General features: G+C 41.1%; 2 protein-coding genes and 1 non-coding gene across 12 annotated transcripts; all 3 read left to right on the top strand.

Annotated features, from left to right (window-relative positions):
• The first annotated feature begins 303 nt into the window (after window positions 1–303).
• Window positions 304–39571, top strand: CWF19L1 (CWF19 like cell cycle control factor 1). Of its 5 annotated transcripts, none has more exons than XM_007530267.3 (14): window positions 304–437; window positions 5160–5244; window positions 6277–6355; window positions 7075–7176; window positions 8707–8921; window positions 15873–15991; window positions 17016–17100; window positions 21773–21913; window positions 25522–25636; window positions 27063–27142; window positions 31057–31266; window positions 32828–32947; window positions 33286–33383; window positions 39134–39571. In XM_007530267.3, exons 1-14 carry the CDS (start codon window positions 415–417, stop codon window positions 39276–39278), a joined length of 1617 nt encoding a protein of 538 aa, XP_007530329.1. In that variant the 5' UTR covers window positions 304–414; the 3' UTR covers window positions 39279–39571. The 5 variants fall into 5 exon arrangements, with proteins under 5 accessions (XP_007530329.1, XP_060027481.1, XP_060027483.1 ...); XM_060171498.1 differs by having other exon boundaries at window positions 6293–6354; window positions 7073–7176; XM_060171500.1 differs by lacking the exon at window positions 304–437 and having other exon boundaries at window positions 6293–6355.
• On the top strand, window positions 32491–32645 carry LOC132532929 (small nucleolar RNA SNORA12). Its single transcript, XR_009544841.1, has one exon. It is a non-coding gene; the product is annotated as a small nucleolar RNA SNORA12 (small nucleolar RNA).
• A 9748-nt stretch (window positions 39572–49319) lies between the features above and the next one.
• CHUK (component of inhibitor of nuclear factor kappa B kinase complex) lies at window positions 49320–94409 on the top strand. 6 transcript variants are annotated; one of them, XM_007530266.3, is made up of 21 exons: window positions 49320–49517; window positions 55101–55195; window positions 59435–59549; window positions 62079–62148; window positions 62591–62679; window positions 65056–65145; window positions 65420–65544; window positions 67152–67259; window positions 68303–68438; window positions 71107–71301; window positions 72898–73000; window positions 76629–76752; window positions 77149–77300; window positions 79728–79789; window positions 80960–81069; window positions 84031–84080; window positions 84535–84631; window positions 88200–88347; window positions 89256–89389; window positions 92229–92328; window positions 93064–94409. In XM_007530266.3, exons 1-21 carry the CDS (start codon window positions 49413–49415, stop codon window positions 93091–93093), a joined length of 2238 nt encoding a protein of 745 aa, XP_007530328.1. In that variant the 5' UTR covers window positions 49320–49412; the 3' UTR covers window positions 93094–94409. The 6 variants fall into 6 exon arrangements, with proteins under 6 accessions (XP_007530328.1, XP_016046848.1, XP_060027471.1 ...); XM_016191362.2 differs by having other exon boundaries at window positions 49337–49517; window positions 89256–89372; XM_060171488.1 differs by lacking the exon at window positions 89256–89389 and having other exon boundaries at window positions 49337–49517.
• Window positions 94410–102122: the final 7713 nt, after the last annotated feature.

The raw sequence follows: 102122 nt of genomic DNA on the forward strand, positions 1-102122 counted from the left end.
AATCCGGGTTAAAATAGAATTGGGTGTGTGGGGAGGGGATACTGAATTGTGATACTGTTGAATTAAAAAGTTAATATTCTTTTTGTTAATATTCTTAAATATGTTCCTGGCATTATAGCTATGTAAGGAAGAGGATATCTTTATTTTAGGCAGTGCATGCGCATGCTTTCTTATCCACGTGCCGAGAACTTTCTAGCAGCTCAATAACTGCTATTGGCCAAAAAATTCTATCTCTTGCCTTAAGGATTCCAACTAAAGAAGCCACAGGAGAGATTTCTGTCCCTCGGCGCTCTCCGTAGAGAATTGAATCCTCATTGGTTGGAATGAACTGACGTCAAACTATCGCAGTCACTTTTGCTGGAGGAGCCTGGTTTCCGAGTTCCTGTTTGTGTCCCAACCTGGCTTATTGGATCGATGGCTCAGAAACCGCTGCGACTGTGAGTGACCGTGGATCGAATGTAATTGTGTGGTTGGTAGGTGGGTGGGTGGGTGAGTGAGTGGACACTTGCGGCCTCTTCTCAGGACTTAAATGAGGAAAGGGCGGCTGTAGAGTGGAAAAGTGTAGGCTGATGAATCCACGCTTCTTTGTCTGACTCAGTCTGGCGTATTTTCCTCGCCCTTTTCGGCTGAGAGAAAGCGTTTTCTTGACTACAGAAGATGGAAGAAGCGGAGCCTCCTACAGCCAGGCCTCTTCCATCTTAGGCCGTTTAGGCCTTTGTCACAATTTTCCTTTTATGTCTCCCCCGCACCCTACACACACTAGCAAGGAATCATTCTTGGCAGTGGAACAGGGTAGATACATAGGGTTCTTGATCTGGTGTAATTTTTTAGGGAGGCGGGACAGATGCGAAGACGCTGGGTTAGTTAGATGACACCTGTCATTCACTCATTCAACGAATAGTCTTTGAACAATCATAGCGCGTCAGGCTTCTGGGCTAGGTGTGCACAGATAGTTTCTGCATTAGTGGAGTACAGGCTAGAGAAGCAAAGATGAATAGAAGGACCTCGATAAAAATATATATGGTAGTGATAAATGTCAGAAAGAAAGTTCTGGGAGAGTGTAGAAGAGGGATGTTTGACTTGGAAGTCAGGGGAATAAGGATTATCTTTGTCTTTTAAGATTCAGAAGTATTTAAGAGTACTTGAATACTTGGAATCATCATATTTTTTTTGTAAGTGATTCTGGCTGTGATAAGTGTGGGGAGGGGACTCAGAGTAGCTAGAATTAAGTAATGTAAGTAGGGAGAAGAGAAGTTTTACGATTCAGTTTATTAAGACCTTGAAGTGCAATGAATGGGACTTGGAGATAGTTTGCTTATGAGATGGAGTCCACATTGTCAGACCTTAGATTTTGTCTTTTTTTTTTTTTAATACTTTATTTATTTATTAGTGAGAAACATAGGAAGAGAGAGAAAGAGCCAGACATCACTCTGGTACATGTGCTGCTGGGGATTAAACTCAGGACCTCGTGCTTGAGAGTCCGACGCGTTATCCACTGCGCCACCTCCCAGACCATGACTTTGTCTTTTTTTAGTCGGATAAGAAATAAGAAAACAGACCCAGGGAATTGGGCGGTAGCGCGGTTAAGGGGTTAAGCACAGGTGGTGCAAAGCGCAAGGACTGGCATAAGGATCCCTGTTTGAGCTCCCGGCTCCCCACCTGCAGGGAAGTCGCTTCACAGGCGTTGAAGCAGGTCTGCAGGTGTCTTTCTCTCCCCCTCTCTGTCTTCCCCTCCTCTCTCCATTTCTCTCTGTCCTATCCAACAATGACAACAACAATAATAACTACAACAGTAAAACAACAAGGGCAACAAAAGGGAATAAATATTTAAAAATTAAAAAAAAAAAGAAAACAGACCCAGATGAGAAGGTGGTGAATTTTGAGGTACTCTGTAATGTGCAAATTGGCGAATGGGGTGCTGGTTGGTGACTCACTTGGTAGAATTCACATATGACTTTACACTAGAACCCAGTTAAAGTCCCTGATTCCCACCTACAGAGGATAAGCATCACTAACAGTGGAATAGTGCTACAGGTGTATTTTCTTTCTATCTCTCTCCCTCTTTCTCTCCTCCTCAGCTTCTATCTATCTCCATCTCTGTTTCTCACCCAAAAGAAATGTAGGATGATTCTTCCATAAATAATTATAACTCCATGTGGCAACTGCCATGATAGAGGAAGTGAAAGTTCCTGTGGGAACATCATGAACAGATGACTGGTAGAAACTAGAGAGGTACCTGGAAGAGGTGATGCTCAAAAGGTCTTTCTTGGGAGTTGGAAGGTGGTGCAGCGGGTTAAGCGCACGTGGTGCAAAGTGCAAGGACTGGCATAAGGATCCGGGTTCGAGCCCTCAGCTCCCCACCTTCAGGGGAGTCACTTCACAAGCGGTGAAGCAGGTCTGCAGGTGTCTATCTTTGTCTCCCCCCCATCTTCCCCTCCTCTCTCTAGTTCTCTCTGTCCTGTCCAACAACAACGACATCAATAACCACAACAAGGGCAACAAAAAGGAAAATAAATAAATAATTTTTTAAAAAGGTCTTTATCTTTTTCCAGTTCACAGTAGTTTATTACAAAGCTTACTCTGAAATGCAATATGGGTTCCTGAAGTTCGACAAGAGAGTGACTTTCTGAACTGATCAAGACTTTAGAGATGTGCTAGGCTTTGAAGGAAGAAATCTAGACTCAGGGCAGGTAGAGTGAGACTGTTAGAAGTAAATCCTGGGAGTCTGGTAGTAGCAGCGAGTTAAGCGCAGGCAGCGCAAAGCACAAGGACCGGAGTCAGGATCCGGGTTCGAGCCCCTGCCTTCCCACTTGCAGGGGAGTCGCTTCACAGACGGTGAAGCAGGTCTGCAAGTGTCTTTCTTTCCCCCTTTCTGTCTTCCCCTCCTCTCTCCATTTTCTCTCTGTCCTATCCAACAACAACGACATCAATAAGAACAACAATAATTACTACAACAATAAAACAAGGGCAACAAAAAGGAATAAATAAATAAATATTAGAAAAAGAAGAAGTAAGTCCTATAGGGAATGACGGAACCGTAGAGTGTTCAGACTGTTAGAAGGAAATGTTTCTGTTAGGGAAACTTGGAGAAAGCACTGGGAAGAGAGGTCAGGAACTTGTGGAAGACTGGATCTGCAGTCAGTGAAGTTTTCTTTATTATTTTTTGGGTGGGGTGTGAAAAACATTAAACTGATGGCTTTTGGTAGAACTGATAGGAAGGCATTAGTGAAAATGTGAATGTGTTCTTTACTTTTTTTTTTAGATTTTTAAAAAAATATTTATTCCCTTTTGTTGCCCTTACTGTTTTATCGTTGTAGTTATTGTTGTTGGTATTGATGTCATCGTTGTTGGATAGGACAGAGAAGTGGAGAGAGGAGGGGAAGACAGAGAGGGGGAGAGAAAGACAGACACCTACAGACATGCTTTACCGCCTGTGAAGCGACTCCCCTGCAGGTGGGGAGCCAGGGGCTCTAGTCGGGATCCTTAACGCTGGTCCTTGGGCTTGGCACCACCTGCGCTTAACCCAGTGCGCTAATGCCCGACTTCCGTGTTCTTCACTTTGTATCCAATACTAGATTCATTGTATTTCTCTGATTGTCCTTCTGCCATATCACTAAACTTTCAGTTGCTCAGCTCTATTCCTTCTTCCTCATTTCCTATCCTACTTCTCCACTCTAATTGATGTTAATGTCTTCATAATTCTACATTTCTCTCCACCCCATATTTATTTGGAATTTTTATTTATTTATTTATTTATAATAGTTATATATTATTTAATATTTATTTATATTATATTTATTTTGACTGATACCTTTTCTTTTAATTCCTCACGCCCCCAGATCTTCTTTCTCTTTATTACTAGAATGATCTAAGATATAGTCGTGTCACTACCCTGCTTGATATGGACACATTAAAAAGACATAAGGAATCGGGCGGTAGCGCAGCGGGTTAAGCGCACATGGCACAAAGCTCAAGGACCGACAAAAGGATCCCGGTTGGAGCCCCGGCTCCCCACCTGCAGGGGAGTCGCTTCACAGGCAGTGAAGCAGGTCTGCAGGTGTCTATCTTTCTCTCCCCCTCTCTGTCTTCCCCTCCTCTTTCCATTTCTCTCTTCCTATCTAACAACAATAACTCCAACAACAATGAAAAACAACAAGAGCACCAAAAGGGAAAATAAATATAAAAAAATAAATAAAAAGACATACCAACAAAATTATTATTTTTAATAATAACTTTAAGATGAATTAATAGTAATTAGGAAAATGAGAAGTGAAAAACCACATAGATCAGAATCATTGAATCATTAAAGCTAAGAGTGATAGAATGAATTATTTCACAATTTAAGGAAAGGCTGCATTATGAATCTTTTTTATTTTATTTATCTATCTATTTATTTATTATGCCTCCAGGGTTATTGCTGGGGCTCGGTGCCTGCACCACGAATCTATTGCTCCTGGAGGCCATTTTTTCCCTTTTGTTACCCTGGTTGTTTTTATTGTTGTTGTGGTTATTATTAGCATTGCTATTGATGTCGTTGTTGTTGGATAGGACAAAGAAATGGAGAGAGGAGGGGAAGACAGAGAGGGGGAGAGAAAGACACCTGCAGACCTGCTTCACTGCCTGTGAAGCGACTCCCCTGCAGGTGGGGCCTCAAACCAAGATCCTTATGCCAGTCCTTGCATATTTTTTAAATACTTATTTATTTATTTATTTATTCCCTTTTGTTGCCTTTGTTGTTTTATTGTTGTAGTTATCGTTGTTACCGCCCGACCCCCATCTCTTTTATTTTTAAAAGGCTTATTGGGGCTGGGTGGTGGCGTACCTGGTCGAGGGCACATGTGACAATGTGCAAGGACCCAGGTTCGAGCCCCTGTCCCCACCTGCAGGGGGAAAGCTTTTTGAGTGGTGACACAGTGCTGCAGGTGTCTTTCTCACTCCCTCCTTTCCCTCTCAACTTCTGGCTGTCTCTATCTAATACGTAAATAAAGATAATAAAATATATGAAAAAAAAGGCTTATGTATTAATGAGAGAAAATAAGATTGAAGTCTCATCCTTATGCATGCAGGTCCTGTGCCACTACCATGGCTGCATGAATCTGTTTGTGAATTTCTATCACTCAGCTACCTGTATTGCCTTAATATTTTTCTCTTCTTTTCAGCTTGGCTTGTGGCGATGTTGAAGGAAAGTTTGATGCTTTATTCAATAGAGTTCAAGCCATTCAGAAAAAAAGTGGAGATTTTGATGTAAGATGTTTCTTTTTACTAAATTTCGTTGTACTGTTGTAACCAAATATACTAGAAAAAAGTTTGGACTCTTGTATTCATCTTTCTCAATGAACACATACTCTACTGTATTTATTTTTCCACTGTTGATGTGACTTCACCACTCTGAGCCAGCTTTTTTAGATAGAAAAAAGACAGAGGGAGAAAGGAAAAAATACCACTTTAGAAAAAATACCCTTTAGAGCCCAGAACAGTGTGGGCTTAAACCAGCTGGCCCCCTATCTAGGTGAGCTGTCTTGCAGAACTCCCTACAGTCTATTCTTTTTTGTTAGATTGAAGTTTTTTGTGCTCAGGGGACCTTAGTTGTTAGAGAACAGTGGTGGTAGGTAGATCTACTTACCTATCTGTACTCTTAAAATTTGACTTCTCTAATTTTTCTGTGCACAAAACTGAACACAGACTAGTGAAACCTTCCTGAGTGATTCTGGTCACTGTGTTTGAGAAGCACAGGTCGATTTCATAAATATAGATTATGAATTAAGTCAGCTAATATGTAAATCATCACAAGCTCAAAGGTCTACACAAAGGTTATATGTAGCTGCTAGTTAGGCTATAAACCCCTAGATATAGAAGATGTTCAAGGTATGGAGTAATTTGTTCATTGTTCAGTGACTTAAGACAATGGGTAGGAAATGTGCCTTTTATGTCCTGTAGCTTTCAGGATATTTAATATTTAGAGTTTTAGATTTCACAGAGACTTTTCAGGTCTGTCTCTATTTTCCTTGACCCCCACTTCTCTACCCCAAACTTGAATTTGATAGCCAGTGGGAGAAGATTTAGTAATTTATATAATCTGAGTGGCAAACGCTAGAAGAAGAAGATATAATCTGAGTAATTCTAAAGTTGCGACTAAAGAATTAGGTATTGAGATTCTGCAGGTTGGTTAAGGAAAGTCTGGTTTGTGCCTCTTTGTTGCATAAATAGATGAGTGTTTTTCTTGATTATCTAATGTAAAAAAAAATCTCATATATCTGTTTAAAAAACTCATTTTAGCTGCTGTTGTGTGTAGGAAATTTCTTTGGCTCCACTCCAGAGGCTGAATGGGAGCAGTATAAAACTGGCATCAAAAAAGGTATAGAATTTTATTTATTTATTTTTGCCTCCAGGGTTATTGCTGGGGCTCGGTGCCTGCACCATGAATCCACTGCTCCTACAGGCTATTTTTTCCCCTTTTGCTGCCCTTGTTGTAGCCTTGTTGTGGTTATTGTTATTATTGTTGATGTCATTGTTGGATAGGACAGAGAGAAATAGAAAGGGGGGAGACAGAAGGGGAGAGAAAGATAGACACCTGCAGATCTGCTTCACCACTTGTGAAGCGACTCCCCTGCAGGTGGGAAGCTGGGGGTCTCAAACTGGGATCCTTACACCAGTCCTTGCGCTCTGCACCACGTGCACTCAACCCACTGCACTACCACCCGACCCCCAGAATTATTTTATTTTTTTTCCAGAGCACACTGCTCAGCTCTGGTTTATGGTGGTGTGGGGGATTGAACCTGTGACTTTGGAGCCTCAGGTATGAGATGCTATCTCCTTCCGCCCATTATTTTACTTACTTATTTTTATTTTCTGTAGCTCATTAAAGTCTTTTTTCTAATGATACATTGACCATCCCGATTAATATGTCATAATCATCAGGCCAGAAGGATGGGTATAGGGAATTCTAGGTAGTGAGCATGTCTCACGTATAGGGTTGCAGGCTTTTCTATGACTGTTTTTCCTGAGGAAAAAGAATCTTTCAGTCTCCACATCGGATCTGGTAACTGTGGTGTCATGTCTGTTTCCTCTCATTAGCTCCCATTCAGACATATGTGCTTGGTGCCAATAACCAAGAAACAATACATTTTTTCCAAAATGCTGATGGATGTGAATTAGCTGAAAACATTACTTATCTGGGTAAGTAGGGTTCTTTCTTTCTTTTTTTTCCTTTTCTTTTTTTTTTAAATTGAGAGGGTTAATGGTTTACAGTAAATATAGTTGTTAGTGTATATGAAAATTTCTCAGTTTTCTGCAAAACACTCTCATCCCTAGCTTAGGCCTCCCTCCACCATCATGCACCACCGAACCTAAAATACCCCCCCACACACTCAGTCCTTTACTTTGGTGCAATACACCAATTTTTTTTTTTGTTTTTGTTTTTAAATGTTTGTAATGAGTATGATAGTGTCTTCTAGGAAATCTGTCACTTGAATTCTCTTGCCATGACTGCCCGAGGGAATGGAGGACAGGTTCCTCCCAAAGTTGTGCCTGTACCCTTAAGACTATGGCCTGCTTTCCTGTTGTTGTCTCTCCCGCCTCCTTCCAATATATATTCTGTCAGCCAACGAGAGGGATAAACTCCTTGACTATAGTGTATGTTGTGCTTCAGGTGAAAATTATGTTTAAAAATCATTATATGTTTCTTCATATAATGTTGTTACGTATATGCAATGTACTTGTTAGGTTGTTTACTGCAATAGTTATAGCTTTAGATTCCACTAACTTGGTTTGTTCGTTTGTATAACTTTAGGTCCCACTAATTTGGTTTGTTTGTTTGTTTGTAGATAGAGGAGAGACAGAGACTGAGACCATAACATCAGAGTTTCTTTCAGTTCTGTGGGAGCTGAGTTCAAACCTGGGTTGCACACATGGCAAAGCAGCATACTTTCCAAGTATTCCCAGGTCCCATTAACTTGAAAACTCAGGTTTTTAGTGCCAATCTTGAATTTTCCACTGCCTTTCTCCTTTTATGGTTAACTTTATTATTATTATTATTATTATTATTATTATTATTATTATTACTGGTTAATTCTTCAGTTTCCAAATAACTATTGGACTTGAATTAAGACCACTACTATAGATATTTGACAGACTTTTTTGCCATATGAAATAGTGTTAGGAGTAGAAAGAGCAGTGGTCTGGGAGGTGGCGCACTGGATAAAGCATTGGATTCTCAACCATGAGGTCTTGAGTTCAACCCCTGGCAGCATATGTACCAGAGTGATGTCTGGTTCTTTCTCTGTCTGTCTCCTTTCTCATGAATAAATAAATAAATTCTTTAAAAATTAAAAAAAAAGCTACAAGAACAATAAAAACAACAAGGGCAACAAAAAGGAAATAAATATTTTTTAAAAAGTGAAAAACACTTAAAAATTTTTTTAAAAGGAGTAGAAAGAGCAGCTAAAGCATTTGGGCAATTTTCTCTGAGTTTTTTTTTTTTTTTTTTTTTTTTTTTGAGGTCTAGCCAGTAAACCATCTGCTACTGAACTTCCAGTTAAGGGAGTGGTCACTGATGTAGTCATCCAACATGTGAGATCCAGCTGAGAAGGGGAACTTAAGGGGAGTTTATACTCATTCAGATGTGTGGGAAGGCAGGAAGGAAGGAGAATCACGTTGTTTTATTTTCCAATTTTGACTTAACACTTGCCCATTTTCTTTTGAATCTAGGTCGCAAGGGTATCTTCACTGGAAGCTCAGGGCTTCAGATTGTGTACCTCAGTGGAACAGAGTCCTTAAATGAGCCAGCCCCAGGTTACAGTTTTAGTCCCAAGGACGTGTCTTCCCTGAGAACAATGCTATGCTCGGCATCCCAGTTTAAGGGTGTTGATATCTTGCTCACATCCCCATGGCCCAAGCATGTGGGGAACTTTGGGAACTCTTCTGTAAGTAATGCTTGCTCAGTTGGAATATCTAAAGGCAAATTGTACTGACTTGAGTTTTGTTATTGTTCTTTACATTGATTATTTTAGCTCTAAGTAGTGGAAACCTTTTGCTAACTTTTTTCGGGATACTTAAAGCTATGTCAGCTGACTAAAGTGAAAGCTAATTTTATGAAAAGAACAAGTCACAGATGAGATTATTGATGTCTTAATTACAAATGAGTGTTTTTTTTATATTTTAGTCTCTGCATCAAGTGCCCTTTTTCAAATTTCTTTTTAATATGTTTTGAAGTCTCACTGGTTTTTCAATAAAAAAAAGCTTTTATAGGGCCCAGGTGGTGGCACATCTGGTTGAGCGCACATATTACAATACACAAGGACCCATGTTCAAGCCCCTGGTCCCCACCTGCAGGAGGAAAGCTTCACAAGTGGTGAAGCAGGGCTGCTGGTGTCTCTCCATCTCTCTCCCTCTCTATCTCCTCTTCTCAATTTCTGGCTGTTTCTATCCAAAAAAAAAAAAAAAAAAGATTAAAAAAAAAAAGCTTTTATAGCTAGTGACAGCTCTGCATTTACATATACCACCCATTCCAGATTTTACCTTTTGGTTCAAATAGCATTTTTTTCTCAAATTTTTTAAAATATTTATTTATTTATTTATTTATTCCCTTTTGTTGCCCTTGTTGTTTTATTGTTGTAGTTATTATTGTTGTTATTTCTGTCACCGTTGTTGGATAGGACAGAGAGAAATAGAGAGAGGAGGGGAAGACAGAGGGGGAGAGAAAGGTAGACACTTGCAGACCTGCTTCACTGCTTGTGAAGTGACTCCCCTGCAGGTGGGGAGCTGGGGGCTCAAACCAGGATCCTTACGCTGGTCCTTGTACTTTGCGCCACCTGCACTTTACCCTGCTGCGCTACCGCCCAACTCCCTTAAAATAACATTTTTAGGTTCTAGAAGATAGCTCACCCAGTAGGGCTCACACTACCATGTGCAAGGTCCTAGGCTCAAGTCCCTGGGACTAGATGGCTGTAGTACCATACATGGCATCGAGGAGAAACTCCTTGTGTGGTGGAGTGGCATGAGGTCTCCCTTCTGTCTTCCTCTCTGCTGCTTTCTGTCTATCTGTATAGTGTAGTTGAACAGGCACAATGTTACGGCAGCAAAAAATAAAATAAAATAAAATAATTTATGGAGCCAAGGTGACACACATGCATGATTTCTCTGCTGCAGGCCACTTTCCATTCAGATGGAGGGCTGGAGGGAGCGATACCCCAGCTCTGAAGCTTCCTTTTGTGCCATTATAATCCCATGCCTTTCTGAGGCCCAAACCTAGACCTCTGAGCTATAGTTCCAGCCAGTGTGTGTGTGTGTGTGTGTGTGTGTGTGTGTGTGTGTGTGTGTGTGTGTGTGTGTTGCTATGTGACGCTGAGATGGATGAGGGCTGACTGGTGGTGCACCTGGTTGACTGTACATGTGACACTGTGTAAGGACTCAGGTTCAAGTGCCTGATCTCCAACTGCAGCAGAGAAGCTTCACAAATGGTGAGGCAGAGCTGCAGATGTCTTTCTCCTTCTGTCTCCCCCTTCCCTCTCAGTTTCTTTTTTTACCTAATAAATACGTAAATAATAAAAATTTTAAAAAATAAATAGAAAAAGATTGAGTCATAGGATTGACCTAGAGATGGGGAAATGTTAAACTGGTAATTCTATAAAGGGGAAACTGTAACAATGGAATTCATTGTTGTTTACATCATGTTTATGCTTATTTTTAAGTATGTTTTACTTGTTTTATTTTAATGATAGAGATAGAGGAGGCCAGGCGGTAGCGCAGCTGGCTAAGCACACATGGCACAAAGCGCAAGGACCGGCATAAGGATCCCGGTTCAAGCCTCCAGCTCCCCACCTGCAGGGGGGTCATTTCACAGATGGTGAAGCAGATCTACAGGTGTCTATCTTTCTCTCCCCCTCTCTGTCTTCTCCTCATTTTTCAATTTCTCTCTCCTATCCAACAACAAGGCAGCAGTAACAACCACAACAATAACAACAACAACAATGATAAACAATAAAGGCAACAAAAGGGAAAAAATAGCCTCCAGGAGCAGTGGATTCGTAGTGCAATCACTGAGCCCCAACAGTAAACCTGGAGACCAAAAAAAAAAAAAGATAGATAGATAGATAGATAACAAGCACTGCTTGTGGTCTGGGAGGTGGAGCAGTGGATACAGCCTTGAATTCGCAACCATGAGGTCCCGAGTTCAATCCCCAGCAGCACATGTACCAGACTGATGTCTGGTTCTTTCTCGTGAATAAATAAATAAATTCTTTAAAAAACATGGCACTGCTCAGCTCTAGCTTATAGTGGTGCGGGGGATTGAGTGGGACCTTGGAGCTTTAGGTATGAAAGTCTTTTTGCATAATCACTATGCTGTCTCCCCTGCCCTCATCATCACATTTAATATTAATGTTTTTATATTAACATTATATGTTACCATTAGGTTGCTGAGTTGAATAGCTATCATGGAGGGAAAATACTAGGTTGGCAGAATTAAGTCTGAAAAAGGCCTTGAAATGTGTGTAAGAGGTGAATCCCCTGAATGTCATTGAAGGGAAATGAAAGACTGCACTTGGAGACAAATTTTAATTAATACATACGAAATTATGAGTGATGATTCAGGAAAGGACCCTGTGGACTCTGTTCTAGCAGCTTTAGCACATCTGCCCATGACCAAAAAAGGCGAATGAGATGCAGGTGTGGCAGGGAGGGAAAAGAAACAATGCACTTTGCTCTTTCCACAAACCTGTCATTTTCACCTGAAGGCAAGGGGTGTGCCTGAGGCTCCAGGTTCAATCCCTGACACTGTCATAGCTGATCTGTGCTCTAGCCTCTTTCACAAAAATAAACAAATCTTAAAAGAAAAGAAAATGTAAGGAGAAGTGCCAGTTCTCATGTAGAAAAGATATAGTACAGTCAAGGAAGACTGAGAGAGTTTTACCTTCTGCACCTCATAAAGAATTTTGGCCCATTTTCTGATGCTGTGTGGTCCTGGAAGTGCCAGGATATCTGGCTGTGCCAAGGAGCCTCTCCTACCCCTTTAGTAAAGTGCTTTAACCCCACCCACCCACTCACCCCTCCCCCCAAAAAAAAGGAATTTTGGTCCATACTCCTAAAGGGAATAAAGAATAGGGGAAGTTTCCAATGGAGGTGATGGGACATGGAACTGTGGTGGTGGGAACTGTATGGAATAATACTCCTGTTACTTTACAATCTTGTTAATCATTATTAAATAACTAAAAAAAATTAAATAAGTAAGTAATGTTAAAAAAAAAAGTAAAAGGCTTGTGGTCCAGGAGGTGGTGCAGTGGGTAAAGTGTTGGACTCTCAAGCATGAGTTCTTGAATTCGATCCCTGGCAGCACATGTACCAAAGTGATATCTGGTTCTTTCTCTCTCTCTCCACCTGTTCCTATCATAAATAAATAAAATAAAATTTAGGAAAAAAAGTAAATAAAAGGCAGACCCAGAGAAGTACTGCTAAAGATAATAGAGAAAGACACATGTGAAGGCCCATGGGGAAAGCTGAGAAGAGTAGGCCTTTTATTTCAGGGATGTTAACAAGGTGGGGGGAAAAAAGATTTGTTTGTCTCTTGAGTTTCACTGTTCCTGGATGACTTTTTCAGATACAGAGGGAGAGGTGGAAAGAAGCTATAGTACCAAAGTTTCTGTCAGTGTCATGGGATTTGGGCTTGAACATGGGTTGCACTTATGGAAAAGCAGTGGACTAAGTGAACTGTTTTATCAGGTGTGTGTGTCTGTGTGTGTGTCTGTGTCTGTGTCTGCAGTACTTCACCTGTGTAATTTTTCACTGCTCTTTTCTGTTCAGATAGGTAGACAGACAGACAGACCATGACACTGGAGCTTCCACTAGTGCCATTATAATATAGCCTAAGTGCTTAGCAGTGATCATGAGACGGCAGAAGCCCCATATAGCATATAGCATAGTCCCATATACCATATAGCATAGTCCCATATAGCATATAGCATAGTCCCATATAGCAGATAGCATAGCCCCATATAGCAGATAGCGTATAGCATAGCCCCATATAGCAGATAGCATAGCCCCATATAGCAGATAGCATAGCCCCATATAGCAGATAGCATAGCCCCATATAGCAGATAGCATAGCCCCATATAGCAGATAGCATAGCCCCATATAGCAGATAGCGTATAGCATAGCCCCATATAGCATATAGCCCCCAAACTTAGGATTTTTTGCCTCCTCCTAGGGTTATCATTGGGCTCAGTACCTGCATGATAAGACTACTGCTCTCAGCAGTTCCCCACCCCCCTTTTTAAAAATTTGACAGGGTAGAGGGAAATTGAGAGGAGAAGGGAGACACAGAGGGAGAAAGAGAGACACCTGCAGCAGTGCTTCATTGCTCATGAAGCTCCTTCCCCTGCAGGTGCGGACTGGGGACTTGAACCTGGGTTCTTGCATATAATGTGTGCTCAGCCGGGTGCACCACCACTTGGTCCCTATACATTTTTTTAAAATTAAATTTGCTTTGTACTAGAGTTTGTAAAGAGCTGCACTAGAGACATAAGAAAGCAATATAGCTGTCACTATACTAGATACTGTCACCTCAGTGCCGGTTCTCTATCCTTCAACATAAATCTGGAGGCAAGCATATAATGAAGTTACTGCTTTACTTAGTGGAAAATTAACTTTAATAACTTAATTTCAGGGGGCCGGGTGGTGGCGCACCTGGTTGAGTTCACATGTTACAGTGCCCAAGGACCCTGGTTCGAGCCCCCGGTCCCCACCTGCAGGGGGAAGGCTTCACGAGTGGTGAAGCAGGACTGCAGGCATCTCTCTATCTCTTTCTCCCCTATCCAATAAATAAAGATAATTAAAAAAATTTTTTTTAAATAACTTAATTTCTGTTTATATGAGGTTCTGGTTTCCATCTCTGGCACCACATGGGCATCTGTGAGCACTATGGTACCAAGGGGAACTCCATGGGTGGTGATCGAGTGTTACAGTAGTGCCTCTCCCTCTCTCTTCCTCTTCTCTTTCTTTAACATAAAAGGAACGAAAAGTTGGCCTGCGACTGGTGGTATCATGTGTGCGCTAAACCCTAGCACCATATAAAAAGAATAGAGTAGGGGGCTGGGTGGCAGCCACCTGGTTGAGCACACATGTTAAAATGTGCAAAGACATGGATTTGACTCCCCAGTTCCCACCTGCATGGGAAAAGCTTTGTGAGTGCTGAAGCAGTGCTGCAGGTGTCTCTCTCCCTTTTTTTAAACTATTATCTTTATTTATTTATTGAGTAGAGACAGAAAATGAGAGAAAGAGGGAGATAGAGAAGAAGAGAGACACCTGCAGCACTGCTTCACCACTCACAAAGCTTCCCCCTGCAGGTGGGGACTGGGTGCTTGAACCTGGGTCCTTGCACACTGTAACATGTGTGCTCAACCAGGTGCACCACCACCCAGCCCCTCTCTCTCCCTTTCTATCACCCCCTCCCCTCTCTATTTCTGACTGTCTCTATCTAATAAATAAATATAATACAATTACAAAAAGGAATAGAATAGACCTCACAGATGTCATAGATGTGCAAAAACAATCTGTTGTTGATGCAGGTGAGGGGTAGGTAAACAAGCCCAACTTCTGACAGATTTTATTAAGATTTTTTGTGGCAGGGATATAGTGCCCTTCCACAAATTGTACTTTCCTTAACTGAAGCAGAATAAAGGATTATATATTTATGTGTTGAAGTCTTTGAATATTCCATACCAAATATTCTCCAGATTCTATGAGCCCTGAAAACTAACTTTTGATTTTTACTTTTTGCACCATCTATGATTATCTTTTTATTTTTATTAATTTATTAGTAGATAGAGGCAGAACTTGAGGGGGGAGAAGTAGATAGAGAGGAAGAGGAGGCAGAGAGATACCTGCAGCCATGCTTCACCACTTGGGAAGCTTTTCCCATGCAGGTGGGGACCAGGGGTTTGAACCAAGTTCGTGTGCATTATAATGTGTGTACTTAATCAGGTGTGCCACTGCCTGGCCCCCATCTATGATTATCTGTCTGACTAGATCTATACTAGTGTAACCAAGCAAATTATAAATGCACGTGTGTGTGGGCTTCAAAGTGAGTTGATTAACCAAAACATAAACCCAGTTTTGGGTACTAAACAGATTTTTCACCTCCTTGGTTATTCCTAAGTTTGGCTTGTTTGTTTTTTACTATTTATTTATTTATTTATTTATTTGTTTTTTATGAAAGAGAGCTTCAGGGAAACATGTACACACACAGTACTATTCAGCTCTGGCTTATGGTAGTGCTCAAGATTGAGCCTGGGACCTTTGATGGCTCAGGCATGGAAGGCTTTTTTGCATAATCATAATGCTGTGGGAGTCAGACTGTAGCACAGCAGGTTAAGTGCAGGTGGCGCGAAGTGCAAGGACTGGTGTAAGGATCCCGGTTCAAGCCCCTGGCTCCCCACCTGCAGGGGAGTCGCTTCACAGGCGGTGAAACAGGTCTGCAGGTGTCTGTCTTTCTCTTCTCCTCTCTGTCTTCCCCTCCTCTCTCAATTTCTCTGTGTCCTAACAACGACGGCATCACTAACAACAACAATAACTACAACAACAATTAAAAAAACAAGTACAACCAAAAGGGAAAATAATATAAAAAACCATAATGCTGTATGCCTAGCCCTGTTATCTTACCTTTTAAGCTCTGACTTCCAATCCTTCTGTTTCAGCATTCATAATAACCTAGATCCCCTTAAGTGTTTGAGATTTCTAACTGCCTTAAGTAAGGAATTCATGATACAAGTCCTTCTTCCTGTATTTGTATCTATGCTAGTATTTCAAAGTGCTTTGCTATTTATTTTTATTTTTGTGATAACTCTTAAGTTTGTTATGATGACTGAATTTCTGTTTGCTAGGGAGAGGTGGATACCAAAAAATGTGGCTCTGCTTTGGTCTCCAGTCTTGCCACAGACCTGAAACCAAGATACCATTTTGCTGCTTTGGAGAAGACTTACTATGAGAGACTTCCATATCGGTGAGTCATATTTTATTCTTCTGGGTGTTTTGAAGAGATTACCTCTGCTCTACTCTGTATGTATCTCTGATGTGCACACTACCAAAATTACCACCCTAGATTCACAACATTTTTCAATTCTATAACTCAAAATTATCTAAAACTAATTTTATTAGTGAGAGAGGGGGAGAAAGTGGAGGGAGAAAAAAAAAGGAGCATTACTCTGGCATATGTGATGCTGGGAATTAAACTCAAGAACTCATACTTAAGAGTCCAGTTCTCCTTCACCTTCCCTTTCCCTGTCTCCTTTTCCTTCCCCTTTCTCTTCTTGTTCTTTGAGAGAGAGAGAGACTGAGAGACTTCATAGCACCAAAGCTTCCTTCACTGCAGTGGGGGCTGAGTTAAGACCTGGGTTGGTGGGAGTCAGGCAGTAGTGCGGTGAGTTAAGCACACATGGCGCAAAGCGCAAGGACTAGCGTAAGGATCCCAGTTCGAGCCCCCAGTTCCCCACCTGTACTTGTGAAGCAGGTATACAGGTGTCTGTCTTTCTCTCCTCTCTGTCTTCTCCTGCTGTCTCCATTTCTCTTTGTCCTATACAAGAATGACAACATCAATAATAATAATATCTACAACAAGAAAACAACAAGGGCAACGAAAGGGAATAAATAAATAAATATTAAAATTAAAAAAGACAGTTTAAAAAAAAAACCTGGGTTGGGCATATGGCAAAACAGTGCACTATCCAGGTGAGCTATTTCACCAGCCCCAAGAAACCAATGTTTTATCCACTACTCTACCTCCCAGGCCACAACTTTCTAGTTCCTAAATCCCAAATGTTGAGTTTATGTGCTTTAGATATGTGATCCCTCCCCCCCACCAAATAAAAGCTGTTCTGTAAGAAAGTGATTATCTTATACATAGATAGGTAACATCTATAATTATGTTATTGATGGTAGTGGACTCAGGAAATGAGTCTAGATATTTCATAATTGTAAATCAAAACTAAAATTTGTTGCTAACCCATTATGTCTCAAATATGTTATAGAAATCACATTGTTCTTCAGGAAAATGCACAGCATGCCACCAGGTTCATAGCTCTGGCAAATGTTGGGAACCCAGAAAAGAAAAAGGTAAACATTTGAACATTATAGTATTTGTCTAATATGTTTCTTTTGCCTAGTTCCATATTCAGAGCCTCTCTCTCTCTTTTTAATATTTGTTTATTCCCTTTTTTTGCCCTTGTTTTTATTTATTTATTTATTATTGTAGTTATTATTGTTGTCATCATTGTTGGATAGAACAGAGAGAAATAGAGGAGGGGAAGACAGAGAGGGGGAGAGAAAGATAGACACCTGCATGAGTCAGATGGTAGCGCAGCAGGCTAAGTGCACGTGGCGCAAAGCACCAGCTAAAGGATCCTGGTTCGAGCCCCCGGCTCCCCGCCTGCAGGGGGTTTGCTTCACAAGCCGTGAAACAGATCTGCAGGTGTCTCTCTTTCTCTCCCCCTCTCTGTCTTCCCCTCCTCTCTCCGTTTCTCTCTGTCCTATCTAACAACGACAACATCAATAACAACAATAACTACAACAATAAAAAACAAGGGAAAATAATAATAAATATTAAAAAATTAAAAAACAAAAAGACACCTGCAGACCTGCTTCATCACTTGTGAAGCGACTCCCTTGTAGGTGGGGAGCCAGGGGCTTGAACTGGGATCCTTAGGCTGGTCCTTGCACTTTGTGCTACCTGTGCTTAACCCAGAGCTTCTCTCTTTCTGTAACTCCAAATTCCTTACATCTCAGTGACTCTTTTCTAAAAATATGGTAATGAAAAGTCAGATTTCCTTGTGTCCTTTGTAAAGTTTAAAGAAGTGTTTGGAAACATAGTCTCAGTGGAATAAAACTAAACTTTCGAATGTGTGACATTTCTTTCTTCTATTCCCATCTGATTTTTTTCAACAGGTATTAGTGAGCCTATACTCAGATAGTCCTACCAGATTCATTTAGCCAAACTAGTAAATTTATTCTAAGGATTTACTTATTCTTTTTTTGCTTTGAGAAATCTTAGTGATCTAAAATCTAACTTTGTGTTGGAAAGTAGTGTAGGTGAATGATAGAGTTTACCACAAAAGTATACTTTCCTTTCTTCCCTGAGAATATGTCTGATACCCTAGAGCCAAAAGCAGTATGTTGTGGGCTGAAACAACAGAGATCAGAATGATCAGTTAACTAGGAAATTGGCAAGTAAATATCTGAAGATTATTCTACCACAATATGTCATAAACAAATATACACACAAAAAATAGGTAAATGTACGTGTGTTTTCATAATCTTTTAAGCTTTTTTTGTTTGAAATATTTTATTTATTCATGACGAAGATAGGTAGAGAGAGAGAAAAAAGCAAGACACTCTGGTACATGTGCTGCCAGGTATTGAACTCAGGACCTCATACTTTATGCACTACACCACCTCCTGGACCACAGTCTGTTAAGCTTTTGAAAGCCTGATGCTACAAGTATAGGTTTGTAACACCCTCACCCCCCAGACACACACTGTTCTTTCAAGCCCAAATAACACAGTATTTTCATTTTGTTGCTTTACTATCAGGCATGCATTAGCCTCAGCAATAAGCAACTTATACCTCAAAAGTACACGTCTTTAAATTGGCAAGCATTATTAAAAGCATCTTTTAAAGTATTTATTTATTTATATTTATTTTTTCCCTTTTTGTTGCCCTTGTTTTTCTATTGTTGTATTTATTGTTGTTGATGTCTTCGTTGTTAGATAGGACAGAGAGAATGGAGAGAGGAGGGGAAGACAGAGAGGGGGAGAGAAAGAGACACCTGCAGACCTGCTTCATCGCCTGTGAAGCGACACCCCTGCAGGTGGGAAGACGGGGGCTCAAACCAGGATCCTTACGCTTTGCGCCACCTGCGCTTAACCCACTGCAATACTGCCCGACTCACTACCACAGTTTTTTTATGAGGTGCAGAAGGTGGGAGTTCTAGCTTCTGTAACTGCTTCTCTGCTGGACTTGGGCGTTGCCAGGTCAATCCATACCCCCAGCCTGTTCCTGTTGTTCCCTAGTGGTGTAGGGCTCTGGAGAAGTGAGGTTCTGGGACACATTGGTGAGATCGTCTGCCCAGGGAAATCAGGATGGAGTCATGATAGTGTCTGCGATGCCCCTGCAGGTGGGGAGCCAGGGCTCAAACCAGGATCCTTACACTGGTCCTTGCGCTTTGCACCACATGTGCTTAACCCGCTGCGCTACTGCCGACTCCCTATTAAAAGCATCTTAAAATTTAATACTTTATACTCACAAAGCTTTGTATTAAAGTGTTTGCCAGTCTGATTAGGTGGTACATCATTGTTAATTAGTGTGCTTCTCTGACTAGCAGTGAGGTCAAGCATATCTGATGTACAGTTTTTAGATTTGTGTTATTAGTCTGAGAGTCTTCATAGTCTGGGTGCCGGTAGCCAACCCCCTCCGTCTCCCATCCTCCCGTATCTCCAAACTCAGTGGCCAGTCACCTAACTCAAGTTGGACGTGCTAAGATCGACCCAGTCTGGAAAAGAGAAATTTCCCATGAGTGGTCATCCCACTTCCGTTTATCTTGTCCATCTCCAAAACTCTCTCCCTTTACACTGTCTGAACTGGAAGACGCTTTGAAGACGGTTAAACCGGGAACGGCTGCTGGCTATGATAACATCACCCCAGAACTCATTCTTAACTTGGGCCCTGCGGCAAAGAAGTGGCTCACTTCATTCCCGTCCCACATCTTGGAATCTGAGTCTATGCCCAAAATTTGGAGTCGTGCGAAGATAATAGCAGTTTTGAAACCAAAGACCCAACACTGGCCGCCAGCTATAGACCAATTTCTCTCCTCTCCGTGTGTTACAAACTCCTTGAGAGGCTGCTTCTGTCACGTATTTCTCCTCTTACAGAGAAATTCCTATCACCCGCCCAAGCTGGTTTCCGTCCAGGAAGATCTACCTGCGAACAAGCCCTGGCCCTCTCAACTTACATTGAAAAATGGATTCCAGAAGAATTTAAAGACGGGTGCTGTCTTTGTTGATCTCACAGCAGCCTATGACACGGTCTGGCACCGTGGTCCCCTAGTCAAGATCTCAAGATGCCTGCCTCCATGGGTGGCCAACACTATATCGCTTCTTCTCCAAAACAGAAGATTCCGGGTGCATCTGGGTGACAAGTCTAGCAGATGGAGACTTGTCTCAAGTGGCCTCCCCCAGGGCTCTGTTCTGGCTCCTACGCTATTTAATATTTACATCAATGACCTCCCAGAAACTTCTTCAAGGAAGTTCATCTACGCCGATGACATCTGCTGTGCAACTCAGGCATCAAAGTTCGACATCCTCGAGGAAACACTCACGAAAGACATGTCTCTGATATCTGATTACTGTAAAAAATGGCGACTAATCCCTAGCACTGCAAAAACGGTATCATCTGTTTTCCATCTACACCATGCCTCGGCCTCGCGTGAGCTTAATGTGCAGCTTGGCAATACGAGAATCCGGCATGAAGCCCAGCCAGTCTATCTTGGCGTTACTCTCGATCGCACCCTGCCATTTCACGAACATCTCATAAAAACTGCAGCAAAGGTGGGCGCGAGGAATAACATCATTGCAAGACTGGACAACTCCTCACTACACTTACTACGTAGCGCTTCCACACTACGATCATCATCTCTGGCATTATGCTATTCCACTGCAGAATACTGTGCCCCAGTATGGTTCTGTAGCCCCCATGCCCACTTGGTCGATTCCAAATTATATTCCTCCATGAGGATAATTTCTGGAACCATCCGTTCCACCCCGGTTCCATGGCTGCCAGTTCTTAGCAACATCGCCCCGCCAGATATTCGGCAGGATGCGGCATCATCTAAGTTCATTTCCCACGTCTACGCTCGACCGGACCTGCCAATATACGCGGATATCTTTGCCCACCCTGTCCAACGCTTGACGTCTTCTCACCCAATCTGGTCCCCTATGCCTACACTGAACTTCTCTGTTCCAGTCTCTTGGAAACAGACCCCTGCAAGCGTCAACCCGGCTTTGACCTAGCACGTTATGACTGGGCTCTCCTCAATCGCTATCGAACAGGCCATGGCCGGTGCGCCACTATGTTCCATCTCTGGGGAGCCAGAGACGACCCGAACTGCCCCTGCGGCTACAGACAGACTATGACCCACATAATCAACGACTGCCACCTCTCCAGATTCAAAGGAGGTCTCAAAACTTTACATCAGGCTCAACCTGACGCTGTTGACTGGCTATGGAAGAAGGGCAAACGCTAGAAGAAGAATGTGTTACTTTGACACAAAGCAGTTTGGCTCTGGGAGGAGCATGGGAACTTCCCCAGGCTAGAATTGCCCCCCTTGGTGCCAGCCTGCTTAACAGCTCTCATCTCACAGGATGCCCCCTGGTGCTGACCAGCATGAATTCCTTAACAACTCTTATCTCACAGGATGTCTTAGGCTGTTCTGCTCAGGATAGATGGGGGTGGGGGCAGCAGCAGCTGCTTCTGTTTGCTGTCAGACAGGAGAGAAATATGAACACAGGTTATGCTAAAGAAATAGGCATCTATTATCTGCATCAATCAGCCCTTAGTTAGCCTCTGCAGAAGTCACTGGAGTTGACATTGAAGTTACTCTGTATTCTCTGAAGCAGTTGTTCTTTGAATTTTACTTAGTCCCTGAACCTCTTTGAAATAATTCAAAAATAAAATAAGTTGATTACATTTAAATAAATAGTATTTCCCTTAATGCTGTCTTCTTTTCCTCCAAAGTATCTGTATGCATTCAGTATTGTTCCTATGAAACTAATGGATGCAGCAGAACTGGTTAAACAGCCTCCAGATGTCACTGAAAACCCTTACAGAAAATCTGGGAAGGAAGCATCCATTGGGAAGCAAATTTCTGCTCCAGAGGTATGCTCTAATTGAGAGGTTGGATTTTCTTTTATTCATTTTTCTTCCTCTTTCCTTCTTTCTTTCTCTTTTTTTTATAATTTTTAAAAATTTTTATTATCTTTTTTTATTGGATAGAAACAGTCATAAATTGAGAGGGTAGGGGGAGATAGAGAGGGAGAGAGACACCTGCAGCCCTGTTTCACCACTTGCAAAGCTTTCCCCCTGCAGGTGAAGGCCAGGGGCTCGAGCCTGGGTCCTTGCGCACTGTAACGTGCACTCAAACAGGTGCACCACCACACGGCTCCCCCTTTTTACTAAGAAATATATATTTTTAATGACAGAAAGAGAGAGACAGGCAGACACACCAGATCACTGATTAGCACTGTTCAGCTTATGATGGTGTTGGGGATTGGACCTGGGAGCTCAGAGTCTCAGGCATGAAAGACGTGCATAACCGTTAAGCTGTTTCCCCAGCTCTGAGAGGTGGCATTTTCTTTCTTTCTTTCTTTCTTTTAAATGTACAGTTTTTATTTATTTATTCCCTTTTGTTGCCCTTGTTTTATTGTTGTAGTTATTATTATTGTTGTTATTGATGTCGTCATTGTTGGATAGGACAGAGAGAAATGGAGAGAGGAAGGGAAGACAGAGAGGGGGAGAGAAAGATAGACACCTGCAGACCTGCTTCACCGCCTGTGAAGCGACTCCCCTGCAGGTGGGGAGCCAGGGGCTCAAACCAGGATCCTTATGCCGGTCCTTGAACTTTGCGCCATGTGCACTTAACCCGCTGCGCTACTGCCCAACTCCCGAGGTGGCATTTTCTAATTAGAATGTCCACTACAGATGTGCTTTTCTTTACTGTAGTTTAGTTTACAGAAGTTTAATCCTTAAGAGTACAAGTTTTTTTTGTTTTTTGTTTTTTTTGTTGTTGTTGTTTTTTTAACCAGAGCACTGCTCAGCTCTGGTTTATGGTGGTACAGAGGATTGAACATGGGATTTCGGAGCCTCAGGCATGAAAGTCTCTTTGCATAACCATTGTGCTATATACCTCCACCCCAAGTATTTCTATTCTTAGAAAATGGTGTTTAGAAAGGTTTAGTACATTACAGCTTAGCTTGAAATAATTCTTTAAATTTGTAATGTGGGGTTAGTAGCATCATACATTAAGTCTATCTTTGTTGAAGCGTTATTTATTTTGCCACCAGGGTTATCACTGGGACTTAGAGCCCACACTAGGAATCCACCACTACTTGCAGACATTTTTCCTTTTTTTCTTTTTTATTTGACAGGACAGAAAGAAATTGAAAGGCAAGGGGAGATAGGAGAGAAAGACAGACACCTGTAGAGCTGCTTCACTATTCATGAAGCATTCCATTTGCATGTGGGGAGTGGGTGCTCGAACTCAGGTCCTTGTACATGGTGAATTGTGCACTTAACAGGGTGTGCCACTGCCTGGCCCCCTCTAGACTTAATCTATGTGTTGAAGTTTTACTTTCATATATTAGTTCAGTCTTATCTAAGGTTTATTCTTTTTTTTTTATTTATTTCTTTATTGGGGAATTAATGTTTTACATTCAACAGTAAATATAATAGTTTGTACATGCATAACATTCCCCAGTTTCCCATTTAACAATACAACCCCCACTATGTCATTTATCATCCTTCATGGACCTGTATTCTCCCCACCCACCCACCCCAGAGTCTTTTACTTTGGTGCAATACGCCAATTCCATTTCAGGTTCTACTTGTGTTTTCTTTTCTGATCTTGTTTTTCAACTTCTGCCTGAGAGTGAGATCATCCCATATTCATCCTTCTGTTTCTGACTTATTTCACTCAACATGATTTTTTCAAGGTCCATCCAAGATCGGCTGAAAACGGTGAAGTCACCATTTTTTTTTTACAGCTGAGTAGTATTCCATTGTGTATATATACCACGACTTGCTCAGCCACTCATCTGTTGTTGGACACCTGGGTTGCTTCCAGGTTTTGGCTATTACAAATTGTGCTGCCAAGAACATATGTGTACACAGATCTTTTTGGATGGATGTGTTGGGTTCCTTAGGATATATCCCCAGGAGAGGAATTGCAGGGTCATAGGGTAGGTCCATTTCTAGCCTTCTGAGAGTTCTCCAGACTGTTCTCCACAGAGGTTGGACCAATTGACATTCCCACCAGCAGTGCAGGAGGGTTCCTTTGACCCCACACCCTCTCCAGCATTTGCTGCTGTTACCTTTTCTGATGTCTGACATTCTCACAGGAGTGAAGTGATATCTCATTGTTGTCTTGATATGCATTTCTCTGACAATCAGAGACTTGAAGCATTTTTTCATGTGTTTCTTGGCCTTTTGGATCTCTTCTGTGGTGAATATTCTGTCCAAGTCCTCCCCCCATTTTTGGATGGGGTTATTTGTTGTCTTGTTGTTGAGTCTGGCAAGCTCTTTATATATGTTGGTTATTAAACTCTTGTCTGATGTATGGCATGTAAAGATCTTCTCCCATTCTGTGAGGGGTCTCTTGGTTTGGGTAGTGGTTTCTTTTGCTGTGAAGAAGCTTTTTAATTTGATGTAGTCCCATAGGTTTATACTTGCCTTAGTCTTCTTTGTAATTGGATTCATTTCATTGAAAATGTCTTTAAAATTTATGCGGAAAAGAGTTCTGCCAATATTTTCCTCTAAGTATTTGCTAGTTTGTGGTCTAACATCCAAGTCCTTGATCCACTTGGAATTTACTTTTGTATTTGGTGAAATACAGTGATTCAGTTTCATTCTTCTGCATGTTTCAACCCATTGTTTCCAACACCATTTGTTGAAGAGACTCTGCTTTCCCCATGTAATAGTCTGGGCCCCTTTGTCAAAGATTAGATGTCCATCTAAGGTTTATTCTTAACTTTTCTTTTTTAAAATAGGTTTTAAGAAAATTCTTATTTAATAAGAGAAATTGAGATGGAAGGGGAGATAGAACTGAAAAAGAGACCCATAGCATTGCTTCACCACTAGTAAAGTTGCCCCCTTGTAGGTGGGGACTAGGGACTTGAACCTGGGTCCTTGCACATGGTAATGCATGTGCTCAACTGGGTTCACCGCTGTATGATCCCTGTCCTTAATTTTTAAAGCAAAAATCCAACTCTTTGGTCACAGTGTAATTTGTAATTTTATAATGAGTGCTAGTGGGTAAGGAGGACACACTTTGAAACAATTCCTTTATAGCAGACTTTGAAGTTAATTTCTTCTTTCCCTAAAACATAGAATATAAAATTCATTTATTAATATGGCCTGCTTCCTATTTGTTAGCAACTATCTCATCTTTCTACTTAAAGTTCAGTTATTTACCTATGAAAAGGAAACAAAATTTTCCTGGGTTCACATAGCTCTATAAAAGACAAGAATTGCTCTGTCACATATTTTAATTTGCTTTTGCAGAGAGGTACATTTTGTAGCTTCGGTAAGTGTGGAGAAGTTTGACTGGCAGTTAAGGCATTAAGATTGGGAAGATGGTTTTCTTACCCAGAATAGAATTAGGAGGAAAGGTAGGTGTGACATGGCTGGGATGGTCTGTTGATAGTGAATGGCTACAACTGGTATAAGGGTTAGTTTAATAATATTTACTCTTCTTTCCTTGGCCATTTCAGGAAGAATCAATCTGTCAATTTTTCTTTGACTTAAATGAAAAGCAGGGAAGGAAGCGTTCATCCACAGGAAGAGATAACAAATCTTCTCCTCACCCAAAACAGCCTCGTAGGCCTCGTAAGTACCTTGGTACCAGGGGTTTCCTGTGCAAACAACAACTGTTATTTTAGGTCTTGTGGGAAGCATCACTGCTAAGTACTCTCTGGCAGAAGAATATTGTCCAATGAGTCATAAGACCAATAATCCAAAAGTAACACAAAGATTGCCTGACTTTAGGGCTGTCCAAATGATTCTTGTTGTAACTATGGGAAAAGGTCCTATAACAACTATCAAAAAAGCTTCATGTCTGGGAGGGCGGGTGGTGGTACACCCAGTTGAGTGTACATGTTACCATGTACAAGGACCCAGGTTCAAACCTGCAGGGAGGGGTAAGCTTCATGATGGTAAAGCAATGCTACAGGCCTCTCACTTTCTCTCTCCTTCTCTGCCACCCCTCCCTCTCTCAATTTTTAATCTGCCCAATCAAATAATAAATTTATTAATTTTTTTGCTTTACGTCTGTAGTCTGTAAACATATGACTTAAAGAACCCATAAAACCAATTTAGTTTCTTAAAATAATAAACCAGTAGAAACAACTTATTTCACTGAGATCTTCTTCCTCTGCCCTTTTGTTTCAAAGGTGAAGAAACTGACCTTGGAAGGGTCGGCTTATTACCTAGGGTTATGTAGTGACATAGCTAAAGCTAAAATTGACTACTCTGATACCAAATTCAGTGTTCTTCATTGCAGCCTACTCCAGTCACACGCTACTTTAGTCAGTGTGTGGTAATCCTCCAATGAGTCTATATTTGGACTAGTTGTAAATTTATAACTTTTAGTTATAAATTTAGTTTCATCAATTGTAATAATGGGGTATGGGTTGGGAGGGTTCTTGGTGAAGAGCACAAGAGGTCCATTACCATTGTGACAGTGATATATGCTCATTTTTTAAAATATTTATTTATTCCCTTTTGTTGCCCTTGATTTATTGTTGTAGTCATTATTGTTGTTGTTGATGTTGTCGTTATTGGATAGAACAGAAAGAAATGGAGAGAGGAGGGGAAGACAGAGAGAAAGATTGACACCTGCAGACTTGCTTCATCACCTGTGAAGCAACGCCCCTGCAGGTGGGGAGCCGGGGCTCAAACCGGGATCCTTACGCTGGTCCTTGTGCTTTGCACCACCTGCATTTAACCCACTGCGCTACCGCCCAACTCCCTACATGCTCATATTTTTTTTTAAAAAAAGAATGTATTTATTCATGAGAAAGATAGGCATAGAGAGAGAACCAGACATCATTCTGGTACATGTGCTGCTGGGGATTGAACTCAGGACCTCATGGTTGAGAATCCAGTGCTTTATCCACTGCGCCATCTCCCAGACCACCTATATGCTCATTTTTATAGGATATAAAGATATCAGTCCAGGTTGAATTCCATGGAGGTGATTACATGTTAAGAGTACTTGCCCCATAATTAACATTTAATTTTCTTCCTCATGAAGCTCAGCCTCCCGGGCCCTGCTGGTTTTGCCTCGCAAGCCCTGAAGTGGAAAAGCATCTGGTGGTCAACATAGGTACACATGTGAGTTGCTTTCTTGGACCTTTTACAGAGAATACATTTGTTTATTTTTTGTTAACTTCATCCAGCCATAACTTACATATTATAAAACTTAATCACTGGGGGTCAGGTGGTAGCATAGCAGGTGAAGCGCAGGTAGCATAGCATGGCGCAAAGCACAAGGACCGACATAAGGATCCCGGTTCGAGCCCAGCTCCGCACCTGCAGTGAAGCAGGTCTGCAGGTGTCTATCTTTTTCTCCCCCTCTCTGTCCCCTCCTCTCTCCATTTCTCTCTGTCCTATCCAACAGTGATGATATCAATAACAACAATAAGAATAATAACTGCAACAACAATAAAAAAGGGGGGGAGCAAAATTTTAAAAAATAAGGGAGTTGGGCGGTAGCATAGCAGGTTAAGCGCAGGTGGTGCAAAGCACAAGGACAGGAGTAAGGATCCCGGTTCGAGCCCCCGGCTCCCCACCTGCAGGGGAGTCGCTTCACAGGTGGTGAAGCAGGTCTGCAGGTGTCTGTCTTTCTCTCCCCCCTCTGTCCTCCCCTCCTCCATTTCTCTCTGTCCTATCCAACAACAACATCAATAACAACAACAATAAAACAAGGGCAACAAAAAGGAATAAATAAATATTTAAAAAATAAATAGGGGCCGGGTGGTGGTGCACCTGGTTGCGCACACATGTTACAGTGCCCAAAGACCCTGGTTCGAGCCCCCGGCCCCCACCTACAGGGGGAAAGCTTCATTAGTGGTGAAGCAGGACTGCAGGTGTCTCTCTCTCTCTCCTCTTCATTTCTGACAATCTCTATCCAATAAATAAATAAAGATGATAAAAATTAAGTAAATAAATAGTAAATAAAACCTTAAGTATACAATTAGTGATTTTTTTTTTTTTTAGGAAGGTTACCTGGTTGTGTAACCATCAGGTAATACTTCCCAAAATAGATCTGTTTCTCTAACAGGATCCCCAATGCCCATTCACAGTTAGTTCTTGACCTTACCTTCAGTCACAGCTAGTTATTAGTTCACTTTCTGTCTCAGAGGTTTACCTTTTTTTTAGGAGATGGTTAGTTTTTTACTCCCTTTTGTTGCCCTCGTTTTATTGTTGTAGTTATAATTGCTGTCATTGTTGTTGGGTAGGACAGAGAGAAATGGAGAGAGGAGGGGGAGACGGGGGAGAGAAAGACACCTACAGACTTGCTTCACCACCTGTAAAACGAACCCACTGCAGATGGGGAGCCGGAGGCTTGAAACAGGATCCTTACGCCGGTCCTTGCGCTTTCCGCGACCTGCACTTAACTCTCTGTGCTACCGTCCGACTCCCTAGTTTTTTGTTTCTAACTTCTCTTACTTGGCATATTTTTGAGACATCCTTGTTGTAGCATGTATCAGTATTGTTTCTTTCTGTGGTCAAATAGTATTCCACTATATCAATATCCCACATTTTGTCTACATCAGTTGATGGATGTTGAGTCCATTTTATTGCTATTAGGAAAATGCTGCTATGAGCATTTGCTTTTTTGTTTTTAAATATTTTATTTATTTATTTTCCCTTTTATTGCCCTTGTTGTTTTATTGTTGTAGTTATTATTATTGTTGTTACTGCTGTCATCATTGTTAGATAGGACAGAGAGAAATGGAGAGAGGAGGGGAAGACAGAGAGGGAGAGAGAAAGACACCTGCAGATCTGCTTCACCACCTGTGAAGCTACTCCCCTGCAGGTGGAGAGCCAGGGGCTTGAACCGGGATCCTTACACCAGTCCTTGTGCTTCGTGCCATGTTCACTCAACCCGCTGCGCTACCACCCGACTCTCCTGCAATCAGCATTTGTATGCAAAGCGCAAGGACAGGCTTAAGGATCAACTTATTTATTTATAAATAAATAAGTTGAAGTCAGGCAGTGGTGCATCAGATTAAGCACTCACACTATAGTGGGCAAGGACCCAGGTTCAAGCCCCTGGCTCCCACCTGCAGAAGGAAAGCTTCACAAGCAGTGACGCAGGGGCTACAGGTGTCTCTGTCTCTCTCCCTACCTTTCCCTTCCTCTCAATTTCTGGCTGTCTCTATCCAGTAATAAATAGTAATAAATAATCTCTTTTACTATTTATTGATTCTCTTTTTGTTGCCCTTGTTGATATTGTTGTAGTTATTGTTGTCGTTGTTGGATAGGACAGAGAAATGGAGAGAGTGCCACCTGCACTTAACCTGCTGCACTACCGCCCAACTCCCAATAAAAAATATTTTTAAAAAATAGTCTTAGAAACAGTTTGACGACTGCTTCTGTTTTATTTTTTTCAAGTTTATGTGTTTCATTTCTCTAAATTCCATGTATGAGCAAAACCACCTCTTATTTCACTAATTCAGCCTAGACTTTGAACCTACCACACAGCATACTCTGGATCAGTTTTCTAATACTTTCATTTGTCTAATTGATAATCATTGACTTTTTCTACTCACTCAAAGGACTTTCCTTTCAAAGTTCACTGAGTGATAGAGCAACCAATCTTGCTATTATTTTTTAACATTTATTTACTTATTATTTATTTATTTATTTGAATGACTATTGTGTTGTCTCCCCAGCCTAGGCAGAAGCAGTTTTAGTTGTCGTTTAACTGTTGGCACTCATTGTTAAAAACTATATATTTTTCGGGAGTTGGACAGTAGCGCAGCAGGTTAAGCGCAGGTGGTGCAAAGCGCAGGGACCGTCATAAGGATCCCGGTTTGAGCCCCTGGCTCCCCACCTGCAGGGGAGTCACATCACAGGCAGTGAAGCAGGTCTTCAGGTGTCTCTTTCTCTCCCCCTCTCTGTCTTGCCCTCCTCTCTCCATTTCCCTCTTTCCTATCCAACAACGATGATATCAACTACAACAATAAAACAAAAAGGGCAATAAAAGGGAATAAATAAATAAATATTTAAGAAAAGAAAACTTACGTTTCCTCTTTGGATGTATGAGTTTGAGGTTTTTCCTTTCTTCCACTTCTTATATTTTATGTTTGCTCTCATTTGGTAGAGGTTAGTCTGGAGCTGGGCGGTGGTACACCTGGCTGAGTACACACAATGCAGAATGAAAGGACCAGGTTCAAGCCCCAGGTCCCCACCTGTAGGAGAGAAAGCTTGACAAGTGGGGAAGTCGGGCTGCAGGTGTCTCTCCCCCTCTCAACTTCTCTCTGTCTCTATCCAATAATAAATAATGGAAAAAGAGTGTAGTCTGCAATCTAAAGCTGTAGGCATATAAAATTCGAATCACATCATTTTATACCCCCCCCCCTTTTTGTGGGCCCAGGGAGTGTATGTGCAGGTGGATGGTGCTAATGGTTGCTGTTATAGGAAAACTGCCATTTTGTATCTTTCTGTGTTTGAAGACCACAACTGAAAAATTGTTTTCAAGTTTGGGACCTGAGAGGGGAAACCCAGGGTTTGTTGTAAGTCATCTTTGTTTTTGTTGGGTCGCCTTTAGCACTGGGGGATTTAAAGCCAGAAACTTACATCCAGTTCACTTGGTACTTATCTCTTTTTTAAAAATATTATCTTTATTTATTGGATAGACACAGCCAGCAATCAAGAGGGAAGGGAGTGATAGAGATGGAGAGAGACAGAGAGACACTGCAGCCCTGCTTCACCACTCACAAAGCTTTCCTCTTGCAGGTGGGGACCAGGGGCTCGAACCCCAGTCCTTGTGCATTGTAACGTGCGCTAAACCAGGTGCACTACCACCCGGCCCCCACTTGGTACTTACCTAATCTCAGTCTTCAGTGGGTACTTGAAAACAGTTATAACCTCTAAAATCAGATTTTTTTTTTTTTTGTAATTCTGAAGTTGTTGATAGTGTCATAAGCACTTTTTCCATGCCCTCACTTTTAGTATTGGTGTGTTCCTTGAAGAATCATTTCCAGTATTGATGTCACAGTTCTGTGTCTCCTCTTCAGTGCTACCTTGCTCTGGCCAAAGGAGGCTTATGTGATGACCATGTCCTCATCCTACCCATTGGACACTACCAGTCAGTGGTAGAGCTTTCAGCAGAGGTAGTGGAAGAGGTGGAGAAGTATAAGACTACACTTAAGCGGTTCTTCAGGAGTCGAGGAAAGCGGTGCATTCTATTTGAGAGAAATTATAAGAGTCAACACCTCCAGTTACAGGTAATCCCTACCCAGGAACTTGAAAGAAACTCCACAAGGATCTGACTTGATAATTTTCAATAAAATTCAATAAAATAAAAAAGTGCTGGGAGTTGGGAGGTAGCGCAGTGGGTTAAGCGCACGTGGCGCAAAGCGCAAGGACCGGCACAAGGATCCCGGTTCGAGCCCCCGGCTCCCCACCTGCAGGGGAGTCGCTTCACAGGCGGTAAAGCAGGTCTGCAGGTGTCTGTCTTTCTCCCCCGTTTTCTGTCTTCCCCATCTCTCTCCATTTCTCTCTGTCCTATCTAACAACGACGACATCAATAACAACAACTACAACAACAATAAAAAGACAACAAGGGCAACAAAAGGGAAAATAAATAAATTAAATAAAAAATAAAAATAAAAAAGTGCTTATGACCCTATCAACAGAAAATGTTGTAATTAAATATATGAATATTTAATTAAATATATGAATATTTCATTCTAATTCAAAGTTACATTTTAAGTTTTTAATGAATTCATTTATTATTGAGTGAGAACTGAGCATTATATACAGTGTCAGAACTGGAACCTAAGGCCTTATATATGCAAGGCATGAGGTCTATCTGCTGAACCAATTCCCTAGCCCCACAATTTTTTTTTTTTTTTTTTGCCTCCAGAGTTATCGATGGGGCTTGGTGCCTACACTACAAATCCATCACTCCTGGAGACCATTTTTCCCATTTTGTTCCCCTTGTTGTTATTGTTGCCATTGCTGCTTGTTGTTGCATAGGACAGAGAAATCGAGAGAGGAGGGAAAGACAGAGAAGGGGAGAGATAGACACCTGCAGACCTGCTTCACCGCCTGTGACGCAAACCCCCTGCAGATGTGGAGCTGGGGGCTCAAACCGGGATCCTTACTCAGTTCCTTGGGCTTCTCACCATGTGTGCTTAACTCACTGACCCTGCCCTACAATTTTTTTTATACTATAACATTTAATACTAACTTTAATGTATTTACATAATGTTCTTTTAAAAGATTAGAGAGTTTCTGATTAGAGATTTTTCCAGAGTTTTCAGAAGGAAGTACATGGACACTGTACATGAACAGCACAGGCAGTAAATGCCTTGTTTTAGAAAGGACTGAATAGAGAGTTAAAGAAGAAGAGGCCAAGAAAGGGTTTGGGCCTTGATAGAGTTTGTGAGACAGTGGGTAATCTTGTGGAATCTTCGTGCGAGAGGACATTTGAATAATCTGTTTATAGTGGTGGTAGTCCTCCTCCTGGCACATTTGTTAAGTTTTCAAATGGGCTTGACTCTACCACATACATTACTTAGGAGCTGGCAAAGGCTTGATGACAAAGAGACCTCTCATCTCTCTCTTGCCTTCCCCTTGTCAGATATTGGCTCCTACAGAGTATCTCATAAGTTTAAGTCCTTACAGACAGGCTGACACAAGCCTGTTTCGAGTGAGGAGAATCTATGCTGAGGGGTGTTTCTCTGCCCCTATGATGGATTTCTACTTCTCAAGAGAATGTGCAGGAGGCATACCTTCTCAGGATGTTCACAGAAAATTTCTCCCATATCTCCCCCCCTCCAGGTCATTCCTGTGCCACTTGGTCATTGCACTACTGGTGACATTAAAGATGCCTTCATTACCCAGGCACAGGAGCAACAGATAGAGTTATTGGAAATCCCAGAGCTCTCTGACATCAAGCAGGTGAAACAGGAAGGGGGGGGAGGTGGTGTTCAGAGAACAATAAATAATAATAATAGCACTTTACTAAGATGAGCAAGACATTTTCTAAGGTAGGAACTTAGAAGGATGGATGATAATGATTTATAGTTGTTTTGGTACTACTGAGAGACTCTTTACAATATCTGTCAGTTTGGTTTTTTTAAACTCTAGTTTTAGGAAGTGACTTGGGGTTTATAGCCACTCATATCCTTTATCTTGCTTTTCTGGACTCAGTTCTTCAGCAAATTAAACCAGATAAGCTAGAATTTTAGATTTTTAAAAAACTATTATGAATCCTCATATAATTCTGTTTACTTTAGATTGCACAACCAGGAACAGCATATTTTTATGTTGAGCTCGATACAGGAGAGAAGCTTTTCCACAGAATTAAAAAAAATTTTCCTTTGCAGTTTGGAAGGTTAGTAAAACTTATTATTATTATTATTATTATAGTGTATTTTTACTAGATTTACTATAAGCAACATAGTGGGTTGCAAAGATATTTGAGTGAAAAATCAAATTGTTTTTTAAAATATATATATTTATTTAGTTATTCCCTTTTGTTGCCCTTGTTTTATTGTTGTAGTTATTATTATTGCTGTTATTGATGTAGTTGTGTTGGATAGGACAGAGAGAAATGGAGAAAAGAGGGGAAGACGGGGAGAGAAAGATAGACAGCTGCAGACCTGCTTCACCGCCTATGAAGTGACTCCCCTGCAGGTGGAGAACTGAGGGCTTGAACCTGGATCCTTATGCCCGTCCTTGTGCTTTGTACCACATGTGTTGAACCCACTGCGCTGCCGCCCAAGTCCCAAGAAATAGTTCTTATCCTAAGGAAATAATAATGTTAAAGCAAGTCATATATTTACATATATGACAGTAATGTAATGCAGAATGGGAAATGTACTATTACAAAGTTTTGTACTTTAGAGAAGGGAGAATTTGTCTTTGCTTGTTGAAAGGCTTTAGAAAGGGTTCGAACTGAACCACAATTTTAAGGCAGTACAAAGTAAACAAGGCATGTGCATTCTCGCCTGTGGGAATAAAGTGCTGTCATTAATAGAGCATGTTCTCTGTGCAAGAATCTATGCCAAGAACTATATATGTGTTGTCTCATTTCATCTGCACACTCTGTAGGGTAGCAACTGTCGCCTCCATTTATCAGCGTGGAGGTGAGATGCTAGACCTGGACCCAGTAGAACTTGCTACAACGATGGAGATACACTTTGTTGTCCTATACAGGAACTACTAGCCACATGTTTTTACTTAGCATGTGATATGTGACTAATGCCATGAAGGAACTGAATTTTTAGTTTCATTAACAAGGATTAAAATTTAAATAGGGGAATTGGGCAGTAGCACAGCAGGTTAAGTGCAGGTGGCGCAAAGCACAAGGACCGGTGTAAGGATCCAGGTTAGAGCCCCCAGCTCCCCACCTGCAGGGGATTCGCTTCACAGGTGGTGAAGCAGGTCTTCAAGTGTCTGTCTTTCTCTCCCCCTCTCTGTCTTCCCCTCCTCTCTCCGTTTCTCTCTGTCCTATCCAACCCAACAACAATGACATCAATAACAACAATAATAACTACAACAATAAAACAACAAGGGCAACAAAAGGGAAAATAAATTAATTTAAAACAAATTTAAATAGCTAGATGTTGCTCCTGTAGTAGGAGACATGACTCAAGATAACTCAAGTTTTTCCATACTCCATAGTGATAGTTTTAAAACTCAGGCCTGCTGGGCTGACCCCAAAAGCATGAGACTCCAATTTCCTTATCTTGTAGTGTCTTAAAGGCCTAGATGTGGTTTCATTCTACTTGTATCAGAAAGACTGAAAAACCATAGGGGGTGTACTATAAATTGGGCAAAGAAATATGGTCCAAGAGGTGGCACAGTGGATAAAGCATAGGACTTTCAAGTATAAGGTTCCATATTCAATCCCCAGCGGCACATGTATTAGTGATGCTTTGGTTCTCTTTTTCTCTCCTCCTTTCTTATTAATATGTAAATTAAAAAAGAAAGAAAGGCAAAGAATGCAGAGTGGAAGTTGCTGGCAAGAGAGATAAAATATGGAGGGAATAGGAGATGTACATATATTACACCCTAGGTCCTGGTGCATGATGGTGGAGGAGGACCTAGGCTGAGGGTGAGAATGTTTTGCAAAAAAAATGAAGTTTTTTTTTTTTTTAGGTTTTATTTATTTATTCCCTTCTGTTGCCCTTGTTGTTTTATTGTTGTAGTTATTATTGATGTCATTGTTGTTGGATAGGACAGAGAGAAATGGAGAGAGGAGGGGAAGACAGAGGGGGAGAGAAAGATAGACACCTGCAGACCTGCTTCACCACTTGTGAAGTGACTCCCCTGCCGGTGGGGAGCCGGGGGCTTAAACCCAGATCCTTATGCTGGTCCTTGCGCTTTGCACCACGTGCGCTTAACCAGCTGCGCTACCGCCCAGCTCCCAAAACTGAGAAATTTTAACACATTCCAACAACTGTATTTACTATAAATCATTAATCTCCCCTCAAAAAAGACTTTAAAAATGTGCGTAACAAATGATCTGACGCTGGTGTCTTAATTTGTAGCTGTTTTCTGGAGTTCGAGCTAAACTTTCTGGCATCCTTCTACCCTTCTTGGAATAATTTAGAAAGGCAAGAATTAGTTACTACCATTGGATAGTTCTGTTAAATATAGTTATCTACATCTTTAAAAAGGTAATTGATGAGTAGGGGTAGATAGCATAATGGTTATGCAAAGAGACTCTCATGCCTAGGGCTCCAAAGTCCCAGGTTCAATCCCTCTACCACCAAAAGCCAGAGCTGAGTGGTGCTCTGACAAAGAAAAAAAACGGTGGTGCACCTGGTTGAGTGCACATGTTACAGTGCGCAAGGACCCAGGTCCAAGCCCCTGGCCCCCACCTGTAGGGGCAAAGCTTCATGAGTAGTGAAGTAGGGTTGCCGGTATCTCTCTGTCTCTCTCCTTCTCTATCTCCCCTTTGCCTCTCAGTTTCTGGCTGTCTCTATTCCAATAAATAAGTAAAGCTAATAAAAATGTTATTAAAAAAAAGGCTGGGGGAGTCGGGCGGTAGCGCAGCGGGCTAAGTACACATGGCGCAAAGCGCAAGGACCGGCCTAGGGATCCCGGTTCGATCCCCCAGCTCCCCACCTGCAGGGGAGTCGCTTCACAGGCGGTGAAGCAGGTCTGCAGGTGTCTGTCTTTCTCTCCTCCTCCTTTCTCCATTTCTCTCTGTCCTATCCAACCACGACGACATCAATAACTACAACAAGAAAACAACAAGGGCAACAAAAGGGAATAAATAAATAAATAAATAAATAAATAACTGGTACCAAGTGGTGGTGCACCTGGTTGAGCGCACATGTTACAGTGCTCAAGGACCCAGGTTCCAGGCCCCAGTCCCCACCTGCAGAGGTAAAGCTTTGCAAGAGGTGAGGCAGTGCTGCAGGTGTCTCTTCTCTCTCCTCAGCTCTGTCTCCCCTACCCTCTCTATTTCTAGCTGTCTCCAATAAATAAATATAATTTTTTAAAAAAAGCAAGAAAAAACAAACAAAAAGCAATAGCTTCTTCTAAAAAAATAAGAATTGATCAAAAAAGATAACTGAGAAATGACAAGTTTGTTAGGAGCTTCAAATGTCTGACTTTGTGTTCTTGTTATCATAGAGACACTGATTAATATGTACATGATTATAGATATATACAGGCACATACGCCCACAAAAGCAAGGTTCTGTGATTTTTTTTTAATATTTTTTATTTATTATTTATTCCCTTTTGTTGCCCTCGTTGTTTTATTGTTGTAGTTATGATTGATGTCGTTGTTGTTGGATAGGACAGAGAGAAATTGAGAGAGGAGGGGAAGACACAGAGGAGGAGAGAAAGACACCTGCAGACCTGCTTCACCGCTTGTGAAGCGATTCCCCTGCAGGTGGGGAGCCGGGGGCTCGAACCGGGATCCTTCAGCCGGTCCTTGTGCTTGGCACCACCTGCGCCCAACCCACTGCACTACCGCGGACTCCCTGGTTCTGTGATTTTTATGATTGTTCATGATTGTTATATTTTCTACATTGAATATGTTTTAAAATACTTATAGTTACATAGCATTTTGTCACTTGCAAGAGACTTAAAATAACTTTTTTTCTTTTTCTACAAAAAAAGATGGTTCTGTCTTCATTTTACAGGTGAAGAAGAGCTCAGAGTTTGTCAAGGGAACTGGAACTTGAATTCAAGTCTTTTTCTTTTAGGAGACTTATGTGAGGGGCCAGACCATGGCACACCTGGTAGAGCACATATTTCACTATATGCAAGGACCTGGGTTCAAGTGCTGCAGGTGTCTCTCTTTCTCTGGCCCTCTCAATTTATTTGTCTAAAAAAAAAAAAAAAACTGGGAGACTGGGGGTGTTTGATTCATCATACAGACACCAAGTCCCAATAGCCCTGGTGGCAATGAGAGACAGAGATTTATGTGATCTATAGTCAACTCTTCTCTGCATTATAATTGTAAAGTAGAAAATGAACCAAAGACATGTACATAGACTTGTTCCTAATACAGTATAACAGACGAAAAATAAAATATAAAATAATGACAATTAGAAAGTAGCCTGTGGGGATTCAGGCGGTAGTGCAGCAGGTTACGTGCGTGTGGCACAAAGCGCACTGACTAGCATAAGGATCCCTGTTCAAGCCTCCGGCTCCCCACCTGCAGGGGAGTCGCTTCATAGGCAGTGAAGCAGGTCTGCAGGTGTCTATCTTCCTCTCCCCCTTTCTGTCTTCTCCTCCTTTCTCCATTTCTCTCTGTCCTATCCAGCAACGACTACAAGAATGAAACAAGGGCAACCAAAGGGAAAATAAACAAACAATGTTAAAAAAGAAAGAAAGTAGCCTGTGTGTGTGCACACACGCCGCAGAAAGAAAGTAGCCTGTGTGTGCACACACACGCGCGCGTGTGGCGTGGGGACACGAGCAAGTTAGTTCTGTGAGAGAAGCTGTGTGAGAGAAGCTTCTGTGAGAGAGCTTCTGCTGTGTGCCTATATAGTCCTGAGTCCTTAAAAGGAGATTCAAAGAAGTTTCTAGTTAGACTGAATATGGTACTAGATACCTGGCTATACCATGACCTCAGCAGACTTAAGGACTAGTAGAGATGAAAAACTAAACATTAGGATGTAGTCACAAAACCACACTTTGTGTTGTCACTATACCTATAAAAAAAAAAAACTTTAAAGGTAAGGCACCGGGTGGTGGCGCACCTGGTTGGGTGCACATGTTACAATGCACAAGGACCCAGGTTCTAGTCCCTGGTCCCCACCTGCAGGGGGAAAGCTTCACGAGTAGTGAAGCAGTGCTACAGGTGTCTCTCTGTCTCTCTTCCTCTCTATCCCCCCCCCTTCCCTCTTGACTTCTGGCTGTCTCTATCCAATAAATAAATAAAGATAATAAAAAAATTAAAAAAAAAACCTTTAAAGGTTCAGTCCCCTGGCCCCCACCTGTAGCGGGGAAACTTCACAAGCAGTGAAGCAGGACTGTAGGTATCTCTCTGTGTGTCTCCCCTTCTCTCTTGATTTCTTTATCTTTATCCAATAAATAAATAAATGATTTAAAAATGTTGTAAACAGTTTTATTTATGATAGAGGGAATCAGAGTATCACTCTGATACATGTGCTGGCAGAAATTGAGTTTGGGACCTCATGCTTGAGAGCCAGTCCCAAGACATCACCCACTGTGTCACCTCCTGGGCCACCCTATTTAAAAAAACAATCTCAATTTGCATTTCACAGGTGAGTAAGTCAAGACCAAGATCAAGGCCCAGAGATGAAATAATCTAATCAAGTCACAGACAGCAAGTGGTAGAGCTGGGAGTGCATTCCAGTCTCTAGACTTTCTGACACCAGATAGACCTGCCCTATTTCTACTTGGCTTCTCTGAGTATCAGCAATATATAATAATTTCAGTATTTTCTAAGGTGATTGAAAAGTTTATGAAAGAGTAGGTCACTTAAAATAGGCATGGTTTTAGTAGATAGAAAAGGCAGTCAAAAGGAAAATGATAGGAGCAAAGTCAGAATTTGTATGCTTTGTTGCTGAGGAGAGGGCTGTGCCTGAAGAGGAGGAGGGAGTTTTGGGTTGATATTATCCATTTTGACTTATTTGTGCTCTTCCTCTAGGGAGGTCCTGGCTAGTGAAGGCATCCTGAATATTCCTGACAAGTCGGACTGGAGGCAGTGTCAGATCAGCAAGGAAGAGGAGGAAACTCTAGCTCTCCGCTTCCGAAAAGATTTTGAGCCCTTTGACTTTACTCTGGATGACTAAGCAAAGTGAAAGCACTTTATGCATTTCATAGGAAGCAGCAGCAGTCTGGGGTTAGTGAGTGAGTGAGTGTGTGTAACTTCAGTCTCCTGTGGGGACTATTTCCCTGCCTCTTTTTGGTACATTCCTGTGGAACCTGCCTGTAACAAGAGGCCCGAGATTGAATATATTGTAGAAAGCATCACACTCTAGGATCAGAAATTCTTTGTTAAAAGCATGTCTATCAGCCCCAAGTACTGCTTATCTTTGTCAACATTTTCAGGAACATTTAATCAAATAAAAAATTTTCCATAGTTGGGAAGTGTTTTATATTCATATTACCTATAATCATTGAAATTAAGTTGTATATGTATGATATACATAGCAATTATTTCAGGTAGCTTCTGCCTGAGCAAGCCAAGGTGGAGAAGAGACCCAACATAATTATCATTTACTCTTATAAGCAGCTTAAGCCATCATCATATTGATATAAAAAAGCTCATTCAGCAAACACCTGACTTCTTTGTGAAAAACATTTTTCTGGGCTCTGGGAGTATAGCAGTGTCTTGACATGACCTCTGTTCCAGAATGTGTTTTGTAAAGAGAAGGACCAGATTTATGAGGTGACGAGTTCTGCTTCAGATATATTGATCTTTAGTGTGCCACTGAATAATTCTAAATCAAGGAACAGGGTAGGTGTCACAGGGGAAATGATGAGAATGGTTGAAAATAGGTGAATACAATCCCAAAATGAAGTCCTAATGTGAAAAATACCAGTATTTGGGAGTCAGGCTGTAGCGCAGTGGGTTAAGCGCAGGTGGCGCAAAGTGCAAGGACCAGAGTAAGGATCCCGGTTCGAGCCCCCGGCTCCCCACCTGCAGGGGAGTCGCTTCTCAGGCGGCGAAGCAGGTCTGCAGGTATCTATCTTTCTCTCCCCCTCTCTGTCTTCCCCTCCTCTCTCCATTTCTCTCTGTCCTATCCAATAACGATGACAACAATAATAATAACTACAACAATAAAACAACAAGGGCAACAAAAGGGAATAAATAAATATAAAAAAAATTTTTTAATTAAAAAAAAGAAAAATACCAGTATTTAAGGGATGCTTTTAAATAGAGTGGTTCAATAAGTACATGGAAAAAAAGCAGAGAGACTTATCTCTTGAAAGCCAGAGATAAGTTTTTATATAAGATTGCTCTTATATATTGGCCAGTTAAGTACTGCACGCTAACCAACTGTGCCACTGGAGCCCCGTTACTGTTTTCTATATGAAATAACTTGAAACATACAGTAACTTTTAAAAAAAATTTATCTATTTTCCCTTTTGCCCTTGTTTTTATTGTTGTTGTAGTTATTATTGTTGTCGTCAATTAGGACAGAGAGAAATGGAGAGAGGAAGGGAAGACAGAGAAAGACACCTACAGACCTGCGTCACCATCTGTGAAGTGACTCCCCTGCAGGTGGGGAGCTGGGGGCTCGAACGGGGATCCTTATTCCTGTCCTTGCGCTTTGCGCCATGTGCGCTTAACCCGCTGCATTACCGTCCAACTCCCAATAACTTTTTATATAGTGAAGATTATATAGTCTGAGATCAACCAGCTCAAGATTAAAAAAATAAATAAGCTGGGGCCGGGTGGTCGCACACCTGGTTGAGCGCACATGTTACAGTGCACAAGCACCCAGATTCGAGCCCCGGTCCCCACCTGCAGGGGAAAAGCTATGCAAGTGGTGAAGCAGGGCTGTAGGTGTCTCTTTGTCTCTCCCTTTCTATCTCCCCTTCTCGATTTCTGGCTGTCTCTATCCAATAAGTAAATAAAGTGTCTAAAAAAAAATAAAAAACTGAGGAGGGAAGATCACATAATGATTATGCAAAAAGACTTACGCCTGAGGCTCCAAGGTCCCAGGTTCAATTCCCTGCACCATCATTAGCCAGAGTTGAGCATTGCTCTGTTAAATAAAAAGAGCTATAAAGCTGGATCTGGGAAGTAGCTCCCAAATATGGGAAAGTTGTATAAATATTGTTGACTGTAAGCCATTGATTTGATCTGGGGCCCATATTCAGCTTAGAAATCTATGGAACCTCTACATCCCTGTAGGTCTGAGCAGTCCACCCATGATACCATCTCCCCAGACAATAACTTGGATTCACTTGCATATCAGAGGTCAGGCTCAGGAAAAAAACTAGTATAGTCATGGGCCCTTTGGCATATAACTAAAATAGGCCTATCTAGCTAGCTATCTTCAAAACAGAGACCCCAATTTTTTATCTTCAATATTCCAGCCTTTAGGTTCATGATTAGGCAACAATTTGTATGGCTTTATACGTTAACTTTTTTCAGCCACCAGGTTCCAGATGATACCAGGATGCCAACTGGACCAACCCCATTAATGTGTCCTGGAGCCCCACTTCCCCAGAGCCCTGCCCCACTAGGGAAAGAGAGAAACAGGCTGGGAACATGGATTGACCTGCCAACACCCATGTTCAGCGGAGAAGCAATTACAGAAACCAGACCTTCCACCTTCTGCACCCCATAATGATCCTAGGTCCATACTCCCAGAGGGATAAAGAAAAGGAAAGCTATCAGGGGAGGGGATAGGATATGGGGTTCTGGTGGTGGGAATTGTGTAGAGTTGTACCCCTCTTAACTTATTTTTTTTTATTTCTTTATTGGGGCATTAATGTTTTACATTCAACAGTAAATACAGTAGTTTGTACATGCATAACATTTCCCAGTTTTCCATATAACAATACAACCCCCACTAGGTCCTCTGTCATCCTTCTTGGATGTGTATTCTCCCCACTAACCCACCCCAGAGTCTTTTACTTTGGTGCAATACACCAACTCCAGTTCAGGTTCTACTTGTGTTTTCTTTCCTGATCTTGTTTTTCAACTTCTGCCTGAGAGTGAGTTCATCCTTCTGTTTCTGACTTATTTCACTTAACATGAATTTTTCAAGGTCCATCCAAGATCGGCTGAAAATGGTGAAGTCACCATTTTTTACAGCTGAGTAGTATTCCATTGTGTATATATACCACGGCTTGCTCAGCCACTCATCTGTTGTTGGATACCTGGGTTGCTTCCAGGTTTTGGCTATTACAAATTGCCACCAGCAGTGTAGGAGGGTTCCTTTGACCCTACAACCTCTCCAGCATTTGCTGCTGTTACCTTTTCTGATGTATGACATTCTCACAGGAGTGAAATGGTATCTCATTGTTGTCTTATCCTATGGTTTTTGTCAGTGTTTCCTTTTTATAAATAAAAATAAAAGCAAAAAAAATTAAATAAATAAATAAAATAAAAGCTATACCCCTGAAAATGGCAGTGTTGACTATATAAAGCACACCCATTGCAAGATGGTAGCCCAATTATTGGTATCCAATTCTAGCATTTCCAAGTGAGTGTTCATATTTTTTAAAATAATTATTTATTCCCTTTTGTTGCTCTTGTTTTATTGTTATTAATGTTGTCGTTGTTGGACAGGACAGAGAGAAATGGAGAGAGAAGGGGAAGACAGGGAGAGAAAAATAGACACCTGCAGACCTATGAAGCAACTCCCCTGCAGGTGGGGAGCTGGGGGAGTGTTAAGATTTGGCTTCGGGAGTCGGGCTGTAGTGCAGCGGGTTAAGCACAGGTGGCGCAAAGCACAAGGACCAGCATAAGGATCCCAGTTCGAACCCCGGCTCCCCACCTGCAGGGGAGTCGCTTCACAGGCGGTGAAGCAGGTCTGCAGGTGTCTATCTTTCTCTCCTCCTCTCTGTCTTCCCCTCCTCTCTCCATTTCTCTCTGTCCTATCCAACAGCGACAACAACAATAATAACTACAACAGTAAAACAACAAGGGCAACAAAAGGGAATAAATAAATAAAATAAAATATTAAAAAAATTAAAAAAAAAATTTGGCTTCAAGGGGAGTAGCTTCAAGGCAGTAGCACAGCGGGTTAAGCTTGAAGCAAAGACCAGCTTCAGGATCCCAGTTCAAGCTCCCAGCTCCCCACCTGCATGGGAGTCGCTTCGCAAGCGGTGAAGCAGGTCTGCAGGTGCAGGTGTCTATCTTTCTCTCCCCCTCTCTGTCTTCTCCTCCTCTCTCCATTTCTCTCTGTCCTATATAACAATAACAGCCTCAATAACAATAATAACCACAACAATAAAACAACAAGGGCAACAAAAGGGAATAAATTTTTCTTAAACCAAAAAAAAAAAAAAAGATTTGGCTTCAAGGAGTTTGACGGTAGCACAGCTGGTTAAGTGCACGTGGCGCAAAGCACAAGGACCAGCTCAAGGATCCCAGTTCTAGCCCCCGGCTCCCCACCTGCAGGAGAGTCGCTTCACAAGTGGTGCAGCAGGTCTGCAGGTGTCTATCTTTCTCTCCCCTTCTGTCTTCCCCTCCTCTTTCCATTTCTCTCTGTCCTATCCAACAATGATGATATCAATAACAACAATAATAATTACAACAATAAAACAAGAGCAACAAAAGGGAAAATAAATATTTTTTAAAAAAATATTTGGGTTCAATTGTGGAGGTCAGATACCCCCACAATGCTATCTATACTGAGTACCTAGTAAAGAGGAGGACTTCATATTTTAGAATAGTCCACTACAGCCTGCCGTCTGCTCAGGTCTAAGAATGTGTCTTCTCTTGAATGTACAATTTTCCATCACCTAAAATGTGACACTCCCAACTCTGTGACTACTAAGCACGTATGGGAAACCAGAATTTCTAAAACCACACACTGATGACCTATGACGTAACCTCTTGTCAGGCAGAACTTAACATTCTGGTTGTACTGTTCAGGAATTCTGGTGACAACACATATTTGCTCAGCCAAAAGTCGATGCAGTGCTTTCAAAGAAGCCTGTAATGTTGCTTTGGTGCACATACCACATCTACCTTTAGACATCTCAGCATGCCCTGGCACAACCATTTCTCATCACTTGTTAGTAGTAATCCTAAGCACCAAGTTGACACACTGGGCTGTGCAAATTATGCTTCAAGTGCATATGATCCCAAAGGCTCGAATGACATTCTTTTTTTTTTAATTTAATTTTATTTATTCCCTTTTGTTGCCTTTGTAGTTTTATTGTTGTAGTTATTATTGTTGTTGTCGTCATTGTTGGATAGGACAGAGAGAAATGGAGAGAGGAGGGGAAGACAGAGAAGAGGAGAGAAAGATAGACACCTTCAGACCTGCTTCACCGCCTGTGAAGTGACTCCCCTGCAGGTGGGGAGCCGGGGCTCGAACCGGGATCCTTATGCCGGTCCTTGTGCTTTGCGCCACCTGCGCTTAACCCGCTGCGCTACAGCCCGACTCCCTCGAATGACATTCTTAATGCAACAAATGAATTTCTTGAGAGAATTTGGTTCCTCACTGTATGCTGTTCCTGAAGACATTGACAAAATCTCCCAGTTCCCAGACATGAGTGACCTACTCAAAGCTCCAATGGTGAGATGATTTTCCTTGGTTTATTAATATTTTATTTTATTGTATAGAGACAGGGAAGGGGGAGAGAGAGAGAAAGAGACAGACACCTGCAGCACTGCTTCACCACTCATAAAGTTTTCCCCCTGCAGGTAGGGACCAGGGATTGAGTGTAGGTCCTTACGCACTGTAATGTATGTGTTTAACCAGGTGTGCCACCGCCTGGCCCCTAGCATGATTTTCCTTATGCTAAGGCAGGCTGCCACTTAGAAGGAGCTTCTTGTAGCACCAACAGAAATTTTGAAGCTTACCTCTGCAGCCCTGTGTAACACACCAGAAACGACTTCCACAAAGAAGAGTTGCCATCCTGGGAAGGATAAAGGCTGCTTATCTGCAAACTCCCCAATGTACTTAGAGAAAAATCCCCTAAAGTCAGTAGGAACATTCTTTTCTCCCAGTGCAGATGCCACACCCTTCAGTTTGGGATTATAGGCAAGGGCCTTTAACAAGCAAACAGCTGAGCAGGGAAGATGATTAAGCACTGAGTGGACTATGAAGGCTAATGTATTAGTGGGCCTGTTAGTGCAAGATTCTTTATACTCTTTGGAATTCTGCAATATGTAAACCAGTAAGGGAGTGGCTTTTTCTAGTGCCACCTCACTTTATGGTGTGGTTGAATAGATGAAATCCCTTCCAGGGTTGAAACATATTCTGAAATGTAGACGCATAGAGACAAAGTGAAGTTTAGAAAAGACGAGTAATAAATGTGAATATATATGGGCTGTGGATCAGATGGATAAGGTAAAGAGTTAATTGTATTTAGACATTTTCTTCACATTTGTAAGCTACTCTCTGCCCTGATTCAGCTTCCTAGTCCTATTCTCAACTCTGACACCAACTTCCTAGACAATATTTTTAGTTCCCCTGCATGTTAGCTATCAAGCTGAAGCAAAACTTTAATAAAGTCATGGACCCCATATGAAAATATAAATAGACTTCCTACCTTCTTCCCACCCTAATATCCCTATTCTCATCTGCTCTATTCCTACTTACTGGTTCCTGTTTATTAAACATTATCTTGGGAGTCGGGCATTAGCGCAGCGAATTAAGCACAAGCGGCGCAAAGCGCAAAGGATAAGGATCCTGCCATAAGGATCCCCATTAGAGCCCCCGGCTCCCCACCTGTAGGGGAGTCGCTTCACAAGTGGTGAAGCAGGTCTGCAGGTGTCTACCTCTCCCCCTCTCTGTCTTCCCCTCCCTCTCTCTGTCCTACCCAACAACAATGACATCAATGACAACTACAACAGTAAAACAGCAAGGGCAACAAATGGGAATAAATAAATAAATAAATATATTTTTTAAGAAAACTATCTTACTGCCTTTCAGCTACCAAGTTTCAAATGCTACTATGAGTCTATCGTGACTTCCCTGGGTAGACGACCTCACCAATGCCCAACCCCACTAGGGAAAGATGGAAACAGGTCAGGGGGGTGGGAATGCTCCATTCTCCGAAGGAAGGTTGGACAACATACTCTACCACCCAAGAAAGATGGGTCCTGAAATTAGTGCAGCCTGGAATGTTCCTAGCCGTGACCACAGAATGTGAGCTCAGACCTACAGGGATGCAGAGGCTGCATAGGTTCCTGTGCTGAATATGGGCCCCAGATCAGATCGATGGGGTTTATAGTTAACAGTATTTATTTACTTTCACCATATTTGGGAGCTATTCTTTTCCCTGATCCAGCTTTCTAGTTTTTTTTCCAACTATGACACCATCCCCCAGGACAATACCTTGGGTCCACCTGCATGTTAGCTGTCAGATTCAGGCAAAAACTAGTAAAGCCATGGGTCCCTTGGAATATACTTAAAATAGACCTATTTCCCCAAAACAGAGACCCCCAAATCTTCATCTGCAATATTCTTGCCTTTAGGTTCATGATTAGTCAACAATTCATTTGGCTTTATATCTTTTTTTTTAATCTTTATTTATTGGATAGAAACAGCCAGAAATCAAGAGGGAAGGGGGTGATAGAGAGGGAGAGAGAGACAGAGAGACACCTACAGCCCTGCTTCGCCACTCATGAAGCTTTCCCCTTGCAGGTGGGGACCGGGGGCTCGAACTCGTGTCCTTGCACATTGTACTAAATGCACTCAACCAGGTGCGCCACCACCCGACCCCTTGGCTTTCTATCTTAAACTCTTTTTCAGCCACCAGGTTCCAGATGCTACCATGATGCTGACCTGATTTCCCTGGGCAGACGACCCCACCATGTGTTCTGGAACCCTGCTTCCCCAAGCCCCTGACACACTAGGGAAAGAGAGAGACAGGCTGGGAATATGGATAGACCTGCCGACACCCATATCTGGAGGGAAGTAATTACAGAAGCCAGACCTTCCACCTTCTGCACCCCATAATGATCTTGGGTCTATACTCCCAGAGGGATAAAGAATAGCACTTTCAAGGGGGGAGGAGGGTGGATGGGATAGGGAGTTCTGGTGGTGGGAATTGTGTAAATTAAACCCCTCTTATCCTATGGTCTTGTCAATATTTCCACTTTATAAATAAAATAAAGTCAAATAAAATAAAAACAGGCTGGGGGGATGGATTGACCTGCCAACACCCATATCCAGCAGAGAAGCAATTACAGAAGCCAGAACTCCTACCTTCTGCAACCCAAAAAGAATTTTGGTTCATACTTCAGAGAGGTAAACGATAAACGATAGGAAAGATGACCAAAGGCTCTTCTTCTTCTAGCATTTGCCAACCAAAGGCTCTGAACCCTGGAGACAGAAGACCAAAAAAAAAGGACACTCAGAAGTAGCAATAGGTGGAGGTGTGACTTAGAAAGAGAAGGGGATGCAGTGGGTTAAGTGCACATAGCACAAAGTGCAAGGATGCCGGGGTTTGAGCCCCTAGCTCCCCACCTGCAGGGGATCTCTTCACTAAGTGGGAAGAAGTATCTATCTTTCTTTTTCCCTATCTTCCCTTCCCTCTCAATTTCTTTCTGTCCTATCAAAATAATAGTAACAGTAGTTGAAAAGATGGCCACAGGAGCAGCAGTGGAGTCACAGTGCCAGTACCGAGTTCCAGTGACAACCCTGGAGGAAAAAAGAAACGAAAAAAGAAAGGAAGAGAAGACAGGTTCATAGAAAAAACAGGCAGGGTGTTGGCGCACCTGGTTGGGCGCACAAGTTACAGTGCACAAGGACCCAGGTTTGAGGCCCCAGTCCCCACCTGCAGGGGGAAAGCTTCCCAGTGGTGAAGCAGGGCTACAGGTGTCTCTCTGTCTCTCTCTCCCTCTCTATCACCCCCGTCCCTCTCAATTTCTGGCTGTCTCTATCCAAAAAAATAAAGATTAAAAAAAAAAAAAAAAACGGGGCAAACCATGTTCAAAGGAGAAGCAATTACAGAAGCCAGAACTCCTACCTTCTGCTCCCACAAAACAACCTTGATCCATACTCCCAGTGGGGGAGAAGTGACAGGATGAAGATAAGAGGACTCTGCGCTCCAGCTCCATCATTCAGAGAGAGAGAGAGAAAAGGAGAGGGGCATATGGAGGTAGTTATGTCGTCATGAGTAGCTTGTAGGGGAAGAGAGGATTGGATCAGGAAAAAAAGGGGGGCCAGTTATGTATAAATGTAGACAGTTGTATAGATGATGGTTGGCCCATGTCTACAACTTTAGGGTAAGTATGGTGGATTTCAGTGGGGAGACTGAAGCTTCAGAACTCTGGTGGTGGGAATGATGTGGATTTAAACCGCTGTTGACATGTAATTTTGTAAAATAAAAAAAATTAATAAATAAAAAATAGAAAAAACGGGCAAATATCTATAAATACAGAGGGAATGGGGACACAACTCTGGTGGTGGGATCGGGGTGGAATTATACAAAGACGAGACTGGTTCAGAAAGTGAATGGAAGCCATTGTAAGGGGAGCTGTCCTGAGCATGTAGGGTCTCGGCAGATCATGTTGAAGACCAGAAAATCAGTGAGTGGTTCGGGAGTGGGTGCAGTGGATAAAGCATTGGACTCTGAAGCATGAGGTCCTGAGTTCAACCCCCCATAGCACATGTACCAGAGTGATGCCTAGTTCTCTCTCTCCGCCTATCTTTCTCATCAGTAAATAAATAAATAAAATCTTGGGAGTCGGGCTGTAGCGCAGCGGTTAAGCGCAGGTGGCGCAAAGCACAAGGACCGGCATAAGGGTCTCGGTTCAAGCCCCCGGCTCCCCACCTGCAGGGGAGTCGCTTCACAGGCGGTGAAGCAGGTCTGCAGGTGTCTATCTTTCTCTCCCCTCTCTCTCTGTCTTCCCCTCCTCTCTCCATTTCTCTCTGTCCTATCTAACAACAACAACATCAATAACAATAATAACTACAACAACAACGAAAAACAACAAGGACAACAAAAGAGAAAATAAATAAATAAAATATTAAAAAATAAATAAATAAAATCTTAAAAAAAAAAAAAAAAAAGACCAGAAAATCACAGGCAGTTCTTCTCGTCCAGTAAAATGCCCAGTGAGCCCCAGAAAGGACCTCCCACACCCTGCACGCCCCTCTCCTTCACTGGCTGGGGGAACCTGTGGTGAGCCCAACTTGGGGCGCGGCTTCGGAGGCCACCGAGAGGCTGCTTCCGGAAGTGACGCGCCATCTCGCGAGAAGCAAGTTGCTCGAGCCTCGGCGGCCCGGAACCGGTCTTGGAACAGTGGCGGAGCCGGAGCCCGCCTGCCCTCCCGCCCCATGGAGCGGCCCCCGGGGCTGCGGCCGGGCGCGGGCGGGCCCTGGGAGATGCGGGAGAGGCTGGGCACCGGCGGCTTTGGGAACGTCTGCCTGTACCAGCATCGGGTGAGGCCGGGCGCCCGAGAGAGCGGCGGCGGGTGTTTTGTCGGAGCGTCTGTGGAACAGAAACTGTCAGTGAGCCCGTGGGGCGTGGGCAGGGCCGGCGAGCCCCTCTGTGTGCTTGGGGGCGGGGGCTGCTTGGCAGCCTGGTGGCCGAGTCCGAGGTGGGGCCCGACTCAGGGTGTTCAGGGTGTCAGGTCGTGACAGCGACAGTGCGCTGACAGTGTGTCGGTGCAGGCAGTGTCCGGTGTGTGGAGGACGCGCGCGCAGGTCGGAGGGGAGAGGACGGGGCCGCGGGCCGCGGGGTTTCGTGGCGGGGCCGCAGTCTTGCCTGCACAAGCGGCGGGTGGGCTTTGAGGCTGAACATGCGCTTGGCTTAGGGGACAGTTGAGGAGTCGCTGGTGAAAAGAATCGTGGATTGAGAAGGACAGGAGAGAGCCTGGGGGGGGTGAGGTTTCTTGGTCGTGGACAGAAAGCTTCCATCGGATTCAGGGCTGTTGGATTCAGGAATGGCTGTGGCCCCGCTGGACCGTGAAGTGTGAGCTGTGCTTCTCTGAAGCGGTTCCCCGATGACAGGGCGAGCGAGCCCTTTTCCCGGAAAATGACCGAGATGGCACCCACGCAGCCTCCCGTCTTGCTGTGTGCGGGGAACCATTCTCAGATACGCAGACCCCAACTGGCAGTCCCTGCGGCAGAGTCTGCTTTAGCAACTGTGAAGCGTGCCGTGCCGTGGCTTTGCTGGTGGGTGAACTAAGCCGGTGCGTGGGAAGCTGTGTGCATTACCCCCAGGTGTTTGCTCCTGCTGCTACGCTGTTGCTGTTATCAGCATTTTATTTTTTTAATTGCCACCAAGATTATCACTGGGGCTCTGTGCCTGCACAATGAATCCACCTCTCCTAGGAGCCTTCTCTCCATCTCTCTCTCTCTCTCGATAGAAATTGAGACAGGGGCCGGGTGGTGGCCATCTCATTAAGTGCACCTATTACAATGCATAAGGACCCAGGTTCAAGCCCCCAGTCCCCACCTGCAGGAGAGCTTCATGAGTGATGAAACAGTGCGGTAGGTGCCTCTCTTTCCCTCTCTCTCACTCTAAACTTCTCTCTGTTCTATCAAGTAAAATAAAAGTTTGAAAATTAAAATTAAAAAAGAAATAGAAATTGAGACAGAACGGGGATATACATATACATATACATATACATATACATATACATATACATATACATATACATATACATATACATCTGTGGCACTATTTCATTGTTCATGAAGCTTCTACCTTGCAGGAGGGGACTGTGTGCTTGAACCTTGGTCCTTTCCTTGCACACTGTAATGTCTGCAATCAGTTGGATGCATTGCTCCCTGTCACCGTATCAACTGATTTTAAGAGAGGAAACATTAAAATGAAAGTGAATTTCTAGGAAGATTTTTGTGAAAGTTCATTTGAGTGGGAAAACACGAGACAAGATGAATGGTTAAAATACTGCTTAACAGTCCATGCTCCCAGAGGGATAAAGAATAGGAAAGCTGTCAGGGGAGGGGGTGGGATACGGAATTCTGATGGTGGGAATTGTGTGGAGTTGTACCCCTTTTATCCTATGGTCTTGTAAATATTTACATTTTATAAATAAAAATTATATAAATTAAAAAAACATTACTTAGATGCCTGCCTACCCTTAGAAAGGAGAAATGAATTCCAGAGGAGGAGCTAAGATTTGCTGTCTTAGGGAGTCCTGCGATGGCACAGCAGGTTAAGCGCATGTGGCGCAAAGCGCAAGGACTGGCTTAAGGATCCCGGTCACTTCACAGGTAGTGAAGCAGGTCTGCAGGTGTCTGTCTTTTTATCTCTCCCTCTCTGCCATCCCTTCCTCTCTCTATTTCTCTCTGTCCTGTCCAACAACAACGACGTCAATAACCAGAACAATATTAAACAAGGGCAACAAAAAGGAAAATAAATAAATAAAATAAAAATTATTAAAAATAAAAAAAGAAAATATTTGCTGTCTTAAGGAATGAGTGTGAGTTGAGAATCAATACTGTATGGTGGGAGAAGGAAGGAAATATACCTGGGAGGAATGAACATGCTTGTGAGGCAATTAGAATGACAAATGCCACAGATAGAACACAGGAAGTTTTGTGAAGCTGCTTTCTGGGCTACTTGACAAAGAGAGCTTGGAAGGAAATCCTGAAGAGAGAAAGATGGGAAGTGAAAGATAGGGCTCAAGTACTTTGTCTTACAAGTAGTACGTAAATTTAAAAAATTCCACCATCAGAGGAGGCATAAGAGAAAATAGAAGGAGGCAGGTACTTCTCGTGGAATGTTGCCAGTGGCCTTGTGAACTAAGCCTGCTCATCAGCCTGGCCCCAAGACAAAGTGTGTGCTTGCCAGTATGCTTCATGACTGCTTTTCTTGGTCCCTGGTTGGGGTTAGAAGAATATATCATAGGTGCAGGTAAAGCTTACATAACTTTAAGACTGACTATTTTTTTAAAATATCGTTTAATTAATTTATTTATTCCCTTTTGTTGCCCTTGTTTTATTGTTGTAGTTATTATTATTGTTGTTGTTGTTGATGTCCTTGTTGGATAGGACAGAGAGAAATGGAGAGAGGAGGGGAAGACAGAGAGGGGGAGAGAAAGATAGACACCTGCAGACCTACATCACCGCTTGTGAAGCTACTCCCCTGCAGGGGGAGGGGGAGGGGCTCGAACTGGGATCCTTATGCTGGTCCTTGAGCTTTGTGCCACCTGTGCTTAACCCACTGTGCTACCACTCAACTCCCTAAAACTGACTTTTTTTTTTTTTTAGATTTTATTTATTTATGAGAAAGATAGGAAGAGAGAGAAAGAACCAGACATCACTCTGGTACATGTGCTACCAGGGATTGAACTCGGAACCTCATGCTTGAGAGTCCAAAGTTTTACCACTGCGCCACCTCCCGGACCACAAAACTGACTATTTTAACCACTTTTAAAAGTTATTAGTTTGTTGGAAAAGACATGATGCATTTTTGCATAGAGAAACAGAGAAACATGTAATGACTTTTCTGACAACCCAGTATTTTATGTGAGGGTGGGGGACACCAGCAGAGCACTACTCTGTCAGTATGATGTTTATTATTGTTCTTGTGATTGTATGGTGCCTGGGATTGAACCTACTGTTCCGTGAGTACCAGACATATGTATTACCTCTGAGCCACCTACATGCCCCCTCCTCATTTTAACCTTTTTAAATTGTACAGTTCAACAGTGTCTATCTCTGAGGTCCTGGGAGGTGGTGCAATGGGTGAAGCGTTGGACTCTCAAGCATGGGGTTCAAGTTTGATTCCTAGCACTATATGTGTGAGAGTGACACTCTGGATTTTTTCTCTCTTGCTCTCATAAATAATATATATTTTTTAAATCCACCTCTAGAGCTTTTTCATCTTCCCAGATTCTCTGAAACCTCTAAATAATACCTCCTATTTCCTTACCCCTCACCCCACCCCTGTCATTGGCAATCACCATTCTACTTTCTGACTCACTTTTTAGATGGAAGAGATTCAAGTTCCTCTGGAATCTTAGAAGTCTCTCAGGAACTTTCTAGTTGGACAGAGAGTGACCCTTTCCCAAAACTAGGACATTTGACAACCAGACCTGTAGTAAGAAGAGAAGAAGTATGTAGCTAATAAAACTTGGAAGCTGCACCAGCAAAATAGGGCACTTGGATAGCGACGCTGTTCTGCCATGCATGTACCTAGGTTTGCTGTTAGCCCCACTGCATTGGAGGAAGCTTCTGTGCTGTGATATTCTCCACCCCTCTCCTCCCACTACCAGTACTCTCTTTTTTTTTTTTTTTTTTTTTGTTGGATAGGACAGAGAGAAATGGAGAGAGGAGGGGAAGACAGAGAGAGAGGAGGAGAGAAAGATAGACACCTGCAGACCTGCTTCACCGCCCGTGAAGCGACTCCCCTGCAGGTGGGGAGCCGGGGGCTCGAACCGGGATCCTTAAGCCGGTCCCTGCGCTTTGCGCCACGTGCGCTTAACCCACTGCGCCACCGCCCGACTCCCCTCCAGTACTCTCTTTTAAAAGCAAATTATTATCATCTTTATTTATTAGATAGAGACAGTCAGAGATTGAGAGGAAAGGGGGAGACAAGAGAGACACCTGCAGCATTGCTTCACCACTTGCAAAGCTTTCCCCCTGCAGGTGGGGACGGGGGTGGGGTGGGGTGGGGAGCCTTGTATAACGTGCGCTCAGCCCAGTACACCACTACTCCGGCTGCAATACTCTCTTTCTCTCAGATAACCTGACTTCTGTCACCAGGTTTTACTGGTTTTTTGTTGCTGTTGTTGTTTGTTTGCTCTTAGTTTCCTTTTGTTTCTATTTAGTTTTATGTTTCACACCTGGGTAAAATCATCCAAAACTTGTCTTTTTCCTTCTAAGTTGATTTGCTTGGTATAATTCTCTCAAGCTCCTGCTCTTTTGCTGTGAATAGCAAAATTTCATCTTTATGTTATCATTGGAAAAGTCATGGCATATTTTTCTGTTTTTCGATAGCCTAGTAGTTGAATAGTATTCCATTACATAAATGTATCACATCTTATCTAGTCATCTGTTGATAGACACATCAGTTACTTCCATGTTTTTGCTGTTGTAAATAATACCATGGTAAAACTTTGGTGAGGTTTATATGCTTTGTGTTACTTGATGTTCCCTCCGATAGAACTCATTTTCACAGGCATAAGGTGGAGGTTTTTTTTTTTTTTTTTTTTTTTTATCAGTGTCAAGTATCTAGGAAATAACTCAGCAGAGGAACATAGGACTAGCATGGATGAGGTCCCAGGTTTGATTTTGATTTTGGTTTTATATATATATATATATGCAGAGCATTGGGTTTTTGTCATATTAAAAGTTCCTTACCATCTGAGACCAGGGAATCCTGAACTATCCTCTCCATTCTAGTTAAGCTAGAGACCAGAGCCCTTTTTAATGCTCTTGACTAAGCTCTGAAGAGTTTGGGAGGATAGATTATTTGCATTTTTTTCTAGAAGTATATGAGACAGAGGTCTAAAGAGACCTGTTACAGGATCAGACTCAGCCACCTTTTCCTTATGTGCTTAGGTGCATTTGAAGGTCAGTTTTTTTTAATATTTATTTTACTTATTCCCTTTTGTTGCCCTTGTTGTTTTATTGCTGTAGTTGTTGTTGTTGTTGTATAGGACAGAGAAAAATGGAGAGAGGAGGGGAAGACAGAGAGGGGGAGAGAAAGATAGACACCTGCAGACCTGCTTCACCACCTGTGAAGCAACTCCCCTGCAGGTGGGGAGCGGGGGGGGGGGGTTCGAATCAGGATCCTTACTCCAGTCCTTGCACTTTGCGCTGCCTGTGCTTAACCCGCTGCACTACTGCCCAACTCCCTGAAGGTCAGTTTTAAAGAATTGGCTTGTCTAGTGGTTTCTCTAGCAAAAGTGTTGACTCAAGAGAACTGTGGATAAGTATATTTAATTTGGTAAAGCTAAGGCATTTTGTTTCCCTGGGTTGATATTTGACAGCAAGTAAATCTACACAAGAGCCTAATTTATGTTTCTTTTTCTTTTTCCTTTTTGGCAGGAACTTGATCTCAAAATAGCAATTAAGTCTTGTCGTCTAGAGCTGAGTACCAAAAACAGAGAACGGTGGTGCCATGAAATCCAGATCATGAAGAAGTAAGTGTACTTTTGATATGCTTCCCCAATTTTACAGCTCAGTCAGAGATTATCATAGGGACAGAGACAGCAAGTAGCTGTTTGCATCTTTTTATTTGGGGGGGGAAGGGAGACACTTTTTTCTCTTTAATTAAATGTAATTTCAGATAATAATGGCACAGTTTTATTCAGTTTGGAAAGTCATCTAGGGGCTGTGAGCTACCATCAAGTAGAGTTAGCAGTGCTTTGGTAAAATGAATGAATAAACAAACAAAATGTCTAAAGGGCTTGTATACATGAGGCCCTGTGTTTGATCTCTGACACCGTATGAAAGACAGAGCAGTGCCCTTAAGACAGACAGACAGACACACACACACCTCTACCTCTCTCCCCCCTCCACTAAAAAATGTTTTTTTTGTTGTTGTTGTTTTAATAATACTGTTCAGCTCTGACTTATGACGGTGCCAGGGATCACACCTGGAATTCAGGCTTGAAAGTCTGTTGTGTAAACCACTGTGCTATTCCCTGGCCAAATAAAAAAAAATTTTTTTTTTTTTAATTAAAACTTAAAATAAGTCACCTAGGTATTGTCAGTGTTCCCTAAGGGCAGAATTTGTTTCTTCTGGACAATGCTCATTTTTTTTAAACATTTTTTTCTTTTTCTTTTTTTGCCTCCAGGGTTATTTATTTATTTTGTATGATCTTTACTTATTTATTGGATAGACACAATCAGAAATTGAGAGGGGAGGGGGTGATAGAGAGGGAGAGAGACAGAGAGACACCTGCAACACTGCTTCACCACCTGCAAAGCTTTCCCCTTGCAGGTGGGGACCAGGGGCTTGAACCTGGGCCATTGTATAGTAACATGCGTGAGCGGCCAGGTGGTGGCACACCTGGTTAAGTGCACACACTACAGTGCACTAGGACCCAGGTTCAAGCCCCTGGTTCCCACCTGCAGGGAGAAAGCTTCACGAGTGGTGAAGCAGGGCTGCAGGTGTGTCTCTGTCTCTCTCGCTCACTATCTCCCCATCTCTCTCAATTTTTCTCTGTCTCTATCCAATAATAAGTAAGTAACGTGTGCTCAACTAGGTACACCACCACCTGGCCCCCATCTTTTATACTTTTTGGTTAAGGAGCAGTCACTACTCTTTATATTTTACTCTCCTACTTTTGTTGAATAGTGTAGCTATGGCCTTGGTAAAAGCAACATAATTGTCTAAAGCAACAGGTGTTTTGGTCCTTGAATGTAGCTCAGTGGTACAGTGCATGCTTCATGTATAGGAGATACTGGGTTCCATCTCTGGGATATCTCCCACCCTTCCTCCCCACTCCTCAAAATATTACAATTAAAAAGAAAAAAAAAAAGAGAGAAGCCAAATGTCAACAAATATTTAGTATCTCACAGTTTGTACAGATTAAGAATTGGGGAATTACTAAGTGGATAGTTCTGGTTCAGGAGATCTATTAAAAGATCTCAAAATGTCGCTGAACTGTAGTCCTCCAAAGACTTGGCTGGCTGGAGTGTTCACTTCAAGCTCATTTATATGACTGTCTCAGAGGTATCAGTTCCTCTCCATTGCAGATCTCTCTGTAGGGAAGCTTGAATGTCTTCCTGACGTGGCAGCTAGCTTTCCTCAAAGTGAGTAACTTGAGAGGGAGAGAGAGAGAGAGAGAGAGAGAGAGAGCGCAAGATGAAAGCTGACATATCTTGAGTGATCTTACCTCAGAAGTCACACTCCACCATTTCCGTCACATTATTTTTGTTAGAGATGAGTCACTAAGTATAGCTTAGGCTAAAGGTGAAGAGAAACTTAAGCTTCTGGAGGGAGTAGACATATTTCTAAAACACCACAGGTAGTGTAGTAAGTGCTTAACAAATAATTCTTTTAGTTGTCATAGCAACTCTCTCTCTATATATATGTATATATATATATACATATATATGTATATTTATTTAAATATTTATTTATTCCCTTTTGTTGCCCTTGTTGTTATTGTTGTAGTTATTACTGTTGTTATTGATGTCATCATTGTTGGATATAACAGAGAGAAATGGAGAGAGGAGAGGAAGACAGAGGGGGAGAGAAAGATTGACACCTGCAGACCTGCTTCACCACTTGTGAAGCAACTCCCCTGCAGGTGGGGAGCTGGGGGCTTGAACAGGGATCCTTATGCTGGTCCTTGTGTTTTGTGCCACCTGCACTTTAACCTGCTGTGCTACCACCCGACTCCCCTATTTATTTATTAATGATAGGATAGGAAGAGAGAGAGAGAAAGAACCAGACATCACATTGGTACATGTGCTGCTGGGGATAGAACTGAAGACCTTGGGGCCCAGGTGGTGGCACATCTGGTTAAGCACACACATTTCAGTGCACAAGGACCTAGATTCAAGCCCCTGGTCCCCGTCTGTGGGGAAAAGCTTCACAAATGGTGAAGCAGTGCTGCAGGTGTCTCTCTGTCTCCTTCTCCCTCTCTGTCTCCCCCTCCCCTCTTGATTTCTGTGTTTCTCTAACCAATAATAAATAAATAAAAAGAAAGAAATCTTTTAAAATATTTATTGCCTTTTGTTGCCCTTGTTTTATTGTTGTTATCGTTGTTGTTATTGATGTTGTCATTGTTGGATAGGACAGAGATAAATGGAGAGAGAGGGGGAAGACAGAGAAGGGGAGAGAGAGAGACACCTGCAGACCTGCTTCACTGCTTGTGAAGCAACTCCCCTGCAGGTGAGGAGCTGGGGGCTTGAACCGGGATCCTTATGCAGGTCCTTGCGCTTTGCGCCACCTGCACTTAACCCACTGTGCTACCGCCTGACTCCCAAAAGAAAAAAATTGGGGGCCGCGCGGTAGTGCAGCAGGTTAAGCGCATATGGTGCCCAAAAGAAAAAAATCTTATTAAAAAAAAAAAGAACCAAGGACCTCATGTTTGAGAGTTCATCACTCTATCCATTGTGGTACCTCCTGGACCACTAAGTACTACCTTTTCAAAATTTTGTTTTTATTTAAGAATTTATTAATGACACATGAGAGTTTCACATGAGGCAGAAAGAGAAAGACAAGCCAGAGCACTACTTTCAGTACATGAAGTGCCAGGGATGAAACCAGAAACTTCAAGCATGCAAGGCCAGTTCTCTATCAGCGGGGCAGTTTCCCTACCACGGGTTATTATCATCATTATTTATGGGGCAGCATTGAAGCCCCTGGTGTCACACAGCTTGTAAGTACTAGAGCCTAGATTTGAAATGGGCACTTTTTGACTCATATGTCTATTTCTCTTTAACAGATCTCAAACTTACGACCTGTAAATCTATTTTGGTTTTGAGATCTACTATAGATAATTATGATGATGGCTGGGGTAATATTTTAGAAATCTATAGTGTAATTCAATATTTTCTGAAAGAAGTATTTGTGCACAAATTAAAAACTGGAAGGCAACATGCCAAAGTTGTAATAGTTTTCACCTCTGAAAGGTATTGTGATTATGGGGTGGGCAGTCTTCTATAGGCTTTGGAAGTAGACTGCCAGATTTGAATCATTACTTGTCTACTTACTATGTGATCTTAACTTACTTAAACAGTTTGTTTTGTTTGTTTGTTTATCTATTGCCTCTAGGCTTATCGCTGGAGCTAAGTGCCAGCACAAATCCACTGTTCCTGGCAGCTATTTTTTCCCATTTTATTGGATAGAACAGAGAGAAATTGAGAAGGGAGGGGAGGTACAGAGGGAGAGAGAAAGATGGACACTTGCAGACCTGCTTCACCCCTTATGAAGCATTCCCCTGCAGGTGGGGGAACCAGAAGCTCAATCCCAAATCCTTAGGTGAGCCCTTGAGCTTCCTACTATGTGCACTTAAATGGGTGTGCCACTGCCCAGCCCCTCTTAACCAGTTTATACTTTAGTTTTCTTCTGTGTGATGAGATTATTAATAAATTTACCTGTTGTAGAATTATTGTGACAGGTAAATGAGTTAATGCATATAAAGTGCTTATTGCCTGGCACATACGTAGTAGTACTATTTTTTAATTTATATATGGTTTAAGTTAAAAGTAATTATAAATGAGAAGTTAGAATTTTATAAAATGTCAACCTTTAGTTGTTATGTGGAAAACTGCAAGATGTTACGTATGTACAAAATATTGTATTTTACTGTTGACTGTAAACCATTAATCCCCCAACAAAGAAATTTAAAAAAGAGAAAGAAACCTAGTCCCTTTTCACTTGAAAATAATTCTTGTTTATAATGTTTCTTCCTTACTGTTAGGTTGGACCATGCCAATGTTGTAAAGGCCTGTGATGTTCCTGAGGAATTGAATTTTTTGATTAATGATGTGCCTCTCTTAGCAATGGAGTACTGTTCTGGAGGAGATCTCCGGAAGGTAGTATGGATATTTGAAATGATAAATTACAAATTTTTGTAGTGCTTGAATCGCAGTCAATATGATAACTCTAGAGCACAGCTCAAAAAACTGGCCTATTCGAACAAAGTTTTATTGCAACACATCCACCCTTTTTTTTTTTTTTTTTTTTTGCTTCCAGGGTTATTGCTGGGGCTTGGTATCTGCATTATGGAGCCACTGCTCCTGGAGGCTATTTTTTCCCTTTTGTTGCCCTTGTTGTTTATTGTTGTTGTTATTATTGTTGTCGTTGTTGCTGGACAGGACAGAGAGAAATGGAGAGAGGAGGGGAAGATAGAGAGGGAGAGAGAAAGATAGACACCTGCAGACTTGCTTCACCGCTTGTGAAGCGATTCCCCTTCAGATGGGAAACCAGGGGCTCGAATCGAGATCCTTATGTCAGTCTTGTGTGCTTTGTGCCATATGCGCTTAACCTGCCACACTACCACCTGGCTCCTTTTATGAATTCTTTATTTTTTGTTTTCTTACTATAGTGGCAGAGTTAAGTATTTGTAACAGAAATATTGTAGTCTGCAAAGCCTAAAGCAGTTATCATTTGACTCTATACAGGAAGTGTTTACAAGATGGAACTGTATTGATGGTATTAAACCAAAATATCAATCTTGAGGCCTGGGAAGCAGCTTGATGGTTAGAGCACACGTGTTACTTGCTAGGCCATGGCTTCAAACCCTGGCATCACAAGAGAGCACCAAGGGCAGTGCTAAGGAACTCCATAGATAGTGGAGCCATGATGGCAGACACCACTTTGGTGTCTTCCCCTTCCTTTCTCTCCCTTTCTGTTTCACATTCTCTCTACAAATATAGAATAAAAAATCCTGGGGACTGGTAACATGTATTGTCTACCTGGTAACATGTATTGTCTTGCCATGTGAGGAGTCTGGGTTGGAACCCTGGCAACACATGGTAGTGATGCAGCATCATGAAAGGTTGGTGCTAAGATGTTCCCTCCCCCTTTCCCCTCTCTCTCCTTCCCTCTCCCCCTCCCCCCAATAAAAAGAATGAAAACTTTGGTCTAGGAACATGTATACTGCAAAAACAAAGATGAAAACAAAAGTTTTGAACCAAGGAAGTTTCTCCGTCGTGATGTGATTGTGATGTGTGAGGCCCAGGATTCATTCCCCGGTATCAAATGGAGGCGAGAGAGGGAGAGAGGGTGAGAGAGAAAGGAATGTAATTGGGGTTGGGAGATTGCTCAGTGGTACAGTTCACACTTTGCCATGAGTGAGGGCAATGTTTGAGTACCATGCTGGGTGCCAGGGGAGGCTTCATGGATAGTGGAGCAGCGTTGTGGTCACTTTCCTTCCCAACCTATATCTACTTGAAATTTTTTTTTTTTAATTTATTCCCTTTTGTTGTCCTTGTTGTTTTATTGTTGTAGTTATTATTGTTGTTGTTGTTGTTGTTGGATAGGACAGAGAGAAATGGAGAGAGATGGGGAAGACAGAGAGGAGGAGAGAAAGACACCTGCAGACCTGCTTCACCACCTGTGAAGCGACTCCCCTGCAGGTGGGGAGCCGGGTTCGAACTGGGATCCTTTTGCCGGTCCTTGTGCTTTGCGCCGCCTGCGCTTAACCCGCTGCGCTACAGCCCGACTTCCCTTGAAATTTTATAAACGGGAAAAAATCCTCCAGGAATGGCAGACTTATATATGAGCAAAGCCCTGGTGCCAAAATAGTTGTTTACTCTATGGTAAATTTTTCTTTCCTATCTCACTTTAAATCTACTATAGGACATTTTTATATTTACCTGTGAGTTTTATTTTATTTTTTTTAATATTTTTTAAATATTTATTTATTTATTCCCTTTTGTTGCCCTTGTTGTTTTTTTATTGTTGTCGTTGTTGTTGGATAGGACAGAGAGAAATGGAGAGAGGAGGGGAAGACAGAGAGGGGGAGAGAAAGACAGACACCTGCAGTCCTGTTTCACCGCTTGTGAAGCGACTCCCCTGCAGGTGGGGAGCCGGGGGCTCGAACCAGGATCCTTACACTGGTCCTTGTGCTTAGCGCCACCTGCACTTAACCCGCTGTGCTACCGCCCGACTCCCCTGTGAGTTTTATTTTAACCTTTTCCAACTTCAAATACTTTTTTTTATCTTTTGTAAGCCTTATTGTGAAATTTACATGTTCTGATTATGCGTTTAATCATCTTTTTCTTATTTATTTATTTATTTGCCTCCAGGCTTATCACTGGGGTTTGGTACCTGCACTACGAATCCACTGCTCCTGGAGGTCTTTTTTTTTTTAATTTTTTTTTATTGGATAGGACAGAGAGAAACTGAGAGGGGAGAGGAAGAGAGAAAGATAGACTCCTGCAGACTTGCTTCACTACTTGTGAAGTGACCTCCCTGCAGGTGGGGATTTTTTTCTCTTTTACATTTTCTTCATCATGACTTACTTTATTTGAATATTCTCTTATAGTGACTAGCATGCTGTTCTTACTGTCCAACAATGTTGTCTCTATATGTTTTAGACGTATTTTTTTTCTCTTTAGCTGTTGAACAAACCGGAAAATTGCTGTGGACTTAAAGAAAGCCAGATACTCTCTTTACTGAATGATATAGGTATGTAGTCAGTATCTAATTAACACCATGACTCAATGTCCCTTTGAAATATAGAAGATTCTGTATACTACTACTTGGGAATTAAGGAGAATTATTAATGTACTATAAAAAATATAGCTTCTTAACATCTTGAAAAAAATGCTATAATTGTATAGTTGTAAGGGGTCTTAGAAATTTGAGCCTCAGAACTGTGTACAAAATGTGAGATATAATTTTTAAATTCATGTTGTTGTTTTTTTTTAAGATTTTATTTATTGATTGATGAGAAAGATAGGAGGAGAGAGAGAAAGAACCAGATATCACTTTGATACATGTGCTGCCGGGGCTTGAACTCAGGACCTCATGCTTGAGAGTCAAGGGCTTTATCAACTGCGCCACCTTCCAGACCACTAAATTCATGTTTTCTGTTACAACATTTAATTAATTATTTATTTTTTTTTAGGATCTGGGATCCGCTATTTACATGAAAACAAGATTATACATCGTGATTTAAAACCTGAAAACATAGTTCTTCAGGATGTAGGTGGAAAGGTAGGTGAAACTTGAAGAAATTTTCCATGCCTATTAATAGTTTCTCTGATAGTGTTTAAAGTTTGGTGCCTTTCCTGTCCATATACCCATAGCATTCTGTGCTTTTGCTACCCCAGCTCTCACTATACCCAACTGAGCTTTTAGTTTAATTGTTTAGTTGTCTTCTCTGCTCATAGAGTAACTCCATCAGGGAAGGAACTACACTTGTGTCATTTCTGTTTTTTCCAGCACAGTGTCTAGTTGTGACAGTAGGCAATTAATTTGTTACTCCTTAGTGAGCACATCCAAAGCATACACACACATCCTGTGTCTGTTTTACTTTAAGAAAAAAAAAAAAAAAATTAAATGTATTTCTCTCCGCCTCCAGAGTTCTAAGTTCTGTAATTAAATGTTTTTTTAATATTTATTTATTTATTCCCTTTTGTTGTCCTTGTTGTTTTATTGTTGTAGTTATTATTAATGTCATTGTTGTTGGATAGGACAGAGAGAAATGGAGAGAGAAGGGGAAGACAGAGAGGGGGAGAGAAAGATAGACACCTGCAGACCTGCTTCACTGCCTGTGAAGCGACTTTCCTGCATGTAGGGAGCTGGGGGGCTCGAACCAGGATCCTTACTCCTGTCCTTGCGCTTTGCACCACCTGCGCTTAACCCGCTTCACTACAGCCCGACTCCTTCTAAGTTCTGTAATTAAATCAAAATAAAAAACCTTTATTTCTCAAATTCCAAAATGAGTCATCTTGAGAACCAGAAACTGTGAATTGACTCTTTAATAATATTTGTTTTTGTAAGAATGATTTGAGTCCATTTCTTGCTTCTAGTACCCAGTTCTATTTAGATCCAAAAATTCGAGCTTTGAATCGGATTATGTGTTTCTTTTCTTTCTTTTTCTTTTCTTTTCTTTTTTCTTTTTAAAATTTATTTTATTTTATTTCCTTTTGTTGCCCTTGTTGTTTTATTGTTGTAGTTATTACTGTTGTCATCGTTGTTGGATAAGACAGAGAGAAATAGAGAGAGGAGGGGAGGACAGAGAGGGGGAAAGAAAGATAGACACCTGCAGACCTGCTTCACCACCTGTGAAGCGACGCCCCTGCAGGTGGGAAGCCGGGGGCTGGAACCAGGATCCTTACGCCAGTTATTCTGCTTTGTGCCACCTGAGCTTAATCCACTGTGCTACCACCCGACTCCCTTGTGTGTTATTTTTCTTTCCCTTTTTCTTCTTCTCCTCCTTCTCTTTCTCCTCCTCCTCCTCTTTTTTTTTTTAATTATTTTTTTTAAGACTTATTTATTTTTCTTATGGTAGAAAGACCAGAGTGCTACTCTGTATATTGCCACGGATAAAACTCAGGGCCTCTCAGGTGGTTCTGTGCTCTCTCTGCTGAACCCCACTCACTATACCTCCCAACCCTTTCTTCCCAGGCTATTGAGTGTAAGTTTTTTATGTTAAGTGAAAGTGGTGATCATTGAAGGTGATAGAGCTTTGATACATTTATCTCTTAGACCTTTCATATATGCTTGGCACCAATTATCTTTGCTTTTTTTTTTTTTTATCCAAAGACTTTAATATATATATATATATATATATATATATATATATATATATATATATATATATGATTTATCATTGGTTTGTAATACTACAGAATTTTAGGTTTATAACTTCACACTCTATATATGTATAGAACTCAGTGAAGATATTCTTGATGTTAGATACTTTCTTACATCAGTCTACTTTAAGATGGTATGATGCTTTTTCAAGTTTGGAACATACTTTACCCTTTAGTTTAATAGGTCAAGCTTATTCTAAGTATACCAAAACATTAATAACCTATCTATACGTCATTTTTACCATGCACTAGGCACTGTGTTAAATTTTTTTCTTTCACTATTTTATTTATTTATTTATTTTTTTAGATTTTTTTCTTATTTATTTATTTATTTATTTATTTATTTATTTATTTATTATTGGGTAGAGACAGAGAAATCGAGATGGGCGGGGAGATAGAGAGGGAGAGAGTCAGACACCTGCAACCCTGCTTCACCACTGGTGAAGCTTTCCCCTTGCAGGTGGGGACCAGGAGCTTGATCCCGGGTCCTTGTGCTCTGTATTGTGTGCCTTTAACCAGGTGTGTCACCACCTGGCCCCTCTTTCACTATTTTATTGACTCTTAGTAAAGCTTTGAAGTAGAGATTGTTGGTTAATAACATTTTATCAAAAACAGAGACTTTACCTTCTCAAGGGCACATCACTAGTTAAGTAGTGGAGCTCAGACTTAAGTACTTACGTGTTATTATAGAGCCCAAGCGCAGCTACCATTCTCTCTAGAGCACTTGCCTTTACTTTTCAAATTCTCAATCATTTAGTTTATTATTTTGCAGATTATGCATAAAATAATTGATCTGGGATACGCCAAAGATGTTGATCAAGGAAGTTTATGTACATCTTTCGTGGGAACATTACAGTATCTAGTAAGTACTTTCATCCCTCCTTCTCTCCCTTCCTTCTTTCCCTTTTCTCTCTCTCTCTATTTCTTTTCTGTCAGGGATCACACCTAGGACCTCATACATGTAAAATGTGTATTTTTATTACTGAACATGTACATCCCTGACCAGGATATGTGTTATTTCATTGAATTTAGGTATATAAGATTTTTTTCCTAATTTTTGAAGTTCATGCTTATAGTGTTTCTAAAGTAACTTACCTCTTCTAGTGTTAGCATTTAAAACATTTTCTCTTTTTAAGGCTCCTGAGCTCTTTGAGAATAAACCTTATACAGCTACTGTTGATTATTGGAGCTTTGGAACCATGGTGTTTGAATGTATTGCTGGATATAGACCTTTTTTACATCATCTGCAGCCATTTACCTGGTAAGAGATGAAAGAGAATTTGGTGTGCTTAATGGAAATGGAGATTTAAAATTTTCTAAAATTATTTTTTATGAGAGGCAGAGTGAAAAAACAGAGCTTTGTTCATCTCTTTTTTTTTTTTTTTTTTTTTTTTTTACCAGAGCACTGCTCAGCTCTGGTATACAGTGTTGCAGGGGATTGAACCTGGGACTTCGAAGCCTCAAGGCATGACAGTCTGTTTGCATAACCGTTATGCTATCTACCCCTGCACTTGTTCATCTCTAATAGATGGTGGTGCTAGGGATTGAACCTAGGATTTCTTGGGCCTGAGGCATGTAAGTCCAATGTAAAGCCAGTAATCTCCCCAGTCTGTAAATGGAAATTTTTAGTTGCCTATCTGTCCCTTTCTTTCTTCTTATTATTTTGAATAAATGAATTTTATTTACTTTTAAAGTTTTATTTTTAATATATTTATTTACTTTTCATTTGATAGGACAGAGAGAAATTGAGAGGCAAGAGGAGATAGAGTGGGGGCGGGGAGAGAAACCTGTAGCACTGCTTTCAAACTTCCCCTGCAGGTGGGGACTAGGGACATAAGCGTGGGTCTTTGAGCGTGGTAATGTGTGTGCTCAAGCAGGTGCACCACCATCCAGCCCCATTTTTTGTTTATTTGTATTTATTTATATTTTATTGCCACCAGGGATTGCTGGTTCTCTGTGCTTGCATAGTGTATATATTGTTTCTGTTAGCCGTTTCCGTTCCTCCTACCCCCCTCTTTTATTTGTTATGACAAAGAAAGATTTGAGAGAGGACTAGGTGGTAGAGAGGGAGAGAGAAACACCTACAGTGCTGCTTCACTGCTCGTAAGTTTCTTCCCTGCAGGTCAAGTGGGGAGTTGGTACTTGAACCTGGGTCCTTGGACATGATAATATGTGTATGTGTGCTCAACCAAATGTATCACTGCCTAACTCCCTCCTCCTCTCTTTTCTTTAAATGATACAATTGATTTTTAAAAAAATATTTTAAAAATGTTTATTTATTGGATAGAAACAGCCAGAAATCAGGAGGGAAGGGGATGGTAGAGAAGGGAGAGAGACACCTGCAACACTGCTTCACCACTCGCAAAGCTTTCTCCTTGCAGGTGGGGGGCTAGAGGCTTGAACCTTGGTCCTTGCACATTGTAATGTGTACTCAACCAGGTGCGCCACCACCCAGCCCCACAATTGCTTTTTTTTTTTTAAAGAAAGAAACTTTTTTATATTTATTTTCCATTTTGTTGCCCTTGTTGTTTAACATTGTTGTGGTTATTGATGTCATTGTTGTTGGATAGGACAGAGAGAAATGGAGAGAGGAGGGGAAGACAGGGGGGGAGAGAAAGACAGACACCTGCAGGCCTGCTTCACTGCCTGTGAAGTAACTCCTATGCAGGTAGGGAGCCAGGGGCTCAAACCGGGATCCTTCTGCTGGTCCTTGCACTTTGCACCACGTGCACTTAACCCGCTGCGCCACCACCCGACTCCCCACAATTGCTTTTTAAAAGACAAAGCTCAATACAGTTTGAGACAAAAATATTTTAAGAGTGTTTATGAGAATCAAGTTGTCAACTGAGGTAGATTCTGTTTTTATAGGCATGAGAAGATTAAGAAGAAGGATCCCAAGTGTATATTTGCCTGTGAAGAGATGACAGGAGAAGTTCGATTTAGTAGCCATTTACCTCAACCAAATAGTCTTTGTAGGTAAGTGTATTTTAGTTGAGAAGGTTATTTTCAGTTTGCTCTTTCCCCTTCCACTATCTCTCTCTCCCCCCTCCCCTCTCTCTCTTTCTTTCTCTCTCAGGTTTTATTTATTTACTTATGAGAGAGGGAGGGAAAGAGAAAAAAAGAGCTTTACCCTGTCTCATATAATGCTGGGGTTCAAACTTGGGGCATCATGCTTGAGAGTCCAATACTTCATCCATTGCACCACCTTCAGCACAGATCTGATGGAAGCAAAGAACTGCTGCCATTCAGCTGTTTAGCTTAGGTGCTGAGAAGACTCTAGGATGCTGAAGTAAGTGGGTTCTTTGGAGAATGAAACTGCACTGTTTAAGTTTCTAGTAACTGACTTTTACATATGAGTTTTGGATTGACTATTACTTTTTTTATTTTATTGAGAGAGATAACACAGCATCACTCTGCCATTTTTGCATGGTATTGAGATCAAATCTAGGACCGTACATATGTAAGGCATGCCCTCTTCCACTAAACCACTTCCCTGGTACACTGGGTTGTTATTTATTTGTTTGCTTTTATGAAAAATAGAGAAAGAGACAGACCAGAGCATCAGCTCTGGCATGTGGTGGTGCTGGGTTTCAACTTGGGACTTTTGGGACCTCAGGCATGTAAGTCTCCTATCCTGTAATGCTGAGCTAGTTCCCTGGCTCTTTTATTACTATTATTATTATTATTATTATTATTATTTTAATTATTTTTAAAAGTTGTCCTAGTGCAGCCTGGGAGTGGCACAGTAATAGAATTCTGGATTTACAAGCATGAGGCCCTGAGTTCTAGTCTCAGCATTGTGTATACCAGAGTGATACTCTGGTATGTTCCTTCTCTCTCTCTCTCTCTCTCTCTCTATTAAAAAAATTTACTTCTAATAGTTTGATAAATTATTTGAAGATACAAAATGATACAAGAAATGAGGAAGAAAATGGACAATTTATAAAATGACCTTTTTATAATACTAGAGGAAAATTGGAACATAAATGATCCTCTCTCCATTTTTTTATATTTTCTAGCTTAATAGTGGAACCCATGGAAAACTGGCTACAATTGATGCTGAGCTGGGATCCTCAACAGAGGGGAGGACCTGTTGATGTTACTTTGAAGCAGCCGAGATGTTTTGTATTAATGGATTATATTCTGAATTTGAAGGTTAGCTTGAGTGATATTATATCCACTTCATAAGACTTCAATTGAAGTTAAGGAGTTTATTTGAAAAATGAACATGGGCATAATTTAGTAATATTGCCCTATTGCTTATTAGAAAAAAATGGTATACTTAGAACTGAAACTTTTAGATATTTGTACTGAGTCTTCTTGGTTTTACTTCTTTTTTTAAAATATTTATTTATTTCCTTTTGTTGCCCTTGTTTTATTATTGATGTTGTGGTTGTTGGATAGGACAGAGAGAAATGGAGAGAGGAGGGGAAGACAGAGAGGGGGAGAGAAAGATAGACACCTGCAGACTTGCTTTACCGCCTGTGAAGCGACTCTCCTACAGGTGGGGAGCTGGGGCTTCGAACCGGGATCGTTAGGCCGGTCCTTGCGCTTTGCGCCACATGCGCTTAACCCACTGCACTACCACCCGACTCCCCTTGGTTTTACTTCTAAGTAAGTGATTTTTATTAAAATATTCCTTTGAAACATTTCTATTGGTATCATGATCACGTTAACTCATTTAAGTGTAAACATACTGGATTTGGTTTGATGAAGAAGGCTTCTGTCTTGCTTTCTTATCTCTATACTTTCTCATCCTATAGTCTAAACAGCAAGACTTTTTCATCTTCTGAAAATGCTTTCTTGTTCTTCTGTTCAAAAAACTACGTTTCTTTTTGCCTACCCAAGTGTAAGGTTGTCTTGGGTGTGGGGTTTTAATGTAAGTCCACCCCAACTAAGGATTTGCCTTGTATCTGCTTATCTTTTTTAAAATTTTTTAAATATTTATTTATTTTCCCTTTTGTTGCCCTTGTTTTTTTATTGTTGTAGTTATTATTGTTGTTGTTATTGATGTTGTCATTGTTAGATAAGACAGAGAGAAATGGAGAGAGGAGGGGAAGACAGAGGGGGAGAGAAAGACATCTGCAGACCTGCTTCACTGCTAGTGAAGTGACTCCTCTGCAGGTGGGGAGCCAGGACTCGAACCAGGACCCTTCCTACGGTCCTTGCACTTTGCGTCACGTGTGCTTAACCCGTTGTGCTACCACCGACTCCCGTATCTGCTTATCTTAACCTTTACTTCACTTGGAACCATTTTGTCCCTACTCTTTATACCATCAGTCTAATTACTGACTATTGTGCTTAGACACACGCTGTCTTTTGCCCAGAATGATCTCTGTCTGTTAGCTTCTCCATACCTACACTGGCACACAGCTCATCTTTTCTCTCAGTACTCTGCCACATAATTTGTTATTAAATTGTGTTTATTTTCTATATTTCTTGTTTCTGATCATCCTTTCATATCCTTCCAAATAGTGGACAAATATAAATTGTCTACTTCAATGCTAGGTTTGTTTTTTTACCACTTTGATTAATAGTTGCCTATCCTGCCACCATGCCAACTTTACCCTAGTATTTTCTTGATATGAATGAGAAATTTTATTATGTTGACACCAGAAATAGCTCTTCTCTTGTGTTTCTGTGTATATTGATGGCTTATAGTAAATAGGGTTTCTAAAATAAAGATGGAAAATTATAGTCATAAAAAGTCATATTCCATTCCTGTCATACTTTGATAAATAGGAATTTGAGATGATTTCAATATCATTCTTGGATAACTTTGAAAAAGTATTTGGTGGGAAGGGGGTAGATAGCATAATTATGCAAAGAGGCTCTCTTGCCTGAGGCTCCAAAGTCCCAGCTTCAGTCTCCCACACCACCATAAGCCAGAGCTGAACAGTGCTGTGGTAGAAATAAATAAATAAATGAAATTTGGCTTCTTGATTGGATTTTCTTCTACTGTGCCAAAAAATACAAATCATTATTCTATGTGAGAACCAGATAGGACTTGAAAACACCTTTAAGTTATTGGTTGCCTCCCCAAACTTTATTTTTTTAGTCTCCTTTTTCTTCAGATTTGTCAGGGTAATTATATCATCACTTCTACCTTGAAATAGTCTGAGAGCATGGGGACAGAGTCTAGTTTTATTTTGTTTTGCCATCAGAGGTTCTATGCTTGCACTATATTTAAAAAAAATTTTTTTGGTATTATTTTTATTTATTGGATAGAAATTGAGAGGAAAAGGGGGAGGAGATAGAGAGGGAGGGAGATAGAGATCACTTTGGTTAGTACATGTAATGCTAGGGATTGAACTCAGGTCTTCATGCTTGAGAGTCCAACACTACCACCACCCTGGTTTCTGGAGTTTATATTTCTTAATTTTGTACATACTGAGAACTGTGGCATGTTAGTCCTTGGAACTACCTCTTTGTAGTAGATAGTAAACTACTTTTCAGTTTTAAAAATACCACTTTATAATTGTAGAAAATATCACTTTGGAAAATGATTTGGTCTTTTTTGCCACTGAGAAAATAACCTTTTGTATTTAGTAGCCAGCACTGAATCATTCATGTGTCAAATAATCGATCATTGGGCAGGCAAAATAGCTCACTTGGAAGGTTGCCTACTTTGCTCTGTGAGCTGCTCAGGTTCAATCCCAGCCCCCACTGCATTGGAGGAAGCTTCACTGCTGTGATGTCTTTCTCCTTCTCCTTCAGCCCCTCTGCCTCACCTTGTATCTGAAAAAGTTGGGCCTGGTTCAGACTGCAACAAAAGAAGATCAATAGTAAGATCAACAACCACTTCTCTTTTTTCCCACTACAGATAGTACACATCCTAAATATGACGTCAGCAAAGATAATTTCTTTCCTGTTGCCCTCTGATGAAAGTCTTCATTCACTACAGTCACGTATTGAGCGAGAAACTGGAATAAACACGGGTTCTCAGGAGCTGCTTTCAGAAACGGGAATTTCTCTGGATCCTCGGAAACCTGCTTCTCAATGTGTTCTAGATGGAGTCGTAAGAGAATTCTAATATATCTACAATATACAAATCTGTCTGTAGGGCGGGCAAAATAGCTCACTTGGATAGTGTGCTGCTTTGCTATGTGTATGACCCTGGTTTGGACCTGATCCCCACTGCACTGAAGGCAGCTTTGTTGCTGTGATCTCTTACTCTCTCCATTTGCCTCTCTGCCTCTATCTAAAAAGGAAAAAGGGAAAAGAAAAAACAAAGTTTACATAGATGGTTTGTAACCCTAAAACAATTTTATTTATTTGTTTTGCTTATTTCCTTATTTGGTAGTGAGAGCGAGGAGGAGAGAGACACCAGAGCAGTGTTCCAGCACATGTGATGCCAGGAATTGAGCTCAGGACCTCATGCTTGAAAGTCCACCAACTGCTCCACTGCATTACCTCCTGAGCCCCATACCCTGAAAAATTGAAAATGTACTTAGAATTCCTTGAGGGATGGTACACTTCTTATAATTTTAATCTTATTCATTACTCTTATCATTGCTTTTGCAATGTGAACAAAATAGAAAATGAACAGTTGTTTTGGATTTTTGTTTGTTTTGGATTTTATATGGCTTTCTTTCTGGTGTCACTCCTTTCCTCCCTCAATTTTTAACTTTTCACTCTTGAATCCTAGAACCTTGAAATTAGACCAACAGTCTCATAGTTCCTGGTAGAGTATATGGATGGTAAAATATGACTGTGATTATGGCTTGTACATGTTCCTTGTTATCAAATTTTGCAGCCATCACCATAAATTAATTTTAAAACATTTCTGTCTCAGTAAGATCCTTCATATCCAGTAAATTTTAACTTCCATTTTATCTTCCCCAGGCTCTTAGAAAGTTTTACTTTCAGGAGGCTGGGTGGTAGCACACTTGGTTAAGCACACACATTACTATGTGCAAGGACCAGGGTTAGAACCCCTGCTCACCACCTGCAGGGGAGGAGATACTTCACAAGTGGTGAGATAGGTCTGCTGGTGTCTATCTTTCTTTCACCCTCTCCCCCTCTCCCCTCAATTTCTCCCTGTCCTATCAAAACAAAATAAAAAGGAAGGGAATATTAAAATAAACAAATAAAAGGAAAAAGGCCACCAGGAGCAGTGAATTCGTAGTGCCAGCACTGAGTCCCAGTGCTAACCCTGGTGGCAATTAAAAAAAAAAAAAGAATATGTATGTGTGTGTGTGTGTGTGTGTGTATTTCTATCTAAAGATTTGCCTTTTCTGAACATATATAAATGGAATCATGTAATTTATTGTCTCTGGTATCTGACTTACTTCATTTCTCATTATGTTTTTGAGGTTCTTTCATAGCATAAACTTTGCCTATTTCTTTTTGATTACTGACTAGCATTCCTATTGTATAGAGATGTATTGTTATATCTGGGTTTTTTGCTTTTATTCTTTTGATCCTAGTGATTGTTTTTCTTTGTAACTCATACTACAGTTATTTTTATTAAACAAAAGTTTAAACCCTAAAATCTGTAAGATGCTTGCTAATGAACATTGTTTTTGTTCATTTGCATGTGAAAATTTGAAATCTGTTGCTTAAGTACTTAGAGGATCTAAGATTTTCAAGAATCTTTAAAATTCTTTTTCAGAGAGGCTGTGATAGCTATATGGTTTATTTGTTTGATAAAAGTAAGACTGTATATGAAGGACCATTTGCTTCCAGAAGTTTATCTGAGTGTGTAAATTATATTGGTAAGTATAGTCCACTTACTGACTGAACTTTAAATCTAAAGTAAACTGTTTGGGGGACTGGAAGATAGTTCAACCATTAGGACACATGCCTCAACCATGAAGTAATATAATTTTGACTCAGCATAACTAGTAGAACTGGTTCTTTGGTATTCCTTTTCTGTCTGTATTTCAGGTCTCTTGTGTTAAGAAATGAGGCTATGTCATGCCTGAAGCTCCAAAGTCCTAGGTTCAGTTCCCTACACCACCATAAGCCAGAGCTAACTGGTGCTCCGGTACAAAGAGAGAGAAAGAGAAAGAAATGCAACTATGTAGCTTTGAAGATGAAAATGCAGATTTTAAATCACTACCAGACCCTCTCACTTAGGGGCAGCGTATTTTCCTGTGGATGGGCTTATGACAGAAAGAAGGACGAATAAGTATGAATTCAGCTTATTGTTTAACCACTGTGCTGTCACTCATTTGTAAAGTTAAGAATAAAATTAAAAAAGGAAACAAAAATAAAATAAAATTGGAGGACTGAAGAGTTTGTGCACCAGATAGGGCACCTTCTTGTGTGGTGCACAGCCGAGCTTCATGCTGTAGTACCTTGTGGAAATCGCCATGATACAGGAGGAATCTCAAGTACCGCGCTCTTTCCCTCTCTCTCTCTCTCTCTGAATGAAAAAGTGGCTTCTAATGGTGAAACTGCACATTTGAGGTCCAACTTCTCCTTCTCCCCCCGCCACATACACTGAGCATGAGGGCTACAGCTACATACTCTTTATTCTTACTTACTTTTTTATTTTCTTTGGAATATTTGTTCTTTAAAAAAATATTTATTATTTACTGAATTGAATATTTCTTGTAAATTGAGGTACAATTTTTCAACAGTGGAATGCACAGAGCCTCTATCTTAACTCTTGATAATTGTTTATACCTGTGTATTCCACACCACAACCAAAATATAAAACATTTCGTTTATTTCACAGTGTTTTCTTTTTCTTCTTTTTTTTTCTTTTTTTTCTTTTTTGCCTCCAGGGTTATTGCTGGGGCTCAGTGCCTGCACCATGAATCTACTGCTCCTGGAGGCCATTTTTCCCCCTTTTGTTGCCCTTGCTGTTGTAGCCTTGTTGTGGTTATTATTGTTGTTGATGATGTCATTCGTTGTTGAATAGGACAGAGAGAAATGGAGAGAGGAGGGGAAGATAGAGAGGGGGAGAGAAAGGTAGACACCTGTAGACCTGCTTCACCGCCTGTGAAGCGACTCCCCTGCAGGTGGGGAGGCGGGGGCTAGAACCGGGATCCTTACGCAGCTCCCTGCGCTTTGCGCCACGTGTGCTTAACCCGCTGCACTACCGCCCGGCCTGTTTCAGAGTGTTTTCTCAAAAAATTGCCTCTCAATTTTTTTTTTTAAATACCACCAAGGTTGTTTCTGGGGTTTGGTACCTGTGTAATGAATCCACTATTCTCAGCAGTTCCCCCCCCCTTTTTCCTCCTCACCTATTATAATAGAGAAAGAAATAAGGTGAGGGAGAGAGGGAGAGGGAGAGAGAGAAAGAGACACCTGCAGATGGTTGTACTGCTCATGAAGCTTCCCCCCTGCAGGTGGGAACCAAGTGCTCTCTCTAACTTAGGGCCTTCTCCAAAATTAAATTTTTAATTTTCATTTTTTGTACTAATAGAATTATCGTTATCACTTATTTTTTCCATTTTGTTGCCCTTGTTTTTTATCGTCGTCATTGTTGTTGTTGTTATTGCTGTCATTGGATAGGACAGAGAGAAATGGAGAGAGGAGAGGAAGACAGAAAAGGGGAGAGAAAGATAGACACCTGCAGACCTGCTTCACCGCCTGTGAAGCGACTCCTCTGCAGGTGGGGAGCCGGGGGCTCGAACCGGGATCCTTTTGTCGGTCCTTGAGCTTTGTGCCATGTGCGCTTAACCCGCTGTGCTACCGCCGGACTCCCTAGAATTGTTTTTAAAGAACAGTTTAATTTAGTTGAGCAGATAGAGTTCTTTATCATGTTTTTCTCCCTCAATGCTCATTCCTGTTATTAAAATCTTACTATGGTATCATATTTGTTATAATTCACAAGCCAATATCCTATTAACTATAGTCCAAGCTTTATTCAGATTTCCTTAAAAATTTGTTTGTTTTGTTATCCATAAACCATTTATTGGAGTGATCCGGGAGGTGGCACAGTGGATAAGGCATTGGACTCTCAAGCATGAGGTCCTGAGTTCAGTCCCCGGCAGCACATATACCAAAGTGATGTCTGGTTCTTTCTCTCTCTCCTATTATTTCTCATGAATCAATAAATAAAAATTTTAAAAAATTATTGGATACCTGCATTATACCAAGTACCATTTATGGAATACAGAATTTTCACATTTTTTTCTTTGCTTGATGTACTCATAGAATAGCTTAGAGGTAGCTGGAGGATAACTACTTATAATATCAGAAAAGATTTCAAATATACTTATATTTAAGCATAATTGTGTCTCATAATAAAGATTAGCTGAAAGTGAACTAGTTTCACAAAGGAGAGAATATATAAATTGAGTCTGGAAAGATCATGTAGGAAGCCACTATCTTATAATACATGCAATTGATTGTTTTGAGAATCTAAACTGTAATGTACCTATATGCAAAGCATACTGATTATGAAGGTATAATAAGTAACAAAATCTCAGACAGAGGCCAGGAGATAGCTCTCCTGCTGGAACATACATCTTATGCAAGAAAACTCAGGTTTGAGCTCCAGCGCCACATGGGAGCAACACATATGGCAGTTTGTGGCTGTGCCTCCCCCCCCCTTTCCCTCTCCCTCTTCAGTGTTTCTTAATCTTAAGTTAAAAGGAAAAAAAAGTATAGCTGGATAAGTGACTTTGTATAAGCACAAAGCCCCATGAAGTCAAAAGCAAAATCCTTAGACAAAAAAATTAAGTAGCAATGAATTTATTAATTCTCATAATAAAAGTTTCAGAAATAAAATGACCTTTAATTCCTCCCATATTTTCTCTTCGCCATCCTTAGTTCTGGTTTTATCTTTGAGTTGGTGACATAAGCAATATAGCAGTTCTAACTACCCTTCAAGAAAGTTAAGATAGGCTGAGGAGAAGACAGATCAATCCTCTTGCTTTATCTTAGGAGTAGAGGCAGGTTTCCTTGGTTTTGATTTGGTATAATATTTTGGTTCCATGATCTTTTCCAGGATACTACATTACATTTAGTTGCTATGTCTCCTTACATCTCCTTTTGGTTAACAGTTCTTCAGACTTCCTTTATTCTTGATGACCTTGACAAGTATTGAGGAGTACAACACGTGCTTGTAGGATGTCCCTCTGTTCTATTGTCTGATTTAAAAAAAATATTTAATAATTAGAGACTAAAGGAAAGAGTGAACCACCCTACTCTGGGGATTGAACTCAGGACCTTATGCTTAAAAGTCCAGTGCTTTATCCACTGTACCACTTCCAGGCCTCTTGTTTGACTCATAAATGTATATTGAACTAGATAAGGATAAAGTAGTAGCAAGTAGATCTACCTAGCATCTGTGGAAATAGTGTTGTATAAATAGGGAATAACAAAGAATGCTAAGTAAACTGAAAAGTAACTCCCCCTTCCTTTTTCTTATTTTCTTGCATTTAGTACAGGACAGCAAAATACAGCTTCCAATTATACAGCTGCGTAAAGTATGGGCAGAAGCAGTGAACTATGTGTCTGGACTAAAAGAAGACTATAGCAGGCTCTTTCAGGGACAAAGAGCAGCAATGTAAGTAAATTCTGTTGCTTATAGGTACAGTCTGATTTACATCAATGGTGAAGAATTTATCTTGGCAGTTTATACATATTCTATGTAATACTAAAATACTCAATTAATTTGAAATTCGATACTTTGACCAGACTTGTAAACTTCATTTAATGGTCTTAAATTTAATCATTCGATAGCAATGGCTTGAGAGTAGTCCCTGAAGGATTTTATTAAGAGATGGTTTTATTATCATAGACTATCACAGGGGGTCTTTAGAGATCGGGTTGTACAGTTTAGCTGTTTCTCAGAAACATAATAGAAACTTAGCCTTAACTTATAACAGTTAAGTTTTAGGACTTTTGTCTAATATTTCTGAAGTATTGATTTTTTTTTTTTTCCTTTTGGGCTGTGGTTTAGGTTAAGTCTTCTTAGATATAATGCTAACTTGACAAAAATGAAGAACACTTTGATTTCAGCATCTCAGCAACTGAAAGCTAAATTGGAGTTTTTTCACAAAAGTATTCAACTTGACTTGGAAAGATATAGTGAGCAGATGACTTATGGAATATGTAAGTGTTTGGGTTACGCATTTGAAAGAAGTGTCTAATTTCTTGAAACATTTTGCTAGTTTCCTTTCTTGACTCCTTGCCAATTGTTTCACATTTCATTTGTGGTAGAATAAGAGATGGGGAACTCATATCATTATAAACTGCATCTGTGTTGTATGTTAACTCCTTTTAATGTCTTTTTTTTTTTTAAGTTCTATTTATATGTTTTCATGAGACACCAGAACCTGTTGCTCTGACATATGGTAGTGCTGGGGGTTGAACCATGGACCTCTAGGCCTTAGGCATAAAAGTCTTGTGTGTTGCCACGGGCTTCATATACCCTCCCTTCCCCTCCCCTCCCCTCCCCTCCCCTCCCCTTCCTTCTATCTTATTTTATTTTTAATATTTATTCCCTTTTGTTACCCTTGTTTTATTGTTGTAGTTGTTGTTATTGATGTTGTCATTGGATAGAACAGAGAGAAATGGAGAGAGGCGGGGAAGACAGAGAGGGGGATAAAAAGATAGACACCTGCAGACCTGCTTCACCACTTGTGAAGTGACTCCCTTGCAGGTGGGGAGCCGGGGGCTCGAACTGGGATCCTTACACCGGTTCTTGTGCTTTGTGCCACCTGCACTTAACCCGCTGTGCTACCACCCGGCTCCCCTTTTATTTTATTTTTTAAAATATGTATTTATTTATTGGCTAGAGAGAAATTAAGAGGCAAGGGAGAAATTGGAAGAGAGAGAGAGAGAGAGAGAAGCTTTTGAAGCTTCCCCCCCTTGGAGGTGGAGACAGGTGGTTTAAACAAGTAATGTAATATGTGCACTCTACTAGGTATGCCACTGCTCGGCCTCCTCCCCCACCCCACCCCCAGCTTTACATTTCTTTTTTCTCAGAATGGCATTAAAATTGTTTACTTCAATAAAAATAGAAAAGTGGTTTGAGAATCTGTGATTTTTTTTACATCTTAAAATAGATACATCTATACTAGCATGACTTTTTTTTTTTTTTACCACCAGGGCTCTGTGCCTACATGATGAATCGCCACCCCTCTCCCCGCCCCGCTTCTTTTTCTTTTATGTTAGAGACAGAGAGGAGGAAGACACCAGCAGCCTCCTTCACCCAAGCTTCCATGGGGCTTGAACCAGGGTCCTCAGGCATGGTAATTTGTGTGCTTTACCAGCTGCTCCACTTCCCAGGCCCTAGTGTAACTACTTTAGTCAGAGAAGTCTTTTTTTTTTTTAATATTTTAGTTATTTATTCATGAGAAAGATAGGAGGAGAGAGAAAGAACCAGATATCACTCTGGTACATGTGCTGCCAGGGATTGAACACAAGACCTCATGCTTGAGAGTCCAGTGCTTTATCTACTGCGCCACCTCCCGGACCACATCAGAGAAGTCTTAAATTAATTATATTTCTGATAGAGACAGACAGAGAGAAAGAGAAGGAAACCAGGGGCCAGGTGGTGGTGCACCTTTTTAAGTGCACACATTACAGTGCACAGGGGTCTCAGTTCAAGCCACTGGTCCCCACCTTCAGGGGGAGCTTCTCAAGTGGTGAAGCAAGGCTGCAGGTGTCTCAATCTTTTCCCTTATCTCTTCCTCCCTTCTCAGTTTCACTTAAAAAAATTTTGTTGTTGTTGTTGTTGTTGTTAATTGGATAGGGACAGCCGGAAATTGAGAGGGTAGGGCGAGGTAGAGAGGGAGAGAGACTTTTTCACCACTCACAAGCTTTTCCCCCTGCAGGTGGGAACCTGGGTCATTGAGTCCTTCTCAGTTTCTCTCTGTCTCTATCTAATAAATAAATAAGAAGGGCAGGACAGACAGCATAATAGTTATACAAAGAGACTCTCGTGCCTGAGACTCTGAAGGAGGGGTAGTTTTTTTTTAATATTCTTTTATAATGTTTAACATGTTATTTGTTTATTTATTTATTTATTTATCAATCATCTTTAATAGTTTTCTAGGGCTGCCATAACAAGTTACCACAAAGTAAGTGACTTACAACAGAAAATTACCTCACAATCTCAGAGTATTAAAGTCCTAATTCAAGTGCCATGATCCTTCCTGAAAGTTTGGAAAAAAGAATCCTTTCTTGCTTGTGTTGTAGCTCTTGAATCTGCTTCCATCATCATATGTCTGTGTATCTGTTCTTTATCACTTGTCTTATATGGACACTAGTAATACTGCATGAAGAGTCTACTCTACTCCTGGATGATTTTACTTTAATTTAGTTAATTGCATTTGCATTGATCTTATTTACAAATTAGGCCAGATTTTGACAGACTTCAGTTAGGACTGTATGATTTTTGAAGGATGATTCAATCAATAACACAATTTTTCATGTTGGTATGGCAAGGAGATAATTAGAAATTAAGGTTACACCTTTACTAGACTGTGTCTGTTTCTGAGATAATCAATTTAGTCTTTTTTTTTTTTTTTTTAGCCTCAGAAAAAATGTTAAAAGCATGGAAGGAAATGGAAGAGAAGGCTATACACTATGCTGAGGTAAAATTACTGAGCTTTTTTTAATGTGCTTATTAATTTCTTAAAGGTTTCATCTTTGGTTTTGCTATAAAGAATATTTTTTCTTGGGCAGGGATAGATAGCATAATGGTTATGCAAACAGACTGTCATTTCTGAGGCTTTGAAGTCCCAGGTTCAATGCCCTGCACCACCATAAGCCAGAGCTGATTAGTGCTCTGGTAAAAAAAATATGTGTGTGTGTGTGTGTGTGTGTGTATTTTTCTTGTCATTCAGGTAAATCAGATATCTAGAGGATGTTTGGATATAGAATGAGATAGTGGATAGGGAAAGAGAGAGGCAGGCTGGGAGTATGGATCGACCTGTCGACACTCATGTTCTATCTTTCTCTTCCCCTCTCTGTCCATTTGTCTCTATCCTATCTAACGACGACGACATCAATAACAAAAACAATAAAAGACAAGGGCAACAAAAGGGAAAATAAATAAATATAAAAAAAAACAAAGTCATGCAGATTAAATAGGATTAAATAATAAATGGTAGGTGTTACAGTTACTTTAATGGTGGTTTAATTAAGAAAGCTGTACATTCTGATCTTAGTCACAGCTTATATTTACATTGCTTTAATAATCAATAGTATTCCTTTCGGCTCTTGAAATTAAGCTTGTTTGAACAAAGATTGTATCACCCATGGAAATAGATCAAGCTCAAGGTAGCAGAATTATTCCTTACCCCTTGCATCTATTATTAGTCCTACTAAATTTTTGCTTTTCTTAATTCCAGTATTTATCTTGAGGACATGGCTATAACATTTGATATTCTTGGATGGGAAATCTAGTCTTTATCTTTTAGTCTTGTTATTCTAGAAAGGAGAAAATTAGAAGCAATGAAAACCACAGGACAATGAAAACCACTGCTTTTTATGTTTTGTTAATGAAACCCATATTTTTGCTCCTTAGAAAAAGAGTGAACCATAGTAGTTAACTGTTGTCAGAAAAGAGAAACATAGGAATAAGTGTGTTCTCATATGAAAGATTATGTGTCAGAATCTCAATGGTAAAAAGGCTTGAGCAAAATCATTTTCATATTAAGTCATTTCATCTTCTGTGTATTCAAGCCATTCACAAAGGTCTAAGTTCTTTTCTAGGTTGTGTGGAGGTGACCGTGTCATATAAATGTTTCATCATGTTATAGGTGGGTGTTATTGGCTACCTGGAGGATCAGATCATGTCCCTGCACACTGAAATCATGGAGCTACAGAAGAGCCCCTATGGAAGACGTCAGGGAGACCTGATGGAATCTCTGTAAGGATGTACTCATTTTGACATTGGTGTCTCCCCCCCCCCCCTTTTATAAAAACAGAACTAAGACGGAAAGGAAAGACAGAGAGAAAAAGATATCTGGGGGGGTTGGGCGCAGTGTGTTAAGCGCATGTGGCGCAAAGCACAGGGACCGGCGTAAGGATGCCGGTTCAAGCCTCAGCTCCCCACCTGCAGGGGAGTTGCTTCACAGGCGGTGAAGCAGGTCTACTGGTGTCTATCTTTCTCTCCCCCTCTCTGTCTTCCCCTCCTCTCTCCATTTCTCTCTGTCCTATCCAACAACGAACAACATCAACAATGGCAATAATAATAATACCCACAACGAGGCTACAACAACAAGGGCAACAAAAAGGGGGGAAAAATGGCCTCCAGGAGCGGTGGATTCATGGTGCAGGCACCGAGCCCAGCAATAACCCTGGAGGAAAAAAAAAAAAAAGATATCTGTAGCACTGCTTCTCCATTTGTGTTTTCCACCTACAGGAGGGAATTGGGAGCTTGAACCTGGGGCCTTGCACATGGTAATGTGTGCACTCTACTGGGTATGCCGCTGCAAGAGTCTTTCTCTCCCCCTCTGTCTTCCCCTCCTCTCTCCATTTCTCTGTCTTATACAACAACAACATCAATAACAATAATAACTACAACAATAAAACAAGGACAACAAAAGGGAAAAAATAAATTAAAAAAAAAGATTGTTGCAGTGGATAGATTTTATTTTTTGATATTGCAGATAGAAACAGAGAAACTGGGAGTTGGGCTGTAGTGCAGCGGGCTAAGCGCAGGTGGTGCAAAGCACAAGGATCAGCATAAGGATCCCAGCTCGAACCCCAGCTCCCCACCTGCAGGGGAGTCGCTTCACAGGCGGTGAAGCAAGTATGCAGGTGTCTATCTTTCTCTCCTCCTCTCTGTCTTCCCCTCCTCTCTCCATTTCTCTCTGTCCTATCCAACAACAAATGACATCAACAACAATGATAACCACAAGAAGGCTACAAAAACAAGGGCAACAAAAGGGAATAAATAAATAAAATAAATATTAAAAGAAACAGAGAAACTGAGAGGGAGAGAGGGAGATACCTGCAGCACTACTTCACTGCTTGTGAAGTTTTCCCCCTGCAAATGGCGACTGGGTGGTGTTAATAATTTTTTAAAAATAGATTTATTTTATTATTTTGTAAGAGATAGGTAGATGGGGGGGGGGGGGGTGAGAGTAGCACTCTAGGATTTGTGGTGCCAGGGATTGAACTTGCGGCCTCATGCTTGTGAGTCCATAGCTCTACTCCTATTCTATCTCTCAGGCCATAGTGTCTGGGATTTTTTTTGTAGTAGATTTTTTTTCTCTGCATTCATTTAGGAGATTAAACCTTTGTATGGTTCTTTTTAAAAAAAAAAAATTATTGGGAGATTAATGGTTTACAGTCAACAGTATAATACAATAGTTTGTACATGCGGAACATCTCCACGTAACAGTACAACCCCCACTAGGTCCTCCTCTGCCATCATGTTCCAGGACCTGAACCCCACTCCCCCATCCCAGAGTCTTTTACTTGGGTGCAGTACACCAACTGTATGGTTCTTTATTTATGCCTTTTCTTTTGTCAAATATGTATTGACATCATATTAGAAACATTTTTTTTCTTCTTTTGAAATACATTTTTAGATCACTATATTGGGAGCATATTGGTTTATAAGATTTTTGTCATCTTCCTGTGATAGGTGAGAGTATGCTGTAGCCTTTGCTAACTCATTATCTTCTTCCACTATAGGTCGCCCCCCACCCCCTTCTGCCCTCCTCCTTTAGAGAGAGCCCTTGGTTCTTCTGCAATACACATAGCTCATTAAACATCTCCTCCTTCACATTCCCTTTCTTTGTTTCCTAAGTTCCACCTATGAGTAATGTCTTCCAGTATTCATCCTGTTCCCATAGCATCATATTTTGTAGGGAACTTTTTTCTTTTTCTTTCTTTTTTTTTTTTAAGATTTTATTTATTTATTTATTTATTTATTTATGAGAAAGGTAGGGGAGAGAGAGAAAGAACCAGACATCACTCTGGTACATGTGCTGCCAGGGACCGAACTCAGGACCTTATGCTTGAGAGTCTAGTGCCTTAGCCACTGCGCCACCTCCTGGACCACCTTTTTTTCTTTTTGTCTCCAGGGTTATTACTGGGGCTCGTTGCCTGCACTATGAATCCACTGCTCCTGGAGGCTATTTTTTCCCTTTTGTTGCTCTTGTTGTTTATTGTTGTTGTTGTTGTTGTTGGATAGGACAAAGAGAAATGGAGAGAGGAGGGGAAGACAGAGAGGGGGAGAGAAAGACAGATACCTGCAGACCTGCTTTACCGCTTGTGAAGAGACCCCCTACAGGTGGGGAGTCGGAGGCTTGAACCGGGATACTTACACTGGTCCTTTTTGCACCTTGTGCACTTAACGTGCGGCACTACCGCCTGGTCCATGGGAACTTTTTTCTTAGTCACAGAAAAAATTGGAAATGATTGGGTTTATTTTTGCTTTTTTAATCAAAACATTTTCATGTGAGTATAAATAATTGGTCAAATATTCTAAGCTACAAATTATTACCTTATATTTTTGTACCATATTTTTGCTCCTAGATACTATCTATTAAATGGCATGTGTGTGATTAGTATATTAAATATTTGGATTAGAAACCTCAGAATTTTTTTTTCTCTAATCACAGATCATACTTTTTGCACATTAAATATTTATGATGCAAGAATGTTGTATATTATAGTGTGAGATAAGAGCAGCATGAAGTACATTAAACTTTGTATTTTAATATCTTATTACTTGATGAAGTACTCTACAAAATATTTGTTGTCAATGTGTATGTTTTAAAGTTACTCTTCAGATAATAGCTGGTCATTACAAGTATGTATTTTTAGAGTTATTAAAGTATCTTCAAACACAGAAGCATATTTTTCTTTTTTATAGGGAACAGCGTGCCATTGATTTATATAAGCAATTAAAACATAGACCTCCAGGTAAGACATTCTCATCAGTATGTACAGTAACATTTTGGGAAACCATCACTAGTTTAACAGGTTCATGGGTTTGGATTGTAAATCTGTTGTTTTTTTTTTCCAACTTAATTTTAAAGATTTGATTACTTATTTAATGAGAATGAGTGTGGAAAGATGGGGGAAGGAGAGAGAAAGTATTGTTAAGAATATATATATTTGGTCAGGCAGTGGCACACTGGTTAAGCGCACTTATTATAGTGCACAAGGACCAAGGTTCAAGCCCCTGGTCCCCACCTGCAGGGGGAAAGCTTCATGAGTGGTGAAGCAGGGTGTGCAGGTGTCTCTCTGTCTCTTTCCCTCTCCCTCCCTTCTCAGTTTCTCTGTTTCTATCTAATAAGTAAATAAAGAATATACGTGTGTGTGTGTGTGTGTGTGTGTGTGTGTGTTTATAACTACTGACTGAGGTCTTTTATAGATCACTCCTATAGTGACAGCACGGATATGGTGAAGATCATTGTGCATACTGTGCAGAGCCAGGACCGGGTTCTCAAGGAGTTGTTTGGTCATCTCAGGTAGTAAAATTGTATTATTGCTTATTGAAAAACCTGGGGATTTAAAAAAAATTTATTTATTTCCTTTTTGTTGCCCTTGTTTTTACTGTTCTTGTAGTTATTATTGTTGTTATTGTCATTGTTGGATAGGACAGAGATAAATGGAGAGAGGAGGGGGAGAGAAAGACACCTGCAGACCTGCTTTACTGCTTGTGAAGTGACTCCCCTGCAGGTGGGGAGCCGGGTGCTCGAACAGGAATCCTCACAGGTGCTTTGTGCCATGTGTGCTTAACCTGCTGTGCTACTGTCTGACTCCCTTTTTTTTTTATTGGGGGGATTAATAGCTTACATCATATACAGTTGTAGATACATGTCTAAAATATCTGTTTTCTTTATTTATTTCTTTTTTTATAATACTTTATTTTAATGAGAAATACATGAGGGGGGGGAAGAAAGAAACCGGAGCTCTGCTCAGTTTTGGCTTATGAGGATTGAACCTGGGACTTCAAAGCCTTAGGCATGAAAGGTGTGTTTCCATAACCATTATGCTGTCTCCTCAGTCCAGATTTCCTCAGTTTTCTGCAACACACTCACTCCCATCCTATGTCCTGCACCACCATCATGCACCAGGACCTGAAAGCAGTCTCATCCCCAAGTCCTTTATTTTGGTGCAGTACACCAAACCTAGTTTAACTTCTACTTTGTGTTTCCCTTTCTGTTCTTATTTCTCAACTTTTGTCCATGTGTGTGATCATCCCATATTCATCAGTTCTTCTCTTTCTGGTTTATCTCACTTAACATGATTTCTTCAAGCTCTCTCCAAGATGAGGTGAAGAAGGTGAATTCACCATTTTTAACAACTGGGTTGTATTCCACTGTGTATATAGACCACAACTTTCTTAGCTACTCATTTGTTGTTGGACACCTAGGTTGCTTCCAGGTTTTTCATCATTACAAATTGTGCTGGTATGAACATAGGTGTACACAGATCTTTCTGATACATATATATATTTTTGCCTCCAGGGTTATCACTGAGTCTTGGTGCTGGCACTACAAATCCACTACTCCTTGAGGCTATTATTTATTTATTTATTTATTTTCCCTTTTGTTGCCCTTGTTTTTATGTTGTTATAGGTATTGTTGCTTTGTTGATGTCATCGTCATTGGATAGGACAGAGAGAAATGGAGAGAGGAGGGGAAGACAGAGGGGGAGAGAAAGATAGACACCTGCAGACCTGCTTCACTGCCTGTGAAGCGACTCACCCTGAAGGTGGGGAGCCGGGGGCTCGAACTGGGATCCTTGCCCAGTCCCTGCACTTTGCGCCACGTGCGCTTAACCCGCTGCGCTACTGCTTGACTCCCTCCTAGAGGCTATTTTTTCCCTTTTTGTTGCCCTTGTTTTTATCGTTGTTGTTATTATTGTTGTTATTGCTGTTGGATAGGACAGAGAGAAATCGAGAGAGGAGGGGAAGACGGGGAGAGAGCCACCTGAAGACCTGCTTCGCCACTTGTGAGGCGACCCCCGCAGGTGGGGAGCCTGGGGCTCTAACCGGGCTCCTTAGGCTGCTTCTAGTGCTTCGAGCCATGTGTGCTTAATCTGCTGCACTACTGCCCAGCCCCTTTGCTTTATATTTACTTGATAGAGACAGAGAAATATTGAGGTGAAAGGGGAAGAGAGAGAAAGAGAGACACTTGCAGCACTATTTCACCACTTGTGAAACTTTTCCTCTAAAGGTGGTGACTTGGTTCTTGAACCTGGGTCCTTGAGCATTGTAATATGTGTGCTCAACCATTATTATTATTATTTATTTTCCTTTTTGTTTCCCTTAGTGTTTTTTTTTTTTAATTGTGTAGTAGTTATTATTGCAGTTATTAATGTCGTCATTGTTGGATATGACAGAGAGAAATGGAGAGAGGAGGAGAAGACAAAGGGGGGAGAGAAGTATAGACACCAGCAGACCTGCTTCACTGCCTGTGAAGCAACTCCCCTGCAGGTGGGGAGCCAGAGGCTGGAACCGAGATCCTTACGCGGGTCCTTGGACTTCGCGCCAAGTGTGCTTAACCTGCTGCACTACCACCCGACTCCCAATTATCCTTTTTTTTTTTTTTTAAAGATTTTTTATTAATATTTCTTTATTCCCTTTTGTTGCCCTTGTTGTTTTATTGCTGTAGTTATTACTGATGTAGTCGTTGTTGGACAGAACAGAGAGAAATGGAGAGAGGAGGGGAAGACAGAGATGGGGAGAGAAAGACAGACACCTGCAGACCTGCTTCACCGCCTGTGAAGCAACTCCCCTGCAGGTGGGGAGCCGGGAGCTCGAACCGGGATCCTTATGCTGGTCCTTGCGCTTTGTGACACGTGCACTTAACCCGATGCGCCACCACCCGACTCTCCAATTATCCTTTCTTATGAGTGACATTCTCACAAGAGTAAATTGGTATCTCATTGTTGTTTTTATTTTCATTTCTCTGATAATCTGTTACTTGGAACATTTTTTTCATGTCTCTTAGCCTTTTGGATCTTTCTTTCTCTCTCTCTCTCTCTCTCTCTCTTTTTTTTGTAAATATTCTGTTTATATCATCTCCCTTCTTTTGGATGGGATAATTTAGTTTCTGAGTTTGGTGAGCTCTTTATATATTTTGGCTATTAGCCTTTTGTCTGATGTATGGCATGTAAAGATCTCCCATTCTGTGAGGGGTCTCTTTGTTTGGTTGGTAGTTTCTTTTGTTGTGCCAAAGATTTTCAATTTGATATAGTCCCTTTGTTTTACTTTTTAAAAAAAAATATTTATTTATTTTCCCTTTTGTTGTCCTTGTTGTTTTATCATTGTGGTTATTATTATTATTGTTATTGATGTCATTGTTGGATAGGACAGAGAGAGGGAGAGAGGAGGGGAAGACAGAGAGTGGGAGAGAAGGATAGACACCTGCAGACCTGCTTCACCGCTTGTGAGTCAACCCCCCTGCACGTGGGGAGCCGGAGGGATCCTTACGCTGGTCCTTGCATTTCGTGACATGTGCACTTAACCCTCTGCACTACCACCTGACCCCCTACTTTTGTTTTTGTCTTCCTTGCAACTTGACTTGAGTCATTGAAGATGCCTATAAAACTTAGATGGAAAACAGTTCTGCCAGTATTTTCCTCTAAGCATTTGATAGTTTCCAACATCCAACTCCTTGATCCATTTGGAGTTTACTTTTTGCACATGGTGAAATGTAGTGGTTCAGTGGTTCATTTTCGGTTTTTTGCATGTTTTAATCCAATTTTCCCAGCACCATTTGTTGAAGAGAGACTCCTTTCTCCATTAAATAGGTTGGGCCCCCTTTGTCAAAAATTAGATGTACATGGGTGTGGAGGCGCCAGGGGACTTTTATAATATTCCTTTCAAAGTGTAATCCCCCCTTTTCCCCCTAAATCTGCTAGACCAGAAGAATTTTGGTAGTTTCCCATACAGATTGTATGCATTGCTTTTGAGATCAGTCATGAAATGTGATTCTGATTAAAGTTCATCTCTCCAGCTGGGTTTGGGAGTATAGTGTACAGTCTTTGGGGACTGTTTTAAGTCTAACACTGATTTACTCTTTCCAGCAAGTTATTAGGCTGTAAGCAGAAGATTATTGATCTACTGCCCAAGGTGGAAATGGCCCTCAGTAACATCAAAGAAGCTGACAATACTGTCATGTTCATGCAGGGAAAGAGACAGAAAGAGATATGGCATCTCCTTAAAATTGCCTGTGTAAGTAGCTAGTAATGAATTATCTAATGTAACATTGATTTGGTTTTATTCCCTGCAAACAGAATGTGGATACTGCTCAGCATGATCTGTGTTTTCTAGAACATAGGTGTCTTTTTTGTGGACGGATGCATATACTCTTGATTTGGTATCTGGCTTGCAATTCAGATACAGGACTCTAGTTTCATTTATTATTTTTTGTATCATGATTACATTATGTTTTTTCTTACCAGAGCACTTCTCAGCTCTGGTGGTGTGGGGTATTGAGCCTGGCACCTTTACTGCCTCACACATGAAAGCTTCTTACATAACCACTATGCTATTTCCATGGACCGTCTCCTATTTCTGTATTCCTCTCAGTTCTTGATAACTGGCATTTCATCCCCATTTGAGGATCAGTGTGCCTGACTAGTTAATAAAAACTAACCATTTTGGTCTGGTGGTTAATGGTAACCCTGTAGCGTTACCACGTGTGAGGATTCAGATTCAGACAGTGGTGCAGGTCTCTCTCTCTCCACCACTCCCCCCCCCCCCCCCATCTCTCAAGTCTATCAAAAAGGAAAAAAACTTACCAGGTGCAGTAGAGTCATGCAGGCATTGAGCCCCAGCAATAACCCTGGTAGCAAAAATAAACGAATACATAAAAAAACAGAGTTAGAAATAACCTTTGGTTCAACCGTTATTTTTTTCCTGAAAAAATATAACTGAACTAGAATGATAAATGTAGATATATTTGGTTTTAAACAATGAAAAAAGGCCCCAAGGCCAAGATAGTGAGTGGTGGTATGTAGTAGAGTAATGCATAGGTTGTTAAGTATCGAGGGATAGGAATGTAAATGTAAACCCCAAGAATATGGTAGGCAACCAGTGAGGCACTGCCAGCAATTTTTTGATTCATTTTTTTCCTTCAGACACAAAGTTCTGCCCGGTCCCTTGTAGGATCCAGTCTAGAAGGTGCAGTAACCCCTCAGACATCAGCGTGGCAACCACCAACTTCAGCAGAACGTGAAATTCCTCTGTCATGCGTGGTAACTCCTCACAATGGGTGGGTTCACTTTGTAACAATAGAGAGTTGTGTTTTCAAGAAATTATGGGGTGTCCGCATAGCGGCACACCTGGTTAAGCACACATATCCCCATGCACCAGGACTCAGGTTTGAGCCCCTGCTCCCCATTGCAGGGAGGATGCTTCACTAGTTTCTCTCTCTCTAGCTCCCCTCCTTTCTCAATTTCTTTCTGTCCTACCAGGAGTGGTGAATTTGTAGTGCTGGCACTAAGCCCCAGCAAGAAACCTGGAGGCAATAAAAAAAAAAAAAGGAGAAGAAGTGATAGGAATGATGCAGGGAAAGAGTGATTAAGGCAGAATCTCCAGTAGACCAGGATTGAGTCCTTACTGTCCCTTTGTAATTGAATTGCACAGTTGACTTTTTAAAAAATGTGCACATTTCCCTACCTATAAAATAGAACTACTGTGAAAGTTCAGTTAGAAAATGTATGGAGAGTGGGAGTAAATATTCAGCAACTGTTAGTACTGATTCAGTCTAAATTCTAGGTTCTTTCTCTGTTATTGATATATCACTTATTTTACCAAAACTATTTCTTCCTTAATCAATTGTATATGACAAATTATTTTTACTTGTATCATTCTAGGGTTCTTTAGTGAATTGTTATGCTTATTCTGTTTTATAACACCATTTTTTTTAAATTGTATTTTTTCAGTACCTTAAATCAGTTTTACAAATATGAGCTCAAATTTGAAGTCCTATATTTTCTTTTATAATTCCTGCTCTTCTGCTAAAAGCTGAATGATTATCCATTTCTGTTACTTTCTCAGCATGAGATGTGCCGTATGCAGAGTCAGTGACTCTTTGCTAGCTTGTGTATTGTCGCTTTTCTCACAACTCACGGAGACCTCTATGGCACCAAGCATTTCCTGGAAGCTCTGTCCGTAATTAGTTTTGCAGAAGTGCAGCCCTGTTGCTTCAGTGCTCAGGATGTTACACAGTTGCACATTCTGTTACTCTTCTTTTTTTTTTTTTTTATTTAAAATTTTTTTTTTTTTTTATTTAAGAAAGGATTAATGAACAAAACCATAGAGTAGGAGGGGTACAACTCCACACAATTCCCACCGCCCAATCTCCATATCCCACCCCCTCCCCCGATATACTCTTCTTTTCTAAGAAAGCACATGGCAGGAAGGCAAGCTGATACCAGATATTTTATTTTTATAAAGAAAGCAAGTCCCAGGGTGTATCTTGGGGTCAGTATAGATTTGGCCCAATGTAATCATTCATAGCTATAGCAGAGGCTGTAATAATTTAGTCTTTAGAAAAGATTTCAGTTATTAGGATTGAAGTAAATAAAATGTAATACATTATTAATCTTTTTGGCTTTCACTAAGACATCTAGGTTTGTTAGAAGATGCTAGTGGTTAATGTTAGCCCATGTACAAGTAGTTTTCAATTTGAGGCTCTGTGTTTGCGAAAGTATTACCCTGTAGGAGTTTTGAATATTTTCTAGTGTAAATGCATTATTTAAAAAATCTGATTCCAGTTACAATGGACCCATGGTACTTAGCCATCAGTGATTGGGAACTGCTAGCTTCAATTTTTCCATCTGTTGAATAAGAGTTGAATTTGAATTTCTTTCTTTCTTTCTTTCTTTCTTTCTTTCTTTCTTTCTTTCTTTCTTTCTTTCTTTTTTTGCCTCCAGGGTTATAGCTGGGACTCAATGCCTGCAGTATGAATCCACTGCTCCTGGAGGCTATTTTTTCCGTTTTATTGCCCTTGTTGTTTTATCGTTGTTGTGATTATTATTATTGTTGTTATTGATGACATTGTTGGATAGGACAGAGTGGAGGAGGGGAAGACGGGGGGGGGGGGGGGGACAACAGGACAGACACCTATAGACCTGCTTCACAGCTCATGAAGCAACTCCCCTGCAGGTGGGGGGGGGGGGGCTGGAACCAGGATCCTTGCACTTCCCACCATGTCTGTGCTACTGCCCAACCGACTGCCTAGAATTTAATTCTAAACTAATAGTGATGATTGTCCATGGCCTATAATTGGTCCTTGATGGGTAGGGATAGAGGAATGGTAAAAGGTGAGTGTAGAGGTCATATGGAGGCCAGAAAACTTGACTCTGGATATCACTGAAATAGAAACTTCCTTGGGTGGGTGGTAGATAGCATAATGTTTATGCAAAGAGACTCTCATGCCTGAGGCTCCAAAGTCCCTGTTCAATCCCCCACACCACCATAAGCCAGAGCTGAGCAGTGCTTTGGTAAAAAAAAAAAAAAAGAAAGAAAGAAAGAAAAAAATAGAAACATACAGGGGCTACTTCTTGGTTCTGGGCAGCTCCCCTGTCACGCTGTCTCCTTTGCTGTCTTCAAGAATAAGCTTGCTTGTGCTCTTCTTCGTTGCTGTCATCTGTAGTTTCTAATCAGCTTTTTACTTCCCTGACCTTTGTGGAACAGTTTGTACTTTTATATCTTCTCCCCAACATAAGCATACTGGTGTTTTTATTACTTGTAAGGGAAGGGAAATAGAAACAAAAAAAAGAGCTCTTCCATCTGTCTCTGCCAGAGAGCTAGCTCATCCCCCCATCAGCATTTTCGAGGAGGGGGATGGTATGTAAGTGCCACTTATATATCAGTAGAAAATCAGATGGGAGTTTTAGCAGACTTTTCATGAGAGCTGGGCAAAGGCAACAGCTTGGAGAAACTTGCAGAACTTTTTCTGGGAGGGAGGGATGAAGAAGCTGAGCCACTTGCATTAGGGTGCGGTCCTGGATAGCAGGAAGAACAGACAGCGTTCTGTAGAAGAAATTGACAAGCAAGTTCCTTTGTCGCTGAATTTGTAAAGGCATTGGTTTTTCATCTCACAGGGAAACTTTGACACAAATGATAGAAGAAAATATGAACTGTCTTGGTCACTTAGGCACAATTATTCGTGAAGCAAATGAAGAACAGGGCAGTAGTATGATGGTGAGTTTTTGTGGATATAGGTAGGTGGGTGCCAAAGGGTTAAACTTTTCTAAGCTAGGCTTATCTGGCAATTGGAATGTAAATGCAGAATTGAAGAACATAGAGGAAAGAGCATTTGAGGATTATCTTTGGCTTCAAATCCCCATCTTCACTTACAGATTTACTAGGATTACATCAATAATTTCTAACAGGTTTTTATTCAGATGAGTGGTGAACTTTCTTGGCAGTGTGACTGTTGAAATTTAATGGCTTGTACCATTTGCTTCAGCAATCAATTTTCTCTAAGAAAACAGGAAAACAGATGTGTATTATAGTTAAAAATTTAGTAACTATTATATGCAAAATGAAAAATTTTAGTATACTTATACTTAATGGAAATGTTTATATGAAGATTTAGTTACTGCAAATTATTGATTTGTTAAAATTTGGAGAAACTAATGTTTACTGGACTTAGTACATTTAGTCTTAATATCAACTCTCTTTGTATTTACTTTTTCATTATGAATAATTACTGCCAAGAAAACTAGTTATTTGCTTCAGATATTATGAAATCTCTGGAATTTATTTAGTTAACATACAGGTAAAATAAACTTGCTAAATATAAATGACATATTTATATTTTTGACTGTTAAATGTATTCCCAAATACAAAAAACTTGCAAAAACGAATATTTATTATATACCTGTCACTTTATAGTCAACATCTAACTGTAATTTTCTTCATACCTGGTTTTAGAATCTTGATTGGAGTTGGCTAACGGAATGACCTGCCGCTTGTTCACTGTCCTTAAACCTAAGGAAGTTGTTGCTACAACATGTGGGAAACTGTTTCTCTTCCATGAAGCTATTATCTGGACGTCAATCAATGAAAGATATGGCTGTAATTACTTTTGATTTTACAAACACAGTACTTTAACTTGGTTAACTTTAAGAATTTTATCTGAAGTTAATAGATTTGTTTAAATACAACTATTTAACAATAGCATTGCAGTGCCTGGTAGAGCACTCATATTACCAGGTGTGAGAGTCCAGGTTCAAGTCCCCAGTCTCCACCTGCAGGGAGAAAGCTTCATGAATGGTGCTGCAGGTGTCTCTTTTTGTCTCTTCCTTGTCTTCCCTCTACTTTTCACTGACCCTATCAGAAAAAAGAAAATGGATGCCAGGAATGGTGGAATTGCACCAAACCCCCATTGGGGAAAATTCCATTTGGCTTCTGATTTAGCTGATGAAAAATGTCATTTAATGTTTAATTTTTTATCACAAGTTCAAAAGTACATATATATAGAAAGAAAAAAAAAAGCTCAACTCTGATGTATTCTAAACCTTTGTATGGAAGAGACTGTTCACAATTAAAGTTGTACTTCGTAAGAATGACCCCTACTATCTTGTGTTGCACAGTGCTGTTCCTGGCATCCTAAGAAGTTGGTTCTATACATTTTCAGTTGTGCTGCACATTTGATAGTTTCTTTCTCCTACAGAAAGAGTTGCGCACCTGTATCTTTAATAAGTTGATTTACATCACTCTTGTGTATATGTATTTAAGATGTACATGTAATATCAAATTGAAGACACCCGTTAATTTATAATGTACTTGAATTTTTTTTTTTTTGTAAAAATGGCTTATGTGTTTAAGGAATATTTCATGTTTTGTCAGATTAAAAAAAAAACTTTACTCACTTACCTGTAATTCCAAAATCCAAATAGCTGTAAGAACAAGTTTTTCATAAGCTTAGAGACAAAAACTCTCTTACATATGTAATTTGAACTGACATTGAGTCTACTTATCCCACTAGTGTGACCATTTATTTTGCTGAAGAAATGTTAATGTGTTTGATTATGGGCAGGGTGGGGTGCTGGGCATACCCTGCTGGAGAATCAAAGTATGTTATATGCACTGAATTACCTTTTAAAAATCTGAACACATCATAATTATGAACAATCTGACCCTAAGGGTTTTGAATAAAGGATGTTGGATCTCTATCACCTGTATCAAAGTAATATAGAAAGTACTGGTTTTTTTAAAATGTGAAATGCTTTTGTATTCTAGTTTTTCACTTTGTATATTAAATGATTTTTAAATTACTTCTCGAATCTATTCATTTTCCGTATCATTATGTGGACAGGGGAGATATAGCTCTCTGGGGATCGCCATTTTTCTCCACATGCATGGTCTAGGTTCAGACTCTAGCACCGCTTGGTGGGTTCCAAGGTACTGAGGGAAAATCCAGGGAAAATTCCCTTCCCTCCCCCAGCCCCCACTGTTTTTTCTCTATTTGAATGAAAACTGGCCTGTGAAATTGCGTATATGCAAGGTCATGGACCTACCAAAAAATTTCATAGTACAACAGTTTGGGAGAATGTAAAGGTTCTGTGAAGTGGAATTAGAACACAGAACAACATAATGAACTGTCTCTGTACTTTCTGTAAGAATTAAATAGGACTTAGGGTAAGGACAACATTGGGCAGTTTTGGAAAATGAATGTATTTATCTATCTAATTGCCACCAGGGTTAGTTCTGTGCCTCAGAGTGCATTCATGACGAATCCATTGCTCCTGGTGGCTTTTTTTTTTTTTTTTTTATCCAGAGCACTGCTCAACTCTGGCTTATGGTGGTGCAGGGGATTGAACCTGGGACTTTGGAGCCTCCGGCTTGAGAATCTCATTGCATAACCATTATGCTATCTGCCCCTGCCCTCCCATTTTTCTTTTTGAGAGAGACAAAGAAGAGAAAGAGAACGAGACGTACCTGCAGCATTGCTTAATCACCTGTGTGCTTCACAAAGCACACTACATTTGGCCCCTGAAATATTGCCCACACTTTTTGCCTAGTGTACATGATAGCTATCATATAAATATATCATTTATCTCCTCCCTCAGAGTTAAGCACATTACCCTGCTGTGTCACTAGTTATTATTATTATTTACCAGAGTTTGATACTGTGGGGTTGCCTTCTAATTTTCAGTCATTCAGTACTACTGTTTCACTGAAGAGGAAATTCTGTCAGCTGTTAGTCATTCTTTTGCTTCTTGCAGGTCCCCTCCCCCACCCTCACCCCCAAGCTTCACACATTACAATGCACAAGGACCTGTGGTCAAGCCCCCTTCTGTATTTGCAGTAGGAAAGCTTTGCAAGTGGTGAAGCAGTGTTGAAGGTGTCTGTCTCCCTCCCTCCTTTTAAAATTTATTTTTATTTTTTCCCTTTTGTTGCTTTTGTTTATTGTTGGATAGGACAGAGAGAAATGGAGAGGAGAAGACAGAGGGGGAGAGAAAGGCAGACACCTGCCTCTCTCTCCCTCTCTATCACCCCTTTCCCTCTAGATTTCTGGCTGTCCTATCCAATAAATAAAGATAATAAAAAAATTTAAAAAAAAGAAAAGTGAGACTTTAAAAAATCCTAATTAATAATTAGAATATTTAGTCCTTCAATCCCTTAGCTAATTAGTCTATTTTTTAACCTTGGGCTGTGCCTGAGAACATTTTTCTCTCTTCTTTTTCCTAAAATAAATGAATACATTTTTTTAAGCACAGGACTTATCCGGGTGAGGGTCCAGATCCAATCCCAAGTCTATATTTTGGAGTGGTGCTCCTCGTCCTTCTTTCTCTAGCTCTCTTATAAAATAAATGTTATGGGGGCAGAGCCAAGATGGTGACTTGGAGACAACGCATGTCCTGAGCTCTGCAACGAGGCTGTTTCAAAACTGGGAAGTTCCGGTGAGGGGAGGAATTCTGGTAACCAGGTTCTAGATGCTACCATGATGGCAACTGGACTTCCCTGGACAGACGACTCAACCAATGTGTCCTGGAGCTCCACTTCCCCAGAGCCCTGCCCCACTAGGGAAAGAGAGAGACAGGTTGGGAGTATGGATCAACCTGTCAATGCCCATGTTCATCTGGGAAGCAATTACAGAAGCCAGACCTTCCACCTTCTGTACCCCATAATACACTGGGTCCATGCTCCCAGAGGATTAAAGAATAGGAAAGCTGTCAGGGGAAGGGATGGGATACAGAGTTCTGATGGTGGGAATTGTACCCCTCTTATCATATGGACTTGTCAGTATTTCCATTTTTTAAAAAATTATTAATTTCTTTATATTTATTTTCCCTTTTGTTGCACTTGTTTTTTTTATTATTGTTGTTGTTATTGATGTTATTATTGTTAGATAGGACAGAGAGAAATGGAGAGAGGATGGGAAGACAGAGAGGGGGAGAGAAAGATAGATACCTGCAGACCTGCTTCACCGCCTGTGAAGTGACTCCTCTGCAGGTGGGGAGCCGGGGGATTGAACCGGGATCCTTAAGCCGGCCCTTGCGCTTTGCGCTAAATTATTTTTTATTTACTTATTTGATACAAAGAAATTGAGAGGGTAGGGAGATAGAGGGGGAGAGACAGAGACACCTGCAGCCCTGCTTCACCACTCATGAAGCTTTCCCCTTGCAGGTGGGGACCAGGGACTTGAACCCAGGACCTTGCTCACTGTAATGTATGTGCTTTACCAGGTGTAACACCACCTGGCCCCCCAGTGTTTCCATTTTATAAATAAATAAAAATAAACATGTTATCTAGGAAACTACAATTATCCACCTATTTACAAGAGTAATGTGGAAGTATCATTTTATAGAGCAATTCTAGAAATTCATTAATTCCTTAGTATAGAGAAAAGGAATAACCATAGATACTCCTGTTGAAAAATGAAAATTCTTGGGGGCCAGGTGGTGGCACACCTGGTTAAGGGCACACATTACAGTGCACAAGGACCCAGATTCAAGCACCTGGTCCCCACCTGCAGGGGGGAAAGCTTCATGAGTGATGAAATAGGGCTGCAGGTGTCTCTCTTGTCTCTTTCTATCTCCCCCTCCCTTCTCAATTTCTCTCTGTCTCTATCTAATAAATAATTTTAAAAAATGAAATTTTTGGAATTTCCACTTTATTTTTGTTTTCCCATTTGCTTTAAATTCCAACTCTCCTCTTGATGGTACAGTAAATATTAGTCAACAATTTCAAGTTAATGGAAGAATCTCACTATGCTAATGATAAGATACTAAGATGAAAAAGAAACACAACATAAAGCTAAGAGCACAGCCTCTAAAATGTTGGAAGTTAAGATGTTTTATTGGTATTTTCCTTTTTTTTTTTTTTTCTTTTTTTCAACTCCCACACATAATCTGGGAGGTTTATTTAGCACTCTGTTGGGTTCTAATGTTTTTTTCTTTTTTTTTTTTTGCCTCCAGGGTTATTGCTGGGGCTCAGTGTCTGCACCATGAATCCACTGCTCCTGGAGGCCATTTTCTCCCCCTTTGTTGCTGCTGCCTTGCTGTGGTCATCCTTGTTGTTGATGTCGTTCGTTGTTGGATAGGACAGAGAGAAATGGAGAGAGAAGGGGAAGACAGAAAGGGGGAGAGAAAGACAGACACCTGCAGACCTGCTTCACTGCCTGTGAAGTGACTCCCCTGCAGGTGGGGAGCCGGGGGCTCAAACCGGGATCCTCATGCTGGTCCTTGCACTTTGCGCCACGTGCACTCAACCCGCTGCGCTACTGCCCGATCCCCAGGTTCTAATGTAATGGCTAGACAGTGTTTGTGCTTTTTAATACCTTTTTTTTTTTTTTTTGTAATCCTGTCTTGAGAAGAACATGTTATTCTTTCAATATAGCTGATATTCCCAGATGTAGAGTGCTGAGTTATGGCAAGATATAAGGGTCACTCCTGCATACGTCACCTAGCCTTAGGACAGTGTACTACTAACAAGGAGTTTGGTTTAGGTTCACATGTTCAGATTTATTGTTTTTCTGCTCCAGCTCCCTAGGTGATTTGTCTTCAGTATTTAACAAATGAAACAGATTCCTAGTCCACATCAACTTTTCACCAACAAGCTGATGAAATCATGGTGAAATAATATCTACTGTGAGAGTAATCAAGAAAAATTAAGAAGATGCTGTCATGCAAAACAGTCTATGTCAAGTGGGTGGGAACTACTCATCAAAAGTGACATTTAGGAAAGGTCACCTGGGACGGCAACAAGGCAGGACTAGAACAACTTCAGGAACCCACCAAGTCACCGGCAAGTGCAAACACGTGTGGCTTGTGGACAGAGAGGAGCCTAAGGAGAGATTGAGTGGCTGTTAACAGTCTGGCAGTTTACCGGTTGAGGCACCACCTCCCGTCGTCTGTTTTACAAAAAAAAAAAAAAGACTGCTGAAGGGAGGAGAGGACACCCCTAAGACTCACTAAATGCAACTGTGAGTCTCCATTGCTACTGCCCTCAGAGGCTGGAGCAGCAGAGGGTAGCACCTGTGCTGACATCTGGGAACACAGAACTGGCCAGGAAACTCAGAAGAGCTATACCTCGGTGGCCTAGCAGTGGAGCCTTTCCAAATTGTTCTCCTGATGAGAACACAGTGAATAATTGCCTCAAAACCTACAGACTATAAACAGGACTTGTTTAGAAACTCACAGGACCCAACAGTGCTGCCTGGCTTGGCAGAGAAGCTGAATTAAGCCTGAAACTTTGGGTCATTGGGGTGTGATAGTCTCTTTGCATAACCACTGTGCTATCTCTCCCCTACCTTGCTTTATCTCTTGGTCAGGAGTGAGTGATTAAGCTAAGAAGCCTACTTATAATTTATTTTTTATTTTTTAAAAATATTTATTTTCCCTTTTGCTGTCCTTGTTGTTTTTTATTGTTGTTGTAGTTATTGTTGTTGTTACTGATGTCATCATTGTTAGATAGGACAGAGAGAAATGGAGAGAGGAGGGGAAGACACAGAGGGGGAGAGAAAGATAGACACCTGCAGACCTGCTTCACTGTCTGTGAAGCGACTCCCCTGCAGGTCGGGAGCTGGGGGCTTGAACCGGGATCATTAATCTGGTCCTGTGTTTTGCACCACTTGCCACGTATGCTTAACCCTCTGCGCTACCTCTAGACTCCCCCTACTTATAATTTAAAAGCCTGCAGTCTCTCATAGCCTACAGGGAAGAAAAAGAACAAAAGAGGCTTTAACAGCCACTGTGTTCCAACTCAGGGATTGAAATAATATTGAAACAACTGTCAATTTCTACAACTGTGAACCCTTTAATTACCTAATTTAGACACAAGTCAATCCAGGCAAGAGTGATCAGTAATTTGAAAAGTACTGAGAGAGGGACCTCATAACATACTATATAGAGTGGTTAAACCAACAAGAAGAAATATGGGAGAAATGAACCAGGACAAGAGTCCCCAAAGGCTGAAGCACAGAATAATGAGTTCAACATCCAAATGCTAGTTAAGGAAAGTGACATTAAAAATACTACATAAGAAGCAGGGAATAGAACTCCTCTGAGAAGGTACTTGCTTTGCCATGCACACAACTCAGTTTTCAGCCCCCACCAAAAAGAAGGAAAACTTCACTGCTATAATATCTCCTCCTCCTTCCCTGTCTCTTCTTCTCTACCTCTTTTTCTTCCTGGAAAAAAGGTAGCTATTTCCAAATTGTCCAAAAGCAGTGAAGCTCTATGACAACAACAACAACAACAGCAACAATAACAACATGAATTGAGGAGAGGGAATTAAAGGAGATCTTAGCTGCCATTCAGTAGTATTGTTGCTAATGATAAAATTGAGTTTGCTATGTTTGAAAGCAAATGTATGCTGCAGGTATCTGTCTTTCCCCCGTCTTCCCTTTCTCTCTCAATTTCTTTCTGTCCTATCTAACAACAACAGTAGCAGCAATAAAAGCAGCAGAACAACAGCAGTGGAAGAAAGATGGCCTCCAGGAGCAGTGGGTTCCTAGTTTAGGCACTGAGCCCCAATGATAACCTTGGAGGCAAATAAATAAGTAAGTAAATCTTGTTAAAGGGTTTTATTTATTTTATGAGAAACCAGAGCATGTTCAGTATATGCAGCACCCAGGATTAAACCCTGGGTTCCAGAAGAGAGATAGGGAGGGAGTGATGGAGAGACACCTGCAGCACTGCTTCAATGCTTGTGAAACTTCCTTCACCCTCACCCCCAAAGATGGGGATTAGGGCTTTGAACCTGAATCCTTAAGCACTGTGTTAATAACATGTGCTCTCAATCAGCTGTGCCACTGCCTAGCCTCTAGGTTTGCTTTGATGCATGAGTTGATCTCTCTCTCTATTTTTTTTTTTGTTGGGTATTAACTTTTCAGAGTTGAATGGCAGTTGTGAATTGTATCCATTTCATTCTTAAGCAACATTCTCTAATGCAAGAATCCTCAAGATAACAGAGGCTAGAACAAGATACGTTTCTCTTTTTTTTAAAAAAAATTATATATTTATTTTCCCTTTTGTTGCTCTTGGGTTTTTTTTTTCTTCCATTGTTGTAGTTATTGATGTCGTCTTGTTAGATAGGGCAGAGAGAAATGGAGAGGAGGGGAAGAGAAAGATACCTGTAGACCGGCTTCACCGCCTGTGAAGCGACTCCCCTGCAGGCGGGGAGCTGGGGGCTTGAACTGGGTCTTATTTTTTAAAATTTATTTATTAGAAAGGTAGGAGCAGAGAAAGAACCAGATATCACTCTCGTACATGTGCGCCGTGGATCGAATTTAGGACCTCACACTTGAGGGTCCAATGCTTTATCCACTGCACCACCTCCCAGACCTCCATTTCTTTTTTGTAAGTAAAAACAGCAGAGCTCTAAAAATATTTGGGGCAGATAAGATTCCAGACAGGTAGCAGTCTGGAGGGCTTGAGTTGATTCTATTACCCTTTTCCATTTCCATTGTTAATACCATTGCACCTAATCACTTAGTGTTCCTGCTAGCAGTCTAACTTATCTTAAAGATTCATAAGTGGAAAAGTCCTGCTTTCTCATATTTCCTTGCCCAAGAAGTTACAGATCCTTGAGCCTAAATCTTCCTTTCCCATCTGCAGTCCTCCCACTGGTCCTTCAAGATTTGTATCCTTACTATCCTATCTACTTTTTTTCTTTCATTCCCTTTTGTTGCCCTTGTTTTCATTGTTGTAGTTATTATTGTCGTCGTCGTTGTTGGATAGGACAGAGAGAAATGGAGAGAGGAGGGGAAGACAGAGAGGGAGAGAGAGAGATAGACACCTGCAGACCTGCTTCACCGCCTGTGAAGCGATTCCCCTACAGGTGGGTAGCCGGCAGCTCCAACCGGGATCCTTATTCTAGTCCTTGCGCTTTGTGCCACAAGCGCTTAACCCGATACGCTACTGCCCGACTCCCCTGCGCTATCTACTTTATATATTGCTCTTAGTCCCTTTGTATTTATCCACCTCCAACTTCTACTCTTTAACTCTGTCCATTTGTTTCTGGGAGTATTTTTACATATGTAAATTAAATTTTTTTAATGTATTTATTTGTTATTGGATAGATACAAAGAGAAATTGAGAGAGAAGGGGGAGATAGAGAGGAAGAGAAACAGAGAGATGCCTGCAGACCTGCTTCACCGCCTGTGAAGCAACTCCCCTGCAGGTGGGGAGCCGGGGGCTTGAACGCCGATCCTAACCAGTCCTTGCGCTTTGCGCCGCGTGCTTGTGCCTAGTGCGCCTAACCTGCTGCGCTACCGCCCTACTCACACGTATGTAAAATAATAATAATTAAAAAAAAAAACGGTTATGTAGTGAAAAGAAAGTCTTTTTTCTAGTCATCCAGATCCCAAAAGGTGCATTCCGTAACCTTTTAAAATCTGGTGCTCGTCTAGCCTATAATGCCGTTGCTTTCCATCACATAGTTTCAAGGAAACTCAAATGCTCAGTTCCTTTTAGTCTCTCTGGAGAACCCCCACCCAGCACATGCCACAGACACACAATTTTGATCCTATCGCTTGGCTA

This window comes from Erinaceus europaeus, chromosome 14, assembly GCF_950295315.1.
Source record: "Erinaceus europaeus chromosome 14, mEriEur2.1, whole genome shotgun sequence".
Taxonomy (NCBI): Eukaryota; Metazoa; Chordata; class Mammalia; order Eulipotyphla; family Erinaceidae; genus Erinaceus; species Erinaceus europaeus.

Excerpts from the sequence above, each read along its gene's own strand:
- CWF19L1 (XM_007530267.3), top strand. The coding sequence starts at position 415 with ATGGCTCAGAAACCGCTGCGACT. Across the intron at positions 6,356-7,074 it reads TAAAACTGGCATCAAAAAAG|CTCCCATTCAGACATATGTG; the intron begins GTATAGAATTTT and ends TCCTCTCATTAG. Across the intron at positions 7,177-8,706 it reads TGAAAACATTACTTATCTGG|GTCGCAAGGGTATCTTCACT; the intron begins GTAAGTAGGGTT and ends TTTTGAATCTAG.
- CHUK (XM_007530266.3), top strand. The coding sequence starts at position 49,413 with ATGGAGCGGCCCCCGGGGCTGCGGCCGGGCGCGGGCGGGCCCTGGGAG. Across the intron at positions 62,149-62,590 it reads CTCTTTACTGAATGATATAG|GATCTGGGATCCGCTATTTA; the intron begins GTATGTAGTCAG and ends ATTTTTTTTTAG. Across the intron at positions 84,632-88,199 it reads GAGTTGTTTGGTCATCTCAG|CAAGTTATTAGGCTGTAAGC; the intron begins GTAGTAAAATTG and ends TACTCTTTCCAG.